Source organism: Amia ocellicauda, unplaced genomic scaffold, assembly GCF_036373705.1.
Source record: "Amia ocellicauda isolate fAmiCal2 unplaced genomic scaffold, fAmiCal2.hap1 HAP1_SCAFFOLD_93, whole genome shotgun sequence".
Taxonomy (NCBI): domain Eukaryota; kingdom Metazoa; phylum Chordata; class Actinopteri; order Amiiformes; family Amiidae; genus Amia; species Amia ocellicauda.
The window spans coordinates 164,879-303,746 of record NW_027103018.1 but is presented as its reverse complement, the minus strand read 5'-3'; the positions used below and the strand labels follow the sequence as shown (position 1 = coordinate 303,746).

The following is a 138,868-nucleotide window of genomic DNA, read 5'->3' as shown; positions in this document are numbered from 1 at the left end:
TGCTGTTCGATAGATTTGTATCAGTCTCAGTGGCAGTTGGGCTCTCTCCTACTGTCACTCTATTCAAATCGGAGCTCTGCATTTTCATTGGCTGAGTCAACTACTGAGAATGCTTATTTATTTTATTAATATATATTGTTTTGTTTAATAATTTGTCTCTATAGGTGAAAGGTCTTACCTCCAATTCTTGTCTTCAGCTTTTCTTTTCTCACTTTTCTTCCAGAACTGTCTCTCTGCTTTCTTCTTTTTGTGTTTTTCTTAAAATTATTATTTTTTGAATACTTTTTCTTCTGAATTTCTATTCCATGTCTTCTGTGTATGTTTATAGTGCTATATATTCATTTGTAAATGACAAATTAAATCTGCTTATGTATAAAAACAAATGTTTTTAGGAGCTCATATTCCTCTCTCTCTCTCTCTATTTCTCTCTCTCCCTCTCAATTCAATTCATTTGTATTGTCAAAGCAATTGGACATACATACATATACATATATATATATACACACACATACATACATATATACATATACACGGAAAATGAATAATAGAATTATGAATCATGTAATCAAGTACAGAAAAAGAAAATGTAATAAAATGTGATCTTTAATCTTTAATCTTTAATATCTTTAATACATACAAATAAAGAAAATAGGTTTACTATTTCCAGATTCCTTTTTTGAAATACAACGACATGCATTACAAACGAGTATTTACATTATATTTACAGCCGGTGCTCGTGTGTCACTGTGTCCCTCAGGCTGTGGTAGGCGCTGACATATTGGGCAGCCAGGGTGGCTGTGTGTCCCTCCCCCAGGAGGACTGAGTGTTTTTCTTTTTTCTCAGTTTTGTCACAGGTTGGGTGGGCATCCATTATGTTGTTACAGAATGTGTCCCTTATTTTGGGCTAAAGTTTTCCGTGGAGGGGAACGTGGATCAGTTTGTACCATTTTTGGGAGGATCTGCCTTGTTGGGGCGGAGCTGTGATCCAGGTGAACAGCAGATCGGGCATAGGTGGGCATGTGGGCAGAGGAGTAGGAAGGCCGGTCAAGCAAATAAGCTAGCTAAGGTACGCAGCAGCAGCAAGCAGCCCCCCCATCCAGACAGCCAGCCAGTCTGGCTGGGAGTGACTGAGTGGTTGACAGACGGCAAGCAACGGAATGTACGTGCTCTGTGATGTCATAGCAGTCAGCTGAGAGAGGCTCGTGATGTCATGGCTGAGCTGGCTGGCTGGCTGGCTCTGTGTGTGTGTGTGTTTGTGTGTGTGTCTGTTTGTCTGTCTGTCTCTCTCTCTCTCTCTCCCTCTCAATTCATTTGTATTGTCAAAGCAATTGGACATACATACATTCATACATATATATATATATATATATATATATATATATATATATATATATATATACATACATACATACATGCTAGAAAGTCATTACTATGTTATCTTAAAGGCTAACTAAGCAGAACATATATCATTATAGAACAGAGTTCATAGGTCTACACATGGTATTAGGGAACAGGCACATAGGTCATTCTGTTTGACATTGTCCTGACCTTCTAGCTTGACCTTATCTTTCTTAAGTATACAAGAAAGAAAAACAGTTGTGAGAAAAGAATTTCTAACTTTCCTTCCACACATACATACATACATACATACATACATACATACATACATACAAACCAGAGGCATGCAAAAAAATATAAAGAGGAAGAAAATGTTGTATAGCACATACAAAAGGGATGGTGATGAAACAAAATACATAGAATATGTTGAGCTGCAAAGAGATCTTAAGAAAGGGATCAGGAAAGCAAAGAGGGAAATAGAAAGAAACATAGCTCTTGGAGCTACAACCAATGCAATGAGCTTTTTTCAAAATTACAACAGCAAGCGGTCAATTAAGGAGGAGGTGAAACAGATAAAGGGCAAAAATGGAGGTATCTTGGAAAACGAACAAGATGTGGCAAATATTCTAAATGAGTATTTCACAGAGGTTTTTACAAAAGAAAAAACAGATGACATGCCACAGGTTGACAATCAGTCCAGTCAAACCCTAAGAGAGATGAGGATAAATGAGGAGGAGGTACTAAAGGGACTAGCAGAATTAAAATCAAACAAATCACCTGGGCCAGATGGGATATTTCCAACAGTACTTAAAGAAATGAGGGAAATTATGTATAGGCCGCTAACTCGATTATTCCAAATGACACTTAGAACAGGGGATGTTCCCACTGACTGGAAGACAGCAAATTTCATACCAATCCACAAGAAAGTGGAGAAAATAGAGGAGCATCTCAATGAAAACCATATTCTTGGAGATAGTCAACATGGGTTTAGACGAGGCAGATCATGTCTTACTAACTTAATAAATTTTTTTGAACATGCAACTGCAGCTGTAGATCACGTGAAAGCATATGATATGATATACTTAGATTTCCAAAAAGCTTTTGATAAGGTTCCACACCAAAGACTGATCCTCAAATTGGAAGCTGTAGGCATTCAGGGTCATGTAAGTAGATGGATTATGAACTGGTTGATGTATAGGAAACAGATTAGAGGAGTCACTTCTAACTGGAGTGAGGTTGTTAGTGGAGTTCCACAGGGATCAGTACTAGGGCCTTTGCTTTTTCTAATCTATATTAATGATCTGGACTCTGGGATACTTAGCAACCTTGTCAAATTTGCAGATGATACTAAAATAGGTGGCTTAGCAGATACAATCTTGGCAGCACATGCTATTCAGAGGAACTTAGATAAATTCAGTTGTGGGCTGACACCTGGCAAATGAAATTCAATGTGGACAAGTGCAAGGTAATACATGCAGGACACAAAAATGTCCACTATAATTACACTATGGGAGGTACAGATCTAGATGAAGTAATGCATGAGAAAGACCTAGGAATCTATGTGGATTCACTTTCTCCATCCAAACAATGTGGGGAAGCAATACAAAAGGCATACAGAATGCTAGGGTATATCGTCAAAAGTGTAGAATTTAAAACAAGGGAAGTAATGTTAAGACTGTACAATGCGCTAGACCTCATCTGGAATACTGTGTACAGTTCTGGGCACCACACTTCAAGAAGGATATTGCTGCTTTAGAGGCAGTTCAGAGGAGAGCAACCAGACTTATTCCAGGTCTGAAGGGAAAGTCCTACTCGGAGAGACTGAGGGAACTGAACCTTTTCACCCTGGAACAGAGGAGATTACGTGGGGACTTGATCCAAGTCTTCAAAATCATGAAAGGTTCCTCAAACCAGAGGAGCTTTTCCAGATCAGCAGGGACACACGAACCAGGGGACACAAATGGAAATTGGGCTTCAAGGCATTCAAGATGGAAAGTGGTAGAAGCTGAAAGTTTGGGAACATTTAAAAATAGACTGGATAGGATCCATGGATCACTTAGATATTAATGGACACCAAACGAGCATGATGGGTCGAATGGCCTCCTCTCGTTTGTAAACTTACTTATGTTCTTATGTTCTTATGTTCTTATGTTCTTATGAATGTTCCCTAAGCATGTTTCAAATGTTCCCTAATTTATGTTACAAATGTGCCTTAGCACCTCTCTCTCTCTCTCTCTCTCTCTCTCTGTAGATGCATCATAGGGAACATATGTAACAATCTCTCTTTTTGTTTACCAAAAATGAGAGTGAACGTATTTCAAGTGGGTGTTGCCTTGGTTGGAAACGTTTTAAGATTATTTACGAAGTGTAAAGTGGATTTGTCTCAGTTCTCCGTAGTTTTCAATGTATGTGCCATTCAGTAGCGTTCATGTTACAGATGTGCCCTATGCAGTGGTAGGGTCAATAAAATGTCAGTAAAACTTTATTTTAGCAATTATGGAGGGGAAGAACTGCAAATAGAGGGTCCCCACTAATTATCTAACTTACCAACAACGTTTCAAATTAGGTCTTGCGAAGCTGCCAAATAATGCTGTATAATCGTATGTGTCTTCATACACCGGCTGCTATAGTCTGATAGCTTTGATTATATATATATATTTTCTCGTGAACCACAAATGCTATTTGCTTGATTTTTACAGAGTATGTTATAAATACCATTCTTATGAAGCCTGACAAATTGTATGATTATGAATATTTTCAAATCATTTGTTTGTTTTTCCTAACATGTTACAAATGTTCCCTATGTGAAAGATGCATTATATCTTAATAACGTCTAAACAATTAAAGATATACAGATTATTATTTTCGGTAAAGTTATAACACATTGCTATTAACTATGTGTGTCAGTAAAAGTTTAAAAAATCCTAACAATTTTTTATTGATCCTGCAAAATAAGTGTTTAGGGAACATTTGTAACATAGTTAGGGTTAGCCACTGGGTAAGGGTTACATCTTCAGCAGTAAGTTTATTCATGTTAATTATTCTCATCAATGTTAAAGAACAATAAGTTCTATCATGTGTGTCGATAAAATGCTGATATTCCATAACGTTTGCTTGTGTATTCTGCAAAACACATATTTAGGGAACATTTGTAACATTAGGGTTACGATTTGCCATAGACGCGGAATGAGTTTGATTGTGATGTTAAATGGGGTTTAAAGACGCAGTCGCCTCGGTGCTGACTACTATTGCTGTGTTTCTCCACTTCTACTCCATGCTTGGGAACGCCCACATCCAGTGACGTCAAAACCGGTGGAAAAGCGGGCCGGTTCAAAAAAGATCAGCTGGATCCCAGGCCGAGCAGCAGCTCCGGCTCCAGCACCGGCACCATGTCGCTGGAAAAGCGCTAAGTGAGCTCACAGTGAGCTCAGTGTAATGTCTGCTCTGGTGAGCTCACAGTGTGACCTAGTCGTGAGTTCACGTCTTCACTGGGTAGTCCTTGACAACTTAATTGACTCAATTCTTGGGCTTAATTGGTCAAAATGACCATTGCAAATCGATTCTGAAAAGCAGAAGTCAGGCCAGCAACACACAGACACAGCCCGGTAAGCTGTACAACCTTAATTAAACATACAGATGGGCTCCAAACAGCACAGAGGAATTTAACAAAGCAATCAGTTCTACAGAAATAACCAACATCATCAACTCTTTCCTCAGCTCACAGTATCAGCCTGACATCTCAGGACTAAATCTGGCCATAAATGATATCAATCAAATATTTAAAATTGCAGCCACAATGGCAAATCTTAAAAAGACAAAGAAAAAGATAAACCAGAATCACACACACACACACAGACATGGTTTGATGATGAGTGTAAATCAATACGAACAAATTTAAGGCACCTATCCAATCAAAAACATCCAGTTCTGGGAAATGTGGAACAATTTAAATTCAACAAAACAACAAGAATTGGCAATACAAAATGGAACCATTTGGAAAAAATACTTTGAAAAGCTTTATAAAGATATCCAACAAAATGATCTGACACACAAACAAATTGAACCCAGGGAAAAACTGAAATTACTCGAACAATCAATTAAAAATAATCAAAACCCAACTGATGCTCCAATCACCCTACAGGAAATATCTAAAAAGCTCCAGGCACTTCCACCCAGAAAAGCCTGCATCCCGGACAGCATCAGCACTGAGATGCTCAAACACAGCAGCGCACAACTGCAGGAGGCTGAGCTTAAATTGTTCAACATGGTCCTCAGCACCCCTGACTTTAACCTGGCAGTGAAGGCACTCAAAGACAAAACAAGAAGAGCTTTCTACACAATCAGAAGAAGAACACACCAAACCACGCATGCAGGGCAGAATAAGGCCGCTACCCAACTCTCATTAATATAAAGAAAAGAGCACTGCAATTCTGGTGCACCTGAAGAAAAGTGAGTCAGACTCACTGCAGTACAAGGTCCTCCAAACCCAAGAGTTCAGCCCTGAAAAGAGTCCCCTGAGTCAGCTGGCCCTGAAGCTCACGGCACTGACCCCCGCTAATACTGCGAACAGAGACCAGCTTCAGGTCAGCACTGCTTACCTGCCCCCAATTAGAGTCAACCAAATCATAAAGATAATCAAAACCTCCTATCTGGAACATTGGAACAATGAAACCAAATTCCCAAAGTAAACTGGATTGCTATCGGGCCCTAAACAGAGAAAACACCCTGACAGAGTATCTCTTCACTGTCAGAGATACGAAGCAGAGACGCATCCTGACCAAGTACAGGCTCAGTGACCACAGCCTGGCCATAGAGACAGGCCGACACAGGCAGAGCTGGCTGCCCAGAGAGGAGCGGCGCTGTGGTCACTGCGAGACAGGAGAGGTCCAGACAGAGATGCACTTCCTCCTCCACTGCAATAAATATGCCAAAATAAGGGACACATTCTTTAATAAATTCATAAATATTGTAAAATCATTTTCTGAATTGATACATGAAAAACAAATAGCTATCCTCCTGGGGGAGGAACACACTGCCCCCCTGGCCGCCCAATATGTAGCCGCCTGCCACAGCCTGAGGGGCTCACTGTGAAAACATACAGGAGCACCAGCTGTAAACTTGTTAAGTATAAATAAAGTAAATGTACATGTCTATTAAGATTTTATTTATACATTATTTTTCTTACCTTTTATTATTTTTCAATTTATGTATATAATATTAACTGCTTTGGCAACACTACGAAACTGTTTGTCATGCTAATAAAGCACCCTTGAATTGAATTGAATTGAATTGAGAGAGAGAGAGAGAGATTGTGTGAACAGAGCACTGCTGTAATACAGCATGAAAAGAGCCGGTGCAGTGAAGCGATGATTACAATAATGATTATTAAAAGAGTTATATATGATATTAATGATTTAATTGAGGTTATAATGGACAAGTCAAAAGGTTAAAATGTTTGGCTCTATGTAGGTTTCGAGCCGCGCTGTTTGGGGGCCCAGTGCTGCTCCGACGCCGCCGCTCTGATGCTCTGGGCGTTTAACCCGCAGCGCAACCGGAGCAGCACCGTAAAACAACTAGAAGACAGATCTTATAAAGTGTTATTTAGTTGTACATATACTGCACAGCACAAGAAACATTGGGAAAACAAGACAGCTATATGAGTGACATGTAATGTTATATGTACCTTGGATATTTTAGACGTTTTATTAAAGCACTGTCCTGTGCTACTGAAATATCATCAACTATTACAATTTGAAAGCTCCCCAAATCCTTTCAGATGCCTCTCCTAATGAAATGTGTGGAATTCAGATCGGGAATATTTGCCCGTTTGTGATCCATTCGCTTGTTCTACGTGCACATGCTATACAAATGAAAAGAATAGAAACCTATTGTGAATCCAAGGTTGTCTATTAGTGAGTAAGATGTTCATTAGATTCACATTTGAGTTGTATTTCATGTCAGGATGTGAGCGCAGTTGTGAAGGATTCAGAAATCAGTTCTTGGAATCGTATCCTAAACTGAGTGAGGGGCTGGATTTGAACTCATGAAGATTTCAGGATCTTGGATGTTATTCCTTGCCCTGATGAGGGGTACTCATGAAATATTGAAGGGACCCAGAAATCCACATTGGCTCTGCCATGATCTATGTAAGGCCACTACAAAGAGATCTTAATATGGATAAGGTACGAGCTTATTGTTTTTTGTTTTCATGTGTTTCCTAGTGCCAGTACATGATTATTCACCAGTCTTCTGTGCTGGGTTTTGAGGGTTTCACATGAAGCTGTATTGTAACATTTTTTTTGCTGTGAATCATGTGACTGCTGCAGTGCATGTTTTAGGTTCCTGTACTGTCCTTATCAACTGGGCCCCTGATGACGTGCCTCTTGTGACGGAGAGAGAATCACAGTGATGGCTGTAGCAGCGGGTATACAGTACTACATGATCTATTTTTAAAGTCTTACTTGTAGCAAAATGTATAAATGTGTTTAGTTGGTTACAGGAAATATGCATTCTAATTTAGTCTTACCAAAATAAATGTAATGCTCTCATTAAATGATTTCAAAATGAAGAAAAGCTGATTGGCTGCGATTTGATTTAATATCGTTTAAACTGTGATTATATGGTGTAGAACCGTGTGGGAAATAAGTGGAGAAATCGTGGAGATAAAGCAAATAGAACTTTAATCGAGCCGCTCGGAAGCCCCACGTCAGGAATAATTCCTTCAGTGAGACTTAATGTTTACCAACATGAGTGCAGCTTTATAGGAAAATGACGTAACATCTTATGGCCGTTCATCCAATCAGAAGATACAGGTCCGGGTCCGTTTTATGATCTGTCCTCCCGTGAAGAGGTGATGGATCCAAAGCAGATGTCCGTCTTTGATGTGCACTAGGAAGATGCGATCCCACGGTCGTCATTTACCTAGTGTCAATCGCTCGTTAACAGAAACAATTCCTGCCTATCTGGAGAAACGATTAAGTCATAAACAAATTCTCAGCAGACATCTGTAGGCTATTTCGGCACTGTGTGATCTTTCATTACTGACAGGAGTTTCTAACAAACCAACCTTGTTGACCCTTTACTTGTGCTGCTAAATCTAATCTGCTCAGTCTGTATACAAACTACTTCTAATGCTAGTATTAATATAAAACATTATATAGTTATCACAAAACACTTTCTTCAACTTCCTATACAGAGTCTTCATTCTCTGCTGTTTGGCAATAGAGCAAAGCAGAAAGAAGCCAAAAAGTTATGTTTGTCAGTTACAAGCAAATCCCCTTAGGGGTTAGGAAGATTTGACGCTGCGTTTTCAGCTCCTTCATCCCAACCCTTCCCCGTGGGGTGTATATGTGTGTACGGCGAGTGTAAGGGTGTCCCTGCTGTCTGGGAGAGCGATAAGTGTGTGTCCCTAAATGTGAATGTACAGAATGTCCTGAAGGTGTCTCATGGAGCAGAGTGACCTTTGTAATAGTATCTTTCCAATGCATCCTTTGGTTTTCCTTGAGTCATGAGGTTTATTGCCTTTGATACTAAATCCATTTGTCCTCAGTCACATGGAGCCTCCAGAACCAAGGGGATAGAATAAGATTTGTGTCAATGGGTGTGTGAGTTTTGCTCCTCCCGAGTGAGGGACGGTGTCGTTTAGTAGAAATTTAGAGAAAGTCTGCCAACGAGGGTGTTTTAATTGCAGCTGTAACCATAGTAGATACATTATGAGGTTTACAAAGTTGTTGAGATGCTCTTTGAACAGTGTATTTAAGACATAAAAAAGAAACATACAGACATAGCAGAATAGTAACTACCGATATCAATCCATGTAACACAATCATACCCAGATTACCAAAGGTATCAGCAAGCCATCCCCAGAGGGTTTTTCCTCCGGAGGACTGGTGTATCTTTGTAGTTGCTTTGATTATTCTGATCCATCTTCGGTCTAAAGTACCATTCTCCTGTGATGCCTAAGGCATAATCATATGCATACCGTACATTAGAGGCAACTCTAAGTTGTGAATAATCAGAAAATCCTGGAATTGGAATGGGGATCATTGGAACCCCTTTCTTAGTGTCGTGTGGAATGTGGGAACAAACCCAACATTTTGTTTTATTAAGGGCATTTTCATAGGTGCGTGTCATTTGGATACATTTGTTATCTGTCCATGATTCAACTAAGGACATACTCATAATTTTTGATTACTTCTCCTGCTGTTGTTATAAACCCTCTACGTTCCCAGGTTGCCATATAGTCGTGTACTACTCCAAATGCATAGTGACTGTCAGTGAAAATGTTAACTTTAATGTCTTTCGCTATTTTTAATGACTCAGTCAGCGCCACGAGTTCTGCCACTTGGGCTGAACAGTGTCCTGGCAGGGATCCTGTTTTTACGACGGTGCTATCATCCAATACCACCGCCCACCCAGTGTGGGGAATTCCATCTTTTATTTTCCTGGATCCATCAACATATAGTTCCAAGTCAGGGTCTGTGAGGGGGTTTTCTAGGAAGCGACTGTGGTCCTCCTGGAGAACCAGCTCAGAGCATGTATGCTCTTCTCCCTCCCCTAACATCCCATCTGCTGGGTTTACTCGTGTGTCTTTTATTATTTGTATGGATTTATCTCTGGGGAGCAAAACAGCTTCCCATCTAGCTCGTCTACTATCGGAGACTGAACGCAATTTGCCGGTGTGTAATAATTCAACTAACGTGTGTCCTGTGTGCAGAATCAACTGTGTGTTCATTACAATCGAATCGCATGCCTGCACTGCCCAAGAGGCGCAGTCTACTGCTGCCATACAGCGATGCATGCCTGCTGCTACCGTAGGTTGCTTTGTGGAGTAATAGGCGACGGGACGTGTCGGAACTGCTGTATAATAGATCCCATCTTGGGAACAGTAGAGGTGAAATGGTTTAGTATGATCTGGTAACCCGAGGGCGGGGGCATTGCTGAGAGCCTGTTTTATTACACGATAGGCTATTTCCTGTTCATGTCCCCAGTCTATGGGGTCCAAGGGAGCCGGGCTCCCTTTGATTAACGCCTGTATCGGACCTGTGGCTTGTGTGAAATTAGGGATGAAAGTGCGGCAATCATTAAGGAGCCCCATAACTTTACGCACAGCCCTAACATTATGTGGTTTTGGCATATTTAGAATGGCTTCTTGCCTATTATGCGTCATAGATTTTTGTCCTTGTGAAATGTTGTGTCCGAGATATTGAACCTTAGTTAAGCCTATTTGTGCTTTCTTAGGGCTTGCTTTAAATCCTGCCTTTTGTAAGACACCGAGGACTCATCAGGAGACGCAATCAAAAGATCATCCACGTACTGGATGATTAAACTATTCCAGGGTGTCAGATCCATTCCTTCTAAGGTCTTGGCCATTGCCTGGTGAAAGAGTGTCGGACTGTTGTGAAATCCCTGTGGCACTCTAGTCCATGTGTACTGTTTGTCACATACAGTAAACGCAAATTTATCTTGGGAATCAGAGTGGAGTGGCAGGCTCCAAAATCCATTGCTAATATCCAGGATGGTAAAAATAGAGTGTTCAGGTTTCAAATCATTTAATATAGTGTTGGGATTGGCTACAATCGGGTGTAACCGGGGTGTAACGTTATTCAATTGTGTGTAATCAATTGTGAGTCACCATGAGCCGTCTGGTTTTGCCACTGGCCAGATTGGAGAATTAGTGGTTGAATGCGTTTCACGTATTATTCCTTCATTTTGCAATGTTTGAATAATTGTCTGAACTGCTGTAAAAGCTTCTGGTTTAATAGGATACTGTTTATGTGCTTTGTGTACTGGACCTGGGATTACTATAGGTTCAATTTGTGCCAGACCACAATCTAGTTTATGTGTTGCCCAAACATCAGGAAATTCCTGACATACGTGTCCAAGTGGTGTGTCTGGCCATATATGAGGTGTTGACGGTGTGAGTGAGATACTAGCACAATTTGTTGCGTATCTTTGTGTATTCTTTTTATTCCCGTGTGTATTGGTCCATATTATGCAATTATTATTAGCATCCACTAGTGCGCCGGCTTCTCTAAGGATATCTATACCTAATATTGTCCCCTTTTATACAGGTAACGAGCTGAGATTAGGAGCACTCCCTTTAAGAGAGTGCTCCTAATCTCAGCTCATTACCTGTATAAAAGACACCTGTCCACAGAAGCAATCAATCAATCAGATTCCAAACTCTCCACCATGGCCAAAGAGCTGTCCAAGGATGTCAGGGACAAGATTGTAGACCTACACAAGGCTGGAATGGGCTACAAGACCATCACCAAGCAGCTTGGTGAGAAGGTGACAACAGTTGGTGCGATTATTCGCAAATGGAAGAAACACAAAATAACTGTCAGTCTCCCTCAGTCTGGGGCTCCATGCAAGATCTCACCTCGTGGAGTTTCAATGATCATGAGAACGGTGAGGAATCAGCCCAGAACTACATGGGAGGATCTTGTTAATGATCTCAAGGCAGCTGGGACCATAGTCACCAAGAAAACAATTAGTAACACTATGCAGTGAAGGACTGAAATCCTGCAGCGCCTGCAAGGTCCCCCTGCTCAAGAAAGCACATGTAGAGGCCTGTCTGAAGTTTGCCAATGAACATCTGAATGATTCAGAGGAGAACTGGGTGAAAGTGTTGTGGTCAGATGAGATCAAAATCGAGCTCTTTGGCATCAACTCAACTCGCCGTGTTTGGAGGAGGAGGAATGCTGCCTATGACCCCAAGAACACCATCCCCACCGTCAAACATGGAGGTGGAAACATTATGCTTTGGGGGTGTTTTTCTGCTAAGGGGACAGGACAACTGCACCACATCAAAGGAACGATTGACGGGGCCATGTAGCGTCAAATCTTGGGTGAGAACCTCCTTCCCTCAGCCAGGGCATTGAAAATGGGTCATGGATGGGTAATCCAGCATGACAATGACCCAAAACACACAACCAAGGCAACAAAGGAGTGGCTCAAGAAGAAGCACATTAAGGTCCTGGAGTGGCCTAGCCAGTCTCCAGACCTTAATCCCATAGAAAATCTGTGGAGGGAGCTGAAGGTTCGAGTTGCCAAACGTCAGCCTCGAAACCTTAATGACTTGGAGAGGATCTGCAAAGAGGAGTGGGACAAAATCCCTCCTGAGATGTGTGCAAACCTGGTGGCCAACTACAAGAAACGTCTGACCTCTGTGATTGCCAACAAGGGTTTTGCCACCAAGTACTAAGTCGAAGGGGTCAAATACTTATTTCCCTCATTAACATGCAAATCAATGTATAACTTTTTTGAAATGCGTTTTTCTTGATTTTTTTGTTGTTATTCTGTCTCTCACTGTTAAAATACACCTACCATTACAATTATAGACTGATCATTTCTTTGTGAGTGGGCAAACATACTAAATCAGCAGGGGATCAAATACTTTTTTCCCTCACTGTATATATATATATGTGATTTGATGTGTATTCTTATTTGATTTCCTCCCTCCTCAGGAATCACTGATAAAACATTGTTATTTGAAGGAGAACCTGACCACTTAATTCCCTCCATATCGGAAGTCCTGCAATGATCCATGTGCTGCTTGGAGGTGCACCAGAAACGGCCAGTCTTGATATTTATGATTGTCCAGATATTGATGTCCGTGAAACAATCAAATTAGTAAGTATTTCAATGGTTGAAACTTGTGTTTGCTCTGTATTCTAAGTTTCTGTGCCTTAGGGAACCTTTGTGACATACTAAAAGGACATACTGGTAAGATGTTGGGCACTTTTCAAACAACAAAAATGGCATTTGGTTAGTTATAAGGGACATTTATACCAGTCTGTGCAAATATCTATGCATATTCCAATGTTTGCTGCAGGACTTACAGATTGAGTGACGGGGTCAATATGTTTGATTCAGAACTAACCACTGCTTCTTCAATTTTGTTTTAAACATAATTTAAAAGAAAAGTGGGCTATACATTGGTCTTGATAAAAGGAGCAGTGGTCCCTGAAGCAATTATTTTAGTTTTTTGGTCACAATTCCTAAAACCCATTTTCTGTAAAATATGTTATCAACTTGCATTAATATATTATCCAAAGTACAATCATACTAATCATGAAGATGTTCGTATTATTATATTCTAAGGGTTCTAGTCTATTGTGTATTGTGTTTATTATTAGGCCCTTCTCTTATGTTTTACAGTTGTTATTATTATTCCATACAATACAGGGATTAAATTAAGTATTTTAACCACAAACTTGAAGACAAAGTCTTTGAGGAAAGCAGGGCCCTGTTCGTTCCAAGGGTCAAGTTTCTTAAGACTCAAATAGCTATTTAAATGACTTTCGTATTCAGTCGACTTAGTCAATTGTCCAGCTGGATGGCTGGGCACAGGCGGGCAGCGCAGTCTGTAAAGTTCTTTATTTAATAAAGTCCTTTAAAAGAATTCTTCCTACAGCTCAATCTCCTTCTCCCAGTTTAACCCTTCTGTTGCTGGCAAAGACTTAGTTGGTTTCTGGTTCCGGTTCTGGCAACAGAGATACAAGTTGAGCTGTGGCAGCGAGTTACTGGTTTAGGTGAGAGAGAGAGAGAGATGCCGTGCATCTTATTTCCCTTATTATTTCCCTTATTACTTATTTCCCTCATTAACATGCAAATCAATTCATAACTTTTTTGAAATGCGTTTTTCTGGATTTTCTTGTTGTTATTCTGTCTCTCACTGCTAAAATACACCTACCATTAAAATTATAGACTGATCATTTCTTTGTCAGTGGGCAAATGTACAAAATCAGCAGGGGATCAAATACTTTTTTCCCTCACTGTATGTATGTATGTATGTATGTATGTATGTATGTAAGTGTGTGTGTGTCTGTCTCTGTGTGAAAGTGTGTGTGTGTGTCTGTCTGTGAAAGTGATTGTGTGTGAAAGTGTGTCTGTCTGTCTGTCTGTCTGTGAAAGTGTGTGTGTGTGTGTGTGTGTGTGTGTGCGTGTGTCTGTCTGTGAAAGTGTGTGTTTGTGTGTGTATGGGTGTGACAGTGTGTATGAGTGTCTGTCATGTAACTCGCACATCTGTGAGGGCACCATTTTTGCAGAAAGAGATGTACACATTTTGGAGCAACATATGCTGCCATCCAGACATTGTCTTTTCCAGGGACGTACCTGCATTTTTCAGCAGGATAACGCCAAACCACATTCTGCCCAGATTTCAAGCGCATGGTTGCATAGGCAGAGAGTGCGGGTGCTAGCATGGCCTGCCTGCAGTCCTGACCTGTCTCCGAATTGAGAATGTGTGGCGCACTATGAAGTGCAAATTAAGACAACGAAGGCCCTGTGCAGTTGCGCAGCTGAGGAAATGCATAATGGATGAATGGGGGAAAATCCCGCTTGCTAAACTTAACCAAGTGGTGTCTTCAGTGCCCAAGTGCTTAATAAGTGTTATTAAAAGAAAAGGTGATGTTACATAGTGGTAAACAGTCGACTGTCCCAACTTTCTTGGTTTCTTTTCACTGCTAATGAGATGCTGTAGAGTGAGTTAGTTATATTGCTTTCAGGAGCTCTAATCGTATTGATGAGTTCATGCAGCATTTGTAATTGAATTTCAAAAAGAAATCTTTGCTGTCTGGCCTGTGTGTATGAGATGTACTCTGTCAATCTTTGGCTAACAACTGAAACATTGGTAGAACAGAAATGGCAACATAAAAAAGAAAAGTACATTTTAAAAGAGCACATTAAATAGGATGAATATACAGTTTTTTACAATCACTTTGTCACTCATTTCAGAACCTTGATGTCATTTTTCAAAACTCTAGACACAAAACTCAAAACGGTCATCACTTGTAACACAGGCTGTCCAATGTTCAAAACATTGCATTGTGCATTCATATATTTAAAGAAACCTAGCACTTGCAGACTTGTTGGTTCAAATAACTAATTTATCATGAAATACCATAGTAACATAGTAACACAGAAGATACCGATAGTTTCACTGTGTAGTTGTTCGTACAATCATTAAATATTGTAGTACAAAATATGTGATACATGTTTCATTATGGTACTACACATAAATACATCACTGTAAAAGGACTAGTAGAGAGAATACTACAGACACAGTGGAATCATTGAACAAAATCTGAAATGTATTGATGCAATACAATCAAATCACACCATAGGTTTCTTTGAATCCATGCAACAATAATTAGCTACAAAAACGAACAAAACTACAGTAAAATGTCAACTGCAGTGTTCCTCACCTGGCTTAGTGTAAAAAGCAAAACAAAGGATTGATTACTGTACTTCTAAATTTCCATCAGCCCTGTGTTCAGGTTCAGGTTCTCACAACCATTTTTCACAAGAGGCATTTTGAAACTGAACATACCTGAACATACTCAGTTATCAGCTGCTTCACTCTGTCTGCATTTCTTTCAAAAGGCACACTATACTCTGTGCTACACATTGGTATGCAGTATACAGTCATTTGACAATTGAGAGTAGCCTAATGTTTAGTGCATGCTGAAGACTTGCCGCTTCTCAGTACGGACATTTCTGATGATTGAGGCCACAGTTGATCCTGAGTTGATTCTGAGGTTTGATTGAATCATTGTAGCTGCCTCAGTCATGGTCATGCCATGATTTACAACATGTTCTACAACTATTTCTCGGATTTCACTGGACACTATTTGCTGTTGCTGCCGCTGTCTGGTCCGTGGCCTTGTCCTCTACCACGTTCCCCCAACACCTCTCAAATGAGGCCCATGGCTGCCTCTCTGGTGAGGCCTAAGCCCTCCTCTATGACGAGGCCCACGACCACCTCTCAGAAGGGGTGCATGTCCCCTTCCATTCCTTTGACCACCACGTCTTCCTCCTCCCACTGCTTGACCTCTATTGTGACCTGGATCACCTGCCGGCTCCATGTTATCACTGTGTTGCTCGGGTGGATAGCACTCATTTCACTCGATACTCGTACCACAATGTGAAATCAATCATCAATAACCAGTTGGCAGTATTGGAAAAGCAATTACAAGGGCCTGCATACATACAGTAATGTCAAATCTGATGTGGAAGAACAATCATCTTCAACCAGGTTGGAGCGTTAGTTGCAATGCCTTTAATACACGCAGCGTGGAGAGGAACAGTGACTCAAGAAGATCCCAAAGTCGCTCTGCCTTCATTTTAACAGTCAGAGCTTTTATACACAAAAATCAAAGAGCTGGTTATAATCAGAAAGTCATTACTATGTTATCTTAAAAGTTAGCTAAGCAGAATTTATATCATTATAGGACAGAGTTCATAGATCAACACATGGATTAGGGAGCAGGCACTTCAATCATACTGTTTGACATTGTCTCCAAGATTCTCATCGTAAATAACAAGCAGAAATCAAACTACCTTCTGGCCTGACCTTCTAGCTTGACCTTATCTTTCTTAAGTATACAAGAGAGAAAAACAGGTATTAGAGAAAGAATTTCTAACTTTCCTTCCACACTGAAAACATGGTGTGGAAAAGTGCTACATGATGATGAATGATGATGAAATATTACATCCATAGATAATGTAGTCCAACTGGTTCATGCTCCTCGGTTATTGGTGTCAATGGATCTCATTATCCTGAAACTTTCATGATCGAAACATGGAATACTGTTCGTCAGTTTCCATAAAACTATGAATTAAGAGTAATGCAACAGTCACTTATCATTTTGAGCAGCTGTATCAATTGATAGTTAGATCTTTGTAATGAAATGAATAGACAGTGATCTCAGATGTAATGTGTGAATTGCATTTTGAAATGGTAATACTTTGACGTTAAGTTGTATCATTTTAGTTCAATGAACAAATGATCTGAGGTTGATGTGTATTGTATCCAAGCAATTGAAAAATGTGCATTTTGATCATCGGGTGTGAGTTTTGTGTCTAGAGTTTTGAAAAATGACATCAAGGTTCTGAAATGAGTGCCAAAGTGATTGTAAAAAAGTGTAATATCAGGGGACAGTGGCTATTACTGATCTGGCCTTCCGTGGCCTCTGTATTAATGTAACAGGTCACATTGTATGTGTACACTGATACTTGATAGTATAATATAGTACAAGTAAAAAACATACATAGGTATCATAGAAGTATTTTGCAGAAATGATTAAGGATAGTTATCAAAATGGAGAGGAAATGCTAAATCCAGTCTCCCCAGGCTGAGCTTCTATTGCTACACCTGCTAAGTGGCTGCTGGCCCCACTATATGGATAGAGCCACACCAAGTACAAGAGTCTCCCCATTGCTATTTATATCTCCCTATCCAGTCTTCTATACGTGTCAGGTATACAAGTGTGTGTGTGTGTGTGTGTGTGTGTCTGTCTGTCTGTCTGTCTGTGAAAGTGTGTGTGTGTGTGTGTGTGAAAGTGTGTGTGAGTGTCTGTCTGTCTGTCATGTAACTTGCACATCTGTTAGGGCACCATTAATGCAGAGATGTACACATATTGTTTATTTTCCATATATATGTATGTATGTATGTATGCATGTCCAATTGCTTTGACAATACAAATGCACTGAATTGAGACAGAGAGAGAGAGAGAGAGAGAGAGAGAGAGAGAGAGAGGTGCTAAGGCACATTTGTAACATAAATTAGGGAACATTTGAAACATGCTTAGGGAACATTCATAAGAACATAAGAACATAAGAAAGTTTACAAACGAGAGGAGGCCATTCGACCCATCATGCTCGTTTGGTGTCCATTAATATCTAAGTGATCCATGGATCCTATCCAGTCTATTTTTAAATGTTCCCAAACTTTCAGCTTCTACCACTTTCCATCTTGAATGCCTTGAAGCCCAATTTCCATTTGTTGTCCCCTGGTGCGTGTGTCCCTGCTGATCTGGAAAAGCTCCTCTGGTTTGAGGAACCTTTCATGATTTTGAAGACTTGGATCAAGTCCCCACGTAATCTCCTCTGTTCCAGGGTGAAAAGGTTCAGTTCCCTCAGTCTCTCCGAGTAGGACTTTCCCTTCAGACCTGGAATAAGTCTGGTTGCTCTCCTCTGAACTGTCTCTAAAGCAGCAATATCCTTCTTGAAGTGTGGTGCCCAGAACTGTACACAGTATTCCAGATGAGGTCTAGCGCATTGTACAGTCTTAACATTACTTAAATTCTACACTTTTGACGATATACCCTAGCATTCTGTATGCCTTTTGTATTGCTTCCCCACATTGTTTGGATGGAGAAAGTGAATCCACATAGATTCCTAGGTCTTTCTCATGCATTACTTCATCTAGATCTGTACCTCCCATAGTGTAATTATAGTGGACATTTTTGTTTTACTGCATGTATTACCTTGCACTTGTCCACATTGAATTTCATTTGCCAGGTGTCAGCCCACAACTGAATTTATCTAAGTTCCTCTGAATAGCATGTGCTGCCAAGATTGTATCTGCTAAGCCACCTATTTTAGTATCATCTGCAAATTTGACAAGGTTGCTAAGTATCCCAGAGTCCAGATCATTAATATAGATTAGAAAAAGCAAAGGCCCTAGTACTGATCCCTGTGGAACTCCACTAACAACCTCACTCCAGTTAGAAGTGACTCCTCTAATCTGTTTCCTATACATCAACCAGTTCATAATCCATCTACTTACATGACCCTGAATGCCTACAGCTTCCAATTTGAGGATCAGTCTTTGGTGTGGAACCTTATCAAAAGCTTTTTGGAAATCTAAGTATATCATATCATATGCTTTCACGTGATCTACAGCTGCAGTTGCATGTTCAAAAAAATGTATTAAGTTAGTAAGACATGATCTGCCTCGTCTAAACCCATGTTGACTATCTCCAAGAATATGGTTTTCATTGAGATGCTCCTCTATTTTCTGTCTAATCATTTTTTCCAACATTTTACAGGTGATGCAGGTGAGACTGATTGGTCTGTAATTTCCTGGCTCAGTTTTGTCCCCTTTCTTGTGGATTGGTATGAAATTTGCTGTCTTCCAGTCAGTGGGAACATCCCCTGTTCTAAGTGTCATTTGAAATAATCGAGTTAACGGCCTATACATAATTTCCCTCATTTCTTTAAGTACTGTTTGAAATATCCCATCTGGCCCAGGTGATTTGTTTGATTTTAATTCTGCTAGTCCCTTTAGTACCTCCTCCTCATTTATCCTGATCTCTCTTAGGGTTTGACTGGATTGATTGTCAACCTGTGGCATGTCATCTGTTTTTTCTTTTGTAAAAACCTCTGTGAAATACTCATTTAGAATATTTGCCACATCTTGTTCGTTTTCCAAGATACCTCCATTTTTGCCCTTTATCTGTTTCACCTCCTCCTTAATTGACCGCTTGCTGTTGTAATTTTGAAAAAAGCTCATTGCATTGGTTGTAGCTCCAAGAGCTATGTTTCTTTCTATTTCCCTCTTTGCTTTCCTGATCCCTTTCTTAAGATCTCTTTGCAGCTCAACATATTCTATGTATTTTGTTTCATCACCATCCCTTTTGTATGTGCTATACAACATTTTCTTCCTCTTTATATTTTTTTGCATGCCTCTGGTTTGTATGTATGTATGTATGTATGTATGTATGTATGTATGTATGTATGTATGTGTGGAAGGAAAGTTAGAAATTCTTTTCTCACAACTGTTTTTCTCTCTTGTATACTTAAGAAAGATAAGGTCAAGCTAGAAGGTCAGGAGGCCATAAGGTAGTTTGATTTCTCTTTGTTATTTACAATGAGAACCTTGGAGACAATGTCAAACAGAATGACCTACGTGCCTGTTCCCTAATACCATGTATAGACCTATGAACTCTGTTCGATAATGATATATGTTCTGCTTAGTTAGCCTTTAAGATAACATAGTAATGACTTTCTAGCATGTATGTATGTATGTATATATATATATATATATATATATATATATATGTATGAATGTATGTATGTCCAATTGCTTTTGACAATACAAATGAATTGAGAGGGAGAGAGAGAGAGAGAGAGACAGACAGACAGACAGACTGACAAACAGAAAAACAGACACACACACAAACACACACACACACAGAGCCAGCCAGCCCGCCAGCCAGCCAGCCAGCCAGCCAGCCAGCTCAGCGATGACATCACGAGCCTCTCTCAGCTGACTGCTATGACATCACAGAGCACGTACATTCCGTTGCTTGCCGTCTGTCAACCACTCAGTCACTGCCAGCCAGACTGGCTGGCTGGCTGGATGTGGGGGCTGCTTGCTGCTGCTGCGTACCTTAGCAAGCTTATTTGCTTGACCGGCCTTCCTACTCCTCTGCCCACATGCCCACCTATGCCTCTACTCCAAGATACTTATACAATAGAAAAACTATGGTAATAATAATATAGCCCAAGACAAAAAATATTAATCTTTCTAGATTGTATTAAAGTTCAGCACTTCGGAAAAATAGAATTATTTTGTATTTCAATAAAACAAAAATTATTACTGGTATCCACACACCCAACCAATGTAAATGTCACGGACGGTGTTAATTAGCTCCTTAATCACCATTACTTATTATATTTATATTTCACTTCACTTTATGCAATATGGCTTGTGTATTTTGTTTGGTTCTATATTGCCATTATTTTGTGTGTTGATTATCTTTCACTTTATTGTTTAATTTGTTATTCACGTATTATTTTGATTGTTTGCACGCGTGCCTTATTATTTTTGTTTCTTCTTTCTTTCACAACTCACCTGGGTCCACCTGCACACGCGTCCCCACTTAATCACCCTGCCCTGGGAGAGGAGAGGATTATCTGCTGTAGTCCACTTTCCAATGTGGGAGGTCTCTGCGGCTCATATCTCATTCAATTATTTATTCATTTATCCTACATCAAGTTTATTTATTTTCCCACGTTTCATTCAATCACCATCAGAAGCTCTCTGTGCTAAAAGTGGCAGCACATTTGTCTCACACACATCAATCTCACCTTTTCCTGCTTCCCAAGCCTTATCAACTTACTCAGACCCTCGTCAACTTACTCAAACCCTCTTCAACTTTGGTTAACATTGCTCTGCATTCTAACAGCTATTCTTTCTCCTATTCTTAATTTCTTACAAGAAATGTATTCAGGTTTTTTTATCAATATGTTTTATTTATATTTATACAGATGTCACTCCATTATTCGTTTATTGAAGTCATATATGTACCTAACAAAATATTAGCCAATAGGCCATTGATCTCAATAATGATTCCCATAATCCTAGGACACCTTCTCTTTTACTCTTCCTTTCCATTCTTACTTTTCTCCTGTAAAGCATTTTATATTACTTGAGCTTACTTATTCTATAGTTGTAATCTTATACTTCTGCGGTATCTTACCCTTTTCCTACATCACTCATCTTAAAACCATGGTCTACTTTGACTTTCATTTCAGGTATTATATGCTAGGCACCAATAACCAAACATTTTCTGAAAGACTGTAACATGTCACCAGACTGTTTACATTCTCCTGCTTTCACAGGCTGTCAGGGCTGCACCAGGCTCTCTTCTAGCCTTTCGTTTCCTTGAATTTGACTTTTGACAGAGCTTGTCCATAACATGATGTTTAACAAACAAATTCTGGTTCTTCTTGTGGAGACACCATGACTATTTATGTATTACTATTATTATCCATCTGTTTATTCAATGTATATTTTGGATTACTTTTCTTATAATAGTCTTTCTTTCTGATTTCTGATGCTTGAGGCACTCTGTATAGAGCCAAAGTTCCTCATGAATATGATAAATCTGTTGTTACATTTTTAAATATAATTCTAAAATGATTGCCAAAACATAGACATTTACCTTATATCACCTTCAAACTATACATATACATAAACACACAAAGCACATACACATTGATATCTAAAGATAATTCAGATATCCGATCTGTGGCATGTTTTATTGACCCTGACTATTGATTGACCTTCCTCTTTACTCTGTCTAGTTTTGACTTGCATGGGTGGAGCTGGGACCGTTTTCAGAGCGGTCAGATCTGGATACAATGTATTATTATAACCAAAATCAGTGATTGATTTATATTCCGGATTATATGGGAGAGGAGCGCTAGCAAAACCTCCTTTTTCATATTCCCATGCTTTGCGATCTAAATCATCCCAATCGGGCCTGTCGTCCTTGGAGTGATCTGTGTCGCGACGCGCTCCTAACACGGCAGCACATCGCGCACCTACACCTTCACCTTTTCTGACCACTTTTCTTGCCCTTCTAATTTGCCTTGTAGTTCTATTAATTCTATCATATTTTTCACAACTTCTGCTCTCAATTCACATTACTGTTTATGATGATCTTCCATTTCTGTTATTTTCTTTTCTTGATTCTCACCAACCTGACACAATATCACAATTCCTTTCTCTGTCTTATCTGGTTGTTGTTGCTTCCACCAGTCCCGGTGCTCCTTCGGAGACCAGTCTTTCTCCCAACTTCCTTCCAACATTTTCTTCTCTACATTCTGTTTTTTTATTTCTCAAAAAACCAATAATGCTGGTGTCACTCACTGTGACGATTTATCTGAAATATTACATTATTATATATTATATTATGTATATATATTATAATAAAAACAAACACTCCAGTAAGGTACGGACACCCGTACATGACACTGGCTAAGGTAAGGGAACCCATAAACAACCATAAGCACCCCCGGACCTAGGACAGCCTGTAACTTGCTAACTTGCTAACTGTTTTGTTTGCTTCTCATCGTTTGCTGCTAGTTGCATGCCAAACGAGTTCGTTCTGTCCAAAATATAAGCTTTTTTTCTTCTAATAAACTCAATAAAAATACAGTGCACTAGCAACTATTTCCCTTTCAAAAGTTGTAGTCCCGTTTCAGTTAAAACAAAATGTGTTCTTCAAACAAAGAAAATACTTGTGTTTCTTTTCCCTCTTTACCTGCTCTTATCACAAAGCTTCTCAACACAATCTCAGGTGCAGGTGCACTCTGCGCTATCCTTTGCCCGAGCTTTGTCCAGGAAAACTCACTGTAGCCATCTTAGTTCAACACGGGCTCTCCTTACCTGCGAGTCACACGGGTCCAGTTCACTTTGCAAGTGAACAGTCTCTTCTCAGAAACAATAAGGAAACTTGGAAAGAAACACAATCCCAGGTCGGTGTTAAAAAAAAGTTCTTTGTTTTCATATTAAAAGAAAACATTTGTATTTTCTCTGCACACTTCACAGCTCCAATTAGCACACTCAACTAATCCCTGCCCCCCTCAGAACCGTCACTAAAGAAAGGTACTCACAGTCATTTTAAATATGACATCCTGTAGTGCTTGTTTTCAAAATATGATCTTATTATCACTTGAACCAAATAAATCCTTTGACCCACTAATACCAAATTACAGTTATGGGGGCCACAGATGTGATTTGAAAATACGATCTTCCATGTCTTTCTGTTGTGTTTTGACCTGGGGATCTGTAATTGTCCAAGTGGCTACTGCACATGTACTTATTTAATATTAAATGTGTTATTTAATTAGGCTTGGTTCTGGTGAGCATGTACAAGACGTCAGCTTTTTAAATAACTGTGTGTATTGGATCATACACATTTTAGAAATACTCTCTCAAACTTCCCGCATTGGTACCTCACCAGGGAGGTAGAAAACAGCAATAGCATTGAAAAAGTGTGATTGTAGTTCTGCTCTTCTGCAATATATTTCTACAATATCTTTAACATCTTCTTTAACATTGTTTTAAAGGCTGGGACCAATATGGTGGAATATCTCCAACACACGGACATTGAGAGACTCGACCCCTTTGTGCTGCTGCTCAGAGACCAACTCTCAGTTGTCTCTGAGTAGGCTATGGATCAACTTCCTTTCCTAATATGAAGGAGACCATGGATACAAAACCTATGAAAAACAGGTGATTATTGTTATTCTTCTCATTATAAACTACTTAATACATCTCTCCCATAAAGTACAACAGGATAGTGGTGACGTCATTCAGGATTGGATTGCCATTGGTCAAAAGCCCTCTGAGAGAAATTGTGTGGCGACACTCCACACTCTTAGAAGAAATTGTTCTGCACAGAACCATAAAGGGTTCCTCGAGTAATCGCTCTGGTGGATCCCTTTATGGTTCTATGTAGAACCCCTTCAAAGGGGTTACATGAAGAACCCCCAAACATAGCGTTCTACACAGAACCATTCGTTTTAAAATGTTATATATAGAACCCATTCAAAAGGGGGACACGTGCTATACCTGAATTTGTTTTCCAAATACAATCTTTAAAAAATGTATGAGTTCATATATACAAACACACATACACAACGTAGAAATCGCACTACTAGTGAAGTAACTTCATTTACATTATATGCCACAACTCCTCAATTTGGAACGCAAAAACAAGACATCTGATGTAAAAGTGTAAACTAATTACGAACAGCACTTTTGATTTTTATCTTCAATTCAGGGGCTACTTATTCGAACAGTAAACTGTATTCTCTCTTCAGAGTGACTGGAATGTTTTTGCCTACATTCAACTTAAATATGAAAGTTTCCAAAAACGGCATAGTTTTCTTTAAGGCTATTCAATGCCAAACACAAAATTCTCTCTGCTTTCAGTGCTTGTCCTTCAGCACAATTACACAGGTTCATGATGTTCTCATTTCAATACATTGTTTTCTTATTTAAACTATTTGACTTTGAGCTTACATTGAGAATAAAATCACTTTTGCAAGTAACACCTGGCCAAGAAAGGAAGCAGCACTACAATAAAACAATACACAGAATACAAAGCAGTTCCTTCAAAAGTAAAAATGATAAAGAGTGATGTCTGTCAGTAAATTACGTTGAGATACATATTGGTTATTTTGAATTAGGAGTCCAACTTCAATAACTTCTATTAACAAGCCAAAATACAGATCAGAATTACGGGTAATTGAAAAGAATATGTAGCGCCTAGGTAAGCTTGGATGTGTTCAGAGAAACACTAAAAACGGACCTTCCTCACACCCGTCTTGTTGAGGTGGACGTGGTCATACAGGTGATGTGGCTGGATGTCTCAGTGGTGTGCCAGGTGGACGTTGGGGAGGAGGGCACATCTTCGGGATACTTCTGCGTTGATTGCCTGGATGATGTGCAGGGGCACGTCTGTGCGGGGCAGCAGTGTGGAGATGGTGATTTTGGCAGTTTGGAATTCCTCTGTGGCTTTCTTTGCCACCTGTCTCAGGGCTGAGGCCACATCGCCCCTGCGGGCACTCAGGTCGTTAGTGCCGGTGTGGATGAGGATGTGTTTGACCTGGCACAGCCTCCTCTTGGAGAGCAGCTCCAGGGCTCTCTGTGCTGTCGGGCACCAAAGCTTTTTCACTTTTCGCCCAGGGAAGAGGCGCCTCTCATCCAGGAACTTCCCATTGGAGTCGCTCAGAATGACCACCTCTGTGTTGACCTGCCACTCCGGGTTTTGCGTCGGGAGTGGTGGGGGCAGCGGGTGTGTTTTAGGGGAGTGGCGTTTTAGGGGTTTGTGTATTAGTGGCAGGTCTGGTGATAGTGGGGGTGTCAGGAGTGGTGGGGAGTGTGGGTGGATCAGTGGGTGCGTCAGTGGGTGCGTCAGGGGTTGTAGGTGTTGTGGGGTCAGTGCAGTGCAGTCTCTGTGCTCCTCTCTTAGCTTCTCCAGCTGGCTCTGCAGGCTCCTCAGCTGGCTGTGCTGGGGTGTCCTGGTCAGCTCCTCCCTCGCTCTGTGCAGCTTCGTCCTCAGGGTTTGGCTCTGCTCCTCCTGGTCTCTCACTGCTGCTCTCAGCTCATGGATCTCAGCCTTGTGGTGCATCTTTAGTCCCTGAACTCCGCAAACTCCAGCTCCAGCACTGATAGGCATTCCTTTAGTGTTTTAATGTTGCTGGAGAGTTTTGGGGAGACAGGGGGGCAGTCTGTGGGAGATGGGGCACTGTCTGGCTCCGTGTGGCTGGGGGCAGACTGCAGGGTGGCCGGCTCTGGCTCGTGTTTCTCTACCTCAGTCTCCTGCTTTGAGGTGTGGAAGCCGAGAGCTAATTGGTCCTGGCTGCTCTCGCTGTCCTGCACCATGAAGGTCCCGTTGTGGTATACATTAAAAGTGAGCATCACACTGTCTGTGTCTTTCTCTACCAGCACTGAGATCTGCCTGCCTCTGCTAATGCCCCTCTTGTTGTTATTGGCGTATGTCTGGCACAGGGTTTTGTGAAAGGCGGTGGGGTACTGAGTGTAGAACAGTAGATTGTTCTTGACCCTGTTTTCTCCTTTACCGGTGTAGTCTAGGATGAGGGTCTCAGGAGATGCTCTCATCACAGCTTGTTTGTAGTCCTTCTTAGCCTGTGCAGAGCGAATGTCTTCAGGGTATCGGATTTCAAAAGGCAGCTCTGCAGTCAGACTGCTGTTCGATAGATTTGTATCAGTCTCAGTGGCAGTTGGGCTCTCTCCTACTGTCACTCTATTCAAATCGGAGCTCTGCATTTTCATTGGCTGAGTCAACTACTGAGAATGCTTATTTATTTTATTAATACATATTTTTTTGTTTAATTATTTGTCTCTATAGGTGAAAGGTCTTACCTCCAATTCTTGTCTTCAGCTTTTCTTTTCTGACTTTTCTTCCTGAACTGTCTCTCTGCTTTCTTCTTTTTGTGTTTCTCTTAAAATTATAATTTTTTGAATACTTTTTCTTCTGAATTTCTATTCCATGTCTTCTGTGTATATTTATAGTGCTATATATTCATTTGTAAATGACAAATTAAATCCGCTTATGTATAAAAACAAAAGTTTTTTAGGAGCTCATATTCCTCTCTCTCTCTCTCTCTCTCTCTCTCTCTCTCTTTCTCTCTCTCCCTCTCAATTCAATTCATTTGTATTGTCAAAGCAATTGGACATACATACATATACATACATACATACATACATACATACATACATACATACATACATACATACATCTACACGGAAAATAAATAATAGAATTATGAATCACAATAAGATGTAATGAAGTACAGAAAATGAAAATGTAAAAAAATGTGATCTTTAATACATACAAATAAAGAAAATAGGTTTACTATTTCCAGATTCCTTTTTTGAAATACAATGACATGCATAACAAACAAGTATTTACATTATATTTACAGCCGGTGCTCGTGTGTCACTGTGTCCCTCAGGCTGTGGTAGGCGCTGACATATTGGGCAGCCAGGGTGGCTGTGTGTCCCTCCCCCAGGAGGACTGGCGTTTTTCTTTTTTCTCAGTTTTGTCACAGGTTGGGTGGGCATCCATTATGTTGTTACAGAATTTGTCCCTTATTTTGGGCTAAAGCTTTCCGTGGAGGGGAACGTGGATCAGTTTGTACCATTTTTGGGAGAATCTGCCTTGTTGGGGCGGAGCTGTGACCAGGTGAACAGCAGATCGGGCATAGGTGGGCATGTGGGCAGAGGAGTTGGAAGGCCGGTCAAGCAAATAAGCTTGCTAAGGTACGCAGCAGCAGCAAGCATCCCCCACATCCAGCCAGCCAGCCAGTCTGGCTGGCAGTGACTGAGTGGTTGTCAGACGGCAAGCAACGGAATGTACGTGCTCTGTGATGTCATAGCAGTCAGCTGAGAGAGGCTCGTGATGTCATCGCTGAGCTGGCTGGCTGGCTGGCTCTGTGTGTGTGTGTGTATGTCTGTGTGTGTGTGTGTGTGTGTCTGTTTGTCTGTTTTTCAGTCTGTCTGTCTCTCTCTCTCTCTCTCTCTCTCTCTCTCTCTCTCTCTCTCTCTCCCTCTCAATTCAATTCATTTGTATTGTCAAAGCAATTGGACATACATACATTCATACATATATATATATATATATATATATATATATATATATATATATATATATACATACATACATGCATACATGCTAGAAAGTCATTACTATGTTATCTTAAAGGCTAACTAAGCAGAACATATATCATTATAGAACAGAGTCCATAGGTCTACACATGGTTTTAGGGAACAGGCACGTAGGTCATACCGTTTGACATTGTTTCCAAGGTTATCATCGTAAATAACAAACAGAAATCAAACTAGCTTCTGGCCTGACCTTCTAGCTTGACTCTATCTTTCCGCCTTATATACTTGGTGAATAATTGAGGAAGTAGCACCAAGTGACCACATTAGGCTGCCTGAGGGTTTCTGGGGAGTGTAGTTGTCTAGGGTCGGTTTTCTTCCCTAGAGTGCAGACCTTGCAGCAGACCTGGCCTGACATGTCTGCCATGTATGACCCTGCCCCTTGGTTTGTCCCACATCCTCCCCCCCAGCTGCGACCCCATAGGTCGAGCGACAGCCGCAAAAAAGCATGCACCCGGGACAGCCCATCAACATTCCCCATGGCCTTCCCTGGCCTGTGCTGCAGGGTGAAATGAAAATGTTGGAGACTCAAAAACCACCTCATCACACGGGCATTCCTGTCTTTCGAACGATGCATCCAAGTGAGGGGGGCATGGTCAGTGATCAGGGTGAAGTGCCTGCCCAACAAATAGTATCGAAGACTGTCCAAAGCCCACTTCACTGCCAAACATTCTTCTTCAACTACCAAATAATTTATTTCATTGGATTCCAACTTTCTGCTAAGGAACAACACCGGGTGTTCGTGATCACCCATTCTTTGGGACAAAACCACTCCGATCCCCACCTCAGAGGCGTCCGTCCGGACTATAAATTCTTTCTGAAAGTCAGGTACCATTAAAACGGGGTTGCGGCAGAGCGCCTCCTGTAGGCTCCGGAAAGCCCGGTTTGCTGTATCACCCCATCTAACCATATTGGGTTCTGTAGCCTTAGTCATATCAGTCAGAGGGGCCGCTAAGGTAGCATAGTTGGGAATAAACCTCCGGTAATACCCAGTTAACCCTAAAAATGCCCTAACCTGCTTTTTATTGACAGGCCTAGGCCAAGAGTTTATGGCTTCAACCTTGGATATTTGGGGTTTCACCATACCCCTCCCTACTGTATAGCCCAAGTATTTGGCCTCTTCCAACCCCAAATTGCATTTGGTTGGATTAGCCATCAGGCCTGCTGCATGTATTGAATCCAATACCGCTTGGAGCTGAGACAAATGTGATTCCCAATCTGGACTGTGAATGACCACATCATCTAAATATGCTGCCGCATACGTCCTGTGTGGTCTAAGTATGTGGTCCATCAACCTTTGAAAGGTGGCAGGAGCACCATGCAGGCCAAAGGGCATCACTGTGTAGTGAAACAGACCATCTGGGGTTGCAAAGGCTGTTTTTTCTTTGGCACCCGGGGTCAAGGGAATCTGCCAGTAGCCCTTGGCTAAGTCAATAGTTGAAATATAGCGAGCATTCCCAATATTCTCTAACAATTCATCTACTCGGGGCATTGGGTATGCATCAAACTTTGAAATTTCATTAACCTTTCTAAAATCATTACAGAATCTCCAGGAGCCATCAGGTTTGGAAACCATGACTATAGGGCTGGACCACTCACTGTGGGATTCTTCAATAACCCCTGCCTCCAGCATTTCCTTAACCTCATTTCTAATAGTGTTCCTGCGAGCTTCTGGTACCCTGTAAGGCCTCATATTTACCTTCTTTCCTGGGAGAGACACAATGTTGTGAGAGACTAAATGGGTACGCCCCGGTATGCCTGAGAAAACTTCCCTATTACGTATTATCAAGTCGTTCACCTCCTTCAACTGGTCAGGTGACAAGGCAGCTGCAATATTCACCTTCGGTGTCCCTAGTGGCTGAGGGGGGTAAGTCAACATCAACACTTCCCTGTCCTTCCAGGCTTTTATTAAGTTGACATGATATATTTGTTCTGGGGGTCGGCGGCCGGGTTGCTGAACCTTATAGTTCACTTCCCGTATTCGCTCTATAATCTCATAAGGTCCCATCCACGTAGCCAGAAATTTACATTCTACAGTGGGAACCAACACCAACACCCTATCACCAGGCTGGAACACCCTCAGTGTAGCCTGACGATTATAGGCGAATTGTTGGTGTTCCTGTGCCTGCCTTAGGTGCTCTCTCACAATGGGAGTGACTGTGGCTATTCTCTCTTGCATAGCATTGATGTGCTCGACTACACTCCGGAAAGGAGTGGACTCGTGTTCCCACGTTTCACGGGCTATGTCTAATATCCCCCTGGGGTGCCTCCCATATAACAGTTCAAAAGGCGAAAAGCCCTGGGAAGCCTGTGGGACTTCCCTAATGGCAGACATCAAGTAGGGCAGCATGAATTCCCAATTTTTCCCATCCTTATCGATTACCTTTCTTAGCATGGACTTCAGGGTCCTATTAAATCTCTCAACCAACCCATCTGTTTGTGGGTGGTAGACTGATGTTCTCAACTGCTTAACCTGCAACAATTTACACAGATCGGTCATAACCTTAGACATAAAGGGTGTGCCCTGATCTGTTAATATCTCCCTCGGTATCCCCACCCTACTACACATCAACATTAGCTCTTTTGCAATACCTTTTGAAGCCATGGTCCGCAGTGGAATGGCTTCTGGGTACCTGGTGGCATAATCCAAAATAACCAGTATATACTGATGCCCTCTGGCTGATTTCGGGAGAGGTCCCACCACATCCATAGCTATCCTAGCAAAGGGGGTCTCTATGATGGGCAAAGGGACCAGTGGGCTTCTGAAGGCTGGTTTAGGAGCATGTAGTTGACATTCAGGACATGAGCTACAATGTTCTGTCACGTCTGCATGTACGCCTGGCCAGTAAAACCTCCTCAGGAGTCTATCCTTGGTTTTGTCCATCCCCAGATGTCCCCCCAGGATATGCCCATGTGCCAGATTGAGAACTGTTCGTCTGAATGGGGTGGGAACTAGCAATTGCTCCACAATGTCCACCCCTATCTTATTTACACGGTACAATAGGTCATTTTTTACCATAAAATAAGGATAAGCTGTTGGCGGGTTTGCAGTAGTCATAGGGGTCCCATTTACTACCTTCACATTTTCTTTAGCATAGTGTAGAGTGAGATCTCGCACCTGTGCGCTGCCAAAATCAGTGGGGAGTCCCTCTAACACTAACACTTCTACATTGTCAGCTTCAGGGGTCTCTATGAATGGATTCTCACCCACCCTGCTAGTGCTGGGTTCCTCACCCTCCATAGGGTCATCTACGTCACTACATTCCAACCCTATGTTTTCAGTTTAATTTTCCCCAACCAAAACCTTCACTGTCGACTCAACTGGGACCAGGTCTACTTTTAGCTCTAGTTGTGGGATCGAGGCAACTTCTGGCTTACAGTTTTCAGTGTGCATTTCCAATTTACTATGTTTTCTATCTAGTTTTCCAAAATTAGGAAAATATCGTCCCAGTATCACATCATATGGCATGTTGGGTACCACACCGACTTCGTAATCTAGTTTCCCGGCCTCTGTCTGTATGTTTACAAGGGCTGTGGGATAGGGGCGTGTGTCACCATGTGTGCATGTGATACTGAGCTCCTGATGTCTATCCAGCTTGTTGGTCGCTACTAATTTTTCTGTGACCAGTGTAACCATACTGCCAGAGTCGAGTAGAGCAGCCACTTCTTTCTCATCGACTATCACTGTACACATGTGTTTTGGATTAGGTACTCCGCCTATGAAAACATCCGTCCCAACAGGGCAGGCATAAAATACCGGTTTCTCTTTCCCCATATCACACACATTACATTGCATTGGTTCCTCTCTACCTGGGCAGTGGGCCGCAATATGTCCTACTTTGTCACAATTGTAGCAGACAATTGGTTGTGATGGTGACCCCCTATAACCCTTAGTCTCGGCTTTAGGCCCCACCTTTGCCCCCCCCAGTCTTGCTCTTTTCTTCCAACCCAGCGCGTCATGTTTCCCAGAGTACTTTGGAACCATCTTACCCGGTCCGCTGGTTCGTCATGGCCTGGGGAATGAGTTTTTAACCTCCGGTACATGCTCTGCTGCTCCGGCTGTATAGAACCGCTCTACAATGGCCACCAAGGTGTCAGCGGACAGCACCTCATTCTGGCCAACCCAGCGTCGAACGTCCTTGGGCAAACAGCGTTGGTAGTTGTCAAGGACTATGGCCTCCACCACCTCGGCTGATGAATGGACCTCTGGCTGTAGCCATTTCCTGGCCAGATGGATCAGATCAAACATCTGCGTTCGGATTGGTTGTCCTGGTTGGTAGGCCCACTGCTGAAACCGATGTGCCCTCACTGCGGTGGTCACGCCCAATCGGGTCATTATCTCCGCTTTCAATTTATAATAGTCCTGGGCGTCCTTCAGCTCCAGATCAAAGTACACTTTCTGTGCATCCCCTGCCAGATAAGGTGCCACAAGCCCTGCCCAGGAATCTTTTGGCCATCCCTCTCTCCGCTGTCCTCTCAAAGGTCATAAGGAAGGCCTCAACATCGTCCTGTTTTGTCATTTTCTGCAGAAAGTGATTGGTGCGGGGAGTGGAATGGGTTGCAGCCCCCTGTGGACCAATCCTGGTTGCAAGTGCTTCAACACTCTCTTTCAGCTCTTTAGTCACCTTTTCCTGCTCTTCTCTAAACATTTTATTTGTATCATGCTGGACCTGCAGTGCTTCCTGATGCATCCGCATAGCATCCTGGTGAGCCACCTGCTGCACCCTGGTCGCTTCCTGTTGGGCTATTACAGCCTGTAGTTTTTTTTTTTTGGATAAAAAAATTCACTCAGCCAGTCTGGGTTTCATGAGGTGCTGCCCGCATTCTACACCAAATGTGACAAAACGCCTTGGCTGTACACATGTGCGGGTCTTCTCTGTGATCTTCTTAGGAGTAAAAACCAGTCATGACCCAGGGAGGAGGTTGCAAATACAGGGCTGTGCCTGTATGTTTACTTCAAACAAAACAAATCTGAAAACAAAACCTAACTCACACTGGAGTTGTAACTAATCTTACATAATCATTCTATTTTAAACAAAGTCTGGAATAAATAAGTCTTGGCTTTCTCCTTATGAGCTACCTCTGTTTTCCAGATAACTCACCCTATTGTCTCTCACTTCTCTCTCTCTCAGGCCTGCCTTATATACCTGATGAATAATTGAGGAAGTAACACCAAGTGACCACATTAGGTGCTAGAATGGCTGCCTGAGGGTTTCTGGGGAGTGTAGTTGCCTAGGGTCGGTATTCTACCCTAGAGTACACACCTTGCAGCAGACCTGGCCTGACATATCTGCCATGTATGACCCTGCCCCTTGGTTTGTCACAATACATACATACATACATATACACGGAAAATAAATAATAGAATTATGAATCACAATAAGATGTAATGAAGTACAGAAAAAGAAAATGTAATAAAATGTGATCTTTAATACATACAAATAAAGAAAATAGGTATACCATTTCCAGATTCCTTTTTTGAAATACAATGACATGCATTACAAACGAGTATTTACATTATATTTACAGCCGGTGCTCGTGTGTCACTGTGTCCCTCAGGCTGTGGTTGGCGCTGACATATTGGGCAGAATGTGTCCCTTATTTTGGGCTAAAGCTTTCTGTGGAGGGGAACGTGGATCAGTTTGTACCATTTTTGGGAGGATCTGCCTTGTTGGGGCGGAGCTGTGATCCAGGTGAACAGCAGATCGGGCATAGGTGGGCATGTGGGCAGAGGAGTAGGAAGGCCGGTCAAGCAAATAAGCTTGCTAAGGTACACAGCAGCAGCAAGCAGCCCCCCCATCCAGCCAGCCAGCCAGTCTGGCTGGCAGTGACTGAGTGGTTGACAGACGGCAAGCAACGGAATGTTCATGCTCTGTGATGTCATAGCAGTCAGCTGAGAGAGGCTTGTGATGTCATCGCTGAGCTGGCTGGCTGGCTGGCTGGCTGGCTGTGTGTGTGTCTGTGTGTGTGTGTGTGTGTGTGTGTCTGTTTGTGTTTGTCAGTCTGTCTGTCTGTCTGTCTCTCTCTCTCTCTCTCTCTCTCCCTCTCAATTCAATTCATTTGTATTGTCAAAGCAATTGGACATACATACATACATACATACATGCTAGAAAATCATTACTATGTTATCTTAAAGGCTAACTAAGCAGAACATATTTCATTATAGAACAGAGTTCATAGATCTACACATGGTTTTAAGGAACAGGCACGTAGGTCATACCGTTTGACATTGTCTCCAAGGTTCTCATCGTAAATAACAAACAGAAATCAAACTACCTTATGGCCTCCTGACCTTCTAGCTTGACCTTATCTTTCTTAAGTATACAAGAGAGAAAAACAGGTTTGAGAAAATCATTTCTAACTTTCCTTCCATACAATAATACATACATACATACATACGGAAAATAAATAATAGAATTATGAATCTCAATATAATGTAATGAATTACAGAAAAAGAAAATGTAATAAAATGTGATCTTTAATACATTCAAATAAAAAAAATAGGTTTACTATTTCCAGATTCCTTTTTGAAATACAATGACATGCATTACAAACGAGTATTTACATTATATTTACAGCCGGTGCTCGTGTGTCACTGTGTCCCTCAGGCTGTGGTAGGCGCTGACATATTGGGCAGCCAGGGTGGCTGTGTGTCCCTCCACCAGGAGGACTGACCGTTTTTCTTTTTTATCAGTTTTGTCACAGGTTGGGTGGGCATTCGTTATGTTGTTACAGAATGTGTCCCTTATTTTGGGCTAAAGCTTTCCGTGGAGGGGAACGTGGATCAGTTTGTACCATTTTTGGGAGGATCTGCCTTGTTGGGGCGGAGCTGTGATCCAGGTGAACAGCAGATTGGGCTTAGGTGGGCATTTGGGCAGAGGAATAGGAAGGCCGGTCAGGCAAATTAGCTTGCTAAGATACGCAGCAGCAGCAAGCAGCCCCCCCATCCAGCCAGCCAGCCAGTCTGGCTGGCAGTGACTGAGTGGTTGACAGACGGCAAGCAACGGAATGTACGTGCTCTGTGATGTCATAGCAGTCAGCTGAGAGAGGCTCGTGATGTCATGGCTGAGCTGGCTGGCTGTCTGGCTGGCTGGCTCTGTGTGTGTGTGTGTGCGTGTGTCTGTCTGTCTGTCAATTCATTTCAATTCAATTCAAAGGTGCTTTATTGGCATGATCTATCACAATATTGCCAAAGCAGATACAAATGTTCTATCAATCAAGACAAAACATTGCAATACAAGATTCAGTGGAACAAATATAGTACACATTGAAATAAAATTAAGTAGGATATAAACCATATTTGTTGTTTGTATCAAAATTTGTGTCATGACATCAGAAAAATCACTGTTTTTATTTTGTTTTGCAAATGGAGTGCCACAGGCTGGTGTCTACACACTGTCTCGCAGGCTGTGGCAGGTGGATACATATTGCGCTGCTAAGAAGGCAGTGCGCTCCTCCTCTCCCAGCAGGACGGGGAGTTTGCAGCAATCGGGGATCATGCTGAACTCAGGGATATGCATTTTTAATATTTTAAAGTATGTCTCCCTGATTTTTGTGTATTTAGGGCAGGACAGCAGGAAATGCGCCTGTGTTTCGACCTCCCCTAGGTCACACTGGCTGCACAGCCGCTCTTCTCTGGCAACCCAGAATTTTCTGTAGCGGCCTTTTTCAATGGCGAGGCTGTGGTCACTGAGCCTGTATTTAGTTAGATTTTGTCTCTCTTTTATATTTTGGATTTTTAAGTATTCAGCCAATGTAATGTTTCTATTCAGGGCCCGGTAGCATTCCAATTTGTTTTGTAATTCTAATTCGTGTCTCTAATCTTTTGTGTATTTGCTTTTCAGGTACATGTCAATTTTCCCAATTGTAGTTGTTTTGGTCATTGTGTGTTCGGGCTCTGTGAGCCTCAGAGCCGTGGGGGCGTTTCTGTGTACGTGTAAGATGTTTTTATTAAATTCTAGGTGGAATATTTCCATGGGGCTTTTGTCCCAATTGCTGTTATTGAGGTTCATGAGGGGACCCCACACTTCGCTCCCATATAGCAGGATTGGTTGGATGATGGAGTTTAATATTTTAATCCAAATAGTTATTGGTATTGTTGTTTTCCCAAATTGTGTCTTTATGGCATAAAATGCCCGGCGTGCCTTGTCTTTTAATGCGTTTATAGCCAGGCTGAAGCTCCCTGACGCACTGATGGTCAGGCCAAGGTAGTTGTATCTGGTGCAGTGCTCTAATCCAGTGCTGCCCAGAGTGAAGCGGTACCTGTTTCCCTGAGATGGGGCTTTTTTCTGGAAAACCATAACTCTGGTCTTGTCCAGATTGACTGCCAGGGCCCATTTCTGACAGTACTGCTCTAGCAGCGCCAGGTTCTGCTGAAGCCCCTGCTCTGTGGGCGACAGCAGCACCAGGTCGTCTGCGTAGAGCAGGAACTTGATCTCTGTGTCATGGAGAGTTAGGCTGCGGGCGTCAGACTGCTCCAACACTGTGGCCAACTCGATGATGTAGATGTTGAACTGTGTTGGACTCAGACTGCAGCCCTGTCTCACTCCCCGCCCCTGAGTGAAGAACTCTGTTCTTGAGTTGCCAATTTGAACTCCGCATTTGTTTTCAGAATACATTGATTTAATGATGTCATAAACTTTACCCCCTACACCACTCTGTAGAAGTTTATAAAATAATCCCTTGTGCCAGATTGAGTCAAATGCCTTTCTAAAGTCTACAAAACAGGCAAATATTTTTCCTTTATTGTTTTGGGTATATTTATTTATGAGGGTGTGTAGAGTGTAAATATGATCGGTTGTGCTGTGTTTTGGTAGGAAGCCAATCTGACTCTTATTCAGGACACTGTGCTTGGTAAGGAAGGCCAGTATCTGGGCGTTGATGATACTGCAGAACACCTTCCCCAGGTTACTGCTCACACAGCTGCCCCAGTAGTTATTGGGGTCTAATTTGTCTCCACTTTTAAAAATCGGGGTGATCAATCCTTGATTCCCGACCTCAGGGAAACACCCGGCTCTCAGCACCAGGTTAAAGAGTTTGAGCAGAGCCTCCTGCAGCTGCGGGCTGCTGTGCTTCAGCATCTCAGGGCTGATGCTGTCGGGGCCGCTGGCTTTCCTGGGTTTGAGGATTTTGAGTTGATGTTTTAGTTCCTGTATTGTAAATGGGTTATCTAAGGGATTTTGGTTATTCTTAATGATTTCTTCCAATTTATTTAGGTTTTTTAATATTTTAACCTGTTCTGGCTTTGGATTGTTTTCAACATTTTGGTAAAGTTTTTCAAAGTGTGTTTTCCAGATTTCTCCATTTTGAATTGGTATTTCATTTTTTGTTTTTGGGGTATTTATTCTGCCCATATAGTGGTCTTTTTTCTTACTGAGGAGTTGCTTGTAGTGCCGCAGGGCCTGGCAGTAGCTGAGGCGAGCCTCCTGGTTGTCGGGCTCTCTGTGTTTAGTGTTGGAGAGATGTCTCAGGTGTTTCCTAGAAGTTTCACACTCCTGGTCACACCACTGTTCTTTTTTTCTTTTAGACGATTTCATATTTTGGTTTTTAATTGTTTTAATGTTTGATTTTAAAGCCAGTCTCTCAAATATTTCATTCAGTGTTTTGGTGGCTGAGTTTATTCCGTTTTGGTTTATTTGAAAGTGTGAGGATTGATATCTGTCTAACATGTTTTCAATCTCATCACTATTCAGGGCTCTTGTGTAGTTCTCTGTGCTGGGCTCTGACCATCTCTAACTGGGTGGCAGGGAGACCAGTTTTGTGGGAAGTTTGGCTCTGACTTGTGGCTGCGCTGATCTTTTTAGGTAAAGTGTTATTTGGCTGTGGTCTGATAGTGGAGATTGTTGTCTGACTATAAACGCATTGTTGGCTTGTGGGTCCAGGTCAGTTATGGCGTAGTCCACCACACTGCTGCCCAGAGCCGAGCAGTATGTGAATCTCCCCAGAGAGTACCCCCTGGTCCTGCCATTGATGATATATAGACCCAGGCTTTTACATAGGCGCACTACCTGCTTCCTGCTCTTGTTTACCACGCTGTCGTGGCTGTGTCAGTGTGGAGGTGTGTGTGTGGCACAGCGGGGAGTCTCCGAACAGGTGTGTGTTCCCCTCTGTATTGATGTAGTCCATCTCTCTGCCAGTCCTGGCATTGAGATCGCCACACAGCAGTACAGAGCCCAGGGTCTGGAAGTGGCAGATTTCGTTTTGAAGCTCATGAAAGCCTTCCTCATTATAGTAGGGGGAGTCTGCGGGTGGCATATAAATTGCACATAGGTATATATCTGTGTTATTTTGTAGGGTGTCTTTTCTGATTTTCATCCACAGGTGTATGTCTCCTCTCTGTACTGGGCATAGGGCTGCTCGGAGCTCCTCCCTGTACCACACGATAATCCCCCACGAGGCCCTGCCACACCTGACTTTGGGTTTTTTATAGGAGGGCACAATCAGCTCCCTGTATCCATTGTATCCATCCAGTGTATAGACATATCTGCACAGCACCAAGTCTCTACAAGAATGAAAACATCTGAACTATTTACAGTGTTGATCAGTTCAGGGCCTGTGCTCTTCATTCCAAAAGTTGAGGAGCGTAAACCCTGCATATTCCAACTGCTTATTTTAAAGGACATGTTAATATATTTTATTATACTTGTCTCTTCTACATAAGAAAGTTTAATTTGTGGTCTACAACTGATATTATATTACTATTAATAATTATATATGGATATACATAATAATCACTCAAAGATTTTATCTTTGCATCAAAATATCAGAATAATTAAATCACATTTTTTCTTACTCTCCATCTCCACAACCATATATATGTGTGTTGAGGCTCAGTTAACTCAGCAGTGTGGTACAGATGACACTGAGGAGTTGCCTTATCTGGGCCAGCTGGGCAGCATCGGGCCTCCAGGCTCTGGAAGCCGCTGCTGCGTGGCTGTGTGGCTGTGCTGGTCCCCGGCTGTCCGCTCTGCTGTGCTGGACGGGCCCTCTGGGGATGGGATGGGGGGGTGGGGAATGGGGCCGCGGGGTCTCAGGGGCTGGGGCTGGGGTGGAGCCGGTGGCTGGGGATGTGGCCGGGGGCTGGGGGGTTTGCTCCTGGTCTCGAGGTGGGGGTGTGTGGGGTTTCGGCCCAGGGTTGTGTCCTTGAGGACCTTTGAGATGATCCTCACACCCGTCTTGTTGAGGTGGACGTGGTCATACAGGTGATGTGGCTGGATGTCTCAGTGGTGTGCCAGGTGGACGTTGGGGAGGAGGGCACATCTTCGGGACACTTCTGCGTTGATGGCCTGGATGATGTGCAGGGGCACGTCTGTGCGGGGCAGCAGTGTGGAGATGGAAATTTTGGCAGTTGGGAATTCCTCTGTGGCTTTCGTTGCTACCTGTCTCAGGGCTGAGGCCACATCGCCCCTGCGGGCACTCAGGTCGTTAGTGCCGGTGTGGATGAGGATGTGTTTGACTTGGCAAAGCCTCCTCTTGGAGAGCAGCTCCAGGGCTCTCTGTGCTGTGGAGCACCAAAGCTTTTTCACTTTTCGCCCAGGGAAGAGGCGCCTCTCAACCAGGAACTTCCCATTGGATTCGCTCAGAATGACCACCTCTGCGTTGACCTGCCACTCCGGGTTTGCGTCGGGAGTGGTGGGGGCAGCGGGTGTGTTTTGGGGGAGTGGCGTTTCAGGGGGTTGTGTATTAGTGGCAGGTCTGGTGATAGTGGGTGTGTCAGGAGTGGTGGGGAGTGTGGGTGGATCAGTGGGTGCGTCAGGGGTTGGAGGTGTTGTGGGGTCAGTGCAGTGCAGTCTCTGTGCTCCAGTGATGTGTAGCTCCTCTCTTAGCTCCTCCAGCTGGCTCTGCAGGCTCCTTAGCTGGCTGTGCTGGGGTGTCCTGGTCAGCTCCTCCCTCGCTCTGCGCAGCTCCGTCCTCAGGGTTTGGCTCTGCTCCTCCAGGTCTCTCACTGCTGCTCTCAGCTCATGGATCTCAGCCTTGTGCTGCATCTTTAGTCTGTGCATCTCATCCCGGAACTGATCGCACAAGGAGGTCTGGGCCAGGGTGCTCAAGGTCTGCTCCCTGAACTCCGCAAACTCCAGCTCCAGCACTGATAGGCATTCCTTTAGTGTTTTAATGTTGCTGGAGAGTTTTGGGGAGACAGGGGGGCAGTCTGTGGGAGATGGGGCACTGTCTGGCTCCGTGTGGCTGGGGGCAGACTGCAGGGTGGCCGGCTCTGGCTCTTGTTTCTCTACCTCAGTCTGCTGCTTTGAGGTGTGGAAGCCGAGAGCTAATTGGTCCAGGCTGCTCTCGCTGCCCTGCACCATGATGGTCCCGTTGTGGTATACATTAAAAGTGAGCATCACACTGTCTGTGTCTTTCTCTACCAGCACTGAGATCTGCCTGCCTCTGCTAATGCCCCTCTTGTTGTTATTGGGGTATGTCTGGCACAGGGTTTTGTGAAAGGCGGTGTAGAACAGTAGATTGTTCTTGACCCTGTTTTCTCCTTTACCGGTGTAGTCTAGGATGAGGGTCTCAGGAGATGCTCTCATCACAGCTTGTTTGTAGTCCTTCTTAGCCTGTGCAGAGCGAATGTCTTCAGGGTATCGGATTTCAAAAGGCAGCTCTGCAGTCAGACTGCTGTTCGATAGATTTGTATCAGTCTCAGTGGCAGTTGGGCTCTCTCCTACTGTCACTCTATTCAAATCGGAGCTCTGCATTTTCATTGGCTGAGTCAACTACTGAGAATGCTTATTTATTTTATTAATACATATTTTTTTGTTTAATTATTTGTCTCTTACCTCCAATTCTTGTCTTCAGCTTTTCGTTTCTGACTTTTCTTCCTGAACTGTCTCTCTGCTTTCTTCTTTTTGTGTTTCTCTTAAAATTATTATTTTTTGAATACTTTTTCTTCTGAATTTCTATTCCATGTCTTCTGTGTATGTTTATAGTGCTATATATTCATTTGTAAATCACAAATTAAATCCGCTTATGTATAAAAACAAATGTTTTTTAGGAGCTCATATTCCTCTCCCTCTCTCTCTCTCTCTCTCTCTCTCTCTCTCTCTCTCAATTCATTTCATTTGTATTGTCAAAGCAATTGGACATACATACACATACATACATATACACTCACCTAAAGGATTATTAGGAACACCTGTTCAATTTCTCATTAATGCAATTATCTAATCAACCAATCACATGGCAGTTGCTTCAATGCATTTAGGGGTGTGGTCCTGGTCAAGACAATCTCCTGAACTCCAAACTGAATGTCTGAATGGGAATGAAAGGTGATTTAAGCAATTTTGAGCGTGGCATGGTTGTTGGTGCCAGACGGGCCGGTCTGAGTATTTCACAATCTGCTCAGTTACTGGGATTTTCACGCACAACCATTTCTAGGGTTTACAAAGAATGGTGTGAAAAGGGAAAAACATCCAGTATGCGGCAGTCCTGTGGGCGAAAATGCCTTGTTGATGCTAGAGGTCAGAGGAGAATGGGCCGACTGATTCAAGCTGATAGAAGAGCAACTTTGACTGAAATAACCACTCGTTACAAACGAGGTATGCAGCAAAGCATTTGTGAAGCCACAACACGTACAACCTTGAGGCGGATGGGCTACAACAGCAGAAGACCCCACCGGGTACCACTCATCTCCACTACAAATAGGAAAAAGAGGTGAGACATTCAGATGGTAGAGTCTGAATTTGGCGTAAACAGAATGAGAACATGGATCCATCATGTCTTGTTACCACTGTGCAGGCTGGTGGTGGTGGTGTAATGGTGTGGGGGATGTCTTCTTGGCACACTTTAGGCCCCTTAGTGCCAATTGGGCATCGTTTAAATGCTACGGCCTACCTGAGCATTGTTTCTGACCATGTCCATCCCTATTTGACCACCATGTACCCATCCTCTGATGGCTACTTCCAGCAGGATAATGCACCATGTCACAAAGGTCGAATCATTTCAAATTGGTTTCTTGAACATGACAATGAGTTCACTGTACTAAACTGGCCCCCACAGTCACCAGATCTCAACCCAATAGAGCATCTTTGGGATGTGGTGGAACGGGAGCTTCGTGCCCTGGATGTGCATCCCACAAATCTCCATCAACTGCAAGATGCTATCCTATCAATATGGGCCAACATTTCTAAAGAATGCTTTCAGCACCTTGTTGAAGCAATGCCACATAGAATTAAAGCAGTTCTGAAGGCGAAAGGGGGTCAAACACAGTATTAGTATGGTGTTCCTAATAATCCTTTAGGTGAGTTCATCGTAGCTCTTAATACTCTCTTTCTGTCTGGAGGAGATATAATTGAAGTATTGTACACGTACCCGGCTACTTTCAACACCCATTGCTGCACTGATATTTTTCCCTCCATTTTTCTTTATCCATTTTTTTTTTGCTGGAAGTTCCGTCAATACCCGTCAGCCTTTAAGAGACATCATGCAGCCAGGCCTCTTGGCTTGCGGCCACACCGTCCTGAACGCGCCCAATCTCATCAGATCTCGGAAGCTAAACGGGGCAAGGGCTCGTCAGTACTTGGATGGGTGACCTCCTGGAGATATCAGGTGCTGCAAGTTATTTCGTCTCCTGGGTAACTTTATCGTAGCTCTAAATACTCTCTTTCTGTCTGGAGGAGATATAATTGAAGAATTGTACACATACCCGGCTACTTTCAACACCCTTTGCTGCACTGATATTTTTCCCTCCATTTTTCTTTTTTCTTTTTTATTTAGCTGGAAGTTCCGTCAATACCCTCCAGCCTTTAAGAGACATCATGCAGCCAGGCATCTTGGCTTGCGGCCACACCATCCTGAACGCGCCCGATCTCGTCAGATCTCGGAAGCTAAACGGGGCAGGACCTGGACAGTACATGAAAGTGAGACCTCCTGGAAATACCTGGTGCTGCAAGCTTTTACGTCTCCTGGGTAACTTTATCGTAGCTCTTAATACTCTCTATCTGTCTGGAGGAGATATAATTGAAGTATTGTACACTTTGTCTTAGGGACAGTCTGGCTAGCAGTGACTGAGTGGTTGACAGACGACAAGCAACGGAATGTACGTGCTCTGTGATGTCATAGCAGTCAGCTGAGAGAGGCTCGTGATGTCATCGCTGAGCTGTCTGTCTGTCTGTCTGTCTCTCTCTCTCTCTTTCTCTCTCTCTCTCTCTCTCTCTCTTCCTCTCAATTCAATTCATTTGTATTGTCAAAGCAATTGGACATACATACATTCATACATACATATATATATATATATATATATATACATACATACATACATCCATACATGCTAGAAAGTCATTACTATGTTATCTTAAAGGCTAACTAAGCAGAACATATATCATTATAGAACAGAGTTCATAGGTCAACACATGGTTTTAGGGAACAGGCACGTAGGTCATACCGTTTGACATTGTCTCTAAGGTTCTCATCGTAAATAACAAACAGAAATCAAACTATCTTCTGGGCTGACCTTCTAGCTTGACCGTATCTTTCTTAAGTATACAAGAGAGAAAAACAGGTGTAAGAAAATAATTTCTAATTTTCCTTCTACACATATATACATACATACATACATATGTAGCGTTATGTTGGGTGTATTTGGATAAGAGCATTTGGGCTCTGAGCTGAAGCACTGTTCTAAAGAAGACCTCTCCCCCCCCAAAGTTATCAGATTTCCTTAGCTCATCAGCTTGGAACTGGTTTGCATCAAAGTGACAGTTTTGGGGAGGATGGCACCGAGAAGAGGCCAAATAGTTTGGAATTCTGCTATGAGATGTCTGGAGAAAGGGGCCTGTAGGTGATAAAAACTCTTTGAAGTGGATGAGAGCCGAAATCCCGACATAGAGCTACGAACCCAGGCCAACCGGCATTTCCAAAAGATGGCATGGATTGACATCAGTCATAAATAAAGCCTCCCTCCAATAGGACACTGGGGGCTGAAACCGAAATCCAATCTCAAGAACTCAGGGACCAATCACCTACTGATCTGACAGACTATAAGGAACAGCGGACAGTCTTTCTCTCTCTCTCTCTCTCACCTGAACCAGAAACTCGCTGCCACAGCTCAACCTGTAGCTCTGTTGCCAGAACCGGAATCAGAAACCAACCAAGTCTTTGCCGGCAACAGAAGAGTTAAACTGGGAGAAGGAGATTGAGCGAATAATTATTTTAAAGGACTTTATTAAATAAATAACTTTACAGACCCACCTGATCAGTGGAGTTTTACAGCTGGACAATTGACTAAGTCGACTGAATACCAAAGTGTCAGTCACTTAAATAGCTATTTGAGTCTTAAGAAACTTGACCCTTGGAACAAACAGGGCCCTGCTTTCCTCAAAGACTTTGTCTTCAAGTAACTACGGTGGAACCCTGCTTACAAAGAAGATTTTGTGCACAACCTTGGAGCCTTCAAACCAATGGAAAATCTGTTTGGAAAAGACTCTACATTCGCGAAACCCCAACTTCCAGGTGCATCGACTGAGTGGAAGTTCTTGGACAAAGCCGAACCGGACTGCCTTTGTTCCAAACCACACGGACCTCGTGCCGTGTGCTGTTATCTGAGCCCGAAGCCAGAGAGGCCTCTCTGCGACGAAGTTCACATAAGTTTAACAGTTTGGAGTTTGTGATTCATGACATTTGAGAAATCAATTAGAAATGTTAATCTGTGATTCATAACTCTAGAATGTGTAATATCATTTAGTTTTCTTAAATATAAATGTGAGTTGCATTCAACTGTTTTGTTGATAATTTTAGAAATAAAATCTGTCAACGCCGAGAAATATCTTCTCATTCCTGTTTAACTGTTTAGTCTGAAATTGACACAAGTTAATAGACATTAGATTATTGGTGGCCCTGCCTATCCTTAATCATTGAATAATAATCAGTTAAGGGAAATTGTGGTAACAAATAGGATCTTTCTCGGCACCTAAACGTAAATGAGACTGATATATATATAACGAGAAGTTACCTGACATAAATACTAACCTGCGTAGTTATTTAATGTCTGACTAATAATACTAACGAGAGACTCACCTTCGTCTTACTAACCGGTATTGTAGTCAATGTGTTTATAACCTTTTTTGTTTAACGATTTGTTAAACGGAATGTACGTGCTCTGTGCTGTCATAGCAGTAAGCTGAGAGAGGCTCGTCATGTCATCGCTGAGCTGGCTGGCTGGCTCTCTGTGTGTGTGTGTGTGTGTGTGTGTGTGTGTCTCTCTGTCTGTCTGTCTGTCTGTCTCTCTCTCCCTCTCAATTCAATTCATTTGTATTGTCAAAGCAATTGGACATGCATACATACATACATACATATATATGGAAAATAAACAATACGTGTACATCTCTTTCTGCATTAGTGGTGCCCTCACAGATGTGCAAGTTACATGACAGACAGACAGACAGACACACACACACTTTCACACACAGACAGACAGACACAGACACACACAGACACACACACACATACTTTGACAGACAGACAGACAGACACACGCATATTATGGGTCTTTGTTGGGTAGTGAAATGGGTAGCATCAGTCGCAGTGTGGGTAATGTCAGGGAGCCAATCATAGTCCCCGTTATTTGCATATCGTGGCGCAAAGCATTCTGGGAAAAGTAACTTAACACGTTTAGTCATGTATTTGTCCATAGTTTACACATGAGATGAAAGAGACAGTATGACGTATTGAGCACCTAGGATTCCTCATGTGTATGTGAGGGGCAGAGGAACCGGATCCCAAGTGTGCGTCCCAGGTGCTATAGGTTTCAAAGCATGCAGGGGAATAGGCACCCCACCCTGACACGTATATAAGACTGGATAGGGAGATATAAATAGCAATGGGGAGACTCTTGTACTTGGTGTGGCTCTATCCATATAGTGGGGCCAGCAGGTGCAGCAATAGAAGCTCAGCCTGGGGAGACTGGATTTAGCATTTCCTCTCCATTTTGATAACTATCCATAATCATTTCTGCAAAATACTTCTATGATACCTATGTATGTTTTTTACTTGTACTATATTATACTATCAAGTATCAGTGTACACATACAATGTGACCTGTTACATTAATACAGAGGCCACGGAAGGCCAGATCACTAATAGCCACTGTCCCCTGATATTACACTTTTTTACAATCACTTTGGCACTCATTTCAGAACCTTGATGTCATTTTTCAAAACTCTTGACACTAAACTCACACCCGATGATCAAAATGCACATTTTTCAAAACTCTAACACTTTTTTACAATTGCTTGGATACAATACACATCAACCTCAGATCATTTGTTCATTGAACTAAAATGACACAACTTAACATCAAAGTATTACCATTTCAAAATGCAATTCACACATTACATCTGAGATCACTGTCTATTCATTTCATTACAAAGATCTAACTATCAATTGATACAGCTGCTCAAAATGATAAGTGACTGTTGCATTACTCTTAATGCATAATTTTATGGAAACTGACAAACAATATTCCATGTTTCGATCATGAAAGTTTCAGGATAATGAGATCCATTGACATCAATAAACGAGGAGCATGAACCAGTTGGACTACATTATCTATGGATGTAATATTTCATCATCATTCATCATCATGTAGCACTTTTCCACACCATGTGTGCAGTGTGGAAGGAAAGTTAGAAATTTTTTCTCTAATACCTGTTTTTCTCTCTTGTATACTTAAGAAAGATAAGGTCAAGCTAGAAGGTCAGGCCAGAAGGTAGTTTGATTTCTGTTTGTTATTTACGATGAGAATCTTGGAGACAATGTCAAACAGTATGATTGAAGTGCCTGCTCCCTAATCCATGTGTTGATCTATGAACTCTGTCCTATAATGATATAAATTCTGCTTAGCTAACTTTTAAGATAACATAGTAATGACTTTCTGATTATAACCAGCTCTTTGATTTTTGTGTATAAAAGCTCTGACTGTTAAAATGAAGGCAGAGCGACTTTGGGATCTACTTGAGTCACTGTTCCTCTCCACGCTGCGTGTATTAAAGGCATTGCAACTAACGCTCCAACCTGGTTGAAGATGATTGTTCTTCCACATCAGATTTGACATTACTGTATGTATGCAGGCCCTTGTAATTGCTTTTCCAATACTGCCAACTGGTTATTGATGATTGATTTCACATTGTGGTACGAGTATCGAGTGAAATGAGTGCTATCCACCCCAGCAACACAGTGATAACATGGAGCCGGCAAGTCATCCAGGTCACAATAGAGGTCAAGCAGTGGGAGGAGGAAGACGTGGTGGTCAAAGGAATGGAAGGGGACATGCACCCCTTCTGAGAGGTGGTCGTGGGCCTCGTCATAGAGGAGGGCTTAGGCCTCACCAGAGAGGCAGCCATGGGCCTCATTTGAGAGGTGTTGGGGGAACGTGGTAGAGGACAAGGCCACGGACCAGACAGCGGCAGCAACAGCAAATAGTGTCCAGTGAAATCCGAGAAATAGTTGTAGAGCATGTTGTAAATCATGGCATGACCATGACTGAGGCAGCTACAATGATTCAATCAAACCTCAGAATCAACTCAGGATCAACTGTGGCCTCAATCATCAGAAATTTCCGTACTGAGAAGCAGCAAGTCTTCAGCATGCACTAAACATTAGGCTACTCTCAATTGTCAAATGACTGTATACTGCATACCAATGTGTAGCACAGAGTATAGTGTGCCTTTTGAAAGAAATGCAGACAGAGTGAAGCAGCTGATGACTGAGTATGTTCAGGTATGTTCAGTTTCAAGATGCCTCTTGTGAAAAATGGTTGTGAGAACCTGAACCTGAACACAGGGCTGATGGAAATTTAGAAGTACAGTAATCAATCCTTTGTTTTGCTTTTTACACTAAGCCAGGTGAGGAACACTGCAGTTGACATTTTACTGTAGTTTTGTTCTTTTTTGTAGCTAATTATTGTTGCATGGATTCAAAGAAACCTATGGTGTGATTTGATTGTATTGCATCAATACATTTCAGATTTTGTTCAATGATTCCACTGTGTCTGTAGTATTCTCTCTACTAGTCCTTTTACAGTGATGTATTTATGTGTAGTACCATAATGAAACATGTATCACATATTTTGTACTACAATATTTAATGATTGTACGAACAACTACACAGTGAAACTATCGGTATCTTCTGTGTTACTATGTTACTATGGTATTTCATGATAAATTAGTTATTTGAACCAACAAGTCTGCAAGTGCAAGGTTTCTTTAAAGATATGAAAGGCTGTCCAATGTTCAAAACATTGTATTGTGCAGTGTTACAAGTGATGACCGTTTTGAGTTTTGTGTCTAGAGTTTTGAAAAATGACATCAAGGTTCTGAAATGAGTGACAAAGTGATTGTAAAAAACTGTATATTCATCCTATTTAATGTGCTCTTTTAAAATGTACTTTTCTTTTTTATGTTGCCATTTCTGTTCTACCAATGTTTCAGTTGTTAGCCAAAGATTGACAGAGTACATCTCATACACACAGGCCAGACAGCAAGGATTTCTTTTTGAAATTCAATTACAAATGCTGCATGAATTCATCAATACGATTAGAGCTCCTGAAAACTCACTTTACAGCATCTCATTAGCAGTGAAAAGAAACCAAGAAAGTTGGGACAGTCGACTATTTACCACTATGTAACATCACCTTTTCTTTTAATAACACTTATTAAGCACTTGGGCACTGAAGACACCACTTGGTTAAGTTTAGCAAGCGGGATTTTCCCCCATTCATCCATTATGCATTTCCTCAGCTGCGCAACTGCACAGGGCCTTCGTTGTCTTAATTTGCACTTCATAGTGCGCCACACATTCTCAATTCGGAGACAGGTCAGGACTGCAGGCAGGCCATGCTAGCACCCGCACTCTCTGCCTACGCAACCATGCGCTTGAAATCTGGGCAGAATGTGGTTTGGCGTTATCCTGCTGAAAAATGCAGGGACGTCCCTGGAAAAGATGATGTCTGGATGGCAGCATATGTTGCTCCAAAATGTGTACATCTCTTTCTGCAAAAATGGTGCCCTCACAGATGTGCGAGTTACATGACAGACAGACACTCATACACACTGTCACACCCATACACACACATACACTTTCACAGACAGACACATGCACACACACTCACTTTCACACAGAGACAGACACACAAACACAGAGACAGACACACACACTTACAGACACACACACACACACTCACTTTCACACAGAGACACACAAACACATACACTTTCACACAGACACACACACACATACATACATACATATATAAGGAAAAGAAACAATACATTTAAAAATCACAAAAAGATGTAATAAAGTACAGAAAATCTAAATGTAATAAAATGTGATCTTTAATACACACAAATATGTATGGCTGGTCGGATGCGTCTTGGACTCGGGTTCCTCTTCATTACGTATAATGCTTTTGCCTTTTGCTATAGCTTGCCGTGGAGGGGATCGTGGGTGAGTTTGTACCATTCTTGGGAGGCTCTGCCTTGTTGGGGCGGAGCTGTGATCCAGGTGAACAGCAGATCGGACATAGGTGGGCATGTGGGCGGAGGAGGAAGGCCGGTCAAGCAAATAAGCTTGCTAAGGTACGCAGCAGCAGCAAGCAGCCCCACCATCCAGTCAGCCAGCCAGTCTGGCTGGCAGTGACTGAGTGGTTGACAGACGGCAAGCAACGGAATGTACGTGCTCTGTGATGTCATAGGAGTCACCTGAGAGAGATGTTTGTGATGTCATCGCTGAGCTGGCTGGCTCTGTGTGTCTTGCTGGCTGTGTGTGTGTGTGTGAGAGAGAGAGAGACTTTTTGACTTTTATCAGACTTCATTGCCTGTTTGCAACACGCAATAATTCATACAAAAGAAAATAAATAAATAAATAAAAAATAGTGTTCCCCTTTGTTTGTCTCCCCCCAACAAGCATTAACTCCACCACTGATCTGTACACTTTTAAAGAAAGCAACCCAATACACACAACAAAACAACCATCAAATACTAAACCCTATAAATGAATTACATAATAAAAACCAGCTCCCCGTCATACAATTCACAAAGGGCATCATTAATACACCAGACCTGTTCAAAACTCTCCAAATCATTCATCAGCCTGTAATAGTTAAACTCTAGTCTGACTCTGCACTTGACCAGCATGGCAAACACTCTCACTGCATCCTCACTGCCCTCCCCACACACTCTGTTCTTCCTAGTCTTATAGACGGCCATTTTAGCCTGGCCCAGCAAGAAGTTTACCAGCTGGTCCACATGTTTGGTCTTTCTGGTGTATCGCGCCCCTAAAATAAAAACCTTTGTGTTAAAAATCAGGTTAAGATCAGTAAAAAGACGAGTTAAAAGACTAAAAATGGGTGACAACCGAGAGCAAGTGCTGAAACAGTGAAACACGGTCTCTCTCTGAGCACAGAATGGGCAGGCGTCGGACACAGCAGGGTTAAGAACAGTAATAAAAGAATTGACAGCAATAATGGTGTGTAACACCCTCCACTGCAGATTGCCAGCTCTCTTATTGAGGGGGGCTTGTACAGGCTTCTCCAGGCGGGCGCAGTGTCTTCCCCCAGCCCCAGCCTGTAAAGTAATTTTAGGAATCACAAAGAAACAGTTGAAAGTGCTAAATAAGTATTTTGATGCACCATATTAATTTAGGAAATTTACATGTTGTTTTTCATCAGCTTCTGTATCTGATGGCTCCACATCACTGGCTGGATTGACAGCAACGACACTCTAAAAAGAGAAGTGTTAAGTTTGAGCATTCAGGACTTGTTTTGAAGATCCTGAATATCACTGGTCCACAATTTATCTGTGAAACTATGGGTTAATCTCCATATACAAAATACTTTTCACACACACTTTAAATTTACAACTAAATTTACATGTTGATGTCTTTCGTCAGCTTCTGTATTTGATGGCTCAATATAACTGGTTGCATTAACAGCAACGGCACACTACAAGAAAATAACATTATATTTAAACATTCAGGACTGGTTTAGCATCACCTCGAATATCCCTAGCCCTTGAGGTCGATTGTTATTGTGGTCTTCAAGACCAGTGCTTCTCAACCTTAGTCCTGGAGGAGGCCCACTGTCTGCTGATTTTCATTACAACAACATTGTAGGTTATATCAGTGACTGTGGTCCTAAAGTACCCCTATGCCTGCTGTTTTTTTTCCAGTTGAGCTCTTAATTACCTAATTGGCTTAACTGAAGCCATTTAACCCTTTTCCCAGGTCTTTGGTTGTTGATGAGTTACAAAGAGCTGGATTGTGGCCCGCCATGACTGGAAGTGAAGAACACTCACTCTAGGCCTTTAACTTAATGTTCATATGTAGGGGCCTATCCATCTGATTTGTTTTTGCACATTTATTAACAGAAAAAATGATGGTACGTGAAATCATCTGAGCTGAAAAATATAATGTTCCACCAATAATAAAATAAATGTATTAATTAAAATTATAGAGATAATAGAATGTTCACAGATTATTAGTTCAGAAAATAAAATATTTTTTTATATCTTAAATAGAATTAACACTCAAATCAGTTGTAGGGTAAACAAGGTCTATTTTTTGGATTGATTTTATAATTATACATGTATGGCTGCATGAAGCTTACCTGAGAATCTGATATTTTAGTAACTTTGTTGCTTCTTGTTGGGTAGTCCACGTTTGCCGCCGTTCTTTTTCTGTAAATGTAAATCAAAAGGCAATAATTACATACTGTAATTAAAATACAAGAAGTATAAACATTGTATTATTATTTTTTTATCCTGTTTCTCCATCTCGATGCTGTTCTTTTTGGAATTGCATATCTAGGTTTACTTAAATACTGTTTATAAGATTGTAAACTCATCATCCAAATTTCTTCATTTGCCAAACTTTATGTAGTGCGCTTGCAGTTTCAGAAGAAGAAAAAAAACTGTAACAGATGGGATATGTAGTACTTTATACTCGAGTGGTCTATGCGATTACACCCTGTTGGTGTTATTAAGAACGCCAAGTACCAGAATGCAGAGCGAGACTGTTTTTTGTGCCGTGACTTGTCGGGGGAAAAACGCGCAGAAAAAACGGACGAGAAGGTGAAGGTAGTATGGCGGTGATGCACGCGTTGGTGAAGTGGGAAAGCGGGGTCGACAAAGACTCTTACAGCGTGATTCCCACTGCTTGCTTTCGCAATTTTGATTTATTCAGCATTGCTGATGATGACGAAGAAATGACTCGAAACTTCAGAGCAGAGTGGAGAGACACGAACAAACCTCCAAAAGGTGGATGGCCTGTCCATGAAGCGCAGATCATTATGACTGGTAACAATGTTTATTTAAAAAAAAAAAAACATTAAAGTCTTTACATGCTATTTGATATATACAATCACAGTATATTTGAAATGAATGTTTAAGTTATTAATGTGTTGTACTTCTAACATACTCTTATAACATGGTAGGTGGTGGTGAGGGCGCTAAAAACTCGTCATACATGACTGGCATTTGTAAGAACGATTTATTGTGTGTTGTGCTTTACAATAAAATCCCCCAAATCACAAAATAAATTAAACCAGATATAATTTAACTTCAGTTTTGATTCAGTGTTGGCTGTTCATCTTAATTTGTATGGTCAAAGCACAGTATTTTTATGACAAATAAATATAATCCCCAAATATCTGTGGACATAATGCAGGGTTTTATTTATTTTATTTTTATTTTAGGAAAAGAAGGCGAACTAAGAAGAAAACTTAATGACCTAACAAAAATGCCCTGTCCTAAAATGAAGAGAGTACCTAAACCAAACAAAAAACTTCAAATTTCAGATGATAGTGACCTTGATGAACCACAGTTACCGGTGAGATAATTACTGCAAATATTAAATAAATGTATTGCAGGATTGTTTTTTTTTAATCATATTCATATATATATATATTTTCATTTTAAACTCTTTTCCTCTCTGAATACAGCACAAAATAAGAAAGAAAACCGATGGAGCTTCAAGAATTAGATCCCGTCATATTCTACAGACATTTAAAGAGTCCAGTGAAGTTGAGCTACAGCAAAACGTTAAGCAGCTCGAAAAGGAAAACACAAGACTTAAAAATGAAAACCAATGTCTTCGAAACCATATGGTTGATGGTAAGTTTTTTTATTTATAGCAAATAATTCCTTACCTTGATAAATGTTATTCTTCAGTAATTTAGATTCCAGAGTAATGTATTATAGTTGATCATACTGAAGTAATCTAGAACCACAATACAGACTCTTAATGTGCACTGTCTAATAGTTTAATAATACTGATTATTAAATAAAGTTTTTCAACATAACTTCATAATCCTACATTAATGACTATATGCATTACATTAGACCTGGAAATTCTTGTATTTTATCTTTTTTATTTTTTTTGTAGCTAATGTTAATGACCCACAAAAAGGTCAGTTTGCCAATAACATAGAGCAAGTCTCTCAAGTATAATTGCAGGCATTGATGGTTTTGTTTTCACTTTGCATTAAATATATTACTAGAAATGATTATCATTTAATACTAAGGTTTTTTTCTCCAGAGATTCCAGACCTTTTGGACAATCTGAAAAAAATTGTAACAAAAGCCACATTTATCAGCAATGAAGACAAAAGTGTGTCACCATCAAGTGGTTCTGACAGCCCCACATCAAATTGTTCTGAATCTGACAAAGAATCACCAAAACAGGTATAACACTCTTGGTCTACAATATTACAAAGACAAGGTAAAAATATATATATTGAAAACAAATATTGGTTGTAAACAATCTAATGATGCTACATTATCAGTTATATTCATAGTTATAGTTGATAATAAGAATGTAATTGAATTATGGGTGTCACAGATTCACTTTATTATGTGAATTATGTGAACTACCGGTACTCCCCCCTCCCCTCCCCTGTTCCCCCTCAATAAGAAAAGCACTGAAAACAGAAGACAAAATAAACAAACTGAAAAAAGTAAAGCAACAAAAAAACGCAGCCAAAGGACAGAGCTCTCAGCAGCACTCCCGCTCACTGCAGACCCCTCCCACACACTCCCAGCTGAGAGAGAGAGAGAGAGAGAGAGAGAGAGAGAGAGTGTTAGTGTCTGTCTGTCTCTCTCTCTCTGTAGATGCATCATAGGGAACATATGTAACAATCTCTCTTTTTGTTTACCAAAAATGAGAATGAACGTATTTCAAGTGGGTGTTGCCTTGGTTGGAAACGTTTTAAGATTATTTATGAAGTGTAAAGTGGATTTGTCTCAGTTCTCCGTAGTTTTCAATGTATGTGCCATTCAGTAGCGTTCATGTTACAGATGTGCCCTATGCAGTGGTAGGGTCAATAAAATGTCAGTAAAACTTTATTTTAGCAATTATGGAGGGGAAGAACTGCAAATAGAGGGTCCCCACTAATTATCTAACTTACCAACAACGTTTCAAATTAGGTCTTGCGAAGCTGCCAAATAATGCTGTATAATCGTATGTGTCTTCATACACCGGCTGCTATAGTCTGATAGCTTTGATTATATATATATATTTTCTCGTGAACCACAAATGCTATTTGCTTGATTTTTACAGAGTATGTTATAAATACCATTCTTATGAAGCCTGACAAATTGTATGATTATGAATATTTTCAAATCATTTGTTTGTTTTTCCTAACATGTTACAAATGTTCCCTATGTGAAAGATGCATTATATCTTAATAACGTCTAAACAATTAAAGATATACAGATTATTATTTTCGGTAAAGTTATAACACATTGCTATTAACTATGTGTGTCAGTAAAAGTTTAAAAAATCCTAATAATTTTTTATTGATCCTGCAAAATAGGTGTTTAGGGAACATTTGTAACATTAGGGTTACGATTTGCCATAGACGCGGAATGAGTTTGATTGTGATGTTAAATGGGGTTTAAAGACGCAGTCGCCTCGGTGCTGATTACTATTGCTGTGTTTCTCCACTTCTACTCCATGCTTGGGAACGCCCACATCCAGTGACGTCAAAACCGGTGGAAAAGCGGGCCGGTTCAAAAAAGATCAGCTGGATCCCAGGCCGAGCAGCAGCTCCGGCTCCAGCACCGGCACCATGTCGCTGGAAAAGCGCTAAGTGAGCTCACAGTGAGCTCAGTGTAATGTCTGCTCTGGTGAGCTCACAGTGTGACCTAGTCGTGAGTTCACGTCTTCACTGGGTAGTCCATGACAACTTAATTGACTCAATTCTTGGGCTTAATTGGTCAAAATGACCATTGGTTGAAGGTACTCAGGGACTGATGTGTAGAGAGACTTATTAAACCTGCAGGATTGTGTTTTTCCCAGAACAGAATTAACCAGTGTAGCGTTATGTTGGGTGTATTCTGATAAGAGCATTTTAGCTCTGAGCTGAAGCACTGATCTAAAGAAGACCTCTCCCCCCCAAATTTATCAGATTTCCTTAACTCATCAGCATGTGAACTGGTTTACATCAAAGTGACAGTCTTGGGAGGATGGCACCGAGAATGGGCCAAATAGCTTGGAATCCCTGCTGTGAGATGTCTGGGGAAGGGGGCCTGTAGGAAATAAAAACTCTTTGAAATGGACGAGAGCCGAAATCCCGACACAGAGCTACGAACCCGTGCCAACCGGCATTTCCAAAAGATGGCATGGATTGACATCAGTCATAAATCAAGCCCCCCTCCAATAGGACACTGGGGGCTGAAGCCGAAATCCAATCTCACAAACTAAAGAACCAATCACCTATTGATCTGACAGGCGTATAAAGGGTAACGCACGGCATCTCTCTCTCTCTCTCACCTAAACCAGTAACTCGCTGCCACAGCTCAACTTGTATCTCTGTTGCCAGAACCGGAACCAGAAACCAACTAAGTCTTTACCAGCAACAGAAGGGTTAAACTGGGAGAAGGAGATTGAGCCGTACGAAGAATTCTTTTAAAGGACTTTATTAAATAAAGAACTTTACAGACTGCGCTGCCCGCCTGTGCCCAGCCATCCAGCTGGACAATTGACTAAGTCGACTGAATACGAAAGTCATTTAAATAGCTATTTGAGTCTTAAGAAACTTGACCCTTGGAACAAACAGGGCCCTGCTTTCCTCAAAGACTTTGTCTTCAAGTAACTACGGTGGAACCCTGCTTACAAAGAAGATTTTGTGCACAACCTTGGAGCCTTCAAACCAGTGGAAAATCTGTTTGGAAAAGACTCTACATTCGCGAAACCCCAACTTCCAGGTGCATCGACTGAGTGGAAGTTCTTGGACAAAGCCGAACCGGACTGCCTTTGTTCCAAACCACACGGACCTCGTGCCGTGTGCTGTTATCTGAGCCCGAAGCCAGAGAGGCCTCTCTGTGACGAAGTTCACATAAGTTTAACAGTTTGGAGTTTGTGATTCATGACATTTGAGAAATCAATTAGAAATGTTAATCTGTGATTCATAACTCTAGAATGTGTAATATCATTTAGTTTTCTTAAATATAAATGTGTGTTGCATTCAACTGTTTTGTTGATAATTTTAGAAATAAAATCTGTCAACGCCGAGAAATATCTTCTCATTCCTGTTTAACTGTTTAGTCTGAAATTGACACAAGTTAATAGACACCAGATTATAGGTGGCCCTGCCTATCCTTAATCATTGAATAATAATCAGTTAAGGGAAATTGTGGTAACAAGTAATGATAGGATCTTTCTCTCCACCTAAACGTTAATGAGACTGATATATATATAACGAGAAGTTACCTGACATAAATACTAACCTGCGTAGTTATTGAATGTCTGACTAACAATACTAATGAGAGACTCACCTTCGTCTTACTAACCGGTATTGTAGTCAATGTGTTTATAACCTTTTTTGTTTAATGATTTGTGTGTTATCATATGCAATCCCATGGTCTTTGATTTGGTCACGGAAGTGATTTGTCTTTGATTTGTTGATCTAGAGTTGAATTTTAATTAGTTTTTCCCTTTTGTATAATTAGTGCAGTGCTACATTTAGTCTTTGTTTTTGAATAAATTTGACAATTTATATCTTTGGAATTGGTGTCTGCGTCCAATTATTACAGAAATTGAGTTCTACAAGATTCCAGGATCCGTGATAAGGTGATACTATAAATTCACTTCTTTAATTGAATTTTATAAGTGTACCTTACGCTACACCTTTGACCACCACGTCTTCCTCCTCCCACTGCTTGACCTCTATTGTGACCTGGATCACCTGCCGGCTCCATGTTATCGCTGTGTTGTTGAGGTGGATAGCACGCATTTCACTCGATACTCGTACCACAATGTGAAATCAATCATCAATAACCAGTTGGCAGTATTGGAAAAGCAATTACAAGGGCCTGCATACATACAGTAATGTCAAATCTGATGTGGAAGAACAATTCCTTTATCCCTCTGTTCTCCACCAGGGTTGTGCTGATCGCCTCGATTGGCAAGTATGCAGTGTGAGGAGTGGATCCATGTCGTCGTTCCTAGGCACTTTACAGCTGTGTGGGTGGTCAGGAGCACCTGGTAGGGCCCTGTCCACCTGGGCTGTTGGGAGGACTTTCTCTTGTGTGCTTTGATATACACAGTCACCTTGCTGGAAGGGGTGGTAAACCTGCTGGGATGGTTCAGTCTGGGCAGCTTTCATCTGTGAATGGACAGCTTCGAAAGCACGTGTTAGTCCCATACAAAAAGACAACATAGCATCATCCATCAAGTGGATGTCCATTTCCCTTACAGACAATGGAGGAGTGATGGAGAGTCTCATAAGTCATCCCATAATAATCTCACACGGAGAAAGACCTGTTTTTCTCAATTTGCTGACGATTTCATTGTCATTAGGACTATAGGAAGGGGATCTGGACGTTTGAGTCCTGTTTGTTTGCATATATTAGACAGCTTATTCTTTAATATCCCATTTTGTTTCTCCACTGCTCCAGCTGACTGAGCCTGATGGGGCAGTGAAAATGTTGTTTACCTCGCAGGGCTTTGCATAGTTCCTGCACTATTGTCCCAGTGAAGTGAGTGTTCCTATCACTGGAAATTTCCCTGGAATGCGAAATCTACATATAACATCCCTTAACTGTATTTTTGCTACTTTTACTACTTCAGCCTTCCTACGGGATAGGCTTCAACCCATTTAGAACACCTATATATTATTACAAGTATATATTCATATCCACAACATTTAAGCTTTTGAACACAATCTATTTGCATATTGCAGGATTATGAGCTTGACAAATGTGGCAAGTTCTACAATATTGCTAAGCTGTTACTATAAAACCTGGGGCAAACCAATTTAAAAGACTGATGCACACATCCCCCCTTTGCCCGTGTGGCCAACACCATGCGCCACATGGGCAAACCAGGGAAAGAGTGCCTGTGAGGCAACCAATGCATTAGCAAATGTTTGAGCTCTCTTATGGAAGGTGCAGTGGCCAGTTGCAATTTCCTGGAGCTTTTACAGTGCATCTCAAATTAAATTTCATCCAGCCCCAGGTCATAAAAGTCAAACCCTAGTTACGACATACATAACACATACATTTTGTTGCTTCAAAGAGAATACAAAAGTCAGCAAAACATTCTTTTTTACAAATTCAGTTTGTAAACTGTATTGTACATATATTTGTTGCGTTTTGATTTATAAACATTATACATTGTACAAATCTTAAGTGAAGGGCAATGGACTGATTCTGACTTCATGGCTGTCATTCTATTCATTTGAATAATGTGACATCTCCACTAATAGTACATTATAAATTAAACTATCAATAGAAGAATATGTGCTACTGCGGACGTCATCTGAGCAGTTTCACAATATATTGTAGATTCCTATAATCTGGAAAACCTTTAATTATAGTATTTTAACTTATTTCTCCACTGAGTCAAGCATCACTTCAGCGTAGTGGACCTCAGCATTGGTCTGTTCAAGTTGCTGTGAGGCTGTCTTTAAAGCCGCGCCCTCGGCCTACTGTGTCTCAACAAGAACACCAGCATCTTCTCCATATGGGTCAGACATCGGTTCCTTCAGGACACGATTCATAATATGCATATCTGCCATGTGGAATAAATCAGTCTGAAGACACAATGTGTGGTTCACACAACATCAGAGATCGTCCTTATAAAAGGCATCTCTATCACATTAGTTGACATTCGCACAATCTATAAGGTTTCTAGTAAAGGGACAATTCAAAATAATAATAATCTTGATTCCAATTTATCTCATTTATCAAATTATTTCAGTACAGCACTCAGCTGTCGTCAGCAGCATCATATCTCCTGTGTTTATTGAATCAGCTTTACTTCCTAGTGTAGATACTCTTTTTGTGTGGAGTTGTCAAAGTTTCAAAACAATGTGCTTATCTTTGTCCTTTTATCTAACTTAAATACCTGAGAACATTACAATAACTATTACAGCAGCTCCTTCAACACCATAGTTAATAGTAGTTGGGTAAATGATGGCAGTTATTAATCTTTGTTTCTCAATTCATTTTTTACCAATAAACCATAATTTGAAATTATTTCCATACTCCTATTATTCCTATTGTCATTATTATTAGTTTTATGCGGTTGTCATCTAGTATGTGATGTATTCGTCTGTATCAACATCAATATTATTATCATTATTAATACAAGCAGTGTAAATTACCATTCATTACACTCTTGCTCTGTTTGTAATAAGTTATGAACCCTTACACGTACTTACAGTCTCTGCCTTGTCTCTGACTTCTCTCTCTCTCTCTCTCTCTCTCTCTCTCTCTCTCTCTCTCTCTCTCATCTCAGGCTGCTTGTCTGCTCAGGCGAACAGGGGGAGCAGAGGAGCACATACGGCCCTTGCCCCCTGCCCCCCTCTTCCTAATTGATAGGGTATTTCTGTTTGTGAAAGGACTATTTCCAAACAGTTTTATAACTTGCCATGACTATGTTTCATTAAATTAGTTATGTTACACCTTTAGTTATACCTGTAGTAACTTCATTATTTTCCCTCATATTCCAGTCAATCACCATCAGAGTCTCTCGTGGCAGTACATTTGTCTCACACAGAACAAACTCTCCTTTCTCAACCGCTTTCAATTTTGGATAACATCGCACTGCATCCCAACAGCTGTTCTTTCTCCTATTCCTAATTTCTTACAAGAAAATGCAAGTTATATTTGATCGATTTGTATTATTACTATTTATATACATTTCACTACATTATTGTAGTTAATGAATGTATTTAATCTTTGGAAAATAAGCCTTTTCATTGATCTCAATAATGATGTCCAGGTACTTCAGGAAAGCACATTTTCAAAAAATGTGTCCAGTCAATGATTTCCCCAACTAAGAACCTGCGTGGGCACTAAGACTGTCCTCCTGCGCGGCTCATGTCTTTATTGTGTCACTTCCTCCTATTGAAGTCCAATCTACACCAGTACAGGTTCAGAAGAACTGTTCCCGAATCCAGATTGAACTGATCAATAGTTAATTTCTTACCTACACATTGTATTTAGGGATCTATTTCTAGGGATTTAAAAACTCTTCATTGTGGAACTCATAGCTTCCAAATGAGCACATCGTTAATTTCCTGGAGTATCTGGTTATCTATTTATCAATATGTAAGAAACCTTCACCGAATGTTTGTGGTTGCCTCGGATTCCTATTTCTAAATTTGGCTCTAATTCCATTTCTAACATGTTACTTTTAACTTCTGTATTCGTAAGACCTATTTAAATAACTTAATTTTGTATTATTATTTCTGTTTGCAATAGCATTCTGTGTACAGTTAAATGCTGACTTTCTTGTAGGTCTGTTATTACAACATATTTAACTGGCGTTTTTTAGCTATCATTCTGTAACTATTTGTGACTTATGACTCTCTTAGTCATATTCTGGACTATACAGTACATGAAAAAGTCAAAATATGGACATTTACCTTGCGCAAACTGAAAACGTACAAACATACAAAGAGACACATATTAATTTATATCCATAGTAAATTCAGAAACCATGGTTTTGGTTGGCATGTTATATTGACCTGCAGTGTCTCAAACTACCCTTATTTATTACTTATCTAGTAATTTTCCTTCAGTATCTTGAGGACTGTCATTTATACTGAAAAACATATATATATATATATTTTTAATTTGTCTTCGGGCCATTCAGATTGAATTATGCCTGTTGTCTTTTCTTTCTTTTCTCTAACAAATGTTTTAAGATAGCTAGCTTTGGTTTCTCATTTCTTAATGCTTTGTATTCCTATTTTGCAAAACCGTTTTTAGGTGCTCAAGTCTATCTGAATCAAAAGTCCCATCTTCTGGAAACCTTAATTTTCTGTCACCTATTGTCCAGTCAAACGCACCGCTTCACTCCATAGTTATCATACATGTACCTTACATGTGTACCTTTAAGTGGCGGGTCGCCCATCTTACTAGAGCTGTTCCCACACAGTAACACGTTTTCCCATTTTCTATGTATCGTTTTGTACACAACAACCAAGGCGTGCAAGCCCGCAAAATAACAATAAACGACAGGGGAGAAAACATAGCAAAAAACAAGAAAACACAAATAATACTAAATCCTATATAGGAATAACAACAAACATGCTTTTCAATGTTTGCATTTATAGAACTTGTATATAACTTAATGACTTTTCTTCATTTACCATAAACACTATAAACTTCTATAAACTATAAACACGATATTTTATATTATCACCGGCGTATCAGATATTGAACAATTAATTAGCACTCCTTTTTTTTTTTTTTTCTAATAGTAGGTCAAACCTACGCTGCAGTTTACAAACACACTTAAGCCTGCGGGAACCCAGACAGGAAAACACAGTCCTGTTCCTTCACAAACAAGAAGACACAGTCAAGTCTATGGTAACCCTAAGAAACCATGCTCCTCGGTTATTGGTGTCAATGGATCTCATTATCCTGAAACTGTCATGATCGAAACATGGAATATTGTTTGTCAGTTTCCATAAAATTATGCATTAAGAGTAATGCAACAGTCACTTATCATTTTGAGCAGCTGTATCAATTGATAGTTAGATCTTTGTAATGAAATGAATAGACAGTGATCTCAGATGTAATGTGTGAATTGCATTTTGAAATGGTAATACTTTGATGTTAAGTTGTGTCATTTTAGTTCAATGAACAAATGATCTGAGGTTGATGTGTATTGTATCCAAGCAATTGTAAAAAAGTGTTAGAGTTTTGAAAAATGTGCATTTTGATCATCGGGTGTGAGTTTAGTGTCTAGAGTTTTGAAAAATGACATCAAGGTTCTGAAATGAGTGCCAAAGTGATTGTAAAAAAGTGTAATATCAGGGGACAGTGGCTATTAGTGATCTGGCCTTCCGTGGCCTCTGTATTAATGTAACAGGTCACATTGTATGTGTACACTGATACTTGATAGTATAATATAGTACAAGTAAAAAACATACATAGGTATCATAGAAGTATTTTGCAGAAATGATTATGGATAGTTATCAAAATGGAGAGGAAATGCTAAATCCAGTCTCCCCAGGCTGAGCTTCTATTGCTGCACCTGCTGGCCCCACTATATGGATAGAGCCACACCAAGTACAAGAGTCTCCCCATTGCTATTTATATCTCCCTATCCAGTCTTCTATAGGTGTCAGGGTGGGGTGCCTATTCCCCTGCATGCTTTGAAACCTATAGCACCTGGGACGCACACTTGGGATCCGGTTCCTCTGCCCCTCACATACACATGAGGAATCCCAGGTGCTCAATACGTCATACTGTCTCTTTCATCTCATGTGTAAACTATGGACAAATACATGACTAAACGTGTTAAGTTGCTTTTCCCAGAATGCTTTGCGCCACAATATGCAAATAACGGGGACTATGATTGGCTCCCTGACATTACCCACACTGCGACTGATGCTACCCATTTCACTACCCAACAAAGACCCATAATATGCATGTGTCTGTCTGTCTGTCTGTCTGTCAAAGTATGTGTGTCTGTGTCTGTTTGTGTGTGTTTGTGTGTCTGTCTCTGTGTGAAAATGTGCCTGTCTCTGTGTGAAAGTGAGTGTGTCTGTGTCTGTGTCTGTCTGTCTGTGAAAGTGAGTGTGTGAAAGTGTGTGTGAGTGTCTGTCTGCCTGTCTGTCTTTGAAAGTGTGTGTGAGTGTCTGTCTGTCATGTAACTTGCACATCTGTTAGGGCACCATATGCAGAGATGTACACATATTGTTCCTTTTCCATATACACTCACCTAAAGGATTATTAGGAACACCATACTAATACTGTGTTTGACCCCCTTTCGCCTTCAGAACTGCCTTAATTCTACGTGGCATTGATTCAACAAGGTGCTGAAAGCATTCTTTAGAAATGTTGGTCCATATTGATAGGATAGCATCTTGCAGTTGATGGAGATTTGTGGGATGCACATCCAGGGCACGAAGCTCCCGTTCCACCTGTAGCGTAAGGTACACTTATAAATTTCAATTAAAGAAGTGAATTTATAGTATCACCTTATCACGAATCCTGGAATCTTGTAGAACTCAATTTCTGTAATAATTGGACGCAGACACCAATTCCAAAGATATAAATTGTCAAATTTATTCAAAACAAAGACTAAATGTAGCACTACACTAATTATACAAAAGGGAAAAACTAATTAAATTAATTCAACTCTATATCAACAAATCAAAGACAAATCACTTCCGTGACCAAATCAAAGACCATGGGATCGCATATGATAACACAAATCGTTAAACAAAAGAGGTTATAAACACATTGACTACAATACCAGTTAGTAAGATGAAGGTGAGTCTCTTGTTAGTATTATTAGTCAGACATTAAATAACTACGCAGGTTAGTATTTATGTCAGGTAACTTCTCGTTATATATATATCAGTCTCATTAACGTTTAGGTGGAGAGAAAGATCCTATCATTACTTGTTACCACAATTTCCCTTAACTGATTATTATTCAATGATTAAGGATAGGCAGGGCCACCTATAATCTGGTGTCTATTAACTTGTGTCAATTTCAGACTAAACAGTTAAACAGGAATGAGAAGATATTTCTCGGCGTTGACAGATTTTATTTCTAAAATTATCAACAAAACAGTTTAATGCAACACACATTTATATTTAAGAAAACTAAATGATATTACACATTCTAGAGTTATGAATCACAGATTAACATTTCTAATTGATTTCTCAAATGTCATGAATCATGAACTCCAAACTGTTAAACTTATCTGAACTTCGTCGCAGAGAGGCCTCTCTGGCTTCGGGCTCAGATAACAGCACACGGCACGAGGTCCGTGTGGTTTGGAACAAAGGCAGTCCGGTTCGGCTTTGTCCAAGAACTTCCACTCAGTCGATGCACCTGGAAGTTGGGGTTTCGCGAAAGTAGAGTCGTTTCCAAACAGATTTTCCACTGGTTCGAAGGCTCCAAGGTTTTGCACAAAATCTTCTTTGTAAGCAGGGTTCCACCGTAGTTACTTGAAGACAAAGTCTTTGAGGAAAGCAGGGCCCTGTTTGTTCCAAGGGTCAAGTTTCTTAAAACTCAAATAGCTATTTAAATGACTGACACTTTCGTATTCAGTCGACTTAGTCATTTGTCCAGCTGTAAAACTCCACTGATCAGGTGGGCACAGGCGGGCAGCGCAGTCTGTAAAGTTCTTTATTTAATAAAGTCCTTTAAAAGAATTCTTTGTACGGCTCAATCTCCTTCTCCCAGTTTAACTCTTCTGTTGCCGGCAAAGACTTGGTTGGTTTCTGGTTCCGGTTCGGGCAACAGAGCTACAGGTTGAGCTGTGGCAGCGAGTTACTGGTTCAGGTGAGAGAGAGAGAGAAAGAAAGGCCGTGTTTGTCCTTTATAGTCTGTCAGATCAATAGGTGATTGGTTCCTGAGTTCTTGAGATTGGATTTCGGTTTCAGCCCCCAGTGTCCTATTGGAGGGGGGCTTGATTTATGACTGATGTCAATCCATGCCATCTTTTGGAAATGCCGGTTGGCCTGGGTTCGTAACTCTATGTCGGGATTTCGGCTCTCATCCACTTCAAAGAGTTTTTATCAACCACAGGCCCCTTTCTCCAGACATCTCATAGCAGAATAACAAACTATTTGGCCTCTTCTCGGTGCCATCCTCCCCAAAACTGTCACTTTGATGCAAACCAGTTCCAAGCTGATGAGCAAAGGAAATCTGATAACTTTGGGGGGGAGAGGTCTTCTTTAGATCCGTGCTTCAGCTCAGAGCCCAAATACTCTTATCCAAATACACCCAACATAACGCTACACACCCCATCCCAAAGATGCTCTATTGGGTTGAGATCTGGTGACTGTGGGGGCCAGTTTAGTACAGTGAACTCATTGTCATGTTCAAGAAACCAATTTGAAATGATTCGACCTTTGTGACATGGTGCATTATCCTGCTGGAAGTAGCCATCAGAGGATGGGTACATGGTGGTCATAAAGGGATGGACATGGTCAGAAACAATGGGCCGTGGCATTTAAACGATGCCCAATTGGCACTAAGGGGCCTAAAGTGTGCCAAGAAAACATCCCCCACACCATTACACCACCACCACCAGCCTGCACAGTGGTAACAAGGCATGATGGATCCATGTTCTCATTCTGTTTATGCCAAATTCTGACTCTGAAATCGAGACTCATCAGACCAGGCAACATTTTTCCAGTCTTCAACTGTCCAATTTTGGTGAGCTTGTGCAAATTGTAGCCTCTTTTTCCTATTTGTAGTGGAGATGAGTGGTACCCAGTGGGGTCTTCTGCTGTTCTAGCCCATCCGCCTCAAGGTTGTACGTGTTGTGGCTTCACAAATGCTTTGCTGCATACCTCGGTTGTAGCGAGTGGTTATTTCAGTCAAAGTTGCTCTTCTATCAGCTTGAATCGAGTCGGCCCATTCTCCTCTGAGCTCTAGCATCAACAAGGCATTTTCGCCCACAGGACTGCCGCATACTGGATGATTTTCCCTTTTCACACCATTCTTTGTAAACCCTAGAAATGGTTGTGCTTGAAAATCCCAGTAACTGAGCAGATTGTGAAATACTCAGACCGGCCCGTCTGGCACCAACAACCATGCCACGCTCAAAATTGCTTAAATCACCTTTCATTCCCATTCAGACATTCAGTTTGGAGTTCAGGAGATTGTCTTGACCAGGACCACACCCCTAAATGCATTGAAGCAACTGCCATGTGATTGGTTGGTTAGATAATTGCATTAATGAGAAATTGAACAGGTGTTCCTAATAATCCTTTAGGTGAGTGTATATGTATGTATGTATGTATGCATGTCCAATTGCTTTGACAATTCAAATGCACTGAATTGAGAGAGAGAGAGAGAGAGAGAGAGAGAGTTGTAGTCCAGACCACTGCAAAATTCCTGCTGAAGTGATCTGGATCACCACACAATGGCCCAAGGACCACTGCAAACTTGGATTTCAATGTATTTGTGTAATCTGTGTTGCAATAGCACCTACCATGTTCCTTTGTGGTGATCTGGTTAATTCTGATCTGGGAAAACCACAATCCTGCAGGTTTAATAAGTCTCTCTACACATCAGTCCCTGAGTACCTTCAACCAATGGTCATTTTGACCAATTAAGCCCAAGATTTGAGTCAATTAAGTTGTCAAGGACTACCCAGTGAAGACGTGAACTCACGACTAGGTCACACTGTGAGCTCACCAGAGCAGACATTACACTGAGCTCACTGTGAGCTCACTTAGCGCTTTTCCAGCGACATGGTGCCGGTGCTGGAGCCGGAGCTGCTGCTCGGCCTGGGATCCAGCTGATCTTTTTTGAACCGGCCCGCTTTTCCACCGGTTTTGACGTCACTGGATGTGGGCGTTCCCAAGCATGGAGTAGAAGTGGAGAAACACAGCAATAGTAATCAGCACCGAGGCGACTGCGTCTTTAAACCCCATTTAACATCACAATCAAACTCATTCCGCGTCTATGGCAAATCGTAACCCTAATGTTACAAATGTTCCCTAAACACCTATTTTGCAGGATCAATAAAAAATTATTAGGATTTTTTAAACTTTTACTGACACACATAGTTAATAGCAATGTGTTATAACTTTACCGAAAATAATAATCTGTATATCTTTAATTGTTTAGACGTTATTAAGATATAATGCATCTTTCACATAGGGAACATTTGTAACATGTTAGGAAAAACAAACAAATGATTTGAAAATATTCATAATTACAGCATACAATTTGTCAGGCTTCATAACAATGGTATTTATAACATACTCTGTAAAAATCAAGAAAATAGCATTTGTGGTTCACGAGAAAATATGTATATATAATCAAAGCTATCAGACTATAGCAGCCGGTGTATGAAGACACATACGATTATACAGCATTATTTGGCAGCTTCGCAAGACCTAATTTGAAACGTTGTTGGTAAGTTAGATAATTAGTGGGGACCCGCTATTTGCAGTTCTTCCCCTCCATAATTGCTAAAATAAAGTTTTACTGACATTTTATTGACCCTACCACTGCATAGGGCACATCTGTAACATGAACGCTACTGAATGGCACATACATTGAAAACTACGGAGAACTGAGACAAATCCACTTTACACTTCGTAAATAATCTTAAAACGTTTCCAACCAAGGCAACACCCACTTGAAATACGTTCATTCTCATTTTTGGTAAACAAAAAGAGAGATTGTTACATATGTTCCCTATGATGCATCTACAGAGAGAGAGAGACAGACAGACACTAACTCTCTCTCTCTCTCTCTCTCTCTCTCTCTCTCTCTCTCAGCTGGGAGTGTGTGGGAGGGGTCTGCAGTGAGCGGGAGTGCTGCTGAGAGCTCTGTCCTTTGGCTGCGTTTTTTTGTTGCTTTACTTTTTTCAGTTTGTTTATTTTGTCTTCTGTTTTCAGTGCTTTTCTTATTGTGGGGGAACAGGGGAGGGGAGGGGGGAGTACCGGTAGTTCTTCCCGGGTCGGGGGGTCGGACCCCCTGAATGCGTCTTTTGAAAAACTGACCCGACGCCATGGAGTCAAGATCGCTCCGGTGCAGTTCTGCCCCCTAGAGCAGTGTGTGTTAGCGGTTGGGGAGGTAGCAGGGTGTGAAAATATCAAGTCTGCTGCCATTGTTATCTTCTTAAAAACCACTGATCTGCTCAATCAGCTAGTGGCTAATGGCACAGTGTTAGACGACACTTTCACCCCGGTGTTGCCGCTCGCTGCTCCTGCCCGGAAGGTAACGCTGTCTAACGTCCCTCCGTTCATCCGCACCGGCTCGGGCAGCTGATGTCCGGCATTAAGAGGGTCCCGCTGGGCTGCAAAGCCCCGCAACTGAAACACGTCGTGTCCTTCCGAAGGCAGCTGTATATGATCCTCAATAACATCAATGAGGATCTTAATGTCTCCGAAGTTGGATCTCTCTTGCTGCCACCACCACGAAGATTGCTCTTTAGTAATGTTGGAAAGTCAAAGACAGCAACCGTCAGGGTTCTTGCATATGACGTATTCGTGCTGCACCTCTCTGCAAGGATCCAGGACAGTTTGTCAATGTAAACTCCAGTGCCTGGGAACTTTTCCACCTAAAAGACAATGGTAAATAAAAAACAAGTTTATCCCCAAACTATTCTTATATTATGTTAAGTGGAATACATTATCAGTAAGGCTGTGATTTTGTTACAGAAATGTGTTATTAAAGACCACAGTATGTCTCAATTCTAAGTTTATTAATTTACAGACATAATAAAGTCAGTGAATCTGTGACACCCATAATTCAATTACATTCTTATTATCAACTATAACTATGAATATAACTGATAATGTAGCATCATTAGATTGTTTACAACCAATATTTGTTTTCAATATATATATTTTTACCTTGTCTTTGTAATATTGTAGACCAAGAGTGTTATACCTGTTTTGGTGATTCTTTGTCAGATTCAGAACAATTTGCTGTGGGGCTGTCAGAACCACTTGATGGTGACACACTTTTGTCTTCATTGCTGATAAATGTGGCTTTTGTTACAATTTTTTTCAGATTGTCCAAAAGGTCTGGAATCTCTGGAGAAAAAAACCTTAGTATTAAATGATAATCATTTCTAGTAATATATTTAATGCAAAGTGAAAACAAAACCATCAATGCCTGCAATTATACTTGAGAGACTTGCTCTATGTTATTGGCAAACTGACCTTTTTGTGGGTCATTAACATTAGCTACGAAAAAAATAAAAAAGATAAAATACAAGAATTTCCAGGTCTAATGTAATGCATATAGTCATTAATGTAGGATTATGAAGTTATGTTGAAAAACTTTATTTAATAATCAGTATTATTAAACTATTAGACAGTGCACATTAAGAGTCTGTATTGTGGTTCTAGATTACTTCAGTATGATCAACTATAATACATTACTCTGGAATCTAAATTACTGAAGAATAACATTTATCAAGGTAAGGAATTATTTGCTATAAATAAAAAAACTTACCATCAACCATACGGTTTCGAAGACATTGGTTTTCATTTTTAAGTCTTGTGTTTTCCTTTTCGAGCTGCTTAACGTTTTGCTGTAGCTCAACTTCACTGGACTCTTTAAATGTCTGTAGAATATGACGGGATCTAATTCTTGAAGCTCCATCGGTTTTCTTTCTTATTTTGTGCTGTATTCAGAGAGGAAAAGAGTTTAAAATGAAAATATATATATATATATATGAATATGATTAAAAAAAAACAATCCTGCAATACATTTATTTAATATTTGCAGTAATTATCTCACCGGTAACTGTGGTTCATCAAGGTCACTATCATCTGAAATTTGAAGTTTTTTGTTTGGTTTAGGTACTCTCTTCATTTTAGGACAGGGCATTTTTGTTAGGTCATTAAGTTTTCTTCTTAGTTCGCCTTCTTTTCCTAAAATAAAAATAAAATAAATAAAACCCTGCATTATGTCCACAGATATTTGGGGATTATATTTATTTGTCATAAAAATACTGTGCTTTGACCATACAAATTAAGATGAACAGCCAACACTGAATCAAAACTGAAGTTAAATTATATCTGGTTTAATTTATTTTGTGATTTGGGGGATTTTATTGTAAAGCACAACACACAATAAATCGTTCTTACAAATGCCAGTCAAGTATGACGAGTTTTTAGCGCCCTCACCACCACCTACCATGTTATAAGAGTATGTTAGACGTACAACACATTAATAACTTAAACATTCATTTCAAATATACTGTGATTGTATATATCAAATAGCATGTAAAGACTTTAATGTTTTTTTTTTTTAAATAAACATTGTTACCAGTCATAATGATCTGCGCTTCATGGACAGGCCATCCACCTTTTGGAGGTTTGTTCGTGTCTCTCCACTCTGCTCTGAAGTTTCGAGTCGTCTCTTCGTCATCATCAGCAATGCTGAATAAATCAAAATTGCGAAAGCAAGCAGTGGGAATCACGCTGTAAGAGTCTTTGTCGACCCCGCTTTCCCACTTCACCAACGCGTGCATCACCGCCATACTACCTTCACCTTCTCGTCCGTTTTTTCTGCGCCTTTTTCCCCCAACAAGTCACGGCACAAAAAACAGTCCCGCTCTGCATTCTGGTACTTGGCGTTCTTAATAACACCAACAGGGTGTAATCGCATAGACCACTCGAGTATAAAGTACTACATATCCCATCTGTTACAGTTTTTTTTCTTCTTCTGAAACTGCAAGCGCACTACATAAAGTTTGGCAAATGAAGAAATTTGGATGATGAGTTTACAATCTTATAAACAGTATTTAAGTAAACCTAGATATGCAATTCCAAAAAGATCAGCATCGAGATGGAGAAACAGGATACAAAAATAATAATACAATGTTTATACTTTTTGTATTTTAATTACAGTATGTAATTATTGCCTTTTGATTTACATTTACAGAAAAAGAACGGCGGCAAACGTGGACTACCCAACAAGAAGCAACAAAGTTACTAAAATATCAGATTCTCAGGTAAGCTTCATGCAGCCATACATGTATAATTATAAAATCAATCCAAAAAATAGACCTTGTTTACCCTACAACTGATTTGAGTGTTAATTCTATTTAAGATATAAAAAAATATTTTATTTTCTGAACTAATAATCTGTGAACATTCTATTATCTCTATAATTTTAATTAATACATTTATTTTATTATTGGTGGAACATTATGTTTTTCAGCTCAGATGATTTCACGTACCATCAATTTTTCTGTTAATAAATGTGCAAAAACAAATCAGATGGATAGGCCCCTACATATGAACATTAAGTTAAAGGCCTAGAGTGAGTGTTCTTCACTTCCAGTCATGGCGGGCCACAATCCAGCTCTTTGTAACTCATCAACAACCAAAGACCTGGGAAAAGGGTTAAATGGCTTCAGTTAAGCCAATTAGGTAATTAAGAGCTCAACTGGAAAAAAAACAGCAGGCATAGGGGTACTTTAGGACCACAGTCACTGATATAACCTACAATGTTGTTGTAATGAAAATCAGCAGACAGTGGGCCTCCTCCAGGACTAAGGTTGAGAAGCACTGGTCTTGAAGACCACAATAACAATCGACCTCAAGGGCTAGGGATATTCGAGGTGATGCTAAACCAGTCCTGAATGTTTAAATATAATGTTATTTTCTTGTAGTGTGCCGTTGCTGTTAATGCAACCAGTTATATTGAGCCATCAAATACAGAAGCTGACGAAAGACATCAACATGTAAATTTAGTTGTAAATTTAAAGTGTGTGTGAAAAGTATTTTGTATATGGAGATTAACCCATAGTTTCACAGATAAATTGTGGACCAGTGATATTCAGGATCTTCAAAACAAGTCCTGAATGCTCAAACTTAACACTTCTTTTTTTAGAGTGTCGTTGCTGTCAATCCAGCCAGTGATGTGGAGCCATCAGATACAGAAGCTGATGAAAAACAACATGTAAATTTCCTAAATTAATATGGTGCATCAAAATACTTATTTAGCACTTTCAACTGTTTCTTTGTGATTCCTAAAATTACTTTACAGGCTGGGGCTGGGGGAAGACACTGCGCCCGCCTGGAGAAGCCTGTACAAGCCCCCCTCAATAAGAGAGCTGGCAATCTGCAGTGGAGGGTGTTACACACCATTATTGCTGTCAATTCTTTTATTACTGTTCTTAACCCTGCTGTGTCCGACGCCTGCCCATTCTGTGCTCAGAGAGAGACCGTGTTTCACTGTTTCAGCACTTGCTCTCGGTTGTCACCCATTTTTAGTCTTTTAACTCGTCTTTTTACTGATCTTAACCTGATTTTTAACACAAAGGTTTTTATTTTAGGGGCGCGATACACCAGAAAGACCAAACATGTGGACCAGCTGGTAAACTTCTTGCTGGGCCAGGCTAAAATGGCCGTCTATAAGACTAGGAAGAACAGAGTGTGTGGGGAGGGCAGTGAGGATGCAGTGAGAGTGTTTGCCATGCTGGTCAAGTGCAGAGTCAGACTAGAGTTTAACTATTACAGGCTGATGAATGATTTGGAGAGTTTTGAACAGGTCTGGTGTATTAATGATGCCCTTTGTGAATTGTATGACGGGGAGTTGGTTTTTATTATGTAATTCATTTATAGGGTTTAGTATTTGATGGTTGTTTTGTTGTGTGTATTGGGTTGCTTTCTTTAAAAGTGTACAGATCAGTGGCGGAGTTAATGCTTGTTGGGGGGAGACAAACAAAGGGGAACACTATTTTTTATTTATTTATTTATTTTCTTTTGTATGAATTATTGCGTGTTGCAAACAGGCAATGAAGTCTGATAAAAGTCAAAAAGTCTCTCTCTCTCTCACACACACACACACAGCCAGCAAGACACACAGAGCCAGCCAGCTCAGCGATGACATCACAAACATCTCTCTCAGGTGACTCCTATGACATCACAGAGCACGTACATTCCGTTGCTTGCCGTCTGTCAACCACTCAGTCACTGCCAGCCAGACTGGCTGGCTGACTGGATGGTGGGGCTGCTTGCTGCTGCTGCGTACCTTAGCAAGCTTATTTGCTTGACCGGCCTTCCTCCTCCGCCCACATGCCCACCTATGTCCGATCTGCTGTTCACCTGGATCACAGCTCCGCCCCAACAAGGCAGAGCCTCCCAAGAATGGTACAAACTCACCCACGATCCCCTCCACGGAAAGCTATAGCAAAAGGCAAAAGCATTATACGTAATGAAGAGGAACCCGAGTCCAAGACGCATCCGACCAGCCATACATATTTGTGTGTATTAAAGATCACATTTTATTACATTTAGATTTTCTGTACTTTATTACATCTTTTTGTGATTTTTAAATGTATTGTTTCTTTTCCTTATATATGTATGTATGTATGTATGTATGTGTGTGTGTGTCTGTGTGAAAGTGTATGTGTTTGTGTGTCTCTGTGTGAAAGTGAGTGTGTGTGTGTCTGTCTCTGTGTTTGTGTGTCTGTCTCTGTGTGAAAGTGAGTGTGTGTGCGTGTGTCTGTCTGTGAAAGTGTGTGTGTGTGTGTGGGTGTGACAGTGTGTATGAGTGTCTGTCTGTCATGTAACTCGCACATCTGTGAGGGCACCATTTTTGCAGAAAGAGATGTACACATTTTGGAGCAACATATGCTGCCATCCAGACATCGTCTTTTCCAGGGACATCCCTGCATTTTTCAGCAGGATAACGCCAAACCACATTCTGCCCAGATTACAAGCGCATGGTTGCGTAGGCAGAGAGTGCGGGTGCTAGCATGGCCTGCCTGCAGTCCTGACCTGTCTCCGAATTGAGAATGTGTGGCGCACTATGAAGTGCAAATTAAGACAACGAAGGCCCTGTGCAGTTGCGCAGCTGAGGAAATGCATAATGGATGAATGGGGGGAAATCCCACTTGCTAAACTTAACCAAGTGGTGTCTTCAGTGCCCAAGTGCTTAATAAGTGTTATTAAAAGAAAAGGTGATGTTACATAGTGGTAAACAGTCGACTGTCCCAACTTTCTTGGTTTCTTTTCACTGCTAATGAGATGCTGTAGAGTGAGTTAGTTATATTGCTTTCAGGAGCTCTAATCGTATTGATGAGTTCATGCAGCATTTGTAATTGAATTTCAAAAAGAAATCCTTGCTGTCTGGCCTGTGTGTATGAGATGTACTCTGTCAATCTTTGGCTAACAACTGAAACATTGGTAGAACAGAAATGGCAACATAAAAAAGAAAAGTACATTTTAAAAGAGCACATTAAATAGGATGAATATACAGTTTTTTACAATCACTTTGTCACTAATTTCAGAACCTTGATGTCATTTTTCAAAACTCTAGACACAAAACTCAAAACGGTCATCACTTGTAACACAGGCTGTCCAATGTTCAAAACATTGCATTGTGCATTCATATCTTTAAAGAAACCTTGCACTTGCAGACTTGTTGGTTCAAATAATTCATTTATCATGAAATACCATAGTAACATTTATTTAGATCACCCACACAGAAGATACCGATAGTTTCACTGTGTAGTTGTTCGTACAATCATTAAATATTGTAGTACAAAATATGTGATACATGTTTCATTATGGTACTACACATAAATACATCACTGTAAAAGGACTAGTAGAGAGAATACTACAGACACAGTGGAATCATTGAACAAAATCTGAAATGTATTGATGCAATACAATCAAATCACACCATAGGTTTCTTTGAATCCATGCAACAATAATTAGCTACAAAAAAGAACAAAACTACAGTAAAATGTCAACTGCAGTGTTCCTCACCTGGCTTAGTGTAAAACAAAGGATTGATTACTGTACTTCTGAATTTCCATCAGCCCTGTGTTCAGGTTCAGGTTCTCACAACCATTTTTCACAAGAGGCATCTTGAAACTGAACATACCTGAACATACTCAGTCATCAGCTGCTTCACTCTGTCTGCATTTCTTTCAAAAGGCACACTATACTCTGTGCTACACATTGGTATGCAGTATACAGTCATTTGACAATTGAGAGTAGCCTACTGTTTAGTGCATGCTGAAGACTTGCCGCTTCTCAGTACGGAAATTTCTGATGATTGAGGCCACAGTTGATCCTGAGTTGATTCTGAGGTTTGATTGAATCATTGTAGCTGCCTCAGTCATGGTCATGCCATGATTTACAACATGCTCTACAACTATTTCTCGGATTTCACTGGACACTATTTGCTGTTGCTGCCGCTGTCTGGTCCGTGGCCTTGTCCTCTACCACGTTCCCCCAACACCTCTCAAATGAGGCCCATGGCTGCCTCTCTGGTGAGGCCTAAGCCCTCCTCTATGACGAGGCCCACGACCACCTCTCAGAAGGGGTGCATGTCCCCTTCCATTCCTTTGACCACCACGTCTTCCTCCTCCCACTGCTTGACCTCTATTGTGACCTGGATGACTTGCCGGCTCCATGTTATCACTGTGTTGCTGGGGTGGATAGCACTCAATTCACTCGATACTCGTACCACAATGTGAAATCAATCATCAATAACCAGTTGGCAGTATTGGAAAAGCAATTACAAGGGCCTGCATACATACAGTAATGTCAAATCTGATGTGGAAGAACAATCATCTTCAACCAGGTTGGAGCGTTAGTTGCAATGCCTTTAATACACGCAGCGTGGAGAGGAACAGTGACTCAAGTAGATCCCAAAGTCGCTCTGCCTTCATTTTAACAGTCAGAGCTTTTATACACAAAAATCAAAGAGCTGGTTATAATCAGAAAGTCATTACTATGTTATCTTAAAAGTTAGCTAAGCAGAATTTATATCATTATAGGACAGAGTTCATAGATCAACACATGGATTAGGGAGCAGGCACTTCAATCATACTGTTTGACATTGTCTCCAAGATTCTCATCGTAAATAACAAACAGAAATCAAACTACCTTCTGGCCTGACCTTCTAGCTTGACCTTATCTTTCTTAAGTATACAAGAGAGAAAAACAGGTATTAGAGAAAGAATTTCTAACTTTCCTTCCACACTGCAAACATGGTGTGGAAAAGTGCTACATGATGATGAATGATGATGAAATATTACATCCATAGATAATGTAGTCCAACTGGTTCATGCTCCTCGTTTATTGATGTCAATGGATCTCATTATCCTGAAACTTTCATGATCGAAACATGGAATATTGTTTGTCAGTTTCCATAAAATTATGCATTAAGAGTAATGCAACAGTCACTTATCATTTTGAGCAGCTGTATCAATTGATAGTTAGATCTTTGTAATGAAATGAATAGACAGTGATCTCAGATGTAATGTGTGAATTGCATTTTGAAATGGTAATACTTTGATGTTAAGTTGTGTCATTTTAGTTCAATGAACAAATGATCTGAGGTTGATGTGTATTGTATCCAAGCAATTGTAAAAAAGTGTTAGAGTTTTGAAAAATGTGCATTTTGATCATCGGGTGTGAGTTTAGTGTCTAGAGTTTTGAAAAATGACATCAAGGTTCTGAAATGAGTGCCAAAGTGATTGTAAAAAAGTGTAATATCAGGGGACAGTGGCTATTAGTGATCTGGCCTTCCGTGGCCTCTGTATTAATGTAACAGGTCACATTGTATGTGTACACTGATACTTGATAGTATAATATAGTACAAGTAAAAAACATACATAGGTATCATAGAAGTATTTTGCAGAAATGATTATGGATAGTTATCAAAATGGAGAGGAAATGCTAAATCCAGTCTCCCCAGGCTGAGCTTCTATTGCTGCACCTGCTGGCCCCACTATATGGATAGAGCCACACCAAGTACAAGAGTCTCCCCATTGCTATTTATATCTCCCTATCCAGTCTTATATACGTGTCAGGGTGGGGTGCCTATTCCCCTGCATGCTTTGAAACCTATAGCACCTGGGACGCACACTTGGGATCCGGTTCCTCTGCCCCTCACATACACATGAGGAATCCCAGGTGCTCAATACGTCATACTGTCTCTTTCATCTCATGTGTAAACTATGGACAAATACATGACTAAACGTGTTTAGTTGCTTTTCCCAGAATGCTTTGCGCCACGATATGAACGGGGACTATGATTGGCTCCCTGACATTACCCACACTGCGACTGATGCTACCCATTTCACTACCCAACAAAGACCCATAATATGCGTGTGTCTGTCTGTCTGTCTGTCAAAGTATGTGTGTGTGTTTCTGTGTGTGTCTGTGTCTGTCTGTCTGTGTGTGAAAGTGTGTGTGTGTCTGTCTGTCTGTCTGTCATGTAACTTGCACATCTGTGAGGGCACCACTAATGCAGAAAGAGATGTACACATATTGTTTATTTTCCATATATATGTATGTATGTATGTATGCATGTCCAATTGCTTTGACAATACAAATGAATTGAATTGAGAGGGAGAGAGAGAGAGTAAGAGAGAGAGAGAGAGAGACAGACAGACAGACAGACAGAGAGACACACACACACACACACACACACACACAGAGAGCCAGCCAGCCAGCTCAGCGATGACATGACGAGCCTCTCTCAGCTTACTGCTATGACATCACAGAGCACGTACATTCCGTTTAACAAATCGTTAAACAAAAAAGGTTATAAACACATTGACTACAATACCGGTTAGTAAGACGAAGGTGAGTCTCTCGTTAGTATTATTAGTCAGACATTAAATAACTACGCAGGTTAGTATTTATGTCAGGTAACTTCTCGTTATATATATATCAGTCTCATTTACGTTTAGGTGCCGAGAAAGATCCTATTTGTTACCACAATTTCCCTTAACTGATTATTATTCAATGATTAAGGATAGGCAGGGCCACCAATAATCTAATGTCTATTAACTTGTGTCAATTTCAGACTAAACAGTTAAACAGGAATGAGAAGATATTTCTCGGCGTTGACAGATTTTATTTCTAAAATTATCAACAAAACAGTTTAATGCAACTCACATTTATATTTAAGAAAACTAAATGATATTACACATTCTAGAGTTATGAATCACAGATTAACATTTCTAATTGATTTCTCAAATGTCATGAATCACAAACTCCAAACTGTTAAACTTATGTGAACTTCGTCGCAGAGAGGCCTCTCTGGCTTCGGGCTCAGATAACAGCACACGGCACGAGGTCCGTGTGGTTTGGAACAAAGGCAGTCCGGTTCGGCTTTGTCCAAGAACTTCCACTCAGTCGATGCACCTGGAAGTTGGGGTTTCGGGAATGTAGAGTCGTTTCCAAACAGATTTTCCATTGGTTTGAAGGCTCCAAGGTTGTGCACAAAATCTTCTTTGTAAGCATGGTTCCACCGTAGTTACTTGAAGACGAAGTCTTTGAGGAAAGCAGGGCCCTGTTTGTTCCAAGGGTCAAGTTTCTTAAGACTCAAATAGCTATTTAAGTGACTGACACTTTCGTATTCAGTCGACTTAGTCAATTGTCCAGCTGTAAAACTCCACTGATCAGGTGGGTCTGTGAAGTTATTTATTTAATAAAGTCCTTTAAAATAATTCTTCGCTCAATCTCCTTCTCATAGTTTAACTCTTCTGTTGCCGGCAAAGACTTGGTTGGTTTCTGATTCCGGTTCTGGCAACAGAGCTACAGGTTGAGCTGTGGCAGCGAGTTTCTGGTTCAGGTGAGAGAGAGAGAGAGAGAAAGACTGTCCGCTGTTCCTTATAGTCTGTCAGATCAGTAGGTGATTGGTCCCTGAGTTCTTGAGATTGGATTTCGCTTTATTTATGACTGATGTCAATCCATGCCATCTTTTGGAAACGCCGGTTGGCCTGGGTTCGTAGCTCTATGTCGGGATTTCGGCTCTCATCCACTTCAAAGAGTTTTTATCACCTACAGGCCCCTTTCTCCAGACATCTCATAGCAGAATTCCAAACTATTTGGCCTCTTCTCGGTGCCATCCTCCCCAAAACTGTCACTTTGATGCAAACCAGTTCCAAGCTGATGAGCTAAGGAAATCTGATAACTTTGGGGGGGGAGAGGTCTTCTTTAGATCAGTGCTTCAGCTCAGAGCCCAAATGCTCTTATCCAAATACACCCAACATAACGCTACATATGTATGTATGTATGTATATATGTGTAGAAGGAAAATTAGAAATTATTTTCTTACACCTGTTTTTCTCTCTTGTATACTTAAGAAAGATACGGTCAAGCTAGAAGGTCAGCCCAGAAGATAGTTTGATTTCTGTTTGTTATTTACGATGAGAACCTTGGAGACATTGTCAAACGGTATGACCTACGTGCCTGTTCCCTAAAACCATGTGTTGACCTATGAACTCTGTTCTATAATGATATATGTTCTGCTTAGTTAGCCTTTAAGATAACATAGTAATGACTTTCTAGCATGTATGGATGTATGTATGTATGTATATATATATATATATATACATATGTATGTATGTCCAATTGCTTTGACAATACAAATGAATTGAATTGAGAGGAAGAGAGAGAGAGAGAGAGAGAGAGAAAGAGAGAGAGAGAGACAGACAGACAGACAGACAGCTCAGCGATGACATCACGAGCCTCTCTCAGCTGACTGCTATGACATCACAGAGCACGTACATTCCGTTGCTTGTCGTCTGTCAACCACTCAGTCACTGCTAGCCAGACTGTCCCTAAGACAAAGTGTACAATACTTCAATTATATCTCCTCCAGACAGATAAAGAGTATTAAGAGCTACGATGAAGATACCCAGGAGACGTAAAAAGCTTGCATCACCTGGTATTTCCTGGAGGTCACCCATCCAAGTACTAACCAGGCCCTGGCCCGTTTAGTTTCCAAGGTCTGACGAGACCGGGCACGTTCAGGACGGTGTGGCCGCAAGCCAAGATGCCTGGCTGCATGATGTCTCTTAAAGGCTGGCGGGTATTGACGGAAGTTCCAGCAAAAAAAAAAGAAATAAGAAAAATGGAGGGAAAAATATCAGTGCAGCAAAGGGTGTTAAATGTAGCTGGGTACGTGTACAATACTTCAATTATATCTCCTCCAGACAGAAAGTGAGTATTAAGAGCTACGATGAAGTTACCCAAGTGATGTAAAAAGCTTGCAGCACCTGGTATCTCCAGGAGGTCTCCCATCTAAGTACTGACCAGGCCCTGCCCCGTTTAGCTTCCGAGATCTGACGAGATCGTGCGCATTCAGGATGGTGTGGCCACAAGCCGAGATGCCTGGCTGCATGATGTCTCTTAAAGGCTGGAGGATATTGACGGAACTTCCAGCAAAATAAAGAAGAAAAAAGAAAAATGGAGGGAAAAATATCAGTGCAGCAAAGGGAGTTGAAAGTAGCCGGGTACGTGTACAATTCTTCAATTATATCTCCTCCAGACAGAAAGAGAGTATTAAGAGCTATGATGAAGTTACCCAGGAGACGTAAGAAGCTTGCAGCACCTGGTATTTCCAGGAGGTCTCCCATCCAGGTACAGAATAGACACTGCCCCGTTTAGCTTCCGAGATCTGATGAGATTGGGCGCGTTCAGGACGGTGTGGCCGCAAACCAAGAGGCCTGGCTGCATGATGTCTCTTAAAGGCTGGCGGGTATTGACGGAACTGCCAGCAAATAAAAAAAAAAAAAGAAAAAAAGAAAAACGGAGGGAAAAAAATCAGTGCAGCAAAGGGTGTTGACAGTAGCCGGGTACGTGTACAATTCTTCAATTAAATCTCCTCCAGACAGAAAGAGAGTATTAAAAGCTACGACGAAGTTCCCCAGGTGACGAAAAAAGCTTGCAGCGCCTGGAATTTCCAGAAGGTCTCACATTCAAGTAATGACCAGGCCCTGCCCAGTTTAGCTTCCGAGAGCTGACGAGATGGGGCGCGTTCAGGACGGTGTGGCCGCAAGCCAAGAGGCCTTGCTGCATGATGTCTCTTAAAGGCTGGCGGATATTGACGGAACTTCCAGAAAAAAGAAAAAAGAAAAAGAAAAATGGAGGGAAAAATATCAGTGCAGCAAAGGGTGTTAAAAGTAGCCGAGTACGTGTACAATACTTCAATTATATCTCCTCCAGACAGAAAGAGTGTATTAAGAGCTAAGATAAAGTTACCCAGCAGACGAAAAAAGCTTGCAGCACCTGGTATTTCCAGGAGGTCTCCCATCCAAGTACTGACCAGGCCCTGCCCCGTTTAGCTTCCGAGATCTGACGAGATGGGGCGCGTTCAGGACGGTGTGGCCGCAAACCAAGAGGCCTGGCTGCATGATGTCTCTTAAAGGCTGGCGGGTATTGATGGAACTTCCAGCAAAAAAAAAAAGAAAAAAGAAAAATGGAGTGAAAAATATCAGTGCAGCAAAGGGTGTTGAAAGTAGCCGGGTATGTGAACAATACTTCAATTATATCTCCTCCAGACTGAAAGAGAGTATTAAGAGCTACGATGAAGTTACCCAAGTGACGAAAAAAGCTTGCAGCACCTGGTATTTCCAGGAGGTCACCCATCCAAGTACTGACCAGGCCCTGCCCCGTTCAGCTTCCGAGATCTGACGAGATCGGGCGCGTTCAGGACGGTGTGGCCGCAAGCCAAGAGGCCTGGCTGCATGAAGTCTCTTAAAGGCTGGAGGGTATTGACGGAACTTCCAGCAAAAAATAAAAGAAAAAAGAAAAATGGAGGGAAATATATCAGTGCAGCAAAGGGTGTTGAAAGTAGCCGGGTACGTGTACAATTCTTCAATTATATCTCCTCCAGACTGTAAGAGAGTATTAAGAGCTACGATGAAGTTACCCAAGTGATGTAAAAGGCTTGCAGCACCTGGTATTTCCAGGAGGTCTCCCATCTAAGTACTGACCAGGCCCTGCCCCGTTTAGCTTCCGAGATCTGACGAGATCGGGTGCATTCAGGACGGTGTGGCCACAAGCCAAGACGCCTGGCTGCATGATGTCTCTTAAAGGTTGGCGGGTATTGACGGAACTTCCAGCAGAAAAATAAAATAAAAATAAAAATAAAAAGATGGATGGAAAAATATCAGTGCAGCAAAGGGTGTTGACAGTAGCTGGGTACGTGTACAATACTTCAATTATATCTCCTCCAGACAGAAAGAGAGTATTAAGAGCTACGATAAAGTTACCCAGGAGACGTAAAAGCTTGCAGCACCAGGTATTTCCAGGAGGTCTCACATTCAAGTACTGACCAGGTCCTGCCCCGTTTAGCTTCCGAGATCTGACCAGATCGGGCGCGTTCAGGACGGTGTGGCCGCAAGCCGAGATTCCTGGCTGCCTGATGTCTCTTAACGGCTGGCGGGTATTGACGGAATTTCCAGCAAAAAAAAAAAAAAAAAAATAGAAAAATGGAGGGAAAAATATCAGTGCAGGAGAGGTTGTTGAAAGTAGCCGGGTACGTGTACAATTCTTCAATTATATCTCCTCCAGACAGAAAGAGAGTATTAAGAGCTACGATGAAGTTACCCAAGTGATGTAAAAAGCTTGCAGCACCAGGTATTTCCAGGAGGTCTCCCATCTAAGTACTGACCAGGCCCTGCCCCGTTTAGCTTCCGAGATCTGACGAGATCGGGAGCGTTCAGGACGGTGTGGCCGCAAACCAAGAGGCCTGGCTGCATGATGTCTCTTAAAGGCTGGCGGGTATTGACGGAACTTCCAGCAAAAAAAAAAAGAAAAAAGAAAAATGGAGTGAAAAATATCAGTGCAGCAAAGGGTGTTGAAATTAGCCGGGTATGTGAACAATACTTCAATTATATCTCCTCCAGACTGAAAGAGAGTATTAAGAGCTACGATGAAGTTACCCAAGTGACGAAAAAAGCTTGCAGCACCTGGTATTTCCAGGAGGTCACCCATCCAAGTACTGACCAGGCCCTGCCCCGTTCAGCTTCCAAGGTCTGACGAGATCGGGCGCGTTCAGGACGGTGTGGCCGCAAGCCAAGAGGCCTGGCTGCATGAAGTCTCTTAAAGGCTGGAGGGTATTGACGGAACTTCCAGCAAAAAAGAAAAGAAAAAAGAAAAATGGAGGGAAATATATCAGTGCAGCAAAGGGTGTTGAAAGTAGCCGGGTACGTGTACAATTCTTCAATTATATCTCCTCCAGACTGTAAGAGAGTATTAAGAGCTACGATGAAGTTACCCCAGTGATGTAAAAAGCTTGCAGCACCAGGTATTTCCAGGAGGTCTCCCATCTGAGTACTGACCAGGCCCTGCCCCGTTTAGCTTCCGAGATCTGACGAGATCGGGCGCATTCAGGACGGTGTGGCCGCAAACCAAGAGGCCTGGCTGCATGATGTCTCTTAAAGGCTGGCGGGTATTGACGGAACTGCCAGCAAAAAAAAAGAAATAAGAAAAATGGATGGAAAAATTTCAGTGCAGCAAAGGGTGTTGAAAGTAGCCGGGTACGTGTACAATACTTCAATTATATCTCCTCCAGACAGAAAGAGAGTATTAAGAGCTACGATGAAGTTACCCAAGTGACGTAATAAGCTTGCAGCTCCTGGTATTTCCAGGAGGTCTCCCATCCAAGTACTGATCAGGCCCTGCCCCGTTTAGCTTCCGAGATCTGACGAGATCGGGCGCATTCAGGACGGTGTGGCCACAAGCCAAGACGCCTGGCTGCATGATGTCTCTTAAAGGTTGGCGGGTATTGACGGAACTTCCAGCAGAAAAATAAAATAAAAATAAAAATAAAAAAATGGATGGAAAAATATCAGTGCAGGAAAGGGTGTTGAAAGTAGCCGGGTACGTATACAATTCTTCAATTATATCTCCTCCAGACAGATAGAGAGTATTAAGAGCTACGATGAAGTTACCCAGGAGACGTAAAAAGCTTGCAGGACCTGGTATTTCTAGGAGTTCTCACATTCAAGTACTGACCAGGCCCTGCCCCGTTTAGCTTCCGAGATCTGATGAGTTCGGGCGCGTTCAGGACAATGTGTCCGCATGCCAAGAGGCCTGGCTGCATGATGTCTCTTAAAGGCTGGCGGATATTGACGGAACTTCCAGAAATAATAATAAAGAAAAAGAAAAATGGAGGGGAAAATATCAGTGCAGCAATGGGTGTGGAAAGTAACCGGGTACGTGTACAATACTTCAATTATATCTCCTCCAGACAGAAAGAGAGTATTAAGAGCTACGATAAACTTACCCAGCAGACGTAAAAAGCTTGCAGCACCTGGTATTTCCAGGAGGTCTCCCATCCAAGTACTGACCAGGCCCTGCCCCATTCAGTTTCCGAGATCTGACGAGATCGGGCGCGTTCAGGATGGTGTGGCCGCAAGCCGAGATCCTGGCTGCATGATGTCTCTTAAAGGCTGGCGGTTATTGACGGAACTTCCAGCAAAAAAAAAAAAGAGAAATGGAGGGAGAAATACCAGTGCAGCAAAGGGTGTTGAAAGTAGCCGGGTACGTGTACAATACTTGAATTATATCTCCTCCAGACAGAAAGAGAGTATTAAGAGCTACGATGAAGTTACCCAGGTGACGTAAAAAGCTTGCAGCACCTGGTATTTCTAGGAGGTCTCCCATCCAAGTACTGACCAGGCCCTGCCCCGTTTAGCTTCCGAGATCTGACGAGATCGGGCGCATTCAGGACGGTGTGGCCACAAGCCGAGAGGCCTGGCTGCATGATGTCTCTTAAAGGTTGGCGGGTATTGACGGAACTTCCAGCAAAAAAAAAAAAAAAAGAAAAATGGATGGAAAAATATCAGTGCAGCAAAGGGTGTTGACAGTAGCTGGGTACATGTACAATACTTCAATTATATCTCTTCCAGACAGATAGAGAGTATTAAGAGCTACGATGAAGTTACCCAGGAGTTGTAAAAGCTTGCAGCACCAGGTATTTCCAGGAGGTCTCACATTCAAGTACTGACCAGGTCCTGCCCCGTTTAGCTTCCGAGATCTGTCGAGATCGGGCGCGTTCAGGATGGTGTGGCCGCAAGCCGAGACGCCTGGCTGCATGATGTCTCTTAAAGGCTGGCGGGTATTGACGGAACTGCCAGCAAAAAAAAAAAAAAGTGAAATGGTGGTAAAAATATCAGTGTAGCAAAGGGTGTTGAAAGTAGCGAGGTACGTGTACAATTCTTCAATTATATCTCCTCCAGATTGAAAGAGAGTATTAAGAGCTACGATGAAGTTACACAGGAGACGTAAAAAGCTTGCAGCACCTGGTATTTCCAGGAGGAAACCCATCCAAGTACTGACCAGGCCCTGCCCCGTTTGGCTTCCGAGATCTGACGAGATCGGGCGCGTTCAGGACGGTGTGGCCGCAAGCCAAGATGCCTGGCGGCATGATGTCTCTTAAAGGCTGGCGGGTATTGACGGAACAGCCAGCAAAAAAAAAAAGAGAAATGGAGGGAAAAATATCAGTGCAGCTAAGGCTGTTGAAAGTAGCCGGGTACGTGTACAACTCTTCAATTATATCTCCTCCAGACAGAAAGAGAGAATTAAGAGCTACGATGAAGTTACCCAGGAGACGTAAAAAGTTTGCAGCACCTCGTATTTCCAGAAGGTCACCCATAAAAGTACTGACCAGGCCCTGCCCCGTTTAAATTCTGAGATCTGACGAGATCGGGCGCGTTCAGGACGGTGTGGCCGCAAGCCGAGAGGCCTGGCGGCATGATGTGTCTTAAAGGCTGGCGGGTATTGATGGAACTTCCAGCAAAAAAAAAAAAGAAAAATAGAGGGAAATATACCAGTGCAGCAAAGGGTGTTGAAAGTAGCCGGGTACGTGTACAATTCTTCAATTATATCTCCTCCGAACAGAAAGAGAGTATTAAGAGCTACGATGAAGTTACCCAGGAGACGTAAAAAGCTTGCAGCACCTGGCATTTCTAGGAGGTCACCCATCCAAGTACTGACCAGGCCCTGCCCCGTTTAAATTCCAAGATCTGATGAGATCGGGGGCGTTCAGGACGGTGTGGCTGCAAGACAAGAGGCCTGGCGGCATGATGTGTCTTAAAGGCTGGCGGGTATTGATGGAACTTCCAGCAAAAAAAAAAAAGAAAAATAGAGGGAAATATACCAGTGCAGCAAAGGGTGTTGAAAGTAGCCGGGTACGTGTACAATTCTTCAATTATATCTCCTGGAGACAGAAAGAGAGTATTAAGAGCTACGATGAAGTTACCCAGGAGACGTAAAAAGCTTGCAGCACCAGGTATTTCCAGGAGGTCTCACATTCAAGTACTGACCAGGTCCTGCCCCGTTTAGCTTCCGAGATCTGACGAGATCGGGCGCGTTCAGGACGGTGTGGCCGCAAGCCGAGAGGCCTGGCTTCATGATGTCTCTTAATGGCTGGCGGGTGTTGACGGAACTTCCAGCAAAAAAAAAAAAAAAAAAAAAAAAGAAAAAGAAAAATGGAGGGAAAAATATCAGTGCAGTAATGGGTTTTGAAAGTAGCCGGGTACGTGTACAATTCTTCAATTATATCTCCTCCGAACAGAAAGAGAGTATTAAGAGCTACGATGAAGTTACCCAGGAGACGTAAAAAGCTTGCAGCACCTGGCATTTCTAGGAGGTCACCCATCCAAGTACAGACCAGGCCCTGCCCCGTTTAAATTCCAAGATCTGATGAGATCGGGGGCGTTCAGGACGGTGTGGCCGCAAGCCGAGATGTCTGGCTGCATGATGTTTCTTAAAGGCTGGCGGGTATTGACGGAACTGCCAGCAAAAAAAAAAAAGAAAAATAGAGGGAAATATACCAGTGCAGCAAAGGGTGTTGAAAGTAGCCGGGTACGTGTACAATTCTTCAATTATATCTCCTGGAGACAGAAAGAGAGTATTAAGAGCTACGATGAAGTTACCCAGGAGACGTAAAAAGCTTGCAGCACCTGGTATTTCTAGGAGGTCTCCCATCCAAGTACTGACCAGGCCCTGCCCCGTTTAGCTTCCGAGATCTGACGAGATCGGGCGCATTCAGGACGGTGTGGCCGCAAGCCGAGAGGCCTGGCTTCATGATGTCTCTTAAAGGCTGGCGGATATTGACGGAACTTCCAGCAAAAAAATAAAATAAAAAGAAAAATGGAGGGAAAAATATCAGTGCAGCAAAGGGTGTTGAAAGTAGCCTAGTACGTGTACAATTCTTCAATTATATCTCCTCCAGACAGAAAGAGAGTATTAAGAGCTACGATGAAGTTACCCAAGTGACGAAAAAAGCTTGCAGCACCTGGTATTTCTTGGAGGTCTCCCATCCAAGTACTGACCAGGCCCTGCCCCGTTTAGCTTCCGAGATCTGACGAGATCGGGCGCGTTCAGGATGGTGTGGCCGCAAGCCAAGATGCCTGGCTGCATGATGTCTCTTAATGGCTGGCGGGTATTGACGGAACTTCCAGCAAAAAACAAAAAAAAAAAAAAAAGAAAAAGAAAAATGGAGGGAAAAATATCAGTGCAGTAATGGGTTTTGAAAGTAGCCGGGTACGTGTACAATACTTCAATTATATCTCCTCCAGACAGAAAGAGAGTATTAAGAGCTACGATGAAGTTACCCAAGTGACGAAAAAAGCTTGCAGCACCTGGTATTTCCAGGAGGTCACCCATCCAAATACTGACCAGGCCCTGCCCCGTTCAGCTTCCGAGATCTGACGAGATCGGGCGCGTTCAGGACGGTGTGGCCGCAAGCCAAGAGGCCTGGATGTATGAAGTCTCTTAAAGGCTGGCGGGTATTGACGGAAGTTCCAGCAAAAAAAAAAGAAATAAGAAAAATGGAGGGAAAAATATCAGTGCAGCAAAGGGTGTTAAATGTAGCTGGGTACGTGTACAATACTTCAATTATATCTCCTCCAGACAGAAAGCGAGTATTAAGAGCTACGATGAAGTTACCCAAGTGATGTAAAAAGCTTGCAGCACCTGGTATCTCCAGGAGGTCTCCCATCTAAGTACTGACCAGGCCCTGCCCCGTTTAGCTTCCGAGATCTGACGAGATCGTGCGCATTCAGGATGGTGTGGCCACAAACCAAAAGGCCTGGCTGCATGATGTCTCTTAAAGGCTGGCGGGTATTGACGGAACTGCCAGCAAAAAAAAAAGAAATAAGAAAAATGGAGTGAAAAATTTCAGTGCAGCGAAGGGAGTTGAAAGTAGCCGGGTACGTGTACAATTCTTCAATTATATCTCCTCCAGACAGAAAGAGAGTATTAAGAGCTATGATGAAGTTACCCAGGAGACGTAAGAAGCTTGCAGCACCTGGTATTTCCAGGAGGTCTCCCATCCAAGTACTGATCAGGCCCTGCCCCGTTCAGCTTCCGAGATCTGACGAAATCGGGCACGTTCAGGACGGTGTGGCCGCAAACAAAGAGGCCTGGCTGCATGATGTCTCTTAAAGGCTGGCGGGTATTGATGGAACTTCCAGCAAAAAAAATAAGAAAAAAGAAAAATGGAGAGAAACAAATCAGTGCAGCAAAGGGTTTTGAAAGTAGCCGGGTACGTGTACAATTCTTCAATTATATCTCCTCCAGACAGAAAGAGAGTATAAAGAGCTACGATGAAGTTTCCCAGGAGACGTAAAAATCTTGCAGCACCTGGTATTTCCAGGAGGTCACCCATCGAAGTACTGACCAGGCCCTGCCCCATTTAGCTTCCGAGATCTGACGAGATCGTGCGCATTCAGGATGGTGTGGCCGCAAGCCGAGAGGCCTGGCTGCATGATGTCTCTTAATGGCTGGCGGGTATTGACGGAACTTCCAGCAAAAAAAAAAAAAAAAAAAAAAAAGAAAAAGAAAAATGGAGGGAAAAATATCAGTGCAGTAATGGGTTTTGAAAGTAGCCGGGTACGTGTACAATTCTTCAATTATATCTCCTCCAGACAGAAAGAGAGTATTAAGAGCTACGATGAAGTTACCCAGGAGACGTAAAAAGCTTGCAGCACCTGGCATTTCCAGGAGGTCACCCATCCAAGTACTGACCAGGCCCTGCCCCGTTTAAATTCCAAGATCTGATGAGATCGGGGGCGTTCAGGACGGTGTGGCTGCAAGCCAAGAGGCCGGGCTGCATGATGTCTCTTAATGGTTGGCGGGTTTTGACGGAACATCCAGCAAAAAAAAAAAAGAGAAATGGAGGGAGAAATACCAGTGCAGCAAAGGGTGTTGAAAGTAGCCGGGTACGTGTACAATTCTTCAATTATATCTCCTGCAGACAGAAAGAGAGTATTAAGAGCTACGATGAAGTTACCCAGGAGACGTAAAAAGCTTGCAGCACCTGGTATTTCTAGGAGGTCAGCCATCCAAGTACTGACCAGGCCCTGACCCGTTTAGCTTCCGAGATCTTACGAGATCGGGCGCATTCAGGACGGTGTGGCCACAAGCCGAGAGGCCTGGCTGCATGACGTCTCTTAAAGGTTGGCGGATATTGACGAACTGCCAGCAAAAAAAAAAAAGAAAAATGGAGGGAAAAATATCAGTGCAGCAAAGGCTGTTGAAAGTAGCCGGGTACGTGTACAATTCTTCAATAATATCTCCTCCAGACTGAAAGAGAGTATTAAGAGCTACGATGAAGTTACCCAGGAGACGTAAAAAGCTTGCAGCACCTGGTATTTCCAGGAGGTCACCCAACCAAGTACTGACCAGACCCTGCCCCGTTTAGCTTCCGAGATATGATGAGATCAGGCGCGTTCAGGACGGTGTGGCCGCAAGCCGAGAGGCCTGGCTGCATGATGTCTCTTAAAGGCTGGCAAGTATTGACGGAACTTCCAGCAAAAAAAAAAAAAAAAAAAAAATAGAAAAAGGGAGGGAAAAATATCAGTGCAGCAAAGGGTGTTGAAAGTAGCCGGGTACGTGTACAATTCTTCAATTATATCTCCTCCAGACAGAAAGAGAGAATTAAGAGCTACGATAAAGTTACACAGGAGACGTAAAAGCTTGCAGCACCAGGTATTTCCAGGAGGTCTCCCATCCAAGTACTGACCAGGCCCTGCCCCATTCAGTTTCCGAGATCTGACGAGATCGGGCGCGTTCAGGATGGTGTGGCCGCAAGCCGAGATCCTGGCTGCATGATGTCTCTTAAAGGCTGGCGGGTATTGACGGAACTGCCAGCAAAAAAAAAAAAGAGAAATGGAGGGAGAAATACCAGTGCAGCAAAGGGTGTTGAAAGTAGCTGGGTACGTGTACAATACTTCAATTATATCTCTTCCAGACAGATAGAGAGTATTAAGAGCTACGATGAAGTTACCCAGGAGACGTTAAAAGCTTGCAGCACCAGGTATTTCCTGGAGGTCTCCCATCCAAGTACTGATCAGGCCCTGCCCCGTTTAGCTTCCGAGATCTGACGAGATCGGGCGCTTTCAGGACAATGTGGCCGCAAGCCAAGAGGCCTGGCTGCATGATGTCTCTTAAAGGCTGGCGGGTATTGACGGAACTTCCAGCAAAAAAAAAAAAAAAAAAAAAAAGAAAAAGAAAAATGGAGGGAAAAATATCAGTGCAGTAATGGGTTTTGAAAGTAGCCGGGTACGTGTACAATTCTTCAATTATATCTCCTCCAGATTGAAAGAGAGTATTAAGAGCTACGATGAAGTTACACAGGAGACGTAAAAAGCTTGCAGCACCTGGTATTTCCAGGAGGAAACCCATCCAAGTACTGACCAGGCCCTGCCCCGTTTGGCTTCCGAGATCTGACGAGATCGGGCGCGTTCAGGACGGTGTGGCCGCAAGCCAAGATGCCTGGCGGCATGATGTCTCTTAAAGGCTGGCGGGTATTGACGGAACAGCCAGCAAAAAAAAAAAGAGAAATGGAGGGAAAAATATCAGTGCAGCTAAGGCTGTTGAAAGTAGCCGGGTACGTGTACAACTCTTCAATTATATCTCCTCCAGACAGAAAGAGAGAATTAAGAGCTACGATGAAGTTACCCAGGAGACGTAAAAAGTTTGCAGCACCTCGTATTTCCAGAAGGTCACCCATAAAAGTACTGACCAGGCCCTGCCCCGTTTAAATTCTGAGATCTGACGAGATCGGGCGCTTTCAGGACGGTGTGGCCGCAAGCCGAGAGGCCTGGCTGCATGATGTCTCTTAATGGCTGGCGGGTATTGACAGAACTTCCAGCAAAAAAAAAAAAAAAAAAAAAAAAGAAAAAGAAAAATGGAGGGAAAAATATCAGTGCAGTAATGGGTTTTGAAAGTAGCCGGGTACGTGTACAATTCTTCAATTATATCTCCTCCGGACAGAAAGAGAGTATTAAGAGCTACGATGAAGTTACCCAGGAGACGTAAAAAGCTTGCAGCACCTGGCATTTCTAGGAGGTCACCCATCCAAGTACTGACCAGGCCCTGACCCGTTTAAATTCCAAGATCTGATGAGATCGGGGGCGTTCAGGACGGTGTGGCTGCAAGCCAAGAGGCCTGGCTGCATGATGTCTCTTAATGGTTGGCGGGTTTTGACGGAACATCCAGCAAATAAAAAAAAAGAGAAATGGTGGTAAAAATATCAGTGCAGCAAAGGGTGTTGAAAGTAGCCAGGTACGTGTACAATTCTTCAATTATATCTCCTCCAGACTGAAAGAGAGTATTAAGAGCTACGATGAAGTTACCCAGGAGACGTAAAAAGCTTGCAGCACCTGGTATTTCCAGGAGGACACCCATCCAAGTACTGACCAGGCCCTGCCCCACTCAGTTTCCGAGATCTTACGAGATCGGACGCGTTCAGGACGGTGTGGCCGCAAGCCGAGATGCCTGGCTGCATGATGTCTCTTAAAGGCTGGCGGGTATTGACGGAACTGCCAGCAATAAAAAAAAGAGAAATGGAGGGAGAAATACCAGTGCAGCAAAGGGTGTTGAAAGTAGCCGGGTACGTGTACAATACTTGAATTATATCTCCTCCAGACAGAAAGAGAGTATTAAGAGCTACGATGAAGTTACCCAGGAGACGTAAAAGCTTGCAGCACCAGGTATTTCCAGGAGGTCTCACATTCAAGTACTGACCAGGTCCTGCCCCGTTTAGCTTCCGAGATCTGACGAGATCGGGCGCGTTCAGGATGGTGTGGCCGCAAGCCGAGACGCCTGGCTGCATGATGTCTCTTAAAGGCTGGCGGGTATTGACGGAACTGCCAGCAAAAAAAAAAAAGAAAAATAGAGGGAAAAATACCAGTGCAGCAAAGGCTGATGAAAGTAGCCGGGTACGTGTACAATTCCTCAATTATAACACCTCCAGACAGATAGAGAGTATTAAGAGCTACGATTAAGTTTCCCAGGAGACGTAAGAAGCTTGCAGCACCAGGTATTTCCTGGAGGTCTCCCATCCAAGTACTGACCAGGCCCTGCCCCGTTTAGCTTCCGAGATCTAACGAGATCAGGCGCGTTCAGGACAATGTGGCCGCAAGCCAAGAGGCCTGGCTGCATGATGTCTCTTAAAGGCTGGTGGGTATTGACGGAACTTCCAGCAAAAAAAAAAAAAAAAAAAGAAAAATAGAGGGAAAAATACCAGTGCAGCAAAGGGTGTTGAAAGTAGCCGGGTACGTGTACAATTCTTCAATTATATATTCTCCAGACAGAAAGAGAGTATTAAGAGCTACGATGAAGTTCCCCAGGAGACGTAAAAAGCTGGCAGCACCTGGTATTTCCAGACGATCTCCCATCCAAGTACTGACCAGGTCCTGTCCCGTTTAGTTTCCGAGATCTTCCGAGATCGGGCGCGTTCAGGACTGTGTGTCCGCAAGCCGAGAGGCCTGGTTGCATGATGTCTCTTAAAGGCTGGCGGATATTGACGGAACTTCCAGAAATAATAATAAAGAAAAAGAAAAATGGAGGGAAAAATATCAGTGCAGCAATGGGTGTTGAAAGTAACCGGGTACGTGTACAATACTTCAATTTTATCTCCTCCAGACAGAAAGAGAGTATTAAGAGCTACGATAAACTTACCCAGCAGACGTAAAAAGCTTGCAGCACCTGGTATTTCCAGGAGGTCTCCCATCCAAGTACTGACCAGGCCCTGCCCCATTCAGTTTCCGAGATCTGACGAGATCGGGCGCGTTCAGGATGGTGTGGCCGCAAGCCGAGATCCTGGCTGCATGATGTCTCTTAAAGGCTGGCGGGTATTGACGGAACTGCCAGCAAAAAAAAAAAAGAGAAATGGAGGGAGAAATACCAGTGCAGCAAAGGGTGTTGAAAGTAGCCGGGTACGTGTACAATACTTGAATTATATCTCCTCCAGACAGAAAGAGAGTATTAAGAGCTACGATGAAGTTACCCAGGTGACGTAAAAAGCTTGCAGCACCTGGTATTTCTAGGAGGTCTCCCATCCAAGTACTGACCAGGCCCTGCCCCGTTTAGCTTCCGAGATCTGACGAGATCGGGCGCATTCAGGACGGTGTGGCCACAAGCCGAGAGGCCTGGCTGCATGATGTCTCTTAAAGGTTGGCGGGTATTGACGGAACTTCCAGCAAAAAAAAAAAAAAAAAAAAAAAAAGAAAAAGAAAAATGGAGGGAAAAATATCAGTGCAGTAATGGGTTTTGAAAGTAGCCGGGTACGTGTACAATTCTTCAATTATATCTCCTCCAGACAGAAAGAGAGTATTAAGAGCTACGATGAAGTTACCCAGGAGACGTAAAAAGCTTGCAGCACCTGGCATTTCCAGGAGGTCACCCATCCAAGTACTGACCAGGCCCTGCCCCGTTTAAATTCCAAGATCTGATGAGATCGGGGGCGTTCAGGACGGTGTGGCTGCAAGCCAAGAGGCCGGGCTGCATGATGTCTCTTAATGGTTGGCGGGTTTTGACGGAACATCCAGCAAAAAAAAAAAAGAGAAATGGAGGGAGAAATACCAGTGCAGCAAAGGGTGTTGAAAGTAGCCGGGTACGTGTACAATTCTTCAATTATATCTCCTGCAGACAGAAAGAGAGTATTAAGAGCTACGATGAAGTTACCCAGGAGACGTAAAAAGCTTGCAGCACCTGGTATTTCTAGGAGGTCAGCCATCCAAGTACTGACCAGGCCCTGACCCGTTTAGCTTCCGAGATCTTACGAGATCGGGCGCATTCAGGACGGTGTGGCCACAAGCCGAGAGGCCTGGCTGCATGACGTCTCTTAAAGGTTGGCGGATATTGACGAACTGCCAGCAAAAAAAAAAAAGAAAAATGGAGGGAAAAATATCAGTGCAGCAAAGGCTGTTGAAAGTAGCCGGGTACGTGTACAATTCTTCAATAATATCTCCTCCAGACTGAAAGAGAGTATTAAGAGCTACGATGAAGTTACCCAGGAGACGTAAAAAGCTTGCAGCACCTGGTATTTCCAGGAGGTCACCCAACCAAGTACTGACCAGACCCTGCCCCGTTTAGCTTCCGAGATATGATGAGATCAGGCGCGTTCAGGACGGTGTGGCCGCAAGCCGAGAGGCCTGGCTGCATGATGTCTCTTAAAGGCTGGCAAGTATTGACGGAACTTCCAGCAAAAAAAAAAAAAAAAAAAAAATAGAAAAAGGGAGGGAAAAATATCAGTGCAGCAAAGGGTGTTGAAAGTAGCCGGGTACGTGTACAATTCTTCAATTATATCTCCTCCAGACAGAAAGAGAGAATTAAGAGCTACGATAAAGTTACACAGGAGACGTAAAAGCTTGCAGCACCAGGTATTTCCAGGAGGTCTCCCATCCAAGTACTGACCAGGCCCTGCCCCATTCAGTTTCCGAGATCTGACGAGATCGGGCGCGTTCAGGATGGTGTGGCCGCAAGCCGAGATCCTGGCTGCATGATGTCTCTTAAAGGCTGGCGGGTATTGACGGAACTGCCAGCAAAAAAAAAAAAGAGAAATGGAGGGAGAAATACCAGTGCAGCAAAGGGTGTTGAAAGTAGCTGGGTACGTGTACAATACTTCAATTATATCTCTTCCAGACAGATAGAGAGTATTAAGAGCTACGATGAAGTTACCCAGGAGACGTTAAAAGCTTGCAGCACCAGGTATTTCCTGGAGGTCTCCCATCCAAGTACTGATCAGGCCCTGCCCCGTTTAGCTTCCGAGATCTGACGAGATCGGGCGCTTTCAGGACAATGTGGCCGCAAGCCAAGAGGCCTGGCTGCATGATGTCTCTTAAAGGCTGGCGGGTATTGACGGAACTTCCAGCAAAAAAAAAAAAAAAAAAAAAAAGAAAAAGAAAAATGGAGGGAAAAATATCAGTGCAGTAATGGGTTTTGAAAGTAGCCGGGTACGTGTACAATTCTTCAATTATATCTCCTCCAGATTGAAAGAGAGTATTAAGAGCTACGATGAAGTTACACAGGAGACGTAAAAAGCTTGCAGCACCTGGTATTTCCAGGAGGAAACCCATCCAAGTACTGACCAGGCCCTGCCCCGTTTGGCTTCCGAGATCTGACGAGATCGGGCGCGTTCAGGACGGTGTGGCCGCAAGCCAAGATGCCTGGCGGCATGATGTCTCTTAAAGGCTGGCGGGTATTGACGGAACAGCCAGCAAAAAAAAAAAGAGAAATGGAGGGAAAAATATCAGTGCAGCTAAGGCTGTTGAAAGTAGCCGGGTACGTGTACAACTCTTCAATTATATCTCCTCCAGACAGAAAGAGAGAATTAAGAGCTACGATGAAGTTACCCAGGAGACGTAAAAAGTTTGCAGCACCTCGTATTTCCAGAAGGTCACCCATAAAAGTACTGACCAGGCCCTGCCCCGTTTAAATTCTGAGATCTGACAAGATCGGGCGCGTTCAGGACGGTGTGGCCGCAAGCCGAGAGGCCTGGCTGCATGATGTCTCTTAATGGCTGGCGGGTATTGACAGAACTTCCAGCAAAAAAAAAAAAAAAAAAAAAAAAGAAAAAGAAAAATGGAGGGAAAAATATCAGTGCAGTAATGGGTTTTGAAAGTAGCCGGGTACGTGTACAATTCTTCAATTATATCTCCTCCGGACAGAAAGAGAGTATTAAGAGCTACGATGAAGTTACCCAGGAGACGTAAAAAGCTTGCAGCACCTGGCATTTCTAGGAGGTCACCCATCCAAGTACTGACCAGGCCCTGACCCGTTTAAATTCCAAGATCTGATGAGATCGGGGGCGTTCAGGACGGTGTGGCTGCAAGCCAAGAGGCCTGGCTGCATGATGTCTCTTAATGGTTGGCGGGTTTTGACGGAACATCCAGCAAATAAAAAAAAAGAGAAATGGTGGTAAAAATATCAGTGCAGCAAAGGGTGTTGAAAGTAGCCAGGTACGTGTACAATTCTTCAATTATATCTCCTCCAGACTGAAAGAGAGTATTAAGAGCTACGATGAAGTTACCCAGGAGACGTAAAAAGCTTGCAGCACCTGGTATTTCCAGGAGGACACCCATCCAAGTACTGACCAGGCCCTGCCCCACTCAGTTTCCGAGATCTTACGAGATCGGACGCGTTCAGGACGGTGTGGCCGCAAGCCGAGATGCCTGGCTGCATGATGTCTCTTAAAGGCTGGCGGGTATTGACGGAACTGCCAGCAATAAAAAAAAGAGAAATGGAGGGAGAAATACCAGTGCAGCAAAGGGTGTTGAAAGTAGCCGGGTACGTGTACAATACTTGAATTATATCTCCTCCAGACAGAAAGAGAGTATTAAGAGCTACGATGAAGTTACCCAGGAGACGTAAAAGCTTGCAGCACCAGGTATTTCCAGGAGGTCTCACATTCAAGTACTGACCAGGTCCTGCCCCGTTTAGCTTCCGAGATCTGACGAGATCGGGCGCGTTCAGGATGGTGTGGCCGCAAGCCGAGACGCCTGGCTGCATGATGTCTCTTAAAGGCTGGCGGGTATTGACGGAACTGCCAGCAAAAAAAAAAAAGAAAAATAGAGGGAAAAATACCAGTGCAGCAAAGGCTGATGAAAGTAGCCGGGTACGTGTACAATTCCTCAATTATAACACCTCCAGACAGATAGAGAGTATTAAGAGCTACGATTAAGTTTCCCAGGAGACGTAAGAAGCTTGCAGCACCAGGTATTTCCTGGAGGTCTCCCATCCAAGTACTGACCAGGCCCTGCCCCGTTTAGCTTCCGAGATCTAACGAGATCAGGCGCGTTCAGGACAATGTGGCCGCAAGCCAAGAGGCCTGGCTGCATGATGTCTCTTAAAGGCTGGTGGGTATTGACGGAACTTCCAGCAAAAAAAAAAAAAAAAAAAAGAAAAATAGAGGGAAAAATACCAGTGCAGCAAAGGGTGTTGAAAGTAGCCGGGTACGTGTACAATTCTTCAATTATATATTCTCCAGACAGAAAGAGAGTATTAAGAGCTACGATGAAGTTCCCCAGGAGACGTAAAAAGCTGGCAGCACCTGGTATTTCCAGACGATCTCCCATCCAAGTACTGACCAGGTCCTGTCCCGTTTAGTTTCCGAGATCTTCCGAGATCGGGCGCGTTCAGGACTGTGTGTCCGCAAGCCGAGAGGCCTGGTTGCATGATGTCTCTTAAAGGCTGGCGGATATTGACGGAACTTCCAGAAATAATAATAAAGAAAAAGAAAAATGGAGGGAAAAATATCAGTGCAGCAATGGGTGTTGAAAGTAACCGGGTACGTGTACAATACTTCAATTTTATCTCCTCCAGACAGAAAGAGAGTATTAAGAGCTACGATAAACTTACCCAGCAGACGTAAAAAGCTTGCAGCACCTGGTATTTCCAGGAGGTCTCCCATCCAAGTACTGACCAGGCCCTGCCCCATTCAGTTTCCGAGATCTGACGAGATCGGGCGCGTTCAGGATGGTGTGGCCGCAAGCCGAGATCCTGGCTGCATGATGTCTCTTAAAGGCTGGCGGGTATTGACGGAACTGCCAGCAAAAAAAAAAAAGAGAAATGGAGGGAGAAATACCAGTGCAGCAAAGGGTGTTGAAAGTAGCCGGGTACGTGTACAATACTTGAATTATATCTCCTCCAGACAGAAAGAGAGTATTAAGAGCTACGATGAAGTTACCCAGGTGACGTAAAAAGCTTGCAGCACCTGGTATTTCTAGGAGGTCTCCCATCCAAGTACTGACCAGGCCCTGCCCCGTTTAGCTTCCGAGATCTGACGAGATCGGGCGCATTCAGGACGGTTTGGCCACAAGCCGAGAGGCCTGGCTGCATGATGTCTCTTAAAGGTTGGCGGGTATTGACGGAACTTCCAGCAAAAAAAAAAAAAAGAAAAATGGATGGAAAAATATCAGTGCAGCAAAGGGTGTTGACAGTAGCTGGGTACATGTACAATACTTCAATTATATCTCTTCCAGACAGATAGAGAGTATTAAGAGCTACGATGAAGTTACCCAGGAGTTGTAAAAGCTTGCAGCACCAGGTATTTCCAGGAGGTCTCACATTCAAGTACTGACCAGGTCCTGCCCCGTTTAGCTTCCGAGATCTGACGAGATCGGGCGCGTTCAGGATGGTGTGGCCGCAAGCCGAGACGCCTGGCTGCATGATGTCTCTTAAAGGCTGGCGGGTATTGACGGAACTGCCAGCAAAAAAAAAAAAAGAGAAATGGTGGTAAAAATATCAGTGCAGCAAAGGGTGTTGAAAGTAGCGAGGTACGTGTACAACTCTTCAATTATATCTCCTCCAGACAGAAAGAGAGAATTAAGAGCTACGATGAAGTTACCCAGGAGACGTAAAAAGTTTGCAGCACCTCGTATTTCCAGAAGGTCACCCATAAAAGTACTGACCAGGCCCTGCCCCGTTTAAATTCTGAGATCTGACGAGATCGGGCGCGTTCAGGACGGTGTGGCCGCAAGCCGAGAGGCCTGGCTGCATGATGTCTCTTAATGGCTGGCGGGTATTGACAGAACTTCCAGCAAAAAAAAAAAAAAAAAAAAAAAGAAAAAGAAGAATGGAGGGAAAAATATCAGTGCAGTAATGGGTTTTGAAAGTAGCCGGGCACGTGTACAATTCTTCAATTATATCTCCTCCGGACAGAAAGAGAGTATTAAGAGCTACGATGAAGTTACCCAGGAGACGTAAAAAGCTTGCAGCACCTGGCATTTCTAGGAGGTCACCCATCCAAGTACTGACCAGGCCCTGCCCCGTTTAAATTCCAAGATCTGATGAGATCGGGGGCGTTCAGGACGGTGTGGCTGCAAGCCAAGAGGCCTGGCGGCATGATGTGTCTTAAAGGCTGGCGGGTATTGATGGAACTTCCAGCAAAAAACAAAAGAAAAAAGAAAAATGGAGGGAAAAATATCAGTGCAGCAAATGGTGTTGACAGTAGCTGGGTACGTGTACAATTCTTCAATTATATCTCCTCCAGACAGATAGAGAGTATTAAGAGCTACGATAAAGTTACCCAGGAGACGTAAAAGCTTGCAGCACCAGGTATTTCCAGGAGGTCTCACATTCAAGTACTGACCAGGTCCTGCCCCGTTTAGCTTCCGAGATCTGACGAGATCGGGCGCGTTCAGGACGGTGTGGCCGCAAGCCGAGATGTCTGGCTGCATGATGTTTCTTAAAGGCTGGCGGGTATTGACGGAACTGCCAGCAAAAAAAAAAAAGAAAAATAGAGGGAAATATACCAGTGCAGCAAAGGGTGTTGAAAGTAGCCGGGTACGTGTACAATTCTTCAATTATATCTCCTGGAGACAGAAAGAGAGTATTAAGAGCTACGATGAAGTTACCCAGGAGACGTAAAAAGCTTGCAGCACCTGGTATTTCTAGGAGGTCTCCCATCCAAGTACTGACCAGGCCCTGCCCCGTTTAGCTTCCGAGATCTGACGAGATCGGGCGCATTCAGGACGGTGTGGCCGCAAGCCGAGAGGCCTGGCTACATGATGTCTCTTAAAGGCTGGCGGATATTGACGGAACTTCCAGCAAAAAAATAAAATAAAAAGAAAAATGGAGGGAAAAATATCAGTGCAGCAAAGGGTGTTGAAAGTAGCCTAGTACGTGTACAATTCTTCAATTATATCTCCTCCAGACAGAAAGAGAGTATTAAGAGCTACGATGAAGTTACCCAGGAGACGTAAAAGGCTTGCAGCACCTGGTATTTCTCGGAGGTCTCCCATCCAAGTACTGACCAGGCCCTGCCCCGTTTAGCTTCCGAAATCTGATATGATCGGGCGCGTTCAGGACGGTGTGACTACAAGCCAAGAGGCCTGGCTGCATGATGTCTCTTAAAGGCTGGCGGATATTGACGGAACTTCCAGCAAAAAAATAAAATATAAAGAAAAATGGAGGGAAAAATATCAGTGCAGCAAAGGGTGTTGAAAGTAGCCTAGTACGTGTACAATTCTTCAATTATATCTCCTGGAGACAGAAAGAGAGTATTAAGAGCTACGATGAAGTTACCCAGGAGACGTAAAAGGCTTGCAGCACCTGGTATTTCTAGGAGGTCTCCCATCCAAGTACTGACCAGGCCCTGCCCCGTTTAGCTTCCGAGATCTGACGAGATCGGGCGCATTCAGGACGGTGTGGCCGCAAGCCGAGAGGCCTGGCTGCATGATGTCTCTTAAAGGTTGGCGGGTATTGACGGAACTTCCAGCAAAAAACAAAAAAAAAAAAAAAAATGGATGGAAATATACCAGTGCAGCAAAGGGTGTTGACAGTAGCTGGGTACGTGTACAATACTTCAAATATATCTCCTCCAGACAGAAAGAGAGTATTAAGAGCTACGATAAAGTTACCCAGGAGACGTAAAAGCTTGCAGCACGAGGTATTTCCAGGAGGTCTCACATTCATGTACTGACCAGGTCCTGCCCCGTTTAGCTTCCGAGATCTGACGAGATCGGGCGCGTTCAGGATGGTGTGGCCGCAAGCCGAGATGCCTGGCTGCATGATGTCTCTTAAAGGCTGGCGGGTATTGACGGAACTGCCAGCAAAAAAAAAAAAGAAAAATAGAGGGAAATATACCAGTGCAGCAAAGGGTGTTGAAAGTAGCCGGGTACGTGTACAATTCTTCAATTATATCTCCTGGAGACAGAAAGAGAGAATTAAGAGCTACGATGAAGTTACCCAGGAGACGTAAAAAGCTTGCAGCACCTGGTATTTCCAGGAGGTCTCCCATCCAAGTACTGAGCAGGCCCTGCCCCGTTTAGCTTCCGAAATCTGATATGATCGGGCGCGTTCTGGACGGTGTGACTACAAGCCAAGAGGCCTGGCTGCATGATGTCTCTTAAAGGCTGGCGGATATTGACGGAACTTCCAGCAACAAAATTAAATAAAAAGAAAAATGGAGGGAAAAATATCAGTGCAGCAAAGGGTGTTGAAAGTAGCCTAGTACGTGTACAATTCTTCAATTATATCTCCTCCAGACAGAAAGAGAGTATTAAGAGCTACGATGAAGTTACCCAGGAGACGTAAAAGGCTTGCAGCACCTGGTATTTCTCGGAGGTCTCCCATCCAAGTACTGACCAGGCCCTGCCCCGTTTAGCTTCCGAGATCTGACGAGATCGGGCGCGTTCAGGATGGTGTGGCCGCAAGCCGAGATGTCTGGCTGCATGATGTCTCTTAAAGGCTGGCGGGTATTGACGGAACTGCCAGCAAAAAAAAAAAAGAAAAATAGAGGGAAATATACCAGTGCAGCAAAGGGTGTTGAAAGTAGCCGGGTACGTGTACAATTCTTCAATTATATCTCCTGGAGACAGAAAGAGAGTATTAAGAGCTACGATGAAGTTACCCAGGAGACGTAAAAAGCTTGCAGCACCTGGTATTTCTAGGAGGTCTCCCATCCAAGTACTGACCAGGCCCTGCCCCGTTTAGCTTCCGAGATCTGACGAGATCGGGCGCATTCAGGACGGTGTGGCCGCAAGCCGAGAGGCCTGGCTACATGATGTCTCTTAATGGCTGGCGGATATTGACGGAATTTCCAGCAAAAAAAAAAAAAAAAATGGATGGAAAAATATCAGTGCAGCAAAGGGTGTTGACAGTAGCTGGGTACGTGTACAATTCTTCAATTATATCTCCTCCAGACAGATAGAGAGTATTAAGAGCTACGATAAAGTTACCCAGGAGACGTAAAAGCTAGCAGCACCAGATACTTCCAGGAGGTCTCTCATTCATGTACTGACCAGGTCCTGCCCCGTTTAGCTTCCGAGATCTGACAAGATCGGGCGCGTTCAGGATGGTGTGGCCGCAAACCGAGATGCCTGGCTGCATGATGTCTCTTAAAGGCTGGCGGGTATTGACGGAACTGCCAGCAAAAAAAAAAAGAAAAAAGAAAAATGGAGGGAAAAATATCAGTGCAGCAAAGGCTGTTGAAAGTAGCCGGGTACGTGTACAATACTTCAATTATATCTCCTCCAGACAGATAGAGAGTATTAAGAGCTACGATGAAGTTTCCCAGGAGACGTAAAAAGCTTGCAGCACCAGGTATTTCCAGGAGGTCTCCCATCCAAGTACTGACGAGGCCCTGCCCCGTTTGGCTTCCGAGATCTGACGAGATCGGGCGTGTTCAGGACGGTGTGGCCGCAAGCCAAGAGGCCGGGCTGCATGATGTCTCTTAAAGGCTAGCGGGTATTGACGGAACTTCCAGCAAAAAATAAAAAATAAATAAATAGAAAAATGGAGGGAAAAATATCAGTGCAGGACAGGGTGTTGAAAGTAGCCGGGTACATGTACAATTCTTCAATTATATCTCCTCCAGACTGAATGAGAGTATTAAGAGCTACGCTGAAGTTACCCAGGAGATGTAAAAAGCTTTCAGCACCTGGTATTTCCAGGAGGTCACCCATCCAATTACTGACCAGGCCCTGCCTAGTTTCTCTTCCGAGATCTGACGAGATCTTGCGTCTTCAGGACGGTGTGGCCTCAAGCCAAGAGGCCTGGCTGCATGATGTGTCTTAAAGGCTGGAGGGTATTGATGGAACTTCCAGCAAAAAACAAAAGAAAAAAGAAAAATGGAGGGAAAAATATCAGTGCAGCAAATGGTGTTGACAGTAGCTGGGTACGTGTACAATTCTTCAATTATATCTCCTCCAGACAGATAGAGAGTATTAAGAGCTACGATAAAGTTACCCAGGAGACGTAAAAGCTTGCAGCACCAGGTATTTCCAGGAGGTCTCACATTCAAGTACTGACCAGGTCCTGCCCCGTTTAGCTTCCGAGATCTGACGAGATCGGGCGCGTTCAGGACGGTGTGGCCGCAAGCCGAGATGTCTGGCTGCATGATGTCTCTTAAAGGCTGGCGGGTATTGACGGAACTTCCAGCAAAAAAAAAAAAAAAAAATGGATGGAAAAATATCAGTGCAGCAAAGGGTGTTGACAGTAGCTGGGTACGTGTACAATACTTCAATTAAATCTCCTCCAGACAGATAGAGAGTATTAAGAGCTACGATAAAGTTACCCAGGAGACGTAAAAGCTTGCAGCACGAGGTATTTCCAGGAGGTCTCACATTCATGTACTGACCAGGTCCTGCCCCGTTTAGCTTCCGAGATCTGACGAGATCGGGCGCGTTCAGGATGGTGTGGCCGCAAGCCGAGATGCCTGGCTGCATGATGTCTCTTAAAGGCTGGCGGGTATTGACGGAACTGCCAGCCAAAAAAAAAAAGAAAAATAGAGGGAAAAATACCAGTGCAGCAAAGGGTGTTGAAAGTAGCCGGGTACGTGTACAATTCTTCAATTATATATTCTCCAGACAGAAAGAGAGTATTAAGAGCTACGATGAAGTTCCCCAGGAGACGTAAAAAGCTGGCAGCACCTGGTATTTCCAGAAGATCTCCCATCCAAGTACTGACCAGGTCCTGCCCCATTTAGTTTCCGAGATCTTCCGAGATCGGGCGCGTTCAGGACTGTGTGTCCGCAAACCGAGAGGCCTGGTTGCATGATGTCTCTTAAAGGCTGGCGGGTATTGACGGAACGTCCAGCAAAAAAAAAATAAAAAAAATAAAAAAAAAAAAAAAATGGATGGAAAAATATCAGTGCAGCAAAGGATGTTGACAGTAGCTGGGTACGTGTACAATACTTCAATTATATCTCCTCCAGACAGATAGAGAGTATTAAGAGCTACGATAAAGTTACCCAGGAGACGTAAAAGCTTGCAGCACCAGGTATTTCCAGGAGGTCTCACATTCATGTACTGACCAGGTCCTGCCCCGTTTAGCTTCCGAGATCTGACGAGATCGGGCGCGTTCAGGATGGTGTGGCCGCAAGCCGAGATGCCTGGCTGCATGATGTCTCTTAAAGGCTGGCGGGTATTGTCGGAGCTGCCAGCAAAAAAAAAAAAAAAGAAAAATAGAGGGAAATATACCAGTGCAGCAAAGGGTGTTGAAAGTAGCCTAGTACGTGTACAATTCTTCAATTATATCTCCTGGAGACAGAAAGAGAGTATTAAGAGCTACGATGAAGTTACCCAGGAGACGTAAAAGGCTTGCAGCACCTTGTATTTCTAGGAGGTCTCCCATCCAAGTACTGACCAGGCCCTGCCCCGTTTAGCTTCCGAGATCTGACGAGATCGGGCGCATTCAGGACGGTGTGGCCGCAAGCCGAGAGGCCTGGCTGCATTATGTCTCTTAAAGGTTGGCGGGTATTGACGGAACTTCCAGCAAAAAAAAAAAAAAAAAAGAAAAATGGATGGAAAAATATCAGTGCAGCAAAGGGTGTTGACAGTAGCCGGGTACGTGTACAATACTTAAATTATATCTCCTCCGGACAGATAGAGAGTATTAAGAGCTACGATGAAGTTACCCAGGAGACGTAAAAGCTTGCAGCACTAGGTATTTCCAGGAGGTCTCACATTCATGTACTGACCAGGTCCTGCCCCGTTTAGCTTCCGAGATCTGACGAGATCGGGCGCGTTCAGGATGGTGTGGCCGCAAGCCGAGATGCCTGGCTGCATGATGTCTCTTAAAGGCTGGCGGGTATTGACAGAACTGCCAGCAAAAAAAAAAAAGAAAAATAGAGGGAAATATACCAGTGCAGCAAAGGGTGTTGAAAGTAGCCGGGTACGTGTACAATTCTTCAATTATATCTCCTGCAGACTGAAAGAGAGTATTAAGAGCTACGATAAAGTTACCCAGGAGACGTAAAAGTTTGCAGCACCTGGTATTTCCAGGAGGTCTCACATTCAAGTACTGACCAGGTCCTGCCCCGTTTAGCTTCCGAGATCTGACGATATCATGCGCATTCAGGACGGTGTGGCCGAAAGCCGAGAGGCACGGCTGCATGATGTCTCTTTAAGGCTGGCGGGTATTGACGGAACTTACAGCAAAAAAAAAAAGAAAAAAGAAAAATGGAGGGAAAAATATCAGTGCAGCAAAGGGTTTTGAAAGTAGGCGGGTACGTGTACAATTCTTCAATAATATCTCCTACAGACTGAAAGAGAGTATTAAGAGCTATGATGAAGTTACCCAGGAGACGTAAAAAGCTTGCAGCACCTGGTATTTCCAGGAGGTCACCCATCCAAGTACTGACGAGGCCCTGCCCCGTTTAGCTTCCGAGATCTGACGAGATCGGGCGTGTTCAGGACGGTGTGGCCGCAAGCCAAGAGGCCGGGCTGCATGATGTCTCTTAAAGCCTGGCGGGTATTGACGGAACTTCCAGCAAAAAATAAAAAATAAATAAATAGAAAAATGGAGGGAAAAATATCAGTGCAGAACAGGGTGTTGAAAGTAGCCGGGTACATGTACAATTCTTCAATTATATCTCCTCCAGACTGAATGAGAGTATTAAGAGCTACGCTGAAGTTACCCAGGAGATGTAAAAAGCTTTCAGCACCTGGTATTTCCAGGAGGTCACCCATCCAATTACTGACCAGACCCTGCCCAGTTTTTCTTCCGAGATCTGACGAGATTTTGCATCTTCAGGACGGTGTGGCCTCAAGCCAAGAGGCCTGGCTGCATGATGTCTCTTAAAGGCTGGAGGGTATTGATGGAACTTCCAGCAAGAAACAAAAGAAAATAGAAAAATGGAGGGAAAAATATCAGTGCAGCAAAGCGTGTTGAAGGTAGCCGGGTACGTGTACAATTCTTCAATTATATCTCCTCCAGACAGATAGAGAGTATTAAGAGCTACGAAAAAGTTACCCAGGAGACGTAAAAGCTTGCAGCACCAGGTATTTCCAGGAGGTCTCACATTCAAGTACTGAACAGGTCCTGCCCCGTTTAGCTTCCGAGATCTGACGAGATCGGGCGCGTTCAGGACGGTGTGGCCGCAAGCCGAGATGTCTGGCTGCATGACGTCTCTTAAAGGCTGGCGGGTATTGACGGAATTTCCAGCAAAAAAAAAAAAAAAAAAATAGAAAAATGGAGGGAAAAATATCAGTGCAGGAAAGGGTGTTGAAAGTAGCCGGGTACGTGTACAATTCTTCAATTATATCTCCTGGAGACAGAAAGAGAGTATTAAGAGCTACGATGAAGTTACCCAGGAGACGTAAAAAGCTTGCAGCACCTGGTATTTCTAGGAGGTCTCCCATCCAAGTACTGACCAGGCCCTGCCCCGTTTAGCTTCCGAGATCTGACGAGATCGGGCGCATTCAGGACGGTTTGGCCACAAGCCGAAAGGCCTGGCTGCATGATGTCTCTTAAAGGTTGGCGGGTATTGACGGAACTTCCAGCAAAAAAAAAAAAAAAAAATGGATGGAAAAATATCAGTGCAGCAAAGGGTGTTGACAGTAGCTGGGTACGTGTACAATACTTCAATTAAATCTCCTCCAGACAGATAGAGAGTATTAAGAGCTACGATAAAGTTACCCAGGAGACGTAAAAGCTTGCAGCACGAGGTATTTCCAGGAGGTCTCACATTCATGTACTGACCAGGTCCTGCCCCGTTTAGCTTCCGAGATCTGACGAGATCGGGCGCGTTCAGGATGGTGTGGCCGCAAGCCGAGATGCCTGGCTGCATGATGTCTCTTAAAGGCTGGCGGGTATTGACGGAATTTCCAGCAAAAAAAAAAAAAAAAAATAGAAAAATGGAGGTAAAAATATCAGTGCAGGAAAGGGTGTTGAAAGTAGCCGGGTACGTGTACAATTCTTCAATTATATCTCCTGGAGACAGAAAGAGAGTATTAAGAGCTACGATGAAGTTACCCAGGAGACGTAAAAAGCTTGCAGCACCTGGTATTTCTAGGAGGTCTCCCATCCAAGTACTGACCAGGCCCTGCCCCGTTTAGCTTCCGAGATCTGACGAGATCGGGCGCGTTCAGGATGGTGTGGCCGCAAGCCGAGATGCCTGGCTGCATGATGTCTCTTAAAGGCTGGCGGGTATTGACGGAATTTCCAGCAAAAAAAAAAAAAAAAAATAGAAAAATGGAGGTAAAAATATCAGTGCAGGAAAGGGTGTTGAAAGTAGCCGGGTACGTGTACAATTCTTCAATTATATCTCCTGGAGACAGAAAGAGAGTATTAAGAGCTACGATGAAGTTACCCAGGAGACGTAAAAAGCTTGCAGCACCTGGTATTTCTAGGAGGTCTCCCATCCAAGTACTGACCAGGCCCTGCCCCGTTTAGCTTCCGAGATCTGACGAGATCGGGCGCGTTCAGGACCGTGTGGCCACAAGCCGAAAGGCCTGGCTGCATGATGTCTCTTAAAGGTTGGCGGGTATTGACGGAACTTCCAGCAAAAAAAAAAAAAAAAATAGAAAAATGGAGGGAAAAATATCAGTGCTGGAAAGGGTGTTGAAAGTAGCCGGGTACGTGTACAATTCTTCAATTATATCTCCTGCAGACTGAAAGAGAGTATTAAGAGCTACGATAAAGTTACCCAGGAGACGAAAAAGCTAGCAGCACCTGGTATTTCCAGGAGGTCACCCATCCAAGTACTGACCAGGACCTGCCCCGTTTAGCTTCCGAGATCTGATGAGATTGGGCGCGTTCAGGACGGTGTGGCCGCAAGCCAAGAGGCCTGGCTGCATGATGTCTCTTAAAGGCTGACGGGTATTGACGGAACTTCCAGCAAAAAAAAAATGGATAAAGAAAAATGGAGGGAAAAATATCAGTGCAGCAATGGGTGTTGAAAGTAGCCGGGTACGTGTACATTACTTCAATTATATCTCCTCCAGACAGAAAGAGAGTATTAAGAGCTACGATGAACTCACCTAAAGGATTATTAGGAACACCATACTAATACTGTGTTTGACCCCCTTTCGCCTTCAGAACTGCTTTAATTCTACGTGGCATTGCTTCAACAAGGTGCTGAAAGCATTCTTTAGAAATGTTGGCCCATATTGATAGGATAGCATCTTGCAGTTGATGGAGATTTGTGGGATGCACATCCAGGGCACGAAGCTCCCGTTCCACCACATCCCAAAGATGCTCCATTGGGTTGAGATCTGGTGACTGTGGGGGCCAGTTTAGTACAGTGAACTCATTGTCATGTTCAAGAAACCAATTTGAAATGATTCGACCTTTGTGACATGGTGCATTATCCTGCTGGAAGTAGCCATCAGAGGATGGGTACATGGTGGTCAGAAAGGGATGGACATGGTCAGAAACAATGCTCAGGTAGGCCGTAGCATTTAAACGATGCCCAATTGGTACTAAGGGGCCTAAAGTGTGCCAAGAAGACATCCCCCACACCATTACACCACCACCACCAGCCTGCACAGTGGTAACAAGACATGATGGATCCATGTTCTCATTCTGTTTACGCCAAATTCTGACTCTACCATCTGAATGTCTCACCTCTTTTTCCTATTTGTAGTGGAGATGAGTGGTACCCGGTGGGGTCTTCTGCTGTTGTAGCCCATCCGCCTCAAGGTTGTACGTGTTGTGGCTTCACAAATGCTTTGCTGCATACCTCGTTTGTAACTAGTGGTTATTTCAGTCAAAGTTGCTCTTCTATCAGCTTGAATCAGTCGGCCCATTCTCCTCTGACCTCTTGCATCAACAAGGCATTTTCGCCCACAGGACTGCCGCATACTGGATGTTTTTCCCTTTTCACACCATTCTTTGTAAACCCTAGAAATGGTTGTGCGTGAAAATCCCAGTAACTGAGCAGATTGTGAAATACTCAGACCGGCCCGTCTGGCACCAACAACCATGCCACACTCAAAATTGCTTAAATCACCTTTCATTCCCATTCAGACATTCAGTTTGGAGTTCAGGAGATTGTCTTGACCAGGACCACACCCCTAAATGCATTGAAGCAACTGCCATGTGATTGGTTGATTAGATAATTGCATTAATGAGAAATTGAACAGGTGTTCCTAATAATCCTTTAGGTGAGTGTATATGTATGTATGTGTATGTATGTCCAATTGCTTTGACAATACAAATGAAATGAATTGAGAGAGAGAGAGAGAGAGAGAGAGAGAGAGAGAGAGAGAGAGAGAGAGAGAGAGAGGAATATGAGCTCCTAAAAAACATTTGTTTTTATACATAAGCGGATTTAATTTGTGATTTACAAATGAATATATAGCACTATAAACATACACAGAAGACATGGAATAGAAATTCAGAAGAAAAAGTATTCAAAAAATAATAATTTTAAGAGAAACACAAAAAGAAGAAAGCAGAGAGACAGTTCAGGAAGAAAAGTCAGAAAAGAAAAGCTGAAGACAAGAATTGGAGGTAAGAGAGAAATAATTAAACAAAAAAATATGTATTAATAAAATAAATAAGCATTCTCAGTAGTTGACTCAGCCAATGAAAATGCAGAGCTCCGATTTGAATAGAGTGACAGTAGGAGAGAGCCCAACTGCCACTGAGACTGATAGAAATCTATCGAACAGCAGTCTGACTGCAGAGCTGCCTTTTGAAATCCGATACCCTGAAGACATTCGCTCTGCACAGGCTAAGAAGGACTACAAACAAGCTGTGATGAGAGCATCTCCTGAGACCCTCATCCTAGACTACACCGGTAAAGGAGAAAACAGGGTCAAGAACAATCTACTGTTCTACACCGCCTTTCACAAAACCCTGTGCCAGACATACCCCAATAACAACAAGAGGGGCATTAGCAGAGGCAGGCAGATCTCAGTGCTGGTAGAGAAAGACACAGACAGTGTGATGCTCACTTTTAATGTATACCACAACGGGACCATCATGGTGCAGGGCAGCGAGAGCAGCCTGGACCAATTAGCTCTCGGCTTCCACACCTCAAAGCAGCAGACTGAGGTAGAGAAACAAGAGCCAGAGCCGGCCACCCTGCAGTCTGCCCCCAGCCACACGGAGCCAGACAGTGCCCCATCTCCCACAGACTGCCCCCCTGTCTCCCCAAAACTCTCCAGCAACATTAAAACACTAAAGGAATGCCTATCAGTGCTGGAGCTGGAGTTTGCGGAGTTCAGGGAGCAGACCTTGAGCACCCTGGCCCAGACCTCCTTGTGTGATCAGCTCCGGGATGAGATGCACAGACTAAAGATGCAGCACAAGGCTGAGATCCATGAGCTGAGAGCAGCAGTGAGAGACCTGGAGGAGCAGAGCCAAACCCTGAGGACGGAGCTGCGCAGAGCGAGGGAGGAGCTGACCTGGACACCCCAGCACAGCTAGCTGAGGAGCCTGCAGAGCCAGCTGGAGGAGCTAAGAGAGGAGCTACACATCACTGGAGCACAGAGACTGCACTGCACTGACCCCACAACACCTCCAACCCCTGACGCACCCACTGATCCACCCACACTCCCCACCACTCCTGACACACCCACTATCACCAGACCTGCCACTAATACACAACCCCCTGAAACGCCACTCCCCCAAAACACACCCGCTGCCCCCACCACTCCCGACGCAAACCCGGAGTGGCAGGTCAACGCAGAGGTGGTCATTCTGAGCGAATCCAATGGGAAGTTCCTGGTTGAGAGGCGCCTCTTCCCTGGGCGAAAAGTGAAAAAGCTTTGGTGCTCCACAGCACAGAGAGCCCTGGAGCTGCTCTCCAAGAGGAGGCTTTGCCAAGTCAAACACATCCTCATCCACACCGGCACTAACGACCTGAGTGCCCGCAGGGGCGATGTGGCCTCAGCCCTGAGACAGGTAGCAACGAAAGCCACAGAGGAATTCCCAACTGCCAAAATTTCCATCTCCACACTGCTGCCCCGCACAGACGTGCCCCTGCACATCATCCAGGCCATCAACGCAGAAGTGTCCCGAAGATGTGCCCTCCTCCCCAACGTCCACCTGGCACACCACTGAGACATCCAGCCACATCACCTGTATGACCACGTCCACCTCAACAAGACGGGTGTGAGGATCATCTCAAAGGTCCTCAAGGACACAACCCTGGGCCGAAACCCCACACACCCCCACCTCGAGACCAGGAGCAAACCCCCCAGCCCCCGGCCACATCCCCAGCCACCGGCTCCACCCCAGCCCCAGCCCCTGAGACCCCGCGGCCCCATTCCCCACCCCCCCATCCCCAGAGGGCCCGTCCAGCACAGCAGAGCGGACAGCCGGGGACCAGCACAGCCACACAGCCACGCAGCAGCGGCTTCCAGAGCCTGGAGGCCCGATGCTGCCCAGCTGGCCCAGATAAGGCAACTCCTCAGTGTCATCTGTTCCACACTGCTGAGTTAACTGAGCCTCAACACACATATATATGGTTGTGGAGATGGAGAGTAAGAAAAAATGTGATTTAATTATTCTGATATTTTGATGCAAACATAAAATCTTTGAGTGATTATTATGTATATCCATGTATAATTATTAGTAGTAATATAATATCAGTTGTAGACCACAAATTAAACTTTCTTATGTAGAAGAGACAAGTATAATAAAATATATTAACATGTCCTTTAAAATAAGCAGTTGGAATATGCAGGGTTTACGCTCCTCAACTTTTGGAATGAAGAGCACAGGCCCTGAACTGATCAACACTGTAAATAGTTCAGATGTTTTCATTCTTGTAGAGACTTGGTGCTGTGCAGATATGTCTATACACTGGATGGATACAATGGATACAGGGAGCTGATTGTGCCCTCCTATAAAAAACCCAAAGTCAGGTGTGGCAGGGCCTCGTGGGGGATTATCGTGTGGTACAGGGAGGAGCTCCGAGCAGCCCTATGCCCAGTACAGAGAGGAGACACACACCTGTGGATGAAAATCAGAAAAGACACCCTACAAAATAACACAGATATATACCTATGTGCAATTTATATGCCACCCGCAGACTCCCCCTACTATAATGAGGAAGGCTTTCATGAGCTTCAAAACGAAATCTGCCACTTCCAGACCCTGGGCTCTGTACTGCTGTGTGGCGATCTCAATGCCAGGACTGGCAGAGAGATGGACTACATCAATACAGAGGGGAACACACACCTGTTCGGAGACTCCCCGCTGTGCCACACACACACCTCCACACTGACACAGCCACGACAGCGTGGTAAACAAGAGCAGGAAGCAGGTAGTGCGCCTATGTAAAAGCCTGGGTCTATATATCATCAATGGCAGGACCAGGGGGTACTCTCTGGGGAGATTCACATACTGCTCGGCTCTGGGCAGCAGTGTGGTGGACTACGCCATAACTGACCTGGACCCACAAGCCAACAATGCGTTTATAGTCAGACAACAATCTCCACTATCAGACCACAGCCAAATAACACTTTACCTAAAAAGATCAGCGCAGCCACAAGTCAGAGCCAAACTTCCCACAAAACTGGTCTCCCTGCCACCCAGTTAGAGATGGTCAGAGCCCAGCACAGAGAACTACACAAGAGCCCTGAATAGTGATGAGATTGAAAACATGTTAGACAGATATCAATCCTCACACTATCAAATAAACCAAAACGGAATAAACTCAGCCACCAAAACACTGAATGAAATATTTGAGAGACTGGCTTTAAAATCAAACATTAAAACAATTAAAAACCAAAATATGAAATCGTCTAAAAGAAAAAAAGAACAGTGGTGTGACCAGGAGTGTGAAACTTCTAGGAAACACCTGAGACATCTCTCCAACACTAAACACAGAGAGCCCGACAACCAGGAGGCTCGCCTCAGCTACTGCCAGGCCCTGCGGCACTACAAGCAACTCCTCAGTAAGAAAAAAGACCACTATATGGGCAGAATAAATACCCCAAAAACAAAAAATGAAATACCAATTCAAAATGGAGAAATCTGGAAAACACACTTTGAAAAACTTTACCAAAATGTTGAAAACAATCCAAAGCCAGAACAGGTTAAAATATTAAAAAACCTAAATAAATTGGAAGAAATCATTAAGAATAACCAAAATCCCTTAGATAACCCATTTACAATACAGGAACTAAAACATCAACTCAAAATCCTCAAACCCAGGAAAGCCAGCGGCCCCGACAGCATCAGCCCTGAGATGCTGAAGCACAGCAGCCCGCAGCTGCAGGAGGCTCTGCTCAAACTCTTTAACCTGGTGCTGAGAGCCGGGTGTTTCCCTGAGGTCGGGAATCAAGGATTGATCACCCCGATTTTTAAAAGTGGAGACAAATTAGACCCCAATAACTACTGGGGCAGCTGTGTGAGCAGTAACCTGGGGAAGGTGTTCTGCAGTATCATCAACGCCCAGATACTGGCCTTCCTTACCAAGCACAGTGTCCTGAATAAGAGTCAGATTGGCTTCCTACCAAAACACCGCACAACCGATCATATTTACACTCTACACACCCTCATAAATAAATATACCCAAAACAATAAAGGAAAAATATTTGCCTGTTTTGTAGACTTTAGAAAGGCATTTGACTCAATCTGGCACAAGGGATTATTTTATAAACTTCTACAGAGTGGTGTAGGGGGTAAAGTTTATGACATCATTAAATCAATGTATTCTGAAAACAAATGCGGAGTTCAAATTGGCAACTCAAGAACAGAGTTCTTCACTCAGGGGCGGGGAGTGAGACAGGGCTGCAGTCTGAGTCCAACACTGTTCAACATCTACATCATCGAGTTGGCCACAGTGTTGGAGCAGTCTGACGCCCGCAGCCTAACTCTCCATGACACAGAGATCAAGTTCCTGCTCTACGCAGACGACCTGGTGCTGCTGTCGCCCACAGAGCAGGGGCTTCAGCAGAACCTGGCGCTGCTAGAGCAGTACTGTCAGAAATGGGCCCTGGCAGTCAATCTGGACAAGACCAGAGTTATGGTTTTCCAGAAAAAAGCCCCATCTCAGGGAAACAGGTACCGCTTCACTCTGGGCAGCACTGGATTAGAGCACTGCACCAGATACAACTACCTTGGCCTGACCATCAGTGCGTCAGGGAGCTTCAGCCTGGCTATAAACGCATTAAAAGACAAGGCACGCCGGGCATTTTATGCCATAAAGACACAATTTGGGAAAACAACAATACCAATAACTATTTGGATTAAAATATTAAACTCCATCATCCAACCAATCCTGCTATATGGGAGCGAAGTGTGGGGTCCCCTCATGAACCTCAATAACAACAATTGGGACAAAAGCCCCATGGAAATATTCCACCTAGAATTTAATAAAAACATCTTACACGTACACAGAAACGCCCCCACGGCTCTGAGGCTCACAGAGCCCGAACACACAATGACCAAAACAACAACAATTGGGAAAATTGACATGTACCTGAAAAGCAAATACACAAAAGATTAGAGACACGAATTAGAATTACAAAACAAATTGGAATGCTACCGGGCCCTGAATAGAAACATTACATTGGCTGAATACTTAAAAATCCAAAATATAAAAGAGAGACAAAATCTAACTAAATACAGGCTCAGTGACCACAGCCTCGCCATTGAAAAAGGCCGCTACAGAAAATTCTGGGTTGCCAGAGAAGAGCGGCTGTGCAGCCAGTGTGACCTAGGGGAGGTCGAAACACAGGCGCATTTCCTGCTGTCCTGCCCTAAATACACAAAAATCAGGGAGACATACTTTAAAATATTAAAAATGCATATCCCTGAGTTCAGCATGATCCCCGATTGCTGCAAACTCCCCGTCCTGCTGGGAGAGGAGGAGCGCACTGCCTTCTTAGCAGCGCAATATGTATCCACCTGCCACAGCCTGCGAGACAGTGTGTAGACACCAGCCTGTGCAAAACAAAATAAAAACAGTGATTTTTCTGATGTCATGACACAAATTTTGATACAAACAACAAATATGGTTTATATCCTACTTAATTTTATTTCAATGTGTACTATATTTGTTCCACTGAATCTTGTATTGCAATGTTTTGTCTTGATTGATAGAACATTTGTATCTGCTTTGGCAATATTGTGATAGATCATGCCAATAAAGAACCTTTGAATTGAATTGAAATGAATTGACAGACAGACAGACACACGCACACACACACACACACACACACACACACACACAGAGCCAGCCAGCCAGACAGCCAGCCAGCTCAGCCATGACATCACGAGCCTCTCTCAGCTGACTGCTATGACATCACAGAGCAAGTACATTCCATTGCTTGCCGTCTGTCAACCACTCAGTCACTGCCAGCCAGACTGGCTGGCTGGCTGGATGGGGGGGCTGCTTGCTGCTGCTGCGTATCTTAGCAAGCTAATTTGCCTGACCGGCCTTCCTACTCCTATGCCCAAATGCCCACCTAAGCCTCGTTTGTAATGCATGTCATTGTATTTCAAAAAGGAATCTGGAAATAGTAAACCTATTTTCTTTATTTGAATGTATTAAAGATCACATTTTATTACATTTTCTTTTTCTGTACTTCATTACATTATATTGAGATTCATAATTCTATTATTTATTTTCCGTATGTATGTATGTATGTATTATTGTATGGAAGGAAAGTTAGAAATGATTTTCTCAAACCTGTTTTTCTCTCTTGTATACTTAAGAAAGATAAGGTCAAGCTAGAAGGTCAGGAGGCCATAAGGTAGTTTGATTTCTGTTTGTTATTTACGATGAGAACCTTGGAGACAATGTCAAACGGTATGACCTACGTGCCTGTTCCTTAAAACCATGTGTAGATCTATGAACTCTGTTCTATAATGAAATATGTTCTGCTTAGTTAGCCTTTAAGATAACATAGTAATGATTTTCTAGCATGTATGTATGTATGTATGTATGTCCAATTGCTTTGACAATGAATTGAATTGAGAGGGAGAGAGAGAGAGAGAGAGAGACAGACAGACTGACAAACACAAACAGACACACACACACACACACACACACACAGACACACACACAGCCAGCCAGCCAGCTCAGCGATGACATCACAAGCCTCTCTCAGCTGACTGCTATGACATCACAGAGCATGAACATTCCGTTGCTTGCCGTCTGTCAACCACTCAGTCACTGCCAGCCAGACTGGCTGGCTGGCTGGATGGGGGGGCTGCTTGCTGCTGCTGTGTACCTTAGCAAGCTTATTTGCTTGACCGGCCTTCCTACTCCTCTGCCCACATGCCCACCTATGCCCGATCTGCTGTTCACCTGGATCACAGCTCCGCCCCAACAAGGCAGATCCTCCCAAAAATGGTACAAACTGATCCACGTTCCCCTCCACAGAAAGCTTTAGCCCAAAATAAGGGACACATTCTGCCCAATATGTCAGCGCCAACCACAGCCTGAGGGACACAGTGACACACGAGCACCGGCTGTAAATATAATGTAAATACTCGTTTGTAATGCATGTCATTGTATTTCAAAAAAGGAATCTGGAAATGGTATACCTATTTTCTTTATTTGTATGTATTAAAGATCACATTTTATTACATTTTCTTTTTCTGTACTTCATTACATCTTATTGTGATTCATAATTCTATTATTTATTTTCCGTGTATATGTATGTATGTATGTATTGTGACAAACCAAGAGGCAGGGTCATACATGGCAGATATGTCAGGCCAGGTCTGCTGCAAGGTGTGTACTCTAGGGTAGAATACCGACCCTAGGCAACTACACTCCCCAGAAACCCTCAGGCAGCCATTCTAGCACCTAATGTGGTCACTTGGTGTTACTTCCTCAATTATTCACCAGGTATATAAGGCGGGCCTGAGAGAGAGAGAAGTGAGAGACAATAGGGTGAGTTATCTGGAAAACAGAGGTAGCTCATAAGGAGAAAGCCAAGACTTATTTATTCCAGACTTTGTTTAAAATAGAATGATTATGTAAGATTAGTTACAACTCCAGTGTGAGTTAGGTTTTGTTTTCAGATTTGTTTTGTTTGAAGTAAACATACAGGCACAGCCCTGTATTTGCAACCTCCTCCCTGGGTCATGACTGGTTTTTACTCCTAAGAAGATCACAGAGAAGACCCGCACATGTGTACAGCCAAGGCGTTTTGTCACATTTGGTGTAGAATGCGGGCAGCACCTCATGAAACCCAGACTGGCTGAGTGAATTTTTTTATCCAAAAAAAAAAAAACTACAGGCTGTAATAGCCCAACAGGAAGCGACCAGGGTGCAGCAGGTGGCTCACCAGGATGCTATGCGGATGCATCAGGAAGCACTGCAGGTCCAGCATGATACAAATAAAATGTTTAGAGAAGAGCAGGAAAAGGTGACTAAAGAGCTGAAAGAGAGTGTTGAAGCACTTGCAACCAGGATTGGGCCACAGGGGGCTGCAACCCATTCCACTCCCCGCACCAATCACTTTCTGCAGAAAATGACAAAACAGGACGATGTTGAGGCCTTCCTTATGACCTTTGAGAGGACAGCGGAGAGAGGGATGGCCAAAAGATTCCTGGGCAGGGCTTGTGGCACCTTATCTGGCAGGGGATGCACAGAAAGCGTACTTTGATCTGGAGCTGAAGGACGCCCAGGACTATGATAAATTGAAAGCGGAGATAATGACCCGATTGGGCGTGACCACCGCAGTGAGGGCACATCGGTTTCAGCAGTGGGCCTACCAACCAGGACAACCAATCTGAACGCAGATGTTTGATCTGATCCATCTGGCCAGGAAATGGCTACAGCCAGAGGTCCATTCATCAGCCGAGGTGGTGGAGGCCATAGTCCTTGACAACTACCAACGCTGTTTGCCCAAGGACGTTCGACGCTGGGTTGGCCAGAATGAGGTGCTGTCCGCTGACACCTTGGTGGCCATTGTAGAGCGGTTCTATACAGCCGGAGCAGCAGAGCATGTACCGGAGGTTAAAAACTCGTTCCCCAGGCCATGACGAACCAGCGGACCGGGTAAGATGGTTCCAAAGTACTCTGGGAAACATGACGCGCTGGGTTGGAAGAAAAGAGCAAGACTGGGGGGGGCAAAGGTGGGGCCTAAAGCCGAGACTAAGGGTTATAGGGGGTCACCATCACAACCAATTGTCTGCTACAATTGTGACAAAGTAGGACATATTGCGGCCCACTGCCCAGGTAGAGAGGAACCAATGCAATGTAATGTGTGTGATATGGGGAAAGAGAAACCGGTATTTTATACCTGCCCTGTTGGGACGGATGTTTTCATAGGCGGAGTACCTAATCCAAAACACATGTGTACAGTGATAGTCGATGAGAAAGAAGTGGCTGCTCTACTCGACTCTGGCAGTATGGTTACACTGGTCACAGAAAAATTAGTAGCGACCAACAAGCTGGATAGACATCAGGAGCTCAGTATCACATGCACACATGGTGACACACGCCCCTATCCCACAGCCCTTGTAAACATACAGACAGAGGCCGGGAAACTAGATTACGAAGTCGGTGTGGTACCCAACATGCCATATGATGTGATACTGGGACGATATTTTCCTAATTTTGGAAAACTAGATAGAAAACATAGTAAATTGGAAATGCACACTGAAAACTGTAAGCCAGAAGTTGCCTCGATCCCACAACTAGAGCTAAAAGTAGACCTGGTTCCAGTTGAGTCGACAGTGAAGGTTTTGGTTGGGGAAAATTAAACTGAAAACATAGGGGTGGAATGTAGTGACGTAGATGACCCTATGGAGGGTGAGGAACCCAGCACTAGCAGGGTGGGTGAGAATCCATTCATAGAGACCCCTGAAGCTGACAATGTAGAAGTGTCAGTGTTAGAGGGACTCCCCACTGATTTTGGCAGCGCACAGGTGCGAGATCTCACTCTACACTATGCTAAAGAAAATGTGAAGGTAGTAAATGGGACCCCTATGACTACTGCAGACCCGCCAACAGCTTATCCTTATTTTATGGTAAAAAATGACCTATTGTACCGTGTAAATAAGATAGGGGTGGACATTGTGGAGCAATTGCTAGTTCCCACCCCATTCAGACGAACAGTTCTCAATCTGGCACATGGGCATATCCTGGGGGGACATCTGGGGATGGACAAAACCAAGGATAGACTCCTGAGGAGGTTTTACTGGCCAGGCGTACATGCAGACGTGACAGAACATTGTAGCTCATGTCCTGAATGTCAACTACATGCTCCTAAACCAGCCTTCAGAAGCCCACTGGTCCCTTTGCCCATCATAGAGACCCCCTTTGCTAGGATAGCTATGGATGTGGTGGGACCTCTCCCGAAATCAGCCAGAGGGCATCAGTATATACTGGTTATTTTGGATTATGCCACCAGGTACCCAGAAGCCATTCCACTGCGGACCATGGCTTCAAAAGGTATTGCAAAAGAGCTAATGTTGATGTGTAGTAGGGTGGGGATACCGAGGGAGATATTAACAGATCAGGGCACACCCTTTATGTCTAAGGTTATGACCGATCTGTGTAAATTGTTGCAGGTTAAGCAGTTGAGAACATCAGTCTACCACCCACAAACAGATGGGTTGGTTGAGAGATTTAATAGGACCCTGAAGTCCATGCTAAGAAAGGTAATCGATAAGGATGGGAAAAATTGGGAATTCATGCTGCCCTACTTGATGTCTGCCATTAGGGAAGTCCCACAGGCTTCCCTGGGCTTTTCGCCTTTTGAACTGTTATATGGGAGGCACCCCAGGGGGATATTAGACATAGCCCGTGAAACGTGGGAACACGATTCCACTCCTTTCCGGAGTGTAGTCGAGCACATCAATGCTATGCAAGAGAGAATAGCCACAGTCACTCCCATTGTGAGAGAGCACCTAAGGCAGGCACAGGAACACCAACAATTCGCCTATAATCGTCAGGCTACACTGAGGGTGTTCCAGCCTGGTGATAGGGTGTTGGTGTTGGTTCCCACTGTAGAATGTAAATTTCTGGCTACGTGGATGGGACCTTATGAGATTATAGAGCGAATACGGGAAGTGAACTATAAGGTTCAGCAACCCGGCCGCCGACCCCCAGAACAAATATATCATGTCAACTTAATAAAAGCCTGGAAGGACAGGGAAGTGTTGATGTTGACTTACCCCCCTCAGCCACTAGGGACACCGAAGGTGAATATTGCAGCTGCCTTGTCACCTGACCAGTTGAAGGAGGTGAACGACTTGATAATACGTAATAGGGAAGTTTTCTCAGGCATACCGGGGCGTACCCATTTAGTCTCTCACAACATTGTGTCTCTCCCAGGAAAGAAGGTAAATATGAGGCCTTACAGGGTACCAGAAGCTCGCAGGAACACTATTAGAAATGAGGTTAAGGAAATGCTGGAGGCAGGGGTTATTGAAGAATCCCACAGTGAGTGGTCCAGCCCTATAGTCATGGTTTCCAAACCTGATGGCTCCTGGAGATTCTGTAATGATTTTAGAAAGGTTAATGAAATTTCAAAGTTTGATGCATACCCAATGCCCCGAGTAGATGAATTGTTAGAGAATATTGGGAATGCTCGCTATATTTCAACTATTGACTTAGCCAAGGGCTACTGGCAGATTCCCTTGACCCCGGGTGCCAAAGAAAAAACAGCCTTTGCAACCCCAGATGGTCTGTTTCACTACACAGTGATGCCCTTTGGCCTGCATGGTGCTCCTGCCACCTTTCAAAGGTTGATGGACCACATACTTAGACCACACAGGACGTATGCGGCAGCATATTTAGATGATGTGCTCATTCACAGTCCAGATTGGGAATCACATTTGTCTCAGCTCCAAGCGGTATTGGATTCAATACATGCAGCAGGCCTGATGGCTAATCCAACCAAATGCAATTTGGGGTTGGAAGAGGCCAAATACTTGGGCTATACAGTAGGGAGGGGTATGGTGAAACCCCAAATATCCAAGGTTGAAGCCATAAACTCTTGGCCTAGGCCTGTCAATAAAAAGCAGGTTAGGGCATTTTTAGGGTTAACTGGGTATTACCGGAGGTTTATTCCCAACTATGCTACCTTAGCGGCCCCTCTGACTGATATGACTAAGGCTACAGAACCCAATATGGTTAGATGGGGTGATACAGCAAACCGGGCTTTCCGGAGCCTACAGGAGGCGCTCTGCCGCAACCCCGTTTTAATGGTACCTGACTTTCAGAAAGAATTTATAGTCCAGACGGACGCCTCTGAGGTGGGGATCGGAGTGGTTTTGTCCCAAAGAATGGGTGATCACGAACACCCGGTGTTGTTCCTTAGCAGAAAGTTGGAATCCAATGAAATAAATTATTTGGTAGTTGAAGAAGAATGTTTGGCAGTGAAGTGGGCTTTGGACAGTCTTCGATACTATTTGTTGGGCAGGCACTTCACCCTGATCACTGACCATGCCCCCCTCACTTGGATGCATCGTTCGAAAGACAGGAATGCCCGTGTGATGAGGTGGTTTTTGAGTCTCCAACATTTTCATTTCACCCTGCAGCACAGGCCAGGGAAGGCCATGGGGAATGTTGATGGGCTGTCCCGGGTGCATGCTTTTTTGCGGCTGTCGCTCGACCTATGGGGTCGCAGCTGGGGGGGAGGATGTGGGACAAACCAAGGGGCAGGGTCATACATGGCAGACATGTCAGGCCAGGTCTGCTGCAAGGTCTGCACTCTAGGGAAGAAAACCGACCCTAGACAACTACACTCCCCAGAAACCCTCAGGCAGCCTAATGTGGTCACTTGGTGCTACTTCCTCAATTATTCACCAAGTATATAAGGCGGAAAGATAGAGTCAAGCTAGAAGGTCAGGCCAGAAGCTAGTTTGATTTCTGTTTGTTATTTACGATGAGAACCTTGGAAACAATGTCAAACGGTATGACCTACGTGCCTGTTCCCTAAAACCATGTGTAGACCTATGGACTCTGTTCTATAATGATATATGTTCTGCTTAGTTAGCCTTTAAGATAACATAGTAATGACTTTCTAGCATGTATGCATGTATGTATGTATATATATATATATATATATATATATATATATATATATATATATATATATATATATATATATATATATATATATATATATATATATGTATGTATGAATGTATGTATGTCCAATTGCTTTGACAATACAAATGAATTGAATTGAGAGGGAGAGAGAGAGAGAGAGAGAGAGAGAGAGAGAGAGAGAGAGACAGACAGACTGAAAAACAGACAAACAGACACACACACACACACACAGACATACACACACACACACAGAGCCAGCCAGCCAGCCAGCTCAGCGATGACATCACGAGCCTCTCTCAGCTGACTGCTATGACATCACAGAGCACGTACATTCCGTTGCTTGCCGTCTGACAACCACTCAGTCACCGCCAGCCAGACTGGCTGGCTGGCTGGATGTGGGGGATGCTTGCTGCTGCTGCGTACCTTAGCAAGCTTATTTGCTTGACCGGCCTTCCAACTCCTCTGCCCACATGCCCACCTATGCCCGATCTGCTGTTCACCTGGTCACAGCTCCGCCCCAACAAGGCAGATTCTCCCAAAAATGGTACAAACTGATCCACGTTCCCCTCCACGGAAAGCTTTAGCCCAAAATAAGGGACAAATTCTGTAACAACATAATGGATGCCCACCCAACCTGTGACAAAACTGAGAAAAAAGAAAAACGCCAGTCCTCCTGGGGGAGGGACACACAGCCACCCTGGCTGCCCAATATGTCAGCGCCTACCACAGCCTGAGGGACACAGTGACACACGAGCACCGGCTGTAAATATAATGTAAATACTTGTTTGTTATGCATGTCATTGTATTTCAAAAAAGGAATCTGGAAATAGTAAACCTATTTTCTTTATTTGTATGTATTAAAGATCACATTTTTTTACATTTTCATTTTCTGTACTTCATTACATCTTATTGTGATTCATAATTCTATTATTTATTTTCCGTGTAGATGTATGTATGTATGTATGTATGTATGTATGTATGTATGTATGTATATGTATGTATGTCCAATTGCTTTGACAATACAAATGAATTGAATTGAGAGGGAGAGAGAGAAAGAGAGAGAGAGAGAGAGAGAGAGGAATATGAGCTCCTAAAAAACATTTGTTTTTATACATAAGCGGATTTAATTTGTCATTTACAAATGAATATATAGCACTATAAACATACACAGAAGACATGGAATAGAAATTCAGAAGAAAAAGTATTCAAAAAATATTAATTTTAAGAGAAACACAAAAAGAAGAAAGCAGAGAGACAGTTCAGGAAGAAAAGTCAGAAAAGAAAAGCTGAAGACAAGAATTGGAGGTAAGACCTTTCACCTATAGAGACAAATAATTAAACAAAAAAATATGTATTAATAAAATAAATAAGCATTCTCAGTAGTTGACTCAGCCAATGAAAATGCAGAGCTCCAATTTGAATAGAGTGACAGTAGGAGAGAGCCCAACTGCCACTGAGACTGATAGAAATCTATCGAACAGCAGTCTGACTGCAGAGCTGCCTTTTGAAATCCGATACCCTGAAGACATTCGCTCTGCACAGGCTAAGAAGGACTACAAACAAGCTGTGATGAGAGCATCTCCTGAGACCCTCATCCTAGACTACACCGGTAAAGGAGAAAACAGGGTCAAGAACAATCTACTGTTCTACACCGCCTTTCACAAAACCCTGTGCCAGACATACCCCAATAACAACAAGAGGGGCATTAGCAGAGGCAGGCAGATCTCAGTGCTGGTAGAGAAAGACACAGACAGTGTGATGCTCACTTTTAATGTATACCACAACGGGACCATCATGGTGCAGGACAGCGAGAGCAGCCTGGACCAATTATCTCTCGGCTTCCACACCTCAAAGCAGCAGACTGAGGTAGAGAAACACGAGCCAGAGCCGGCCACCCTGCAGTCTGCCCCCAGCCACACGGAGCCAGACATTGCCCCATCTCCCACAGACTGCCCCCCTGTCTCCCCAAAACTCTCCAGCAACATTAAAACACTAAAGGAATGCCTATCAGTGCTGGAGCTGAAGTTTGCGGAGTTCAGGGACTAAAGATGCACCACAAGGCTGAGATCCATAAGCTGAGAGCAGCAGTAAGAGACCATGAGGAGCAGAGCCAAACCCTGAGGACGGAGCTGCACAGAGCGAGGGAGGAGCTGACCAGGACACCCCAGCACAGCCAGCTGAGGAGCCTGCAGAGCCAGCTGGAGAAGCTAAGAGAGGAGCACAGAGACTGCACTGCACTGACCCCACAACACCTACAACCCCTGACGCACCCACTGACGCACCCACTGATCCACCCACACTCCCCACCACTCCTGACACCCCCACTATCACCAGACCTGCCACTAATACACAAACCCCTGAAACGCCACTCCCCTAAAACACACCCGCTGCCCCCACCACTCCCGACGCAAAACCCGGAGTGGCAGGTCAACACAGAGGTGGTCATTCTGAGCGACTCCAATGGGAAGTTCCTGGATGAGAGGCGCCTCTTCCCTGGGCGAAAAGTGAAAAAGCTTTGGTGCCCGACAGCACAGAGAGCCCTGGAGCTGCTCTCCAAGAGGAGGCTGTGCCAGGTCAAACACATCCTCATCCACACCGGCACTAACGACCTGAGTGCCCGCAGGGGCGATGTGGCCTCAGCCCTGAGACAGGTGGCAAAGAAAGCCACAGAGGAATTCCAAACTGCCAAAATCACCATCTCCACACTGCTGCCCCGCACAGACGTGCCCCTGCACATCATCCAGGCCATCAACGCAGAAGTATCCCGAAGATGTGCCCTCCTCCCCAACGTCCACCTGGCACACCACTGAGACATCCAGCCACATCACCTGTATGACCACGTCCACCTCAACAAGACGGGTGTGAGGAAGGTCCGTTTTTAGTGTTTCTCTGAACACATCCAAGCTTACCTAGGCGCTACATATTATTTTCAATTACCCGTAATTCTGATCTGTATTTTGGCTTGTTAATAGAAGTTATTGAAGTTGGACTCCTAATTCAAAATAACCAATATGTATCTCAACGTAATTTACTGACAGACATCACTCTTTATCACTTTCACTTTTGAAGGAACTGCTTTGTATTCTGTGTATTGTTTTATTGTAGTGCTGCTTCCTTTCTTGGCCAGGTTTTACTTGCAAAAGTGATTTTATTCTCAATGTAAGCTCAAAGTCAAATAGTTTAAATAAGAAAACAATGTATTGAAATGAGAACATCATGAACCTGTGTAATTGTGCTGAAGGACAAGCACTGAAAGCAGAGAGAATTTTGTGTTTGGCATTGAATAGCCTTAAAGAAAACTATGCCGTTTTTGGAAACTTTCATATTTAAGTTGAATGTAGGCAAAAACATTCCAGTCACTCTGAAGAGAGAATACAGTTTACTGTTCGAATAAGTAGCCCCTGAATTGAAGATAAAAATCAAAAGTGCTGTTCGTAATTAGTTTACACTTTTACATCAGATGTCTTGTTTTTGCGTTCCAAATTGAGGAGTTGTGGCATATAATGTAAATGAAGTTACTTCACTAGTAGTGCGATTTCTACGTTGTGTATGTGTGTTTGTATATATGAACTCATACATTTTTTAAAGATTGTATTTGGAAAACAAATTCAGGTATAGCACGTGTCCCCCTTTTGAATGGGTTCTATATATAACATTTTAAAACGAATGGTTCTGTGTAGAACGCTATGTTTGGGGGTTCTTCATGTAACCCCTTTGAAGGGGTTCTACATAGAACCATAAAGGGATCCACCAGAGCGATTACTCGAGGAACCCTTTATGGTTCTGTGCAGAACAATTTCTTCTAAGAGTGTGGAGTGTCGCCACACAATTTCTCTCAGAGGGCTTTTGACCAATGGCAATCCAATCCTGAATGACGTCACCACTATCCTGTTGTACTTTATGGGAGAGATGTATTAAGTAGTTTATAATGAGAAGAATAACAATAATCACCTGTTTTTCATAGGTTTTGTATCCATGGTCTCCTTCATATTAGGAAAGGAAGTTGATCCATAGCCTACTCAGAGACAACTGAGAGTTGGTCTCTGAGCAGCAGCACAAAGGGGTCGAGTCTCTCAATGTCCGTGTGTTGGAGATATTCCACCATATTGGTCCCAGCCTTTAAAACAATGTTAAAGAAGATGTTAAAGATATTGTAGAAATATATTGCAGAAGAGCAGAACTACAATCACACTTTTTCAATGCTATTGCTGTTTTCTACCTCCCTGGTGAGGTACCAATGCGGGAAGTTTGAGAGAGTATTTCTAAAATGTGTATGATCCAATACACACAGTTATTTAAAAAGCTGACGTCTTGTACATGCTCACCAGAACCAAGCCTAATTAAATAACACATTTAATATTAAATAAGTACATGTGCAGTAGCCACTTGGACAATTACAGATCCCCAGGTCAAAACACAACAGAAAGACATGGAAGATCGTATTTTCAAATCACATCTGTGGCCCCCATAACTGTAATTTGGTATTAGTGGGTCAAAGGATTTATTTGGTTCAAGTGATAATAAGATCATATTTTGAAATGAAACACTACAGGATGTCATATTTAAAATGACTGTGAGTACCTTTCTTTAGTGACGGTTCTGAGGGGGGCAGGGATTAGTTGAGTGTGCTAATTGGAGCTGTGAAGTGTGCAGAGAAAATACAAATGTTTTCTTTTAATATGAAAACAAAGAACTTTTTTTTAACACCGACCTGGGATTGTGTTTCTTTCCAAGTTTCCTTATTGTTTCTGAGAAGAGACTGTTCACTTGCAAAGTGAACTGGACCCGTGTGACTCGCAGGTAAGGAGAGCCCGTGTTGAACTAAGATGGCTACAGTGAGTTTTCCTGGACAAAGCTCGGGCAAAGGATAGCGCAGAGTGCACCTGCACCTGAGATTGTGTTGAGAAGCTTTGTGATAAGAACAGGTAAAGAGGGAAAAGAAACACAAGTATTTTCTTTGTTTGAAGAACACATTTTGTTTTAACTGAAACGGGACTACAACTTTTGAAAGGGAAATAGTTGCTAGTGCACTGTATTTTTATTGAGTTTATTAGAAGAAAAAAGCTTATATTTTGGACAGAACGAACTCGTTTGGCATGCAACTAGCAGCAAACGATGTGAAGCAAACAAAACAGTTAGCAAGTTAGCAAGTTAGCAAGTTACAGTCTGTCCTAGGTCCGGGGGTGCTTATGGTTGTTTATGGGTTCCCTTACCTTAGCCAGTGTCATGTACGGGTGTCCGTACCTTACTGGAGTGTTTGTTTTTATTATAATATATATACATAAAATAATATATAATAATGTAATATTTCAGATAAATCGTCACAGTGAGTGACACCAGCATTATTGGTTTTTTGAGAAATAAAAAAACAGAATGTAGAGAAGAAAATGTTGGAAGGAAGTTGGGAGAAAGACTGGTCTCCGAAGGAGCACCGGGACTGGTGGAAGCAACAACAACCAGATAAGACAGAGAAAGGAATTGTGATATTGTGTCAGGTTGGTGAGAATCAAGAAAAGAAAATAACAGAAATGGAAGATCATCATAAACAGTAATGTGAATTGAGAGAAGAAGTTGTGAAAAATACGATAGAATTAATAGAACTACAAGGCAAATTAGAAGGGCAAGAAAAGTGGTCAGAAAAGGTGAAGGTGTAGGTGCGCGATGTGCTGCCGTGTTAGCAGCGCGTCGCGACACAGATCACTCCGAGGACGACAGGCCCGATTGGGATGATTTAGATCGCAAAGCATGGGAATATGAAAAAGGAGGTTTTGCTAGCGCTCCTCCCCCATATAATCCGGAATATAAATCAATCACTGATTTTGGTTATAATAATACATTGTATCCAGATCTGACCGCTCTGAAAACGGTCCCAGCTGCACCCATGCAAGTCAAAACTAGACAGAGTAAAGAGGAAGGTCAATCAATAGTCTATACGACTAAAACCCATGTCCCCTTCTCCCCAGGAGAAAAAGAAATGATATGGGTGTCCCTCCCAAAATTAAAACCAAACCAGGGTAACACAACTTTTTGGGATATTTTAGATGAAAAGATGGTTATTCACCTCCTTCACCCGCACGATGTACACATCATCGTGAAGGCTAAATGTCCGCCCAACATTTGGATACAGTTACTACGAGAATATCAGACCGGGGAGTGGGCTAATGTAGCCTCTACAGATGAGGAGGAAATAACAGAACTTTTTCACAATGGATCAAGAAAACTGAGATAGTGAAATAATGAAATAATCGAGTGGGATTATTTGACATTTTATTCTAAATAATCATAAGCTTAAATAATAAGTTATAAGGGCTGTTTGAGACACTGCAGGGTCAATAAAACATGCCACAGATCGGATATCTGAATTATCTTTAGATATCAATGTGTATGTGCTTTGTGTGTTTATGAATATGTATAGTTTGAAGGTGATATAAGGTAAATGTCTATGTTTTGGCAATCATTTTAGAATTATATTTAAAAATGTAACAACAGATTTATCATATTCATGAGGATCTTTGGCTCTATACAGAGTGCCTCAAGCATCAGAAATCAGAAAGAAAGACTATTATAAGAAAAGTAATCCAAAATATACATTGAATAAACAGATGGATAATAATAGTAATACATAAATAGTCATGGTGTCTCCACAAGAAGAACCAGAATTTGTTTGTTAAACATCATGTTATGGACAAGCTCTGTCAAAAGTCAAATTCAAGGAAACGAAAGGCTAGAAGAGAGCCTGGTGCAGCCCTGACAGCCTGTGAAAGCAGGAGAATGTAAACAGTCTGGTGACATGTTACAGTCTTTCAGAAAATGTTTGGTTATTGGTGCCTAGCATATAATACCTGAAATGAAAGTCAAAGTAGACCATGGTTTTAAGATGAGTGATGTAGGAAAAGGGTAAGATACCGCAGAAGTATAAGATTACAACTATAGAATAAGTAAGCTCAAGTAATATAAAATGCTTTACAGGAGAAAAGTAAGAATGGAAAGGAAGAGTAAAAGAGAAGGTGTCCTAGGATTATGGGAATCATTATTGAGATCAATGGCCTATTGGCTAATATTTTGTTAGGTACATATATGACTTCAATAAACGAATAATGGAGTGACATCTGTATAAATATAAATAAAACATATTGATAAAAAAACCTGAATACATTTCTTGTAAGAAATTAAGAATAGGAGAAAGAATAGCTGTTAGAATGCAGAGCAATGTTAACCAAAGTTGAAGAGGGTTTGAGTAAGTTGACGAGGGTCTGAGTAAGTTGATAAGGCTTGGGAAGCAGGAAAAGGTGAGTTTGATGTGTGTGAGACAAATGTGCTGCCACTTTTAGCACAGAGAGCTTCTGATGGTGATTGAATGAAACGTGGGAAAATAAATAAACTTGATGTAGGATAAATGAATAAATAATTGAATGAGATATGAGCCGCAGAGACCTCCCACATTGGAAAGTGGACTACAGCAGATAATCCTCTCCTCTCCCAGGGCAGGGTGATTAAGTGGGGACGCGTGTGAAGAGTGCAGGTGGACCCAGGTGAGTTGTGAAAGAAAGAAGAAACAAAAATAATAAGGCACGCGTGCAAACAATCAAAATAATACTAAGTGAATAACAAATTAAACAATAAAGTGAAAGATAATCAACACACAAAATAATGGCAATATAGAACCAAACAAAATACACAAGCCATATTGCATAAAGTGAAGTGAAATATAAATATAATAAGTAATGGTGATTAAGGAGCTAATTAACACCGTCCGTGACATTTACATTGGTTGGGTGTGTGGATACCAGTAATAATTTTTGTTTTATTGAAATACAAAATAATTCTATTTTTCCGAAGTGCTGAACTTTAATACAGTCTAGAAAGATTAATATTTTTTGTCTTGGGCTATATTATTATTACCATAGTTTTTCTATTGTATAAGTATCTTGGAGTAGAGGCATAGGTGGGCATGTGGGCAGAGGAGTAGGAAGGCCGGTCAAGCAAATAAGCTTGCTAAGGTACGCAGCAGCAGCAAGCAGCCCCCACATCCAGCCAGCCAGCCAGTCTGGCTGGCAGTGACTGAGTGGTTGACAGACGGCAAGCAACGGAATGTACGTGCTCTGTGATGTCATAGCAGTCAGCTGAGAGAGGCTCGTGATGTCATCGCTGAGCTGGCTGGCTGACTGGCTGGCTGGCGGGCTGGCTGGCTCTGTGTGTGTGTGTGTTTGTGTGTGTGTCTGTTTTTCTGTTTGTCAGTCTGTCTGTCTGTCTCTCTCTCTCTCTCTCTCCCTCTCAATTCATTTGTATTGTCAAAAGCAATTGGACATACATACATTCATACATATATATATATATATATATATATATACATGCATACATACATGCTAGAAAGTCATTACTATGTTATCTTAAAGGCTAACTAAGCAGAACATATATCATTATCGAACAGAGTTCATAGGTCTATACATGGTATTAGTGAACAGGCACGTAGGTCATTCTGTTTGACATTGTCTCCAAGGTTCTCATTGTAAATAACAAAGAGAAATCAAACTACCTTATGGCCTCCTGACCTTCTAGCTTGACCTTATCTTTCTTAAGTATACAAGAGAGAAAAACAGTTGTGAGAAAAGAATTTCTAACTTTCCTTCCACACATACATACATACATACATACATACATACATACATACAAACCAGAGGCATGCAAAAAAATATAAAGAGGAAGAAAATGTTGTATAGCACATACAAAAGGGATGGTGATGAAACAAAATACATAGAATATGTTGAGCTGCAAAGAGATCTTAAGAAAGGGATCAGGAAAGCAAAGAGGGAAATAGAAAGAAACATAGCTCTTGGAGCTACAACCAATGCAATGAGCTTTTTTCAAAATTACAACAGCAAGCGGTCAATTAAGGAGGAGGTGAAACAGATAAAGGGCAAAAATGGAGGTATCTTGGAAAATGAACAAGATGTGGCAAATATTCTAAATGAGTATTTCACAGAGGTTTTTACAAAAGAAAAAACAGATGACATGCCACAGGTTGACAATCAATCCAGTCAAACCCTAAGAGAGATCAGGATAAATGAGGAGGAGGTACTAAAGGGACTAGCAGAATTAAAATCAAACAAATCACCTGGGCCAGATGGGATATTTCCAACAGTACTTAAAGAAATGAGGGAAATTATGTATAGGCCGTTAACTCGATTATTTCAAATGACACTTAGAACAGGGGATGTTCCCACTGACTGGAAGACAGCAAATTTCATACCAATCCACAAGAAAGGGGACAAAACTGAGCCAGGAAATTACAGACCAATCAGTCTCACCTGCATCACCTGTAAAATGTTGGAAAAAATGATTAGACAGAAAATAGAGGAGCATCTCAATGAAAACCATATTCTTGGAGATAGTCAACATGGGTTTAGACGAGGCAGATCATGTCTTACTAACTTAATACATTTTTTTGAACATGCAACTGCAGCTGTAGATCACGTGAAAGCATATGATATGATATACTTAGATTTCCAAAAAGCTTTTGATAAGGTTCCACACCAAAGACTGATCCTCAAATTGGAAGCTGTAGGCATTCAGGGTCATGTAAGTAGATGGATTATGAACTGGTTGATGTATAGGAAACAGATTAGAGGAGTCACTTCTAACTGGAGTGAGGTTGTTAGTGGAGTTCCACAGGGATCAGTACTAGGGCCTTTGCTTTTTCTAATCTATATTAATGATCTGGACTCTGGGATACTTAGCAACCTTGTCAAATTTGCAGATGATACTAAAATAGGTGGCTTAGCAGATACAATCTTGGCAGCACATGCTATTCAGAGGAACTTAGATAAATTCAGTTGTGGGCTGACACCTGGCAAATGAAATTCAATGTGGACAAGTGCAAGGTAATACATGCAGTAAAACAAAAATGTCCACTATAATTACACTATGGGAGGTACAGATCTAGATGAAGTAATGCATGAGAAAGACCTAGGAATCTATGTGGATTCACTTTCTCCATCCAAACAATGTGGGGAAGCAATACAAAAGGCATACAGAATGCTAGGGTATATCGTCAAAAGTGTAGAATTTAAGTAATGTTAAGACTGTACAATGCGCTAGACCTCATCTGGAATACTGTGTACAGTTCTGGGCACCACACTTCAAGAAGGATATTGCTGCTTTAGAGACAGTTCAGAGGAGAGCAACCAGACTTATTCCAGGTCTGAAGGGAAAGTCCTACTCGGAGAGACTGAGGGAACTGAACCTTTTCACCCTGGAACAGAGGAGATTACGTGGGGACTTGATCCAAGTCTTCAAAATCATGAAAGGTTCCTCAAACCAGAGGAGCTTTTCCAGATCAGCAGGGACACACGCACCAGGGGACAACAAATGGAAATTGGGCTTCAAGGCATTCAAGATGGAAAGTGGTAGAAGCTGAAAGTTTGGGAACATTTAAAAATAGACTGGATAGGATCCATGGATCACTTAGATATTAATGGACACCAAACGAGCATGATGGGTCGAATGGCCTCCTCTCGTTTGTAAACTTTCTTATGTTCTTATGTTCTTATGAATGTTCCCTAAGCATGTTTCAAATGTTCCCTAATTTATGTTACAAATGTGCCTTAGCACCTCTCTCTCTCTCTCTCTCTCTCTCTCTCTCTGTCTCAATTCAGTGCATTTGTATTGTCAAAGCAATTGGACATGCATACATACATACATACATACATATATATGGAAAATAAACAATATGTGTACATCTCTGCATTAATGGTGCCCTAACAGATGTGCAAGTTACATGACAGACAGACAGACAGACACTCACACACACTTTCACACACACACACACACACACACTTTCACAGACAGACAGACAGACAGACACACACACACACACACACACACACACTTGTATACCTGACACGTATAGAAGACTGGATAGGGAGATATAAATAGCAATGGGGAGACTCTTGTACTTGGTGTGGCTCTATCCATATAGTGGGGCCAGCAGCCACTTAGCAGGTGTAGCAATAGAAGCTCAGCCTGGGGAGACTGGATTTAGCATTTCCTCTCCATTTTGATAAGTATCCTTAATCATTTCTGCAAAATACTTCTATGATACCTATGTATGTTTTTTACTTGTACTATATTATACTATCAAGTATCAGTGTACACATACAATGTGACCTGTTACATTAATACAGAGGCCACGGAAGGCCAGATCAGTAATAGCCACTGTCCCCTGATATTACACTTTTTTACAATCACTTTGGCACTCATTTCAGAACCTTGATGTCATTTTTCAAAACTCTAGACACTAAACTGACACCCGATGATCAAAATGCACATTTTTCAATTGCTTGGATACAATACACATCAACCTCAGATCATTTGTTCATTGAACTAAAATGATACAACTTAACGTCAAAGTATTACCATTTCAAAATGCAATTCACACATTACATCTGAGATCACTGTCTATTCATTTCATTACAAAGATCTAACTATCAATTGATACAGCTGCTCAAAATGATAAGTGACTGTTGCATTACTCTTAATTCATAGTTTTATGGAAACTGACGAACAGTATTCCATGTTTCGATCATGAAAGTTTCAGGATAATGAGATCCATTGACACCAATAACCGAGGAGCATGAACCAGTTGAACTACATTATCTATGGATGTAATATTTCATCATCATTCATCATCATGTAGCACTTTTCCACACCATGTTTTCAGTGTGGAAGGAAAGTTAGAAATTCTTTCTCTAATACCTGTTTTTCTCTCTTGTATACTTAAGAAAGATAAGGTCAAGCTAGAAGGTCAGGCCAGAAGGTAGTTTGATTTCTGCTTGTTATTTACGATGAGAATCTTGGAGACAATGTCAAACAGTATGATTGAAGTGCCTGCTCCCTAATCCATGTGTTGATCTATGAACTCTGTCCTATAATGATATAAATTCTGCTTAGCTAACTTTTAAGATAACATAGTAATGACTTTCTGATTATAACCAGCTCTTTGATTTTTGTGTATAAAAGCTCTGACTGTTAAAATGAAGGCAGAGCGACTTTGGGATCTTCTTGAGTCACTGTTCCTCTCCACGCTGCGTGTATTAAAGGCATTGCAACTAACGCTCCAACCTGGTTGAAGATGATTGTTCTTCCACATCAGATTTGACATTACTGTATGTATGCAGGCCCTTGTAATTGCTTTTCCAATACTGCCAACTGGTTATTGATGATTGATTTCACATTGTGGTACGAGTATCGAGTGAAATGAGTGCTATCCACCCGAGCAACACAGTGATAACATGGAGCCGGCAGGTCATCCAGGTCACAATAGAGGTCAAGCAGTGGGAGGAGGAAGACGTGGTGGTCAAAGGAATGGAAGGGGACATGCACCCCTTCTGAGAGGTGGTCGTGGGCCTCGTCATAGAGGAGGGCTTAGGCCTCACCAGAGAGGCAGCCATGGGCCTCATTTGAGAGGTGTTGGGGGAACGTGGTAGAGGACAAGGCCACGGACCAGACAGCGGCAGCAACAGCAAATAGTGTCCAGTGAAATCCGAGAAATAGTTGTAGAACATGTTGTAAATCATGGCATGACCATGACTGAGGCAGCTACAATGATTCAATCAAACCTCAGAATCAACTCAGGATCAACTGTGGCCTCAATCATCAGAAATGTCCGTACTGAGAAGCGGCAAGTCTTCAGCATGCACTAAACATTAGGCTACTCTCAATTGTCAAATGACTGTATACTGCATACCAATGTGTAGCACAGAGTATAGTGTGCCTTTTGAAAGAAATGCAGACAGAGTGAAGCAGCTGATGACTGAGTATGTTCAGGTATGTTCAGTTTCAAGATGCCTCTTGTGAAAAATGGTTGTGAGAACCTGAACCTGAACACAGGGCTGATGGAAATTTAGAAGTACAGTAATCAATCCTTTGTTTTGCTTTTTACACTAAGCCAGGTGAGGAACACTGCAGTTGACATTTTACTGTAGTTTTGTTCGTTTTTGTAGCTAATTATTTTTGCATGGATTCAAAGAAACCTATGGTGTGATTTGATTGTATTGCATCAATACATTTCAGATTTTGTTCAATGATTCCACTGTGTCTGTAGTATTCTCTCTACTAGTCCTTTTACAGTGATGTATTTATGTGTAGTACCATAATGAAACATGTATCACATATTTTGTACTACAATATTTAATGATTGTACGAACAACTACACAGTGAAACTATCGGTATCTTCTGTGTTACTATGTTACTATGGTATTTCATGATAAATGAGTTATTTGAACCAACAAGTCTGCAAGTGCTAGGTTTCTATAAAGATATGAATGCACAATGCAATGTTTTGAACATTGGACAGCCTGTGTTACAAGTGATGACCGTTTTGAGTTTTGTGTCTAGAGTTTTGAAAAATGACATCAAGGTTCTGAAATTAGTGACAAAGTGATTGTAAAAAACTGTATATTCATCCTATTTAATGTGCTCTTTTAAAATGTACTTTTCTTTTTTATGTTGCCATTTCTGTTCTACCAATGTTTCAGTTGTTAGCCAAAGATTGACAGAGTACATCTCATACACACAGGCCAGACAGCAAAGATTTCTTTTTGAAATTCAATTACAAATGCTGCATGAACTCATCAATACGATTAGAGCTCCTGAAAGCAATATAACTAACTCACTCTACAGCATCTCATTAGCAGTGAAAAGAAACCAAGAAAGTTGGGACAGTCGACTGTTTACCACTATGTAACATCACCTTTTCTTTTAATAACACTTATTAAGCACTTGGGCACTGAAGACACCACTTGGTTAAGTTTAGCAAGCGGGATTTTCCCCCATTCATCCATTATGCATTTCCTCAGCTGCGCAACTGCACAGGGCCTTCGTTGTCTTAATTTGCACTTCATAGTGCGCCACACATTCTCAATTCGGAGACAGGTCAGGACTGCAGGCAGGCCATGCTAGCACCCGCACTCTCTGCCTATGCAACCATGCGCTTGAAATCTGGGCAGAATGTGGTTTGGCGTTATCCTGCTGAAAAATGCAGGTACGTCCCTGGAAAAGATGATGTCTGGATGGCAGCATATGTTGCTTCAAAATGTGTACATCTCTTTCTGCAAAAATGGTGCCCTCACAGATGTGCGAGTTACATGACAGACACTCATACACACTGTCACACCCATACACACACAAACACACACTTTCACAGACAGACACACGCACACACACACACACACACACACACTTTCACAGACAGACAGACAGACACACACACTTTCACACACAATCACTTTCACAGACAGACACACACACACACACACACTTACATACCTACATACATACATACATACATACAGTGAGGGAAAAAAGTATTTGATCCCCTGCTGATTTTGTACGTTTGCCCACTGACAAAGAAATGATCAGTCTATAATTTTAATGGTAGGTGTATTTTAGCAGTGAGAGACAGAATAACAACAAGAAAATCCAGAAAAACGCATTTCAAAAAAGTTATAAATTGATTTGCATGTTAATGAGGGAAATAAGTATTTGATCCCCTATCAATCAGCAAGATTTCTGGCTCCCAGGTGTCTTTCATACAGGTAACGAGCTGAGATTAGGAGCACTCTCTTAAAGGGAGTGCTCCTAATCTCAGCTCGTTACCTGTATAAAAGACACTTGTCCACAGAAGCAATCAATCAATCAGATTCCAAACTCTCCACCATGGCCAAAGAGCTGTCCAAGGATGTCAGGGACAAGATTGTAGACCTACACAAGACTGGAATGGGCTACAAGACCATCACCAAGCAGCTTGGTGAGAAGGTGACAACAGTTGGTGCGATTATTCGCAAATGGAAGAAACACAAAATAACTGTCAGTCTCCCTCAGTCTGGGGCTCCATGCAAGATCTCACCTCGTGGAGTTTCAATGATCATGAGAACGGTGAGGAATCAGCCCAGAACTACATGGGAGGATCTTGTTAATGATCTCAAGGTAGCTGGGACCATAGTCACCAAGAAAACAATTGGTAACACACTATGCCGTGAAGGACTGAAATCCTGCAGCGCCCGCAAGGTCCCCCTGCTCAAGAAAGCACATGTACAGACCCGTCTGAAGTTTGCCAATGAACATCTGAATGATTCAGAGGAGAACTGGGTGAAAGTGGTCTCAGATGAGACCAAAATCAAGCTCTTTGCCATCAACTCAACTCGCCGTGTTTGGAGGAGGAGGAATGACCCCAAGAACACCATTCCCACCATCAAACATGGAGGTGGAAACATTATGCTTTGGGGCTGTTTTTCTGCTAAGGGGACAGGACAACTGCACCGCATCAAAGGGACGATGGACGGGGCCATGTACCGTCAAATCATGGGTGAGAACCCTAAGCCAGGGCATTGAAAATGGGTCAAATACTTATTTCCCTCATTAACATGCAAATCAATTTTATAACTTTTTTGAAATGCATTTTTCTGGATTTTCTTGTTGTTATTCTGTCTCTCACTGCTAAAATACACCTACCATTAAAATTATAGACTGATCATTTCTTTGTCAGTGGGCAAACGTACAAAATCAGCAGGGGATCAATTACTTTTTTCCCCCACTGTACATACATATATATGGAAAAGAAACATTACAAGTATAAATCACAATAAGATGTAATAAAGTACAGATAAACAAAGTGTAATAAAATGTGATCTGTTTGAAAATGCAGGGACGTCACTGGAAAAGATGATGTCTGGATGGCAGCATATGTTGCTCCAAAATGTGTACATCTCTTCTGCAAAAATGGTGCCCTCACAGATGTGCGAGTTACATGACAGACAGACAGACAGACACTCACACACACTGTCACACCCACACACACACTTTCACAGAGAGACATATACACACACACACACACACACACACACACTATCACACAGAGACAGGCACACACACGTACAGACACACACACTAACTTTCACACAGAGACAGACACACACACACACACACACACACACACACACACATACATACATACATATGGAAAAGAAACAATACTTTTATAAATCACAATAAGATGTAATAAAGTACAGAAAAACTAAATGTAAGAAAATGTGATCTTTAATACACACAAATATGTATGGCTGGTCGGATGCGTCTTGGACTCGGGTTCCTCTTCATTACGTATAACGCTTTTGCCTTTTGCTAAAGCTTTCCATGGAGGGGATCGTGGGTGAGTTTGTACCATTCTTGGGGGGCTCTGCCTTGTTGGGGCGGAGCTGTGATCCAGGTGAACAGCAGATCGGGCATAGGTGGGCATGTGGGCAGAGGAGTAGGAAGGCCGGTCAAGCAAATAAGCTTGCTAAGGTACGCAGCAGCAGCAAGCAGCCCCCCCATCCAGCCAGCCAGCCAGTCTGGCTGGCAGTGACTGAGTGGTTGACAGACGGCAAGCAACGGAATGTACGTGCTCTGTGATGTCATAGCAGTCAGCTGAGAGAGGCTCGTGATGTCATCGCTGAGCTGGCTGGCTGGCTGGCTCTGTGTGTGTGTGTGTCTGTGTCTGTCTGTTTTTCTGTTTGTCAGTCTGTCTGTCTGTCTCTCTCTCTCTCTCAATTCAATTCATTTGTATTGTCAAAGCAATTGGACATACATACATACATACATACATATATGTAGCGTAAGGTACACTTATACATTTCAATTAAAGAAGTGAATTCATAGTATCACCTTATCACGAATCCTGGAGTCTTGTAGAACTCAATTTCTGTAATAATTGGACGCAGACACCAATTCCAAAGATATAAATTGTCAAATTTATTTAAAAACAAAGACTAAATGTAGCACTACACTAATTATACAAAAGGGAAAAACTAATTAAAATTCAACTCTAGATCAACAAATCAAAGACAAATCACTTCCGTGACCAAATCAAAGACCATGGGATCCCATAGGATAACACACAAATCGTTAAACAAAAAAGGTTATAAACACATTGACTACAATACCGGTTAGTAATTCTAGGAATCACTAAGAAACAGTTGAAAGTGCTAAATTGCAGTTTCAGAAGATGAAAAAAAACTGTAACTGATGGGATATGTAGTACTTTATACTCGAGTGGTCTATGCGATTACACCCTGTTGGTGTTATTAAGAACGCCAAGTACCAGAATGCAGAGCGGGAC

The 138,868-nt window shown here is 42.7% G+C and overlaps 27 non-coding genes and 59 pseudogenes across 27 annotated transcripts; 4 read left to right on the top strand and 82 right to left on the bottom strand.

The window, feature by feature from the left end:
• Nucleotides 1-42,554: 42,554 nt before the first annotated feature.
• On the top strand, nucleotides 42,555-42,673 carry LOC136745892 (uncharacterized; annotated as a pseudogene).
• Nucleotides 42,674-42,888: 215 nt separating this feature from the next.
• LOC136745842 (uncharacterized) lies at nucleotides 42,889-43,007 on the top strand (annotated as a pseudogene).
• Nucleotides 43,008-49,480: 6,473 nt separating this feature from the next.
• Nucleotides 49,481-49,595, top strand: LOC136745913 (U5 spliceosomal RNA). Its single transcript, XR_010816207.1, has one exon. It is a non-coding gene; the product is annotated as a U5 spliceosomal RNA (small nuclear RNA).
• Nucleotides 49,596-73,129: 23,534 nt separating this feature from the next.
• On the bottom strand, nucleotides 73,130-73,244 carry LOC136745911 (U5 spliceosomal RNA). Its single transcript, XR_010816205.1, has one exon. It is a non-coding gene; the product is annotated as a U5 spliceosomal RNA (small nuclear RNA).
• Nucleotides 73,245-79,695: 6,451 nt separating this feature from the next.
• On the bottom strand, nucleotides 79,696-79,814 carry LOC136745833 (uncharacterized; annotated as a pseudogene).
• A 215-nt stretch (nucleotides 79,815-80,029) lies between these two features.
• Nucleotides 80,030-80,148, bottom strand: LOC136745791 (uncharacterized; annotated as a pseudogene).
• A 216-nt stretch (nucleotides 80,149-80,364) lies between these two features.
• Nucleotides 80,365-80,483, bottom strand: LOC136745887 (uncharacterized; annotated as a pseudogene).
• Nucleotides 80,484-80,706: 223 nt separating this feature from the next.
• Nucleotides 80,707-80,825, bottom strand: LOC136745895 (uncharacterized; annotated as a pseudogene).
• A 216-nt stretch (nucleotides 80,826-81,041) lies between these two features.
• On the bottom strand, nucleotides 81,042-81,160 carry LOC136745761 (uncharacterized; annotated as a pseudogene).
• Nucleotides 81,161-81,376: 216 nt separating this feature from the next.
• Nucleotides 81,377-81,495, bottom strand: LOC136745924 (5S ribosomal RNA). The gene has a single exon (XR_010816217.1). It is a non-coding gene; the product is annotated as a 5S ribosomal RNA (ribosomal RNA).
• Nucleotides 81,496-81,711: 216 nt separating this feature from the next.
• Nucleotides 81,712-81,830, bottom strand: LOC136745745 (5S ribosomal RNA). The gene has a single exon (XR_010816177.1). It is a non-coding gene; the product is annotated as a 5S ribosomal RNA (ribosomal RNA).
• A 223-nt stretch (nucleotides 81,831-82,053) lies between these two features.
• Nucleotides 82,054-82,172, bottom strand: LOC136745828 (uncharacterized; annotated as a pseudogene).
• A 219-nt stretch (nucleotides 82,173-82,391) lies between these two features.
• On the bottom strand, nucleotides 82,392-82,510 carry LOC136745914 (5S ribosomal RNA). The gene has a single exon (XR_010816208.1). It is a non-coding gene; the product is annotated as a 5S ribosomal RNA (ribosomal RNA).
• Nucleotides 82,511-82,726: 216 nt separating this feature from the next.
• On the bottom strand, nucleotides 82,727-82,845 carry LOC136745760 (uncharacterized; annotated as a pseudogene).
• A 216-nt stretch (nucleotides 82,846-83,061) lies between these two features.
• LOC136745916 (5S ribosomal RNA) lies at nucleotides 83,062-83,180 on the bottom strand. The gene has a single exon (XR_010816210.1). It is a non-coding gene; the product is annotated as a 5S ribosomal RNA (ribosomal RNA).
• Nucleotides 83,181-83,394: 214 nt separating this feature from the next.
• LOC136745933 (5S ribosomal RNA) lies at nucleotides 83,395-83,513 on the bottom strand. Its single transcript, XR_010816226.1, has one exon. It is a non-coding gene; the product is annotated as a 5S ribosomal RNA (ribosomal RNA).
• A 224-nt stretch (nucleotides 83,514-83,737) lies between these two features.
• LOC136745880 (uncharacterized) lies at nucleotides 83,738-83,856 on the bottom strand (annotated as a pseudogene).
• Nucleotides 83,857-84,072: 216 nt separating this feature from the next.
• On the bottom strand, nucleotides 84,073-84,191 carry LOC136745801 (uncharacterized; annotated as a pseudogene).
• A 209-nt stretch (nucleotides 84,192-84,400) lies between these two features.
• On the bottom strand, nucleotides 84,401-84,519 carry LOC136745921 (5S ribosomal RNA). Its single transcript, XR_010816214.1, has one exon. It is a non-coding gene; the product is annotated as a 5S ribosomal RNA (ribosomal RNA).
• Nucleotides 84,520-84,732: 213 nt separating this feature from the next.
• On the bottom strand, nucleotides 84,733-84,851 carry LOC136745822 (uncharacterized; annotated as a pseudogene).
• A 212-nt stretch (nucleotides 84,852-85,063) lies between these two features.
• LOC136745941 (5S ribosomal RNA) lies at nucleotides 85,064-85,182 on the bottom strand. Its single transcript, XR_010816233.1, has one exon. It is a non-coding gene; the product is annotated as a 5S ribosomal RNA (ribosomal RNA).
• Nucleotides 85,183-85,391: 209 nt separating this feature from the next.
• Nucleotides 85,392-85,510, bottom strand: LOC136745874 (uncharacterized; annotated as a pseudogene).
• A 210-nt stretch (nucleotides 85,511-85,720) lies between these two features.
• On the bottom strand, nucleotides 85,721-85,839 carry LOC136745825 (uncharacterized; annotated as a pseudogene).
• A 210-nt stretch (nucleotides 85,840-86,049) lies between these two features.
• Nucleotides 86,050-86,168, bottom strand: LOC136745785 (uncharacterized; annotated as a pseudogene).
• Nucleotides 86,169-86,396: 228 nt separating this feature from the next.
• LOC136745820 (uncharacterized) lies at nucleotides 86,397-86,515 on the bottom strand (annotated as a pseudogene).
• Nucleotides 86,516-86,725: 210 nt separating this feature from the next.
• On the bottom strand, nucleotides 86,726-86,844 carry LOC136745891 (5S ribosomal RNA). The gene has a single exon (XR_010816198.1). It is a non-coding gene; the product is annotated as a 5S ribosomal RNA (ribosomal RNA).
• Nucleotides 86,845-87,060: 216 nt separating this feature from the next.
• LOC136745925 (5S ribosomal RNA) lies at nucleotides 87,061-87,179 on the bottom strand. The gene has a single exon (XR_010816218.1). It is a non-coding gene; the product is annotated as a 5S ribosomal RNA (ribosomal RNA).
• A 227-nt stretch (nucleotides 87,180-87,406) lies between these two features.
• Nucleotides 87,407-87,525, bottom strand: LOC136745763 (5S ribosomal RNA). Its single transcript, XR_010816186.1, has one exon. It is a non-coding gene; the product is annotated as a 5S ribosomal RNA (ribosomal RNA).
• A 215-nt stretch (nucleotides 87,526-87,740) lies between these two features.
• On the bottom strand, nucleotides 87,741-87,859 carry LOC136745811 (uncharacterized; annotated as a pseudogene).
• Nucleotides 87,860-88,074: 215 nt separating this feature from the next.
• LOC136745809 (uncharacterized) lies at nucleotides 88,075-88,193 on the bottom strand (annotated as a pseudogene).
• A 216-nt stretch (nucleotides 88,194-88,409) lies between these two features.
• LOC136745786 (uncharacterized) lies at nucleotides 88,410-88,528 on the bottom strand (annotated as a pseudogene).
• A 228-nt stretch (nucleotides 88,529-88,756) lies between these two features.
• On the bottom strand, nucleotides 88,757-88,875 carry LOC136745765 (uncharacterized; annotated as a pseudogene).
• Nucleotides 88,876-89,085: 210 nt separating this feature from the next.
• LOC136745773 (uncharacterized) lies at nucleotides 89,086-89,204 on the bottom strand (annotated as a pseudogene).
• A 209-nt stretch (nucleotides 89,205-89,413) lies between these two features.
• Nucleotides 89,414-89,532, bottom strand: LOC136745818 (uncharacterized; annotated as a pseudogene).
• Nucleotides 89,533-89,753: 221 nt separating this feature from the next.
• Nucleotides 89,754-89,872, bottom strand: LOC136745805 (uncharacterized; annotated as a pseudogene).
• A 209-nt stretch (nucleotides 89,873-90,081) lies between these two features.
• On the bottom strand, nucleotides 90,082-90,200 carry LOC136745750 (5S ribosomal RNA). The gene has a single exon (XR_010816182.1). It is a non-coding gene; the product is annotated as a 5S ribosomal RNA (ribosomal RNA).
• A 227-nt stretch (nucleotides 90,201-90,427) lies between these two features.
• Nucleotides 90,428-90,546, bottom strand: LOC136745940 (5S ribosomal RNA). Its single transcript, XR_010816232.1, has one exon. It is a non-coding gene; the product is annotated as a 5S ribosomal RNA (ribosomal RNA).
• Nucleotides 90,547-90,755: 209 nt separating this feature from the next.
• Nucleotides 90,756-90,874, bottom strand: LOC136745862 (uncharacterized; annotated as a pseudogene).
• Nucleotides 90,875-91,102: 228 nt separating this feature from the next.
• On the bottom strand, nucleotides 91,103-91,221 carry LOC136745807 (uncharacterized; annotated as a pseudogene).
• Nucleotides 91,222-91,432: 211 nt separating this feature from the next.
• Nucleotides 91,433-91,551, bottom strand: LOC136745846 (uncharacterized; annotated as a pseudogene).
• Nucleotides 91,552-91,759: 208 nt separating this feature from the next.
• Nucleotides 91,760-91,878, bottom strand: LOC136745771 (uncharacterized; annotated as a pseudogene).
• Nucleotides 91,879-92,088: 210 nt separating this feature from the next.
• Nucleotides 92,089-92,207, bottom strand: LOC136745795 (uncharacterized; annotated as a pseudogene).
• Nucleotides 92,208-92,424: 217 nt separating this feature from the next.
• Nucleotides 92,425-92,543, bottom strand: LOC136745898 (uncharacterized; annotated as a pseudogene).
• A 216-nt stretch (nucleotides 92,544-92,759) lies between these two features.
• Nucleotides 92,760-92,878, bottom strand: LOC136745799 (uncharacterized; annotated as a pseudogene).
• Nucleotides 92,879-93,087: 209 nt separating this feature from the next.
• On the bottom strand, nucleotides 93,088-93,206 carry LOC136745918 (5S ribosomal RNA). Its single transcript, XR_010816212.1, has one exon. It is a non-coding gene; the product is annotated as a 5S ribosomal RNA (ribosomal RNA).
• Nucleotides 93,207-93,435: 229 nt separating this feature from the next.
• Nucleotides 93,436-93,554, bottom strand: LOC136745764 (uncharacterized; annotated as a pseudogene).
• Nucleotides 93,555-93,764: 210 nt separating this feature from the next.
• LOC136745772 (uncharacterized) lies at nucleotides 93,765-93,883 on the bottom strand (annotated as a pseudogene).
• A 209-nt stretch (nucleotides 93,884-94,092) lies between these two features.
• LOC136745817 (uncharacterized) lies at nucleotides 94,093-94,211 on the bottom strand (annotated as a pseudogene).
• A 221-nt stretch (nucleotides 94,212-94,432) lies between these two features.
• LOC136745804 (uncharacterized) lies at nucleotides 94,433-94,551 on the bottom strand (annotated as a pseudogene).
• A 209-nt stretch (nucleotides 94,552-94,760) lies between these two features.
• On the bottom strand, nucleotides 94,761-94,879 carry LOC136745749 (5S ribosomal RNA). The gene has a single exon (XR_010816181.1). It is a non-coding gene; the product is annotated as a 5S ribosomal RNA (ribosomal RNA).
• Nucleotides 94,880-95,106: 227 nt separating this feature from the next.
• On the bottom strand, nucleotides 95,107-95,225 carry LOC136745939 (5S ribosomal RNA). The gene has a single exon (XR_010816231.1). It is a non-coding gene; the product is annotated as a 5S ribosomal RNA (ribosomal RNA).
• Nucleotides 95,226-95,434: 209 nt separating this feature from the next.
• On the bottom strand, nucleotides 95,435-95,553 carry LOC136745890 (uncharacterized; annotated as a pseudogene).
• A 228-nt stretch (nucleotides 95,554-95,781) lies between these two features.
• On the bottom strand, nucleotides 95,782-95,900 carry LOC136745806 (uncharacterized; annotated as a pseudogene).
• A 211-nt stretch (nucleotides 95,901-96,111) lies between these two features.
• LOC136745845 (uncharacterized) lies at nucleotides 96,112-96,230 on the bottom strand (annotated as a pseudogene).
• Nucleotides 96,231-96,438: 208 nt separating this feature from the next.
• On the bottom strand, nucleotides 96,439-96,557 carry LOC136745770 (uncharacterized; annotated as a pseudogene).
• Nucleotides 96,558-96,767: 210 nt separating this feature from the next.
• Nucleotides 96,768-96,886, bottom strand: LOC136745794 (uncharacterized; annotated as a pseudogene).
• A 218-nt stretch (nucleotides 96,887-97,104) lies between these two features.
• LOC136745897 (uncharacterized) lies at nucleotides 97,105-97,223 on the bottom strand (annotated as a pseudogene).
• Nucleotides 97,224-97,439: 216 nt separating this feature from the next.
• Nucleotides 97,440-97,558, bottom strand: LOC136745797 (uncharacterized; annotated as a pseudogene).
• Nucleotides 97,559-97,767: 209 nt separating this feature from the next.
• Nucleotides 97,768-97,886, bottom strand: LOC136745923 (5S ribosomal RNA). Its single transcript, XR_010816216.1, has one exon. It is a non-coding gene; the product is annotated as a 5S ribosomal RNA (ribosomal RNA).
• A 211-nt stretch (nucleotides 97,887-98,097) lies between these two features.
• LOC136745769 (uncharacterized) lies at nucleotides 98,098-98,216 on the bottom strand (annotated as a pseudogene).
• Nucleotides 98,217-98,427: 211 nt separating this feature from the next.
• On the bottom strand, nucleotides 98,428-98,546 carry LOC136745873 (uncharacterized; annotated as a pseudogene).
• A 227-nt stretch (nucleotides 98,547-98,773) lies between these two features.
• On the bottom strand, nucleotides 98,774-98,892 carry LOC136745792 (uncharacterized; annotated as a pseudogene).
• A 215-nt stretch (nucleotides 98,893-99,107) lies between these two features.
• On the bottom strand, nucleotides 99,108-99,226 carry LOC136745783 (uncharacterized; annotated as a pseudogene).
• Nucleotides 99,227-99,436: 210 nt separating this feature from the next.
• LOC136745879 (5S ribosomal RNA) lies at nucleotides 99,437-99,555 on the bottom strand. The gene has a single exon (XR_010816197.1). It is a non-coding gene; the product is annotated as a 5S ribosomal RNA (ribosomal RNA).
• Nucleotides 99,556-99,771: 216 nt separating this feature from the next.
• Nucleotides 99,772-99,890, bottom strand: LOC136745830 (uncharacterized; annotated as a pseudogene).
• Nucleotides 99,891-100,106: 216 nt separating this feature from the next.
• LOC136745943 (5S ribosomal RNA) lies at nucleotides 100,107-100,225 on the bottom strand. Its single transcript, XR_010816235.1, has one exon. It is a non-coding gene; the product is annotated as a 5S ribosomal RNA (ribosomal RNA).
• Nucleotides 100,226-100,440: 215 nt separating this feature from the next.
• LOC136745860 (uncharacterized) lies at nucleotides 100,441-100,559 on the bottom strand (annotated as a pseudogene).
• Nucleotides 100,560-100,769: 210 nt separating this feature from the next.
• LOC136745841 (uncharacterized) lies at nucleotides 100,770-100,888 on the bottom strand (annotated as a pseudogene).
• A 216-nt stretch (nucleotides 100,889-101,104) lies between these two features.
• On the bottom strand, nucleotides 101,105-101,223 carry LOC136745932 (5S ribosomal RNA). The gene has a single exon (XR_010816225.1). It is a non-coding gene; the product is annotated as a 5S ribosomal RNA (ribosomal RNA).
• A 210-nt stretch (nucleotides 101,224-101,433) lies between these two features.
• On the bottom strand, nucleotides 101,434-101,552 carry LOC136745867 (5S ribosomal RNA). The gene has a single exon (XR_010816196.1). It is a non-coding gene; the product is annotated as a 5S ribosomal RNA (ribosomal RNA).
• Nucleotides 101,553-101,760: 208 nt separating this feature from the next.
• Nucleotides 101,761-101,879, bottom strand: LOC136745889 (uncharacterized; annotated as a pseudogene).
• Nucleotides 101,880-102,095: 216 nt separating this feature from the next.
• LOC136745780 (uncharacterized) lies at nucleotides 102,096-102,214 on the bottom strand (annotated as a pseudogene).
• A 221-nt stretch (nucleotides 102,215-102,435) lies between these two features.
• LOC136745901 (uncharacterized) lies at nucleotides 102,436-102,554 on the bottom strand (annotated as a pseudogene).
• Nucleotides 102,555-102,769: 215 nt separating this feature from the next.
• Nucleotides 102,770-102,888, bottom strand: LOC136745782 (uncharacterized; annotated as a pseudogene).
• Nucleotides 102,889-103,097: 209 nt separating this feature from the next.
• LOC136745859 (uncharacterized) lies at nucleotides 103,098-103,216 on the bottom strand (annotated as a pseudogene).
• A 556-nt stretch (nucleotides 103,217-103,772) lies between these two features.
• Nucleotides 103,773-103,891, bottom strand: LOC136745824 (uncharacterized; annotated as a pseudogene).
• A 213-nt stretch (nucleotides 103,892-104,104) lies between these two features.
• Nucleotides 104,105-104,223, bottom strand: LOC136745946 (5S ribosomal RNA). The gene has a single exon (XR_010816238.1). It is a non-coding gene; the product is annotated as a 5S ribosomal RNA (ribosomal RNA).
• A 215-nt stretch (nucleotides 104,224-104,438) lies between these two features.
• Nucleotides 104,439-104,557, bottom strand: LOC136745848 (uncharacterized; annotated as a pseudogene).
• Nucleotides 104,558-105,101: 544 nt separating this feature from the next.
• On the bottom strand, nucleotides 105,102-105,220 carry LOC136745944 (5S ribosomal RNA). Its single transcript, XR_010816236.1, has one exon. It is a non-coding gene; the product is annotated as a 5S ribosomal RNA (ribosomal RNA).
• Nucleotides 105,221-105,775: 555 nt separating this feature from the next.
• LOC136745813 (uncharacterized) lies at nucleotides 105,776-105,894 on the bottom strand (annotated as a pseudogene).
• A 219-nt stretch (nucleotides 105,895-106,113) lies between these two features.
• Nucleotides 106,114-106,232, bottom strand: LOC136745922 (5S ribosomal RNA). Its single transcript, XR_010816215.1, has one exon. It is a non-coding gene; the product is annotated as a 5S ribosomal RNA (ribosomal RNA).
• Nucleotides 106,233-106,441: 209 nt separating this feature from the next.
• Nucleotides 106,442-106,560, bottom strand: LOC136745858 (uncharacterized; annotated as a pseudogene).
• A 218-nt stretch (nucleotides 106,561-106,778) lies between these two features.
• LOC136745906 (5S ribosomal RNA) lies at nucleotides 106,779-106,897 on the bottom strand. The gene has a single exon (XR_010816200.1). It is a non-coding gene; the product is annotated as a 5S ribosomal RNA (ribosomal RNA).
• A 218-nt stretch (nucleotides 106,898-107,115) lies between these two features.
• Nucleotides 107,116-107,234, bottom strand: LOC136745766 (uncharacterized; annotated as a pseudogene).
• Nucleotides 107,235-107,450: 216 nt separating this feature from the next.
• Nucleotides 107,451-107,569, bottom strand: LOC136745781 (uncharacterized; annotated as a pseudogene).
• Nucleotides 107,570-137,848: 30,279 nt separating this feature from the next.
• LOC136745912 (U5 spliceosomal RNA) lies at nucleotides 137,849-137,963 on the top strand. Its single transcript, XR_010816206.1, has one exon. It is a non-coding gene; the product is annotated as a U5 spliceosomal RNA (small nuclear RNA).
• The last annotated feature ends 905 nt before the right edge of the window (nucleotides 137,964-138,868 follow it).